At 36.3% G+C, this 131,305-nt stretch overlaps 1 long non-coding RNA gene and 1 pseudogene across 2 annotated transcripts; both read right to left on the reverse strand.

Annotated features, from left to right (window-relative positions):
* Positions 1 to 32,940: 32,940 nt before the first annotated feature.
* On the reverse strand, positions 32,941 to 120,171 carry LOC141522982 (uncharacterized). Of its 2 annotated transcripts, none has more exons than XR_012478283.1 (3): positions 119,953 to 120,171; positions 119,534 to 119,602; positions 32,941 to 33,164 (listed from the first exon to the last, which is right to left on the reverse strand). It is a non-coding gene; the product is annotated as an uncharacterized LOC141522982 (long non-coding RNA). The 2 variants fall into 2 exon arrangements; XR_012478282.1 differs by lacking the exon at positions 32,941 to 33,164 and adding an exon at positions 117,904 to 118,025.
* Positions 99,265 to 100,009, reverse strand: LOC141522981 (activated RNA polymerase II transcriptional coactivator p15 pseudogene; annotated as a pseudogene).
* Positions 120,172 to 131,305: the final 11,134 nt, after the last annotated feature.

Here is a 131,305-nt window from a genome sequence, read left to right on the forward strand (position 1 = left end):
ATATTTTCTGAAACTTCATCAAGTTTTCCCTGGAGAAATAGTTCAGAACCAACAAAATGAACAAACTTCAAAAAAAAAAGAAGACCCACTAAATAGAGATAAAGGCCAGAATTTCACACTCACATTTCAACCCCCTACATCGAAACACAAATTAAACTTTAATAAGTAATTGAAGGGGATAATTTTTAATTTATTCACTGAGAATTGGTTGCAATGAAGCCTACTGCTTCATTTTGGTGCTTCCTGAGTGGGAAAACAACACTAAAGTGGGAAAAGTATCTTTTATATGCATGTATATATTGCACATATATCATTGTAAACATATGTTAACATACATAATAGATGGATTTCAGAGATTCATGAATATGGATGGGAAAAGTACCCAAGTGACACAGTGGAAAGGGTCCTGATCTGGAGTCAGGAAGACTCATGTTCCTGAATTCAAGATGATGTCCATCCTTCTCAAAGACAACCAGGTCATCATATCTATATGATGACATGATTTGAAGGATTATATTATCATATATCTCACTTGCCCTTTTAAGAAGCATTTCACCCCATGGCCCAATTGGTAGCAAACACATCTATTGGTCACCTTGGGCAGGTCACTTAACATTGTTTATCTTAGTTTCCTCATCTAAAAAATGAGTTGGAGAAAGAAATGGCAAACGAGTCTTTGCCAAGAAAACCCCAAATGCAGTCACACAGTGTTGGACATGATTGGAAAGCAATTAAACAACAAAGATAGGAGGAATTATTTGATTTTTACTATGTCCTTACTTAAATTTAATACTTCCTTCACTTTTTCTTCCTGAGAAGGCATTCATAGACCTCATTGTTCTGCTGAAGGGATCCAGGACTCACAACAAATATAAAGAATCTTGATATACACTGACTAGATAACAAACCTAAAGAAACAAATGGTTGGTATTTTCACCTGAGTCCCACAGACCCACCACCATCCATTCAATAACAGTACAGTGGATGGATCACAGGACCTAGAGTCAGGGAGACTACAATCTTTACCTTGGGACCTCATCATCTCTCATGGATACAATTGTCTTCTCTAACATATCTATAGATATGTTCATTTATATATAAGAATCTTTTCAAGTATCTTTGGCAACACTCTGCATATATGTTCAAAAAATCCTTTATTTCTCACTCAATTCAATAAGCATTCACAAAACATCTTTTATTTTATGTCAGATACTGTATTAAAAAGAGGAAATAATGCCTAACCTACCTTCTATGGAAGTTAATTATTTTTGAGCACATCAATGTTTTCCTCTGATCCTCAGTCCCAGGGGGATGTCTTCCAGGAATACTTTTGACATCTTTGCTCTCTTTCCCTCTCCCCTTTTCTTCTGGGGCAACTGGGCCTGATTATTCCAGTTTCCTTAGGCTACTGAAGAGATGCAAAGAAGGTGAGGGAAGCAAATGCTCTGGCTGCCCTTCCCAGTATAAGCAGCTGGCCGTTCCAGGAAGAGGAGGGACCCCCCAGTGCAGATGCAATAGTGGAATCTGTAAGAAACTTTATCTGTATAATGTCAAGTTGTCAGCTAAAAAGTTTTCCCTCTAGCAACACTAGCCTGAATAGATTTTTCAGTACCTCTAATTTTCACCTTCTTGCAAAAGCATTTGTGTTCTTTGTACTAAGAGAAATTGTCCCCATTAAATCATGCTAAAGCTCAATGAAAATCAGCCGTTGATACTTCAATTAATGCTGTAATCATCAGTCATCTGTAAAGAATAATATCATCAGCACAAAGCAAGACCAATAACAGCCTGACCATGCAGGGGAATTCATAAGCAAATGCAGATAGTTTCAAAGTGATTGAGGGGGAAGATAGATGATTTGGAGTCTACCATTTTGCTACCTTGCATTTGATATGCCTCCAACAAAATGCCTCTGCCCTCTTCCACACTCAAAATACAGGACAGCATGAGGGAAAAAAAAAGAATAGGAGAAAATAGTTTGGGGACTCATATTCTGCCCCTGGTACCTTATTTTTGGACATCTACCTTAATATATAATTAATGGCAGTGGGTAACTCCTTTATGGAGACATCACAGACATAAATGAACAATCCTGTAAAATTTCTTTGTCTCTAAGAGGTGGGACTTTGACTTTGGCTCCTCCTGACAGAGGAAACAGAAAATCCTTAGGCCATGATGACAAACTAGATGAAGGTTTCATTTAATTTTACTTTGAGGAATGTAATCACACACATTCCAAAAATGTTGTTACTTAAAAGGAGTTACTCTTTAAACATAATCCCTTTATTCTTCCCACACAAAAAATGACAAAGGATGTGGCTATCCATTATGGAGAAGAAAACATTTCATTAGTCTCCATTGGTGGATTTTCTAGTCACCAGGTTCATTGCCCAACTCAAAATCATCTTCAGCTACTCATGCTGTTTCTCTCCCAAATTGAATCTGGCTCTAACTCAGTCTTATCTCCATGACATCCACTGTATCTGTTTCCTTCTCTCCACCAACATCACAACCTAATCCAATTCCTTAACATCTCTCATATATACCATGGTAATATACCTCCTAATTTGTCCTCTTCCATCTAGTTTCCCACTCCCATCTTCCTCACATTGCCAATTTGGTATTCTGAGATCATTGACCTAATCATGTTATCCCATCTACTCAAGAAGTTTGTCTCACTGTGATTCCAAGATAAAATCCAGACTCCCTTCTTTTGAAATGTATAACCCTTCACAATAAGAAATCATCCTAACTTCAAGATGATCACACAGTAGTCTGTGGTTACAGAGTTTATAATTCAGCCAAAGATGTCTCCAGCTCCTCTACACAGGGAATACCATCTTCTCCCTCTGTGCCTTTCTGTACATTGCCAGCTTTTCAGCTAAGATTTAATATTTGCAAAAGTAATTTACTGATTACATTTATTTTGCACCACATCAGCTTTTTGTGTGAATATTATCTCTTCCTAGTTAGAATGGATGTTCCTTGAGATCAGGACTGCTTTTATTTTTGCCTTTGTTTGGCAATCCTCGGATCCAGTAGTTGGCATATAGTCAAAAGGAGTTAAATGTGAATTGAAATGGATTGATATATAAAACTTAATGTTAAAGCTAAAAGGGTACTTCTAGTGGCACAGTGGATGGAGCACAGGACCTAGAGTCAGGAAGCCTCTATAATCTCTACCTTGGGACCTCATCATCTCTCATGGATACAGTTATCTTCTCGGGCCTGAGTTGCTCTCCTGAGCCCAGTTCCCATATTACCCCAATTATCTGTTTGGATATTTGAACTAGATCTCAAACCCAGCATGTCTAAAATAGAAATCACCATCCTTCCCCTCAGGCCCACAACTATTCTAAACTTACCTATTTCTGCTGGGGGCATTACCATCCTTTCAGTACCCTAAACTCATAACCACAGTGGTATCCTTGACCCCTCATTCTTATTCCACTGTTCTAACCAGTTGCCAAACTCATCCATAGTATTTCTCACATCTATCAATTTGTCTTCACTCATACACATTCATCCTGGTTCAAACTTTTATCACTCTCATCTGAACTGTTGCAGTAGCTTTCTAGTTGGTTTTCCTACTTCAACCTCCTCCCCTTCTCTGATCCATTCTCTTTGTACCCACCAAAGGGATTTTCCTACTTAATTTCCTCTATGAAGACTACTCACAAATTTTCACTTGAATTAAATTCTTGTGAACCTGCCTATTCTTGTGGGGGAGTGGGGAAGGAAGAGGAGCTACAGTTTCTTGTACTGTATCTCCTGGGCCCATAGCTGTCTGTGTGTTGTATATCAATAGCTACATATACATATACATATATATGTATATGTATGTATGTACATATGTATCAATTAGCCCGCTATAAAGAAACTACTGAGAATTAAGTTCAATAGCTTTTAGGAAAAAACCAACACAGGGGCAGCTAGGTGGTGCAGTGGATAGAGCACCAGCCTTGGAGTCAGGAGTACCTGGGTTCAAATTCAGTCTCAGACACTTAATAATTACCTAGCTGTGTGGCCTTGAGCAAGCCACTTAACCCCATTGCCCTGCCAAAAAAGAAAAAAACCAACACCACCAGCCCTGCCTAGTGACTCACTCTTCCTTTTCACAGATAATGTTTTGTGTTTTGTTTTACTTATGTTTTTGGAAAAGTAAGTTTTTTGAAGTATGAAAGTATGTCAGTAGTAAGGCTTCTGTGTAAAGCACACCTGTGGTAGATGTTAACTACCAGCTACCAGCTCTGGAGTCCTTTTGTTCCTCCATGGAATCCTGATGAAGTTTGCTGTGGGATTTGATATCAGTAATGGATAAGTTGCTTCACTACCTAGATGGGATAATTTCTAGCAATGTAGAGCATCTCTGCAATATGGGGTAGTTTATTTAGAAATCTCCTTTATTATAGGATGTTGATTTTCAATTGGATGGTCAGACCATTGTCCAGTTTGGTCAAGCAAGTCACTCAGATGCTGCATTGACTCATAATTGGACTGAACTGCTATTGGGCTAAAACCCTCAACTATGACCATTCAATCTCTCTCCAGTCCTCACAAAGTTCATAAAGTCATTACCTATGCAAGTCCATCTCAAGAATGGGATTTGGCTCTTTCCTCAATCCTAGAGCTCCTGATCCTAACACCAATGAAATCTAACATCTCCTCTATGAAGTGGTGGAATCTCTGATAAGATTCCTGAATCTATTGAATTTACCAGATCATTTGAACACTCATATGAGAATCTTTATTCATTTAATATCAATAAAATAAATACAAATGGAAAGAGCCAGCATGTGCTCATGGACATGGTAAACATGTGGAGAAATTTAACCATCTATCTATCTTCTTCACTAAACAACTCCAAGCTATCTCCTCAGTGAAAGCCTGAACCAAAAGAGACTTGAATGATGGGTGAGGCCCTTCTTTTTATGCACACCTAATTCAAAATCGGAAGTCATCATCTACAGTCACTGTAGATAATGAAAAGCATTTTCATTATCAAAGAATGTCAGCCCAGAGTCACTTCCTCATAGTCAGAAACTGAGTCCCCAAAGTGGCCATCTTGTTGAATAGGAAACTAGTAGAAAATATCTAAGTAGTCTTCAGTAACTACCCTTCATGGTTCAATTCTCCCCGGATATATTCCAAATGCTCCTATGTCACCTCCATTCTCATTTCCTATTCAAATATGCTCCAATGGCTGCCTATTCCCTGCAGAATCAGATATAATTTTCTCTATCTGGCATTTGAAATTCCTCCTGACAAGACTCTTTGCTCCATGTTCAGTATCTTGATGCCTTATTCTCTCCTTGCCACTCAATTAGCCCCTCCTCATAGTCCAGGTATATTGACCTACTTCCTGATCTCATATTCGACATGCCATTTCCCATTTCCTTGCCTTCACAATGGTTGTCAATCCCGGATGGGTTGCCCCTCCACTTGACTTGGATAACTTGGGAATTTTTGTTTCCCCTAAGATTTAGCTCGTGTAACATATTCTCTAAGAAATCTTTCCTCATCCCCCCAACTGCTAATCCTGTCCCTCTCAAAAATCACACTGATCAACTTTGAACATAGCAATACTAATAAACAATGTCTCTTACAATAGAATATATATTCCTTTAGATTTTTATATCTATAATGTCAAGCACAGAACTTAGTACTTAGCAGGTGCTTAATAAATGCTGATTTATTCATTAAATTAGTTGCATAGTTATGCATCAGAGATAGGATGGGAACCCATTAGAACTTAAATGAATCTACGAGATCATTTAGTCCCTTGTCTTCACTTTATAGATGAGGAAACTAAGGTCCTGAGTGATGGTAATTTGAATAAGGTAAGTGACTCTGCTGTATTGTGAATCTAGGCCCTAAAACTATCAGATCAAAGTTTTAGTCCATTGTACAACTAGGAGGGAATTGATTTTATTGTTAAAGATCTCTTCTTCCAGCTGGAAATTGAGGGGATCTCCAACCAATGGCTGAACAAGTTATAGTACATGAATGTTATGAAATACTATTGTTCTGTAAGAAACATGGGATGACTTCCAGAATCTGTAGCTGAGCAAAGGGAGCAGTACCAAGAGAATAATGTACATATTAACAACAGCCTTGTGAAATGATCAACGTTGACAGAAGCAGCTCCTTTCACCAGTTCAGAGAACTAGGATAACTCTATTAGATTGACTCTGGACAATGCTATCCCCATCCAGAGAAAGAAAAGCAAAACGAAACAAACAAAAAGAAAAAATCCTTCAGAATCTGATGAACAATACATTCACTTTTTAAAAAATTTCTCTTGTTATCTCTTTCCTTTAATCCTAATTCCTCAAACTGAAAATGACTAATCTGTAAACATGTTTAATGCAGATTGTTACACAATTTAATACAAATGTACAATACTCACCTGATGGTTCACCACTGATGGGAGGATAACATAAAAATATACATATGCATCGGAAGAATGTTGAAAAACTTCCATAAAATGTATTTGCAAAAATAAAATATCAATTTAAAAAAGGTCTCTTCTTCCTCTTTTGCAAAGAAGCTTGCCTGCTGTCAGTTTTCTAATTTGCTTAAAATATGGTTCACTAAATGGCAAGCTGTTTGAAATAATAAAAATAAGCAGAAGTTGTATGAAAATAAATCTGAATCAAACAAAAAAAGTTTAAGGATTGAAAAAAATTTCTCATTATTCCTTTGAATTTAAATCTACACATAGGTGATCATCATGAAAGTAGATGATGATTTTCTGAATATTTTATTTTCCATTTCAGATGTCAATTTGCTAACTCATTTTTATGAAGCTGTTATTGAGTGCATATTTTAAAATGCCATAGTTCCATGGATTCTACAGTATGACTAATCATGTCCACAAGGCAACAGTCTCTGATTCATGGTGAACTCAATAGACTTTCTCAAAGACTGGCCATGGTCCAAAACAACAGTACCTTTTGATTACACTGAAGATAGACTTCTCTGAATTTCATTATGTGGGTTTTAAGAGAAATGAAATAAAAGTCTGTCACCCAACCCATGCTTCCAGGTATTTCAGCTTGATGGTATTTGTCAGAAGACAGGTATCACTTCCAAGCAAAGGATGCCATTAGAAGAAGAATTTGGTTAAGATATTAGATTTCTTTCATGATCATAGGATTAGTTATAAATGAATGAGTGAGCAAATGGAAAAGTGTTGGTTATGTTCTAAGTTCCAAACATTATGCAAAGACATGAATACAAAAATACAAACACTATCCTTGTCCCCAGTGAGATTTTTTTTTCCTTTGGAAAATTATAATATAGAGATCTAGGGGCAGAGTTATTAGGTTATAAAATTAAGTTAATTTGTTTGCAATCTTTTATAAGGAATAGTTTACTTAGGAAGTTGAAAAGACAGCTAGCTTTGTTCACCTTTCAATTGTCTTATGCAAAATCTTTTTATGTCTACCTTGTTTTCCTTTGTCAACTATATGTTTTCCAAGTCTCATCTGTGCCCTCTTTTGAGAGGTGTAAAGTTACTGCTACTGGAATTCAAAGCAAATTGAAGGCATTGACCCCCAAACATAACAGACTCTCTAAGCAGAAAAAGTCACCCAGTTTAGCATTGTGAACAATGTGTTGAATGTAAAACTTGAAGTCGACTTAATATGAACAGATTATAAGAAAAATTGTCAAGGCTGGCAGTATTGTGTCCTCTGAAATAATAAGTATACAATTATACATAATTACTACATGTGGTTGTTTGGGGAGATGGGGAGAAGGTAGCAAAAATGAATTTCATTCACTCAGTATTATTTGGCAATTTTCCTAGCTTGACTTCTTTTAACTATTACTCCATGTAGAGAATTATTTTTTCTCAAAAGAAAGAACATTAACTGTGTTGAACAAGATTTATTTCCATTTAAGAGATGACGAAACTGGTATTTTTAGGATTTAAGTAATTTGTCCAAGGGAAGCTAGGTGGCATAGTGGATAAAGTATCAAGCCTAGAATCAAGAAGACTCCTCATCCTGAGTTACAATATAGCTTCAGACATTTACTAACTATGAGACCCTGGACAAGTTATTTCCAACTGGTTGCCTCAGTTTCCTTCTTTGTAAAATGAACTGGGGAAGAAAATGGTTAACCACTCTAGTATCTTTGCCAGCAAAATCCTAAAATGAAAATCAGATATAATTTTAAAATGACTAAATAATAACAGACTTGTTCAACATTGCAGTTATTAATTTCATACTCCAAAAAAAACAACTTATTCCAGTTCCTGAACTTTTTTACTACACTACAGAAATATGGAAATTAAGATAGAGAACCGCAAATGCCTTCATGGCATCTTGTAATCCTGTAAGAGGTTGTGAACCATATGTGAGGGTTAACAGTCAGTTCCTTTGTGTAAAGAATAAAAAAGACAGTGTGGTCTGTCAGAGAGATTACTTTCTTAGGAGTTAGAGGACCTTTGTCCAACCCCGGCTCCCCCATAACAATCAATGTGACCTTCAACAGATCGCTTAATCTTTCTATGCTTTGCTTTTCTCTTCTAAAAATGTTAGGTTTTGAACAAGATAACCTCTAAAAGTCCCTTGGACCTCCAAGTCTATGATCAAGAGTATTAAGGGAAACTTCTCTCTTTGGAATGCACGGTATAATTCTGAGTTATTTCTGTAATGATTCCAATCCCATCCTGTCTCCGAGCTGGGGCTAATTAAAATGGAAATCAATGTAAATGTGTGTAGATTTCAGACATTATGCTAAATTGTGTCCCAAATGATTAAGTGGTTTCAACTTTTATCCTACCAGTGTTGGCACACAATTGAAAACACATCTCCAGTTATGTTTGTTTTTACCCTTGTTTAGAAATATTTCAATGGAATTTTCCAGGGAATTAAGCAACATTTGTCTGTTGTGACCAATTGAAAATTGACATTTTTATAAAGTGGTTAGGATGAATGTAGACATCCATGAAGATAAGTAATAATTGGAGAAAAACTATAATTTTCTCTGTTTTACGACTAATTAGGGAGTTTGGTGAACATTGACAGAGAACTGCAATGTGTGGTACAACATGATTTGCCCAAGAGATTGAAGAGATTTGAAGGACTACAGGGTGGAAAAAAATATCTACATGATTATGTTGGACATTCCTAAAAGTAATATGCTGGACTTGATAAGCATTAACTGAATATTTAATGCATATGTCTTTTATTGCCTCTTTGAAATAATAAGAACTTATGAGAGAATGACTTCAGTTTCTCCCTATCTGCTGTTCTTTTTCCAAGTGCCTAGAAATATTCACAAATCTCCCACTTTTGAAAATAAAAGGCCAAATTGGACCTTAGCATCCTTACAAGCTGATGCCCTATATCTCTCTTCCTTTTCTCTTTCAACCCCCTACTAAAAAAGTTTATTATCATTGCCTCCATTTTTCATTTTCTTTGCTCTCACAGACTATTTGGTTTCCTAAAAAATAATAGTAAACATTTCTACAACGTGTTACAGTTACCAAAGAGCTTTACATGTGTTGTTTCTTTGGATCTTTCACAACAACCATGCCAAGGCAGTTATCGTCATCATCATCATTATTATTATTATCATTATTATTGCCTCTTTATAGTTGAGGATACAGAAGCTAGAAAAATGTATGTGGCTCAAACTCAAGACTTTTTGATTGTAAGAACCATGCTTCCATTTACTGGATCAATCAGATATGTAGGGAAATCTCCGGTTCAGTTCAAAAATCATTATATCAAGTCTTTCCTGATGGCCAGCTGTCATTATACTATATCTAAAAAATATTCTGAATCTATTTATATATGAATATCTGTATACATTAGTTCATTTCCTGTTCAGTCATGTCCAACTCAATGTGACCCCATTTGGGCTTTGTGGTTTGCCAGTTCTTTCTCTAGCTCATTTAATAGATTAGGAAACTGAGACAAATAGGTTCACATGACTTGCCCAGCAAGTGTCTGAGACCAGATTTTTAAAATGAACTGGTGAAGGAAATGACAAATCACTCCAAGAGCTTGGATGGCTGTAATATGAACAGAGAATGATATTTAGAGGCTATTTTGTTTTGTTTTGGTTTTTTTGCAAGGCAATATAGGCTTATATGATTTGCCCAAGGTCACACAGCTAAGTAAGTATTTGGTGTCTGAGGTTACATTTGAACTCATCTCCTCCTGACTTCAAGGCTGGTGCTCTATCCATTTACACACCTAGCTACCTATTAAAAAATAGATCTCTCTGTCTCTCTCTGTCACTCTTTTAGTTTGGATACAGATCTTGAGGGTTTCAGATGCCAGCAAAGCAGGTTAATATCAATTCTAGAGCCAATAGGCAACCACTAGAGGTTTTTAAACAGAAAAGTGACCTGGTCCAACCTGAAATTTAAGAAAATCACTTTGAAAATTGTATAAATAGGTTGGAAAAGGGAGAGAATAGAGGCAGGAGCCTAATTAATTATATAATAAGGGCATGAAATAAGATAGAAGCTGAATGAGGGAAAATAAGGGGATAAATGACAAGAGGTGTTATAAAGATATAGTCCAAAGGATTTGATAGCTGATTGGTTATGTCCTTTACAAGGAATTGAAGATTTAGAGTGAATGATAGTCATAATAATAATAATAGCTCACAGTTATGAGGCACTTTGATGATTACAAGGCACTTAACAAATATACCTTTTCATCCTCATAGCAGCCCTTGGAGGCAGGCCTATTATTACTCTCATTTTTCCAAGGAGGCCAAAAGATGTGAAGTGACTTGTCCATGGTCACATAGCTAGTAATTGTTAGAAACTGATTTTGAACTCATCTTCTTGTCTAAAGCTCCAGTGATCTATCAGCCGTACCCTCTACTTCTTTGATCCTTCTTGGTTGCAGACTATAGCTATGAGGATGGCAATGTGCTAACTGATAGAGGACATTTAAGAGAAGGTTAGGTTTGGGGTCTAATCAGTTTTGGATATGTTGTGTTAGAGAGACATATGGGTCCTTCAAGTTGAAATATTTAGTTGGTAAATGGTAACATGAGACTGGACTTCCAAAAAGAGAGGTGAAAGTTGAATATGGAATTCTTAGTCATAGAGATAATAAGTGAAATGTTTAAGCACTGATAGGAAGTATTAGAGGAAGCATAAGGAGAAGGAAAGAAAGCCTAGGATGGGGCTAGGGAAGAGAGAGAAAGAGAGAGCCAGAGATACCTAGATACTGAGGAAGACTTTGAAAGGTAAGAGGGGAACTAGGAGTTTCAAGGGTCACAAAAAGAAAGGGAGGAGATAAAATAGAAATATATGATCTTTTAAGTCAAAAGATTACAGAGAGGTCAAAAAGGATGATGATTAAAGAAAAAAAACAGCAGAGTATCACTGGAATCATGACCTGGGATCAAATCCTATATCTATGATTTATTATCAGCATGACCTTGGACAAGTCCCTTAATCTTTAACCTCTCATCTCAAAAGCATGAGGTTAGATTCATTCATCACTAAAGCCCCTTAGTTAGATTCAGCTGCTGACCTTGCCAGATCTTAGAGTTACAAATTTTTTGAGGGCCATCAAAAGAATTTAAGACAAGCTTATTGACACCAGTTTTTTAAAGAAAAATGTTGAATACTAATATTAAAAGGGTGTATCTAACTTTGTTTCCAATTGACACCCATGCTTAGAGTAGGTCCAAACTGGTTTCTGGGTTGCTGTATTTGAAGCTGGAGTCTGGTTTTCTGATCATCCTCCCCCACCTTCTATATGAACTTTTCTCTACAACTTCCATTAACAGCTTCTCAAAGGTCTCAAAGAGACCAGGTTGTACAGTAGATAGATCCTGGGGAAACTGTTGTGTGTATGGGAGTGCTATGAACCTTTATCTCTTGCCTTTTAGCATCAGAATATAGTTTGACTGAGTGCCACAGGAGTGGGAGTGGATTAGAGACTGGAGAGGATATTTAAGCACTTGTATTTTGGCAAATAATGGAGACCTTGGTATACAAAGGGAGAACTTGTCAACCCTTGCTTGGGGAAGATTGAGGGAGTCCACAAAGAGACTAACACAAATCCAGTTTCAAACACTATCTATGTGACTCCTGCCCCTGATTCTTCTTCTTTAGATCACCCCAATACTTTGGTGCCCTGTGATAGTCCAGTTGAAATTACCTTGCCTTGGTTAAAAAGTCATAATTGCTAAAAATTTAGTTATCCTCTTTATTTCATCGATACCTTGTTTGATCAATAATGATAAATTCATTAACTAGGGGTTCATAAAGTTGAAGAGAATGCTTTCATTCTAATTGTGGAGGGGGTTGTAACTGAGATCATAAGGTGCAGAAAAGTTAATGAAAAGAGAGAAAACAGAGATTTTAATTACAGACAATCCCTCCTTCACAAGGATTTTGAATACATGGAGGAAATGAAAAGAATGCATGAAGAAATCTAGGACAATTAACTTGAGGAGATAGCCAGATAAAATGAATGTCTTACAGGGAGAGAAGGGAAGGAGGTAGGAAGGTAGAAGGTAATCTAGTCACTGATTCATGGATTAGATTGGTTAGATTATGCCAGAGTCAGCATCAATCAAAATGGAATGTGAGAAAACAGGTATGGTAATAGGAATGGCTAAAAAGAAATTGTGCCTGCCTTTCTACCTATCAAAAAATACCTTCAGACTTTGTGGAATTCCCTTGACATTACCCAGTTTGTGCTGGTATGGTATGGTGACAGACCAAACCATTCTGTAAACATGGAGAAGTCTGTATCCTTACCCAGAAGATTGGGAGGACTGATTTCCCAATTGTTTTTCCTGAGGATATTGATCCTACTGGCCCCTTCTTTCAATCCTATCCTAATTAGATGTACAAAAAAGTCAAACACTTGGATAAAATCAGTCTAACTTAGCACTCACCTTTGAACTATGCTCACTTTTTGAGTGCTGTGCTCGGCCAATCTGTAGTAGAATGACCAAAGTCTTTAGTATTACTCTCTTCAGTAGCTACCTGGCATTACTTGAAGACTTCTTCCATCTCTTTAGTTACTCTCTTCTCCCAGTGATATTATAATGGAGAGGAGACTGTAGATAACTGGCATCACCTGGGGGTTTCTTCCATCTCTTGGGTACTCATCTCATCTTCTGTTGTGATCCCCTGACCAGAAAGGGATCCATTCAGCTCAGGAGAGAAAAGGAAATACATATACACCTGGTTGGAGAATACTAGCAGGACCGGTTTATTGAAAACATCCAACAGTTCATAAAGAAGAAAAACCATAGAATTAGCATAGAGAATGAAAACAATGATGTAACTTTGTTATGGGCAGGAATTAACCCAGCAAGATGTGACCCAGGTCAAGAAGTTTGGAAACAGGGCTTTTGAATAGTGAGGCCACAAATGACACAGTTGTGTTATCAAATCAGAGTTCCCCGGAAGCTTTCAGTTCAAGGATCACAAGAGGTTACGTTTTCTGGCCATAATGTACCTCTTGACCCCAAATTCCCTTGAGCAGCCTCTATAATCTTCCAGTGATGTTTTATGAAAGAGGAGACAGTAGATACCTGGCATCATCTGAGGGCTTCTTCTGTCCCTTTAGTGCTAATGTCATCTTTCAGTGATGTAATGGACAAGAGACTGTAGATACCTTGCCTTCCCCCCAGAGGCTTCCTCCATCTATTTAGTATTAATCTCTTCAGTGTTAATCTCTTTTCCAAGTGATTTCATCCTGGAGAGGGGAACTGTAGATAACTGGGATCACCTGGGGGCTTCTTCCATCTCTTTAGTGCTAATCTCATCTTCCAGTGAAGTTGTAATGGAGAGGAGCTGAGGTGACATTAAACCAATTTCCTCACTGAGAAAATCACCAATATGGCTTATTTTATACTTTTATATAAATTGTTTCACAACTGTTTGTAAAAATAGCTCAAAATTAGAATTGGGTGGCAAGCCTCATTTCAACTGCCTTGATGTGTCAGCAAACATCTTTTGTCTTCTTTCCTGAGTTTGCTTTTAATTAACCAGCCTGAGATCTTAGCCAGGATTTTCTCTTAACATATTCTAGATTCTGCTTAATTATGGAAGTGGGATGGGTTTATGAGTCAGTTTGAATTCTCTAGAAATGAGCTAAATATGAATATTTCAAGGCTTTTGAGGATTGAGGTAAAACATAAGGCACATTGTTGTGTTTTTATTATTACCTTCAACATTGAATTTGATCTGTCACATGGGTTGGGTTACATGGAAGTAAATCATTAAGAATTGAGATCTAGCCTCAGACATTAATTGCCTAGCTGTGAGACCTTGGATAAGTCACTTAACCCCATTGCCTTGCAAAAACCTACAGAAAATTGAGAAAATTTTTCTCAAAAAAAATTTACAAAGATGAAATGATTCCAATTTCTTATAGTTCCATCATTTAGGACTTTTCATGATCCCATTTGCAATTTTCTTGGCAAAGATACTGGAATAGTTTACTATTTCTTTCTACAACTCATTTTACAGTTGAATAACTGAGGCAAACAGGGTTAAATGATTGGCCTGGGGTCACACAGCAAGCAAGTATCTGAAGCCAGATTTGAACTCAGGAAGTCAAAGTGTCCCTGGTTCTAAGGCCAGGGCTCAATCTACTGTACCACCTATTTGCCTAAATTAGAATCCCCTATCATCTACCAAAATACTATTTAATACCTAATATAATTGAATTACATGCAGGGAAGGTAGCACGTTGTTTTCTTTGCTGTTCCTGCTGTGCTTTACTAGCCTCTTTTTTCACTTCTTTTCATGAGGTCCAGGACAGCCTTACTTGTAGCCCAAAGTAAAAGGATTTATCTCAGCTCTCCTGTGACTCAAACTCAAGATGCAGTACAAAAAAAAAAAAAAAACTTCATGATTAAATCTGGTTTATTAATGATTTTTCTTCTGTTTTAGCTGCCACTTTTGTTCAGCAGATTCTTTGAAACACAGTAGGAAAAAAAGTCTTCAGTCATTCCATGATTCAGGTCACTTTATACAAATCACCTCTGAGAACTGCACTGTAAGAGACAAGATCAGATGGGATGGACCAATTTGTGGCATTTACAAACTTTATCCTCTCCCCACAGAATGAGGATTCTGAAAAAAAGACAGAGATGATAGAGATGCTTCTGGGATACACTTTGTTACTAATGGTTTGCCTCTACATATAAATATATGGACAAGTAGAAGGTAACTTTCTGATCTAATCTGATCACATTTATCTGGGATCAAGGAAAGGTAATTAGCAGCTGTATTTGTGTGTGTGTGTGTGTGTGTGGTGTGTGTGTGCATGGTCAAGTAAAAGATACCTTTCTGACCTAACATCTCATTTAAAAATACCAAGGAAAGGTCAAGTGATTTATTTGACCAAGGCCTGCTAAGCCCAAAGGAAGGAAAGCTTCCAAATTCCTCCAATTTCAAAACTAGTTCCCTTTTGACTATTTCAGATCCTTCTTTCTTGATTAGTAGAATCTAGTAAGCATGAAAACAGCTGAGATTCAGGACAGTGTGGAAGAGAGGGAGAGAATATTAAAACAACTGGGGGGGGGGGGCGAAGGTCCACGTGGCAAACTGTCTCCTTTCTAGTTTTGCCTCTGGCCAGCTCAAATCTTACTCCCAACTCCCTTTGACTGTGACCAGGGGCCCAATTAAAAACATTGAACATAATTATAAACAAGGCAATACTGACAGTAAGACATTTTCTACTGAAATAAAATGCCTGTTTGTTAATAGCAAGAAGTGAACTCCTCCTTGATGGAATCCATTTTCCCAGGGGCAACCAATTGAATCTTTATTTTAATTAGGGATTTGCAAACTGATTTTAATTGTAACACATCTGTCTTGCAAAATACTTTAATCTTCAATACATTCAGCACTGACCCATGACGGAGCCTGTAGTGCTCAAGGAGATGACAGTCAAACCCAACCTTTTCTTTAATTAAGATGATGATAGGAAATTAACTGGGGGCATTCTAGAGTAAGAGGAAGAAAGAAGGAGAGAATTATTTGGAGTCAGGCTTCCCAGGATGGTAGCATGAGGAGTATCTTTGATATGAATAAGGCTGTTTGAAGATTATAAAACTTATTTTCTTTCTCAATTCCAATAAACAAACTAGCCCATCACTGTTGCTCTATCACATGTCTCCACAATGAGTTAGCTTTAGCAATATTGGGATTAGAGGTATTTTGGACCATAAAGAGAAAGTGATAATTTTTAATGTATTTATTAAGATTCTATTATGTATTAGACATTGTGCTATGTTGGAATTCGAAAGAAATTACTTCTACCTTCAAGATTCACACATTCTATCAGAAATGAATTCACATTGGTAATCAGAAACTAGTTCAGCCTTAGAGTGCCCTAATTTGTTGCTGAATTAATTAATCTGTTCATTCTGAAGGCCATTTATTAACAGGGAATAGCAATGGTTAGGTCCATGGTAGATAGAATTGGGCAATCAATTAATATAAAAAGAAAAATAAAATCAATAAATCAATTAACCAACAAACTGTTAAATGCTTCCTATGCACCAGATGCTGTGTTTTCAACTGTAGCAAAAAGAAAAATAAATTGGTTATTTTGCAGCAATAATTCAACATTAATGATTTTGTGAATTCGTGTAGCCTTCTAGGTGGCATAGTAGATAGAGCACTTAGCTGGAGTCAGGAAGACCTGAGTTCAAATCCAACCTCAGAAATTTTCTGGCTGTGTGACTCAAGGCAAATCCATTTGCCTCAGTTCCCTCATCTTCAAAAGGAAATGGAAAACCACTCTAACATCTCTGTCAAATGGGCTTACAAAGAGTTCGATTCAACTGAAATGACCCAACAGTAATGACAGTAGACTGCCACTTCTCAACAATAATATAAATTTCAGTTGTTCCCCCTCCCCATGCCTTGGTAGAGGATGTTCAAAAGTTGCAGTGACTAAAAAACTCAGTACGATGGAAAGAATCTAGATTGGAGGTCGTGGGCCTGGACTCCATATCCCAACTCTGAAACTACATGTATGATTTCAGCAAGTCACTTCCACTGTCTCATCTATAAAACAAAAGTATTGAATAGAGGTCTCTCAGCTCCCTCTCATCTCTATCATCTGTGATCCAATATAGTAAGGAACCTTTCTAAATTTAGCTAGTCTGGACTTAAAGTCAACTAATAAGTATTTTGAACCACCAACTTCTTTAACAGAAGTTAGCTATATTCTGGGAATAGGAAGACAAAGAACAGTCCCTGCTCTCAAGGAGCTCATAGACTAATACAAACAACTATATACAACAAGTTATGAATGGGACAATTGGAGGTTAACACAAGAGATATGACTAAGAAGATACACAAAATCTCGAGTTGGTCCATACTCAAAACCTTTACAAATTGTTGGGATCAGTAAGGGCTTCTCATCTGGATCGTTGGTATAGCCAGAGTGAAAGAGCAGAGCATGATTGCATTCTGTAGGATTGAGTTTGGGGTCATTGGGAGTAACGAACACAAACTGGCCAATGAAGCTATTTATTGAGCTGTTCTTTCTAATAAATCCAGTTGGGGAGACATGTGCCCTGTATGCACTTCATCTACAAAAAGCTTCTAATGCAGGAAAGAGAAACAAGAAATAAAGCCTGCAATTCAAGGATAATGCCCCCTCTGTCAATGCTTTGAGGGTATGAATAATTTATTGATTCACTTTGGATTTTTTACATTTCAAAGTCAGTTCTCTCAAGTCTGCTACTCTTCCTCCTACCCCAGTGTATCTACTCTATTAGAATCATTAACTACAGTGATTTCAGCAATATGACAAACTCCTGGTGTAGAAATATCTTTCTCTGAGTGAATCAGATTAATGTTTCATCACCAATTTATATTTTCAAAGGGATCCGTGGGCCACTGAAAAGTTAAATTATTTGGTGTTATAGCTGTGGGTTGTCAGATATAAGACTCAAGGCCTTCTTCAATCCGAGTCTTTCCGTCTAGACACTAGTGAATAACTGAATTCCGAACTTAAGTTACTTCTGAAATCAGCCAGTCCAACATATTCCTGAAAAGGAAAGATCCTCTGCTTCTTTGTCTGTACCTGCCAAGAGAAGGAACCCACTACAATGCACAACAAGCCATTAAGCTTTTATAGAAGTCTGTTAGGAATTTTTGCGTTCATTTCCCCCAACATTATCAAGTTCCATCCATTTTTTTTTTCCTCTGCACTCTGGAATTTATCCAAGAGGGATAAATTTTACCCTTCTTCATCCTATGGGGCATCTGAACAACTATTTGAACACAGCCAACATATATTCAAATTGAATCTCCTCCTCTCTGAGTTAATATCCCATTGCTTTCCAACAGAATTTCACAGGACAAGGCTCAAGACTCATCATGCTCTCGTTTCCATTGTCTGCATACTCTCCAGTTTATCAACATATATCCTAAATGTGGAGCCCAAGAACTTGAGCCTCCAAATACGATGTGACTAGGCTTTAGTACAGTATTATTATCACATCCTTATCTCTAAAATCTACCACTCTCTTCATAGAGGCCAAAATCCCATTAATTATTTTGTTGGTTTCCACATTATACTTATAACATATATTGAGCTTGAAATCTACTGAAATTCAGATCTTATTTCAAACTGTTATCCAATCATACCTCCCCTACATTGAACTTTTGAAGTTTATTTTTAAACTTAATCATAAAACTTTTTGTTTTTATTTTATTTTTATTTAACTTTTTATTTATCCCTGTTGCATTGTGGTTTATAGAGTAGATCAATGCTTTTAATTTTTTCGAAGCCTGATAATATGAGATTAAGAATCATGTTAATATTGCTTGCGGAAGAACTATGAATGATTTGGGTACTTTTAGTAATACAATGACTCAAGACAGTCCCAAAGGATTGATGATGAAGAATACCATCTGCCTCCAGAGAAAGAACTGATATTGATTGAATACAGACTGAAGAATGCTGTTTTTCATTTTCTTATACAAAATGACTAATATAGAATTGTTATACATAATTACCCATGTAAACTTATATCTGTTTGCTTTTTGTCTCAGGGATGAGGAGCGAGGGAGGGAGGGAGGGAGGGAAGGAAGGAGAGATAGAATTTGGAAACCAAACCTTTAAATGAAAATATTCATAAGAAAAAGAATAATGGTAGCTAATATTTACAGAACACTCTAAGGTTTGTCAAGTGTTCTCCATGAACTAGTATGATAGCTACCCCATCCTAAATTCATCATTCACATCTCTTTCATGAATTAACTCAACACCTTTTGAGTGAGCTCCAGCAAGGCCTGCATGTTGCAGTGTGAGGGACTGTCCCCCATCTAGAGCAGAGGGGGCTCATTGTGTGACTTGAAGGGAGAAAGAGCAGATATCTTGAGCTTCTTCTCCTCTCTTCTTTTCCCAAAAGAACTTTCGTTCCTGCCAAGACAGAAGAGAAGGTTTGGACCAAAGACGCTTCTGTTTTCCTCAGAGAAAGGAAGTAATAACATTTATATAGTGCTACTAAGTATCAGACAATGTGCTAAGTGCTTAACAATGATTATCTCATTTGATCCTTACCATAACACTGAGAAAGAGGTGCTATTATCATTCCCATTTTATTAATGAGGAAACAGAGGCAAATAGTTAAGTCACTTGGCCATGGTCATAAAACAAGTTTATCTGAGGGTGGATCTGAACTCAGATCTCCCTACTGTGCCACCTAGCTGCCTTGTGCCAGGCAAGAATTGTCTCTATCGGCCCTCAGATTGTGTTAGCCTCGAGTCAACAGTTATCTAGGCTAGTCTATGATTAGGGTCAATCTAATATCTGATCAAACTTTCTATCTCCTTGTGATCCCTTTTCATGTCATGTACCAATTCCACAATTAACACACAGAGGGCAGAGCAAAGAGACTCCTTGAACCAAATCAGTAGCAAAATAGAAATCAGAGAATGTCTATTTGCCAGAAAATATCTCCTACTACAAAGTAAAGGAGTCCTCCCCAGGAGGCAGCTCAACAAAGAGAGAGAATCCTAGATGCCATTGAAAGGTAAACTCATGAAAGTCTGTAGTGTGGCAGCCTAGGGAGAGGTTTATGATGGAAGCTGCAGTTTCCTCTCATGTCTTCTCAGAATCTTTTCCTTTAGCAAATTGACATGGTTCTGACAAGGTCACTCTTGAAGCAGGCAAGCCCAGAAGAGTCAGAGCAGATAGAAACATTGCAGAAGTTCTGAAGCCCGAAGAGAATGGGTCTTTCAGAACTGCTTTCCTTTCTACCATTGAGGAAAGAGACCAGTGGGATCTGGCCTTGGGAATAGACAACAAAATATCTTTAAAGCATTAAGAAAACCTGTAATACAGTCCTAATTCACAAACTATATGAAACGTTATCCCTGCAATATACTATCTTACTTCTGAGATGAAGGAGATTTGCCTGAACATTATCCATCTGGAACCAATATTAATCACAGCCTTTATGACTAATTATGCTCACAAAGCACTTTATATTCCTAGCCTATTTGCTTCTTATGATAGCCTATAGAGGGTCCTGTAAGGGTTATGAGGGAACTAATAGCCTCTACTTCACAAGGTTGTTGTGGAGCTCACACGAGATTAAACAATATCTACATTTGGCTATCAGCATTATTCTCATCCCTATGTTACACATGGAGAAGCAAGGTGATGCTGTGGACAGAGTGCCGGGCACAGAATCAGAAAGACCCGAGTTCCAATCTAGACTCAAACACTAGGCAAGTCATATAATCTGAAGTGCCTCATTTAGAAAATGATCTGGAAAAAGAAAGGGTTAACAATTCCAACTAGGCAAGTTATTTGACACAGCCTCAGTTTCCTCAACAGGAAAATGACTGGAAAAAGGAAAAAGGAAACCACTTCAGTATTTTTGCCAAGAAAATCCTAGATGGGGTCACAAAGAGCAAGACATGACTGAAATTATTGAAGACCAACAACATGTTACATATGAAAAGACTGATGATCACAAAAACGAAAGAATTTATCTGTATTTTCAAAGCTAGCAAGTGCTCAGATTAGGACTTAGATCGAAGACTTTGATTTGCTGTTATTTGGTGTTCTTTCATCACATCTGACCCTTTGTAACCCATTTTGGAGTTTTCTTGGCAAAGAGACTGGAGTGATTTGCCATTTCCCTTTTCCTTTTCCAGGCCATATTAGAAATGAGGAAACTGAGACAAACAAGGTTAAATAACTTGCCTTGTGTCAAACAACTAGTAAGTGTCTGAAGCCAGATTTGAACTCACATCTTCCTGACTACAGACTCGGTACTTTATCCATGGTGTCACCCAGATGTCAGACTTGGGGCACCAAGTTCAATACCCTTTTCCTTAGACTATTTTCAAACACTTTGTAAATTTTGATATGTTCTTTAAATATGACCTATTTTATTCATTATCATCAGAAAACAATTGATCAAGCAAATAAAACTCACAGAAAAATAAGCATAAAATACACTGAAGGACTCAGATCTTCGATTTGCACCAAACGTCTCTGATTTCATTCAGAGGAATATAAATGTAGAGCTAGAGGCAGCCTGAGAAGTCATCCAATAGAAAAACCTACATTTGAACTGAAATCATCCCATCCAACCCTATCATTTATGAAATGAGTCACAGGGAGGTTAAGGATCCAAGGTCTAATCTAAGGGTCCAGTTCAACAACACACAACTAATAAATGGCTCAGATGAAATTCGATTCTAATGTAAGGTTTCTTGTCCCCAAGCCTTATTCTCTCTATATATATACTGCAACAGGCTTCCTCTTGTTCACATATTCCATATATTCTCATCTCCTGGTCAAACATAATCAACATCAAATCTGACTGCTCAAAGCTAAAAATTGAAAACATGGGGATGAATCTTTAGACACTCTGTCCGGAGCTCATTTTGTTTGAGTCTTAGAGAATATCATTGAAGTCTATCTGACCCTGTTTCCTGATCTATGGAGGGACAGTTACTGCAGTTAACATCCAGAACAGGGGTTTGAAATCAGGTTTTAAGTGATCTGAAACTATGTTGAGAAAATAAAAGGTAATAAAGTGATAAATAATCTACCCCAATTTCTCCCAAAGCAGCCCCTTTCCAATGGACCACTCTTTACATCTATGGTATCTGCCAATAAAATAAAAATATTAGAGGAACTCAAGCGTGAGAGCTTCCACATAATAGGCATCTTTCAAGCACTTTTATCTTTACAATAGAGACAATATTCTGGAATGAGAACTCATCACACACTTTGGCTGGTGATTTGGTGAGGGGAGCTCTCCTAAATTATAAAACAAGTTCAGTAGTGCAGCACATTCTCTAGTATAAATGATTAAAACTCCCACTGGGAAATGAGGATGCTAGCTTGATGATAAACTGATTTAAATTAGCTGAAAATTAACAAGATTCTTCTAAGTTCCTCATAAAGAAAAAAAAAGGAACAGAAGACTTTTTGACATTCTGGAATCAAAGCTGTCTGGTGAATTTTCCCTGAGATGAAGAAAAAGTTCATCTGAACTTGAAAACTTTGAAGGAGAAATAGTTTAAGGAGAGAAATAAAGAGAGACCAGGGGGAAAAGACAGTTAGAAAGCTACAGAAAGAGACATAAGATAGAAATAAAGGGAAAGAGAGAGAGATACAGAGAGAAAAGTAAAAATAAGGCAAGAGATGGAGTTAAGAGGCAAAGCCAGAAACAAGGACAAAATAAAGACAGAGAAAAGAGGAGGGGAGAGAGAGGAAGGATGGAACAGAGAGAGAAGGAGGGAGGGAGGGTGGAAGGAAGGAAGGAAGGAAGGAAGGAAGGAAGGGAGGAAGGAAGGAAGGAAGGAAGGAAGGAAGGAAGGAAGGAAGGAAGGGAGGAAGGGAGGGAGGAAGGGAGGGAGGGGAGGGAGGAGGAAGAAAGAGAAGGAGGGAGGAAGGAAGGAAGGAAAAGAGGGAAGGAGAGAGGGAGGGAAGGAGGAAGAGAGGGAGGGGGAAGAGAAGAGAACAAGGGAGAAAAGAGAGAAGAATAGAATATGAGAGTAGGGGGCTAAAATAGGCAGATTGACAGAGAGTGAAAAAAGAAAGTGAGACAGACAGACAGAGAGGGACAAAGGGAGGTGGGGAGAGAGAGAGAGAGAGAGAGAGAGAGAGAGAGAGAGAGAGAGAGAGAGAGAGAGAGAGAGGATTTAAAAGCAATTTGTTTATTTTCTGGCTGTGGCTTATCACAATTATTCAAATATACTCTCCTTGCAGCCCAAGGGTGCATAGCAATATAAACCAAATTCACTAACCATAGAATCTTTTCCCTTTCCCTTTTTGCAATAGTTGTCTTTGCCCAGACTGGGTGAGGGTGGGAATTAAACTGAAAAATCATCAAAATTCTGCCATCTTTCCATGTAACAGTAGACCAATAAGCTCTTGGCTAATGCATTAATGTCATTGCATGGGGGACACCACAACTTTGCAATAATTCCAGAGTTCTCTCTATTTTTACCCCTTTCTGTTATTGAAGAGAAAAGGATACATATTGAGCCTGGGATTTCACTGAAAGGATAGTTCAGGTAGAAAACTCCTTGGATCAGTAAAGAAAATACCTGCTCCATTGTCCATTGTCTTGGACAATCATCTAGGGCAATGAAAAGGTAAAATTTACCCAGGTTCATTTAGTATGAGGCAAAAATGATCCTCTTGCTTCTCCCTCTGATGATGATAAGCTCATTATATTTCAGGCAAAGATATATATATATATACATATATAATATAGATACAGATATAGATTTATGATTATATATATATATTCTTATTTGAAACTCTCTACAACCCCGGACTTTTTAATCTCCATTTTACAGCTGAGGGACCTGAAGCAAAACAAAGCAAAACAAGAAAATATAAATGAATCCTCCAGGACCATAGAATTTGTAAATATTGGGAGTAAGAATTGAACTCAGAGCTTCCAAACTCCAAGAGCTGTTTACACTCCACCGTACAAATGCTTTCAAATGATCCTCAGAAGCCATGGGCTCAAAGAATAATGAAGGCATCATCTTAGCTTTTCTACCCTCAATACTGATGATTTAGATAAAAAATTAAAGTCCCTGCTACAAAAGAATCAGGATTTTTCAAAGATTAACCCTTCTAAACACTGTCATGTCCAGAAGGGGGGGGGGGGAGAAAAATTTCTTTCCTTTTGTTGAAGAAAATCTAGCCTAGTTATCCAGGTCCTAAGAAGTAAAGTCAAGTCCCCTAATGTATAGTGTGCCTATTGTTTTCTCTTCACTTTTTTGAAAAAAGGAAAAGCACTTATGGTGCCATTCTAAGACTGAGAGTTACTTAGAAAGTAAAGTTTGCAGTAAATATATTAGATAGACACACACACACACACACACACACACATGCAAGCACACTGAAACAGACAATACTCATCTTCTACTGCCTTCTCATCAGACCTGCACACAGTCCATGTAACTCAAAGTATTAAGATAGGACAAGGTCCAGATTGCTCTCCTATGTCAAGGCTTATCCCCTTGCTATTCCTTCAGCATTTAACTATATGCTTATTTCTCTTATGTCTAAAAAAGTTAGAATTAGGAATTGTCTGTTATTCAGAGCAAATCTCCTCTTTCTTTTGTCAGTCCAGTACCGCCACATCTACCATCATTTAACTTTGCGGTTCTCTCTTCTATGGCCATGCTGTTCTCCCTCTGGGAATTTCTTAATCACTTTGATTCTGGTTTTGTTTTTGTTTTGAGAGGGTGTCTTTTCTGGAATAAGGGGATTTCCTAATAAGCCCAAAAGAATAAATGGATGTTCCTGTCTCACAGACCCATGTGCAGTCTCTGATTTCTGATTTCTGTTGTGGTGAACTTTTTCTGATTATCTGATTTCTAGCCCCTAAGCAGGAAGACCACAACATGCAGAGACTTAGTCCATATGATTTCTATAGATAATAAAACAGTCAATCATTTTAACTTAAATTTAGTTGATTTGTGTGCTTCCAAGACTATCTAAATTCCCCAGTTATTTTACTTGATGAATTGAACTACTCTTTTTAGAGTAGAAGTAATATGGCAAGACCTTTGCTTAAAAATAAAATCATTTGTGTGGGTAAATGGAAAATAGATTGCCTTGCATCAAGGGCCATTTCCATTTGTCCTGACCTATATCTGGCCACTGGACCCAGATGGCTCCAGAGGAGAAAGTGAAACTGGTGACATAGCACAGTATCCCCTCACCCAAATCCAATTCACATAACTGTTCTGACATCACCTCCTTGATATCATGATTTTCTTCAAAAACGATGAACAAACATCATATTGGGATGAGGAGAGACATGAAGCAGGGAAACCAATGAGAAAGCTACAGGAGCAGTCTAAGTGGGAGCTGATGAAGGCTTGAAGCAGGTTGGTGGTTCTTCTGTGGGAGATAGTGTGAGGTTAAAAATAGCAAGATTAGACAACAGAACAGAAAGGCCTAAATGTGATAGGGGATCTGAGAATAACTAACAGTGATGTGAGTTTATGAGTGTGGTGTACCTGAGATTGTGAGAGTGATTCATCGAATGGTATACCTGATGTTGTGAGCATACGTGACCAGGAGGATGGTGGTACCTAAGATGTGATTCAAATCCAGACCTTATCTCTATCCCTCTGCCAACTATACCAGGCTGTTTCTGGGAAATGCAAATAGAAATTCAATTGACATTTTTTTCTTACAAATTCTTTCCAGCTCCAAACCAGAATAGCTTATTAATTGGACCATAAACCAATTGTAAGAAGAAAGCCTGGGGTACAATTTCACAAAAGAAGGGAATCAACTGTATGAGGCGACATCAGGTCAGTAAAATATCATCTGCACAAATTGCAATTACGTGGTTCTTTTGTTGGCTCATCCCATAGATCTGTCATTTGTAGTGTTCTGCACTGCCAACTAGTCCCTTGCCTAAAGGGATAAAAAGGAAAACAAGCCGACTTTGGTTAATACCACTGTAGCAATCAATTGGTAAGTCATTTTAAAACCATCTTATCTGATTTATGGTGAGGAAAAAGACATAAAACACCTTTACACTGGTTTTTTCCATGTGTGTTATTTTTAAGAAAATGATTTTCTAACCCATGAGTTGCAGACTAGGATCCCAGAATCCACTTTAAGGGAGGGGGGTCTAAGGTTGCCACTAATGTGAAACTGAAGAGTAATAGGTAATTGGAGAGCTAACCTTTTAATTCTCTCTGTGTCTAAAACTATTATCTTCAGGCATGGTCACCTGGCTCCACAAATCTCAACAGAATGGCCCTTCATGGTGATTATACTCTTCCTTTATTGTTTTAGTTCAAATGCTCTCTTCTTCTGGATGTCCTAATTTCAACAATGGGGTCCCTAAAATGGAAGTCTCATGATCATGCTCCATATGTGATCTGATCAGACACAAGTGTATTAGAACTATCCTTCCATTCTAAACATTGTGCCTCTACAAATATAGACCAAGGTTTCATTAGCTTTGGGGGTTGCCATTTTACACTAGTGACTCAAAATGAGTTTGCTTCCAGTAAATGGTCCCAGATTGGGCGTCAGCTAACTACAAAGGAAAGAGTCAGAGAACCTAGGCTCAATTCTGCCATATAGGACCTTGGATACATAATTAAATCTCTGTTGACCTTAGTCTCTTCATTTTTTTACAAAGGGGAGGGGTGGATAGATGAATCTGAAGGATACTTTCCGCTGTTAATATGTGATCTTTTTTTCTTCCTGCTGAGCTTCTATTTATGTCCAGTCTTTGTGATATGAATATGAGATATGAATAAAAATGGAAAATATTGCTGAGAGGTATCCTATAACATTAATATATTTTACCTGACTTTTTCTTTGGCCCTTTTGTCTATTGGGAAATGATATTAAAGACAATGATTTCTTTATCTGTGGAGGAAACCTATTTATGATTGGGCTTAGATATCTATCTTCGGAACACAGAAGAGAGACTCCCATCCCTTGGGTCAGTGTGTACAAGGACAAAGATTGAACAGCTGCTCAACCCTGTAGGTTTACAGGATAGAATTTCCTCAGAATACTGTACCCTACATGAGTTTTCTCATATTTTATACTTGCAGTAACTATGCTGCAATGTCTCCTGTGGAAACCTGGAAAGCAACCAATCAGATCACACAGCAATGGAAAACCTTTTGGTAGCTGGTATCATCTACCCTACTGCTTTTAGACAAGGGCAGTTACTGATTAATGGGAATACCCCCAACAGGGTCTTATAGAACATTATTTGCGGACAGTATTATCTTTGGCTCTGTTCCTCTGGAGTTTACATAAGGATTCAAAAATGTGCCAATGGTTCATATGCTGTTATGAGTCCTTCCAAGACTTTTATGATAGTGGACTCTCAGGTTTGCACTCTTCACTACCATTCTCAAAGTCACTTAGAAAAATGTCATACCATTTCTTTGTATCTTAATAGACTCAATCAATAAGGAAGTAATTATTTATCAAATGCTAGGTATTCTGCTAAACTCTGGATATATAAAGAAAAACAATTTAAAATGCCTGTCCCCAATGAGCTTACATTCTGATGGGGGAGAAAGATTGTAAATAACAAGATACATGCAATCTGGAAACAGGAAAAAAATGGAAAATAATTTTAGAGGTCAAAGCAATAGCAGCTGGAGATATGGGGAAAGACTTCCTGCAGAAGGGACTGTGTAAAGCCCATAGCTGCCATGATTAGTGATATGGCTTAGATTTCCTTCTCTACTGAATGTGCAGTAAACAAAGCCTATTTTCCATAGACTGGTACCTATACTATTAAACAGGAAATATGCATCCAAAGAGGCAAACTTGTCAGTAACCTCACACTATTAGATTTAAGGAGATATGTCTAAGAGCTAGGAGTGAGGGAACCAGGGCAAATATTGGATATTGTGAATAGAAACAATTAGAGAGAAATGACTTAGGTGATCCACAGAAGCCGGCAATCCAGATGGAATTCCGAATCAACTAAAAAAGAGATTTCCAGAACAATCAATGCAACAGAAGTACTAATAAGGTCCCAGATATAAGAAGGTCTTGAAACTGAGACCCAGCTGCAACAGGGATCAAGAAATGACTTCTTAAGGCAGAAGAAAGCAAGGTTATACAGTAAAGAGAGTATTAAATATGGAGTTAGGAAGACCTGAATTCAAATTCCACCTCAAATATTTTTTACCATGCAAAAATAGGGCAAATTATTTAGCCTTTCTTTGTTTCAGTTTCCTCATTTGAAAAATAAGGGAAATAATAATATCTACGTCACTGTCATGAGGGTGAAATTAGATAAGATGTAAAGTGCTTTATAAGCTTTAAATATCATAAAATGTTAGCTGTTATTATCATTATTAACCCCCCCCCACCAAGAGCAGATAGGTGGTGCCAGGGATAGAGGACTGGTCTTGGGTTCAGGAGGATGGGAGTTCAAATCCACTATCAGATACTTGCCACTTACTAACTGCATGACCTTGGGCAGATCAATTACTCTTGATTGCCTCCCATCCAGGGTCATCTCGGGTCATCCCGATCCACATCTAGCCACTGGACCCAGATAGCTCTGGAGAGGCAAATGAGGCTGGTGACTTAGCACAGCATCCCCATCACTCAGATCTATTTCATGGGCTTGTCATAGCATCATCTTCCTCTGTCATGGTCTTCTTCGAGAATGAAGGACAAAACCATTATCATTAGCAGACCCAAACTTGGAAAATTAAAGGATATTGGAGTATAAGCAATCAACAAACTTGAAAAACCTTCAACAAAAATATTTGGGGCCAGCAACTCTTCTGATTATTGCTATAGTAAAAAATTTCTCACTTAGACCACTCATTTTGATAATCAGAAGTTTACAAATATTTTCTTATTTGATCCTCATTACAATCCTCTTAGGCATATGCTATTGTAATAAAGACCATTTTATAGTAAAGGAAACTGTGGCATACAGAGGTTAAATGACTTACCCAGTGTCATACAATGAAGATAATGCCTTAAATATCTCATCTTTTTGATTATTTTATTGTTTGTTATTTGAAGGGTGGTTTTTTCTAATGGCCAAAGGGAATTTGGGGAAGTTTTCTACTTTAATGTTCTTTCTATTTATCTTGTCATAGTCATTGTGTGTATCATTTTCATGGTTCTTCTTCCTTCATTTTGCATCAGTTTATATGTCTTCCCAGGTTTCTTGGGAAGACATATTCAACTTCTCTTTTGCCTTCATCACAGCAATAGTACAACACACTCTTGGGCCATAATATCTTTCTCTTTTCCAGCTGGTGAGCATCTGCTTTGGTCTCTTTGCTTTCTATTGAGACCATGTAAATTCTAGCAGAGCCTAGAAGCTTCTCTCATTTATCCTTCACTCTTGTCAGTAGGTAAGTCAGCAAGCATTTATTCTATGCCATACATTCTGCTAGGCAGTACACTACAAAAACTAGCAAAAGGTTAGTCCCTGTTCTTAAAGGGACTAAGGGAAACAAGAGTAGGGGTGATGGTGGAGATACGCATAGTTAGATAGAAGTGAGGGCCAGAGAATGAAGGAAGGCCCATCTAGACCCTTCCCTAAAATGAGGTTTCAGAAAGAACTCATTAGTGGAAAGGAAAAAAAAATAACAGAGTGATGGTCTTGAACTCTTTGCTTCTTAATAAGGTCATCATATTATTCTTTTTTCACTTAACATTTCTTTGATAAGACTAGAAAAGGAGATAGGACAAACAAGCAGTGAGACTGAGGGATAACATCTTTGCTCTAAGTGATGTCTAGAAAATCTATTAAATATTAAGAAATTCAGAGGATGACTTCCAGTATAGTAGATAGATTTATGGAAGAACATGGGTAAGAATCATACAGGATGGGAAATCACAAATGACCTATAGGTCTACCCTGTGGAAATAGTGTCCATATCAAAGAAATAACCTGTCCAATGAAATATAGAATAGTTTAACTCTCAATGCCTGAATTGGATACTGGATGGAAGGGGAAGAGAGAGAGAGAGAGAGAGAGAGAGAGAGAGAGAGAGAGAGAGAGAGAGAGAGAGAGAGAGATTATAAAAAATAGATATCTATTGAGAAAACATCTTTCCAACTTTTATCTTATAGCTCCTCTTCCAAGAAGAGCTGTGACAAAGATCCCAGAGTTTAGTTCACTCCAAATATCTCTGCTAAGAGCTTTGCTTCTGAAATGGCAAGCAAATTCTCAAGCCCCCTTTCTCAAAACTATCCCCTACCCCTGGTTTGCTGAAAATATTTTCTCCAGTGACAAACCATCTGTTTGCAATAAATCAGCTTAAAATGGTATTTCCCTTTGTTGCTCCACAAAGCAAATATATTCAGGAATAAATACATGGATAAGCAAATAAAGAGCTTCCTGCCTAGGAGAAGCTATAGCCAACCCCTGGCTTTTTCACTCTGGTTTATAAAATCAGATCATCTGAAGGTCAGAAGGAGCAAATGGAAGACAGGAATAACCAGAATAAAGGTTGGGGATCTGAAAATTAGACCTATGTACTGGCAGCAGCCTAACCCAGCACTACATTGTTTGTGTTAAATGGAACATCATTCTTCTCGCATTGGATGGCCATTGTCAATCCTGATAACTGTTTGATCTGCAATTTATATTGAGATGAAGCAAGTGAAAAGTTCTGCCTCAGCTTCTTTCCCTTTTAATTTAGCATTTCACAGATTTTTGACCTTTCAGGTTTAATGTGTTAATGCATTTCCCCCCTCCAATCCTGAACAAAGAAGGGAAAGTCAATTGTCAGAACAGAAATGATTCTTTCAAACTCAAATCTTCCAAAGTGTATATAAAAAGGAACTATATATTAAACCCCCCACCCACCCATTTCAGATATGCTTGTTCTCAGTGGCCTTTACAGGTTAATTGGCAAACCTCAGACAAATTTTTTAAAGCAGACATCTTCCCCTCTCCTTTTAATTTATTTATGTTTTTAGCTAAGTTGCTTAGGAATAAGAACTGACTTCCCTGCTCAACGAGGTGAATTGATTCATCCTCCCCAATTTTATTCTAGGCTATTATGGTTCTCATTATCTCTTCATCACATATGTTCACAGTTCTTTTGGCCATTTGTCCTTGTTCAGCTACTTTTCTATCCTTCCCCCCCACATTAGAAAGCCATTTGTTATCATTTGACACTCATGTTCACATTGTTTCAGCCTTCTGTTGAACATTAAGGGCTGCATCCTGTTTGCTATTATCCCTCATCTCTCTTTTCCAGAGTTTCATCATGATGGCAGGAGAGGTCCCATGGTTCCATTCATGATGATGAAAAGGGAGTGGAGGAGGGGAAAAGAGAAGGAGAAAAAAAAGAGGGAGGAAGGAAAAGAGAGAAGAGGAACGGAAAGACAGAGCAAATGAGGGAGAGAGGGAGAGGGAAGATAGAGGAAAAGAGAAAGAAAGGAGAGAGGGAGAGGAAAGGGGAAAAGGAAAAGGGAGAGAGAAAGCATAGAGAAGATGGAGGGGAAATACGAATGAAGGCAGGGAAAGGGAGACTAAGAAGGAGACTCAGAGACATAGAACCAGAGACACACAGAGACAGATATGGAGAGAAAGTGAGAACCAGAGAATGTTGCATCAGAAAAATCTTACTTATCCTATGCAATGAGCAAATATCCAGACCTGGTTTGTGTACAGAGCAGGCATTTAAGCTATTTTGTCACTGCCTTCAGTACTGGTGTACCTTTATCAGACCAATCCATCTTCTGCAAGGTGTCACGTTGGGGGAGTAGTATTAGTCTGAGTTTGGGTCCCTTCTTCTCTTCTGGTATTTTGCATGGCCCTAACTACTGTACTTTTAAAAGACAGCTACCAGAAGCTCATGGTGTAAGTTTTGCTTCCTCAGGATATCTGCCTCTAGATTAGTCAGACCTAGTCTCCCTATTCAATCTTGTCCTTGTTCACTCATTTCCAAGGTTTCTAACTCTTTGTGACCCCATTTCAGAATTTTCTTGACAATGATTGAGGGGTGACTTGCCATTTCCTCCTCCAGATCATTTTATACATGAAGAAGCTAAGACAAACAAGGGATAAGCAACGTGCCCAGGATCACACAGCTAGCAAGTTTCTGGGGTTGGATTTCAACTCATGAGATATATCTTCTTGACTGCAGATCCAAAACGCTATCTACTAAGCCACCTTGTTGCTCCTAGCTCAACCTTGGGAACATCCAGTTTCTTCTAATTTTCCTACTAATGAAGGTGGTTCTGTGATAGAATTGACCTTATTGTTACTTGACATATCCTTTATTGATGTAATATAATTTACTACTAGAATAGAAAATGTCCAGATGTCAACACAACATATTAAAGAGGTATTATTTATAACCTTATTTGATCTGAAATAATATTACTGAAACTCTAAGGTCATACCTTTGCATTAGCCATATTTTGCCAGAGAAAAGTAACCTCTGGAAGCTCTTCCAATACTGAGATTCTGTGATTCTATGTCAAGTCACATCAATGACACACAAATATACATGCTTTAAAATCAAACAGTTGTTTTCATCCATAATTTGCATAAAGAATACTGTCTCCTTCCCCATGGGGTATAGAAAGAATAGGGGCTTAAATATAATATTCATTTATGATTTCAAGGTTTTTAAAAAGCCTTTTATGACCATCATATCATTTGATGCCCACAGATGTTGATTTTCCCTGAGTGAGAGGTGTTCTGGATGGTATTTCCCCATTTTACTGATAATTAGAAAATGAAAACATTTTCCCAGAGTCAGAAAGTATATATAAACATGTTTCAGTTAATTTAAAATATAGAATTTTTTTAACTACCCCATGATGCCATCCCAAAAGACTAGACAAGGAGGCAAAATTTTAGAGAAATTAAAAGTTTACTGAAAAAAATGAGCTTCAGGAGATATATCCACATTTCTTTTAGATGAAGAGTCAATATTAACATTAGTTCTATAATGCCTTCAGTGCTGGGGTACCACTATAAAGACAGGTCATCTTTTGCAAGAGTCATTTGATTCTTTGTGGAAGAAGAGAAAAGAAAATAGAAGAGTCTCCAATAAGCTTCCAACTTTGAAATAATGGGTTTTCCTTCTAGATTGTTTTTATGGGCTGTCCCTTTCTTGAAGACCATCAGGAGTTCTTGGGACAACTGTGTACTTTTGGTTGTCTAGACACATTCCGTTATTAAGCTCTGTCCTACTGGGGCCAAGATATAAGGTAGAAGAAAGAGAAAATCAGATTAGTGATGACATGTTTTGATATTAAAAATCTGATCTAAGAACCATGTATCAAACCATCCACTGTAAGCAGAATTTTATTCTCATCATCAGGAAAGATTACAAAGAGGAAGACAATTTTGAGGCATATTTATCATAATTACTCAAATTCACTTGAAGGATTTCCTGAGTAAGTACTCTGGGAGGATATTTCAATATCTAGAATGTTTTTGTTTATTATTATTATTATTATTATTATTTATTTTATATTATATTATTCAGAATGATACATTTAAAGGCATTAGTGTATTTCTTTTGAAGTAGAGATCTACTCTTTTGTTTGAAAAATTCTTTTGAGAGATTTCAGAAGTATCTTCTACACACTTGCAATTCAATTCAGCTCAGTTAAATTCAGTTCCATTCAACAATCATTTATCATTCTCACAGTAAGTAGAAGAAACTGCTCCAGACATCAACACTCAAGTCTGTTATTTCCATTTGCCTTTCCTAAGAACCTTTAACTGGTTCCATTCAGAGACTGATTGGACTTGATACTGTATGAACAAGTATTTCTACTCTCCATTAGGTCTCGGTTGACAGGACTGTGTAAGATAAGATCTCATGAGGAGGGAATGCAGAGTTTATTATATCCCTAGAAAATAGCATAAAAAGGTGTTCACTCAATGCTAATTGATTAATTGTACATAAATGATATAAAATTGTCTCTAAGACAGTCCATTAGCTTCTTCACCCATCAAAGCCATTTTTTTTAATTCAGTGATTTTCCCCCTTTTTTAAGTCCTCCCGGAAACTTACAGATGTCTTTTTTTAGGTTTTGCTATTCATGATTTCTAAATTTGCCACCAGAATGAACCTTTAATATGGTTACCTTCTCCTGATCAATGCCCCCTACTCAGATTCATGGCTTTTCTTCTAGCCTCACTGATTTTTAATAACTCAACCTGGACTGACCTGTTGAGGACTTCAACCTGTAATTCTCAATCTTTTTAGTCTGGCTTTCCTTCTTAATTCACCACTTTTCTCCTCCCAGCTGTTCATATCACATTTATGCTATAATGACATTTTTCTCTAGCAGGAGGAAAAATTATTTTTCTTTCTCTTTTTTTAATTTCCTCGCCTTCATGATCTCTTTACCTTTTGACTGGATGTCTGCTTTTCAAAACCAATATGATTTAGGCTGTTCTATGAGAACTAGTGTTTCAACCATTTTGAATAATTAAAATGAGTCAAAAATTAATTGAAAATTACAAAATCAGTCAAGAAATATGTTCACTCCACCAGCATTGATTTTTCCTATACTTCATTACTCAAATGAACACTTGGTCAGTGAGATTATTCTCTTCATTCACAAAAATCACATCCCAAGTATTTAATGAAATAAAAAAGGAAGACTAGTATCAATCTTGAATGGCAACACAAGTTTCATCCTATTACTGCTCAGGGTGGGTTTGATCAAGTAAATACAACTGGACAGAATTAAGACATCAGTTCTGAAGGTCTAGATGAGGGTCAAAGTGTGAGAAGGCAATGAGTCCAAAAACTGATAGGAACTGAAGGATCTTGGTTTGACTGGTCACAAAGAATCATGTAAACAAAGGACTCTATAACTACATCTAGAAGGTACTTTATAAGGCTTCTAGTCACACCCCTTTATTTCACAAATAAGGAAATTGAGGCCTTGAGATGTTCAGTGATTTGGTCAAAGTCACACAGGTACTAAGTCTCAGAGGGCAGAACTGAACTCAGATCTTTTGACTTTAGAACCAATAATCAAGAAGGACACATAATTTAGAGTTTCAGTTCTCCCTTAGTTAGAAGGTATGACAGAAGCAGTCCTAGCTGGAACAGAAGAAAATGCATTAGTGAATAGGAAGCCATAGGGACTGGATAGGGAACAAAGGAGTAAACAGTTCACCAGGTAGAATTCAAATTGTTTTATAATGGAGTCATTTTATAAGTAAAAAATCTGGGTAGAAAGAGAGGTGAAAAGTTTCATGAATCCATGCAGTTATTCGTTAGATGGAGGCAGGGTTTGAACCGAAATCTCCCAAATTCCAGTCAAGTATTTATGAATGCTAAATAAAAACCAACCAAAGTTGGTCCCAAAGTAAATTTTAAAAGAATTTGTATCTTTTTTCTTTTTTTTTGTTTAGGTTATTATATCCCACTGTTATATCTTCAAAGTTCTAGTTTTCATATTTCTTTTTCTTTTTATTTTATAATACTAATTTTCTGCATGAAATTCTTATTTCCTCTCTTACTGATGGATGAAATGCAAGAATTTCTCATTATCATTCATCCTCTAATGGTTTATCTCAGTCATTCAAGTGGTTTCACATAACTCCTAGACCATCCTATGAGCTTATGTTCTAATTATTTCATTCCCTATTTCTAAATCTCATCATTTTACCTTACTTTTACTACTCTTCCCAATATTATTTCATTTCTCATGCCCAAATGATTCAAATATCACATATTTCTTCCCTTTTTCTACTACTTCTCACACTTTCATTCTTCCAAATGCATTTATAGATGGTTTTATATATATATATATATATATATATATATATATATATATATATATATATATATATATATAGCATTTTGATCAGCAGAGTTCTCATATCAGCAGTTATTTTGCTTTCTTCTTCATCATGCTTTTTTGGAGTTTATCCTCATTCATTTTTTTTTAGATTTTCCAAGGCAATGGGGCTAAGTGACTTGCCTAAGGCCACATGGCTAGGTAATTTTTAAGTGTCTGAGGTCACATTTGAACCCAGGTACTCCTGACTCCAAGGTCAGTGCTCTATCCACTGTGCCACTTAGCTGCCCCTATCCTCATTCATTTTTAAGAAAAGTATTCATCACTTCTGCTCCATTGGTAGGGATACCTCTGGCATCCATCCTAATTTGAATCATGAGTTTTAGAACCAGATATAGTGGCCAGCCATTCCATTTTCCAGCTGAATAAGCTGAGGATGAGTAGGTCACAAGGTAATAAGCAACTTTGTCAGATTTAAACTTAGGTTTCCTGAGTCTAAATCTAACCCTCTTCCCATTATGCTCAGCTACCTTTCATAGTTAGAATTTTTGCTTTTATTCTATCTATGTGTATAGTCATTTTATTGGAAGAAATTGTCAATTTCAAAAGAAGATTGATAGGTTTGGAATTCCTATAATAGGCTTTGAATTTACTTAATAGGCATCTCTCCATGAACAGAAATTTGACAAATATCAGGCAAAACTGGGTTTTTTGCATAATTCTCCCAGTGTTTTTAAGAGATATTTTCCTATTTAAATGAGGCAAGGGCCAAAATTCTGATAGCAAGATGTTCTTTTGGTTTCCACCTAGGACTATAGGTGAATCTTTCACCACCACCACCCTTTCTCCAACCTGCTCTTCCAGAGACCACCTGAAAATTCTAATAGAATTGGAGAATAACATTTCAAATTTCAAGTGTGATCCCATTTGAAATTTAATAATAATTTCTTAGAAAAAGAAATTTTAATTTTTCCAGTAAGATGGGATTGGAAAGAAGTCAAAGGGATTATATTTTGTAATGAACTGTCTCTCTGTTCCCAAAGCAAATGCCACCCGATCATCTTCTTATGAGCTGTGAGAATGGACCAACCTTCAGAATCATTTATCTGAGAAATACTTGAGATGAAGAGGAAAACAATAAGATTCATGGAAAAAGCACCATCTATTTTCAAATTTTTCCAGACAATGGTAATACTATTATTCTTGGTTGTTTCCTAAAATTTCCCTTCCCATGTGTTTCTTCATAGGAATCAAGGAAAACAGGTTTAAGATCTGAAATATATATGATTAAAAAATCAGAGGGAGACTACCATGATTACTACTCACATATTGAAACAGTTATTATGGTATAAATTGGTAAAAGAAGAAAAAGACCAAGAATAAGGAATAGATAAGCCTCTGAGGCACAGGTGGCTTTCCAATTGGGGTATCATTCATCAAAGATTATCCTGAGCTTCCTTTGGGACTAAAAACAATGAAAAGTAGGAAAAAAGTGATGAAAGAGGGAAAAGAGCAGGGATTATAATACAGTATTATCAAACTATTTACCCTACCTTTTTTAACACAGAAAGACCATAACTTTGAAAAAGCAATCGCAGCATAGGCAGGGTCTTCCTACCCCATTTATAATATCTTTAATTCTAAAAGAAATTATTCTGGAGGCAGAGCCAAAATGGCAGAGAGAATTCATAAACTTCTCTAAACTCTCCAAGGCTTCTCTCAGAAACCACATTAAACAAATTTTTACAGAACCCACAAATAAACATAGTGTTGCATTTTCCAACTTAAGACATCTGGGAAGGCTTTTAGGAAAGGTCTGTCTCACTTGGATGGAGGGGGAACATGGTCTGGTCAGGGAGCCCAGACCCATGCAGGCTGTGTACAGAGTGGGCCAGGTTGATTCTCTTGGACACAGCATAGATCTGCCTCTAAGACCCCTGGGTCCTGACAGGCCTAAGCTGCAGTAGCTCAACTGGAAGGGTTCTCAAACAAGAGCAGGTGGTAGACTGGGGTCCCCAGACCCTCTGTGCAGCCAGCATGACTGAGCTGGATGACCCCTGCCCAGTGAGCTAACCTTTAACATTCCCAACTCAGAAGGTCTGTGAGCAGGCATCTGCCCCACCACAATGAGCTTGAGAAGATGCCCCTGTAACTCAGGCTCTCAGAGGCAGAGCTCAAAATATCAGAGACAAGTCAGAAAATGAAGATAGGAAAGCTACTATGGAGATAAGGAACATCACATCTGAGAAGAGGATGACAGAAAAAGTAGTAAAACCCAAAGGGGACTAGGAATTGGTCTCCAGTCCCAAAAGACCTCTTGGAAAAAGTTCAGAGCAGATTTTTAAAAATCAAGTAGAAAAATTGGGGAAAGAAATACAAGTTAAATTCAACATCTTACAAAAGGAAACACAAAGAATTGCCTGAAGAAAACAATTCCTTTAAGAATACATTTGGGAAATGGACCAAAAAACCCAACTCTTTAAAAGATAAAATTGGGCAAATGGAAAAAGAAAACAACTCCTCCAAAAATATAATTGGCTGAATAGAAAAAAGATAGAAAAGCAAAATGAAGAAATTGGTTTTTGAAAACTAGAATTGGGCAAATGAAAGATAATGACTCTATGAGATATCAAGAATCAGTCAAGGGCAGCTAGGTGGCACAGTGGATAGGACACCAGCCCTGGAGTCAGAAGGACCTGAGTTCAAATTTGACCTCAGACACTTAGTAATTGCCTTTATGTGTGACTTTGGGTAAGTCACTCAAACCCCATTGCCTTAAATAAGTAAAACAAGCTAAACAAAACATGAAAAACAGAAGAGAATGTAAAATACCTCTGTGGAAAAACAACTGACATGGAAAATAGATCCAGAGAATTAATTCAAAAATTATTGAACTCCCTGAAATTCAGGATCAAAAATAGAGCCTGGATAATATCATGCAAGGAAATCATCAAGGAAAATGGTCCAGATATCCTCAAACCAGAAGATAAAAATTCATTGAAAAAATCTACTAATCACCTCCTAAAAGGCATGCTAAAATGAAAATGACAAGTAATAATGTAACCAAATTCAAGAGTTATTAGGTTAAGGAGAGACTACTGCAGACAGATAGACAATGACAATTTAAAACCAAGAAGTCAAATTCAGGATTCCCTAGGTCTTGAAAGCATCAAATCAATGGTCATGGAATATGACAGATTGTTCTTCTCATTTTTCCTTACCCTGGGTGATGGCAAAGAAAGAAATTAAAAAAACCCAAATCATAGAATCTGAATGTTCACTTTAAAAAAATACTTCTCATGGTTTTTCCTTCCTATCCCATATTTTTTTCCTTTTCTCTTAGTTCTAGTTCCTCATACATAAAGTGAATACTATGTAAACATGCTAAGCACACATGTATAAGCCACTGAGGGGAAGAGGGTGGGAAGAGAGGGTAGTAGAAAAATGTATAGTTTATAAATATGCATGTGGATGAATGTTGAAAAACTTTAACAAAATGTAAATGGAAAAATAAAATAAAAACTTTTAAAAATAAAAAAAGAAATTTTAGCTATGACTTGAAGAAAACCAGGGAAACCCAGCGGCAGAGGTGAAGACAAAGAATTTGAGACATGGCAATTAGACAGTGAAAATGTCCAAGGTTAGGAGGAGAAATAATTTGTGTGAATAAGAGCAAGGAGGCCCAGGTCATTGGACTGTTGAAAACATGAAGGGCAATAAAATATAGTAATTCTGAAGAGACAGGAAGAGATTGTTTTTATGAAGGCCAAGGTAGGAAAGGCATCAAAAAAACCTGAACAGAAGAGCTTATAAGTAAAGGCAGAACCACAAAGAATGGAGAGAAATCTCAAAGGGATCAATTTAAACTTAATTTTAGAGAAAGAAAATAACAATTGGAACCATCCAAGATTGGGATAGGGCAAGAGACCTTCAGAGAACCTCTCTGAAACTAATTGTCAACAATGTTCTATAGGGGTTCCTTTTGTGGATAGATTGGACTGGTTGGTCACCAAAGTCCCCTTTGTATCTGCTACCGCAAAACACTCTCCTTTTATCAATATTATAAAATGAGAAGATAATAGATATAGAATTGGAAGGCTCCTTAGAAGCCACCTAAGCCAATCATCTCATTTTATAGCTGAGAAAACTGAAGCCCTTAAAATAAAAGGAAGATCACACATGTAAATGTCAGAGGTGAGTGAACCCAAGCCCTCTTATTGCAAAGCATTGTATTTTCCATTTGTACCATGCTGCCTTGTAGACAGCTCTTTGGGAATTTATTCTTGTTTTTGTTTTCATTGAGTACTCACTCATGCTAGCCTTTAGCATTCCTTCTGGGTTGCAAGAAGGTCTGTGAGCAGGCATCTGTCCCAACACAATAAGCTTGAGATGATGCCCCTGTGACTCAGGCCCAGAGGTAGAGCAATTATTTAAACCTGATTGGAGTTCTTTACAAAGTCAATTATTATATTGGAAATAATTTTCTTTACACTATTAATGAAACATCAAATACCAGAATCTCTGAAATGCATTTAATATATCTTTCAAATGAATGACAATATTTTTTCTAAGATGATTATATTTGAAAATTACCAAAAGATTGTTGCTATTGCACAGGACTATAAGAAAAAAACTTTTGAATTTGATGTCTTCAAAAATGTTTTCAGTGCACTCATCCTTATTTGCATAAAAGTTGAAAACAATTGCTTTGCTTTTTTCACACAGAAGAGGAAAAAGAAGCTCAAGGATCACCTTTCACACCTTTTATCCTATCATCTAATTATTTGTGGCTCTCTACTTTCTCTTCTTGATAATAGAGTTTGGGTTCATGCCTCTGACTTCTATGGATTGTACAAGAAAGAAAATGAGATGGCATTACAAATGATGACTGTTGACAGGCACACACTATGGGGACTTTCCTGTGCTTGCAACTCGAAGATACAATTACTCAGTTGATAATCTTTTGCTTTGTTAGACATGCGAATTAAAAAAGTGAAGAATAGGGATATGCGGTCTTTGATTTAATGAGATACTTTCAGCTGTAACTAAAGACAATTGCAATTCAGCATATACACTAAGGACAGATGCTGTTGTTTGTTAAGAGATTATCTTCAAGAACTGTCATGCCCACAAAATTTGTTCATTAAACTCTAATCAACCAGTTGATAAACTTCTTTGGATTTATTCAGGTTGATCCATGGACAATAGACAAACATCTAACCAATCCATCATCAGAGTTACAATGAAAGTCTTTACGATTCCAAAGAACCATCACACCTTTTCCTCCTTGTTTGACCAAGGATGACCCAAAGTAACAGCCACACCATCACAATGGAACAGAGAAAATATTAATAGAGGAATTTCCCAGAAATACTGCTAGTGAAATAGATTCAATTCAGTGATCCAGAAGAACATATAATCTGGAGGGTTGATCTGAGGTCGTTTGCTTTGGAAAGTTAAAGATGCAAAGCTTAGGGATATAAGTGTCATTCAAGACTCTATGGCAACATAGGACTACCATACTTTTCCATATTGATTATACTACTCAGTGTAGTTCAGTAGACAGGGAAACAGTTTTAAAGTCAGGAAGACCTATGTTCAAGGCCACTAAATATAGATTTACTGGTTATGGGGCACCAACTTCATCATCAACATCAATTATAGTATTCATGTAGCATAACCTGTTTAGCCATTCCCCAATTGATGGGTGTCCCCTCAATGTCCAGTACTTTTCCACTACAGAAAAAGCTGCTATGAATATTTTGGAACATTTAGGACTTTACCCTTTTTCTATAAGGTCTTCTGGATTTAGACCTAGATTTGGAATTGCTGAGTCAAAGGGTATGAACAGTTTTATTGTTCTTTGACATAGTTCCATATTGTTCCCCATAAAGGTTGATTCCTTTCACAACTCTACCAGAAGTGAATCAATGTCTCAATCCTTCTACAACCTCTCCAATATTGATCTTTTTTCCCCTCTTGGCCAATCTGATAGGTGTGAGATGGTACTTCTTTTAATTTGCATTTCACTGATCAATAATGATTTGGAGCATTTTTTCATATGATTATAGCTTTAATTTATTCATTTGAAAACTGGTCATATCTTTTGACCATTTATCAATTAGGGAATGACTTGAAGCCTTATAAATTTGATATAATTCTCTATATATTTTAGAAATGAGACTTTTATCAGAACTACCAGCTGTGAAGATTATTTCCCAGCTTTCTGTTTTCCTTCTAATTTTAGCATAATTGATTTTATTAGTGCAAAACTTTTTAATTTTAACTTTTAAATCATTCATTTTGCAGTTTATAATATGCTCTAATCCTTGTTTGGCCATAAATTTACCGCCTTTACATAGATAAGAAAGACAGAGTATTTCTTGGTCTATTAATTTATCTATGGTGTCATTCTTTATGTCTAAATTCTAAACCCATTTTGACTTTATTTTGGTATAGGGTGTGACATGTGGATCTATGTCTATGTTGTTCCATGCTATTTTCTAGTTTTCCCAACAATTTTTGTCAAATATATTTATATATTTCTTCCTGCTGTTTTGCTTCAATTATTTTTCTGTGAACAGATCTCCCTTTCTTGTGTAGAAGTGTCAAGGCCCTAAATATGACTGATCTCAATAATGATTAAGTTAAAAACCCTTAATCGATTCCATTTTGGACATAGACAACTTTGCAGCATTCCTAATATTACTCTTAGAATAAGTGAAGACAGCAACTTCAGTTCATAGTGCAGCTCAGAGCTCCCAAGCACAAAAGATCCAATAGCCTTAGCCCTCTGATAGCAAGGATTACCAGCATGTGGCACCATTTCTGGTTTGTCATGGTTAAAAGCAATTTTTAAAAGTCATAAGTTCTTTAAAATTCAGACAAGATAATCCTAGAACTCTGATCCATCCCTCTCCCAAAAAAATTTTTAATGCAAAACTTGTTATAAATTATAAAAAAATTGTAAAATAAAACTTTCAAGAATTTTACATTTATAATCATATATATATATATGTTTATTTGTATATGTGTATAGAGATATGTAGATTTAAACATATGTGTGAGCCTATATGTATATGAGTGTATATATCACATTATGGAAAATTGATATGGAATCACCTTTTTAACATGCAAGCAGGCAGAATGAGCGGCTCAAGATAAATTTGAAAATATGCATTTCTCTGAGATTTCAAAGGAATGGATGGCTACTTCAAAGGCAGTCACAGTTTCTTGCTCATGAGTCTACAGATTATTGTATATTAGCCTTGACACCCCTGTCTAATCTTCCACCCATAGTGTCACATAGGAAACCAACCACTTACCATTGGGAGCAGTATACCAGGAGAAAGACTATATTTTGAGCTTGCTTCTGAAATATGCAGGTGGTTGTTCGATGTATTATTTGTCCATTGTGAAAATGCAACATACCACTTCATGGCAAAAGACATACTGCTTCTTCTAGCATCACCTGTTAATGTTTGATGCCATTAAAAATGCTAGTATTCAGAAATACACAATTGGATACACTTGAAAGAACAATGAGACTTGTAAGAGCTGTAGTCTTCTGTAAAGGTGGCAGTGTGGTACAGTAGAACCCACAATGGAAATAAAATAAGAGTGAGATCCACCTTTGGAACTTTGAACCTAGAGATACAGATTGCATCAAGATAAAGATTTCAAACTGTGAGAGATATTAAAGGTGAGATGGTCCTATATCATTCTTTTTCAGGTTGTAACGCTGAAGTCCTAAATGGTTTGGGCTTGTATAAGATCCCCAGGTAACATGACATAACATAATATATGAATCTAGAGCCATTTCCTATAAATCCAGTATCCTTTGCCCTGCATTTGACTCCCTATGTACTCAATGACCATGGGAAATTAAAACTTCCTCTGAAATTTGACTTCCTCACTTGCAAAATGATAATATTATGAATTTATTGCAAAGTGATTAGTTAACCTTATTTTTTCAATTAAATCAATAAGTATTCTATAATACCTATATCATCTTGATTCATATACCAGAGAAAGAAAAAACAGAGGAAGAAAACTATTTACAATAACCCTAGTGAACATCAATGTAAAAATTTTAAATACAATAATATTGAAAAATTTTAGGACCATGTCATGAAGATTATACACTCTGATGAGATTCAGTTCATACCAGCAAGGCAGTTTTTTTTAAATAGGAGAAAAACTATGAATTTATGATCATACTAAAAGAAAAACAAAAATAGTATAATTAAATTCATGAAGTAAGAGCTTTTTATAAAAAAAATGACACCTATAGAAAATCAGGACTAAATGGGTCTTTTTTAAACATGTTCAATAAAATATATCTAAAATTGAGTTAACATACACAATGTGGATGAATGAGAATTCTTTCCAATAAGATTAAGGGTGAAGCAATACTGTCGGTTGTCATAGCTTCTCTTTGATAAGGTATTAGAAATGTTGGCTATAAGAAAATGAATCAAAAAATAAAAATGGCCCAAAAAACAAAATTATTGCCTTTGGAATATGAGAACATGTTTAGAGAATCCTAGAAAAGCAACTACAATCAACTGAAACAATAACTGCAATGAAATTGCAATAAATAAAAATCAATCATCAGCTTTTTTTTATTACCATTAAAATCCAATAGGAAGAGAGAGAGAGAGAGAAAGGGCATATTTAAAATCACTGCCAAAAGTATAAAATACTTGAGATTCTATTCATATACAATATGCAAGGGAATGATACAAATACAACTTCAAAATACTGTTTCAAAATGTTTTTCCAATTACATATTATTAAAGTTTTTTAGCATTCTTCCGCTTGCATATTTCTAAGTTACATATTTTTATACTACATTCTTTCCCCCCTTTCCCTTAGTGGCGAAAAATCTAATAAAAGTTCTACACACATAATATTCATTTTGTATATGAGGAATTAGGACTAAGGGAAAAGAAAGAAAACTAGAGATTTACAAAAAAAGTGAACACAGTACCCATTCCAATTGTGTGGTTTCTTGTTTCTTTGGTTTTTTCCTTCTGATAGAGATGGTATTGTCCATAACAGATCTCCCAGGGTGGTCTTAGATTTCTGAACTGCTGAGGGGAATTATGTTCATCATAGCTCAACAGCTGACAATGTTGTTGTTCATGTGTATAATGTTCTTGGTTCTGTTCCTTTGGCTCAGCATCAGTTCTGTCCTTCTCTAAAGTCTGACCAATCATGTTTTTTATAGAACACTAGTATTTCATAAGATTCACTCATCACAATATGTTCAGTCATTCCCCAATGGATAGGCATCCCCTCAGTTTCCAATTCTTTGCCACTATAAAAAGAGCTGCCATAAATATTTTTGACCATGTGAAACTTTTCCCATTTTTATGATTTCTTTTGGATATAGGTCTAGTACTGGTATTACCAGGTCAAAGGATATTGCTCTTTGGGAATAGTTCCACATTGTTCTCTAGAATGGTTGAATTGGTTCACAATTCCATCAACAATGCATAATTGTCCCAATCCTTTCACAACTTCTCCAACATTGATTATTTTCCCTTACAGTCATCGTGGTCAATCTGATAGATGTGAGGCGATACCTCATAGAGGCAATTTCTCTCATCAATAAGGATCTGGAGCATTTTTCAATATGATTATATAGAGCATAACTTTCTTCATTTGAAAACTGCCGATTCATATTCTTAGACCATTTTTCAATTGAGGAATGACCTAACTTTATAAATTTGATTCAATGCTATAGATAGATAGATAGATAGATAGATAGATAGATAGATAGATAGATAGATATAGATATATAGACCGATATAGAAAGATATGGATATGGATATAGATGATATAGATATAGATATAGATATAGATATAGATATAGATATAGATATAAATGATATAGATATAGATAGATAATAAATACATAATATATGTAATATATATATATATATATATATATATTTTAGAAATGAAACTTTTATCAGAACCCCTAGCTGTGTAAATTGTTTCCCAGCTTTCTGTTTTCTTTTTGACCTTGGCTCCATTAGTTTTCTTAGTATAAGGACTTTTGAATTTACTATAGTCAAACTCATTCATTTGGCATTTTATAATATAATCTATTTCAAAAGGAAGAATATTTCTTGTTCTGTTAATTGATCTATGGTATTTACTTGATGTCTAAATCCTGTACCCATTTTCACCTTATTTTGGTATAAGGTGTGAGATGTGAGTCTGCCTAGTTTTTGCCAAACTGTTTTCTAGTTTATAAAACACTATTAATGGAACTAAAAATAATACTAAATAGCTGGATAAATATTAATTTCATATAGGTACGCTGAACCAACAATATAGAAGTGGGAATTCCACCTAAAATCATATACTTATTTAGTGCCAAACCAATTAGAACACCAAAGGATAACTTTATTCTAGAAAATATATGGAAATTTATGTGGAATATAATACTTCTGATGATAAGTAATGATAATAATAGCATTGATAGAGTGCTTTGAGATTTGAAAAAAACTATTTACAAATATCTCATTTTATGCTCACAAAAGCCCTGTAAGATTAATATTGTCCCTATTTGCCAATGGGAGAACTGAAGCCTAGAAGTCAGTCAAACCTGGGTTCAGAACCTGCCTCCAACACACAGGCCATGTGACTCTTGTCCAGTGACATAATAGCTCAATGTTCTAGGATGCTCTCTAAGAGACACTAAGCTGTAAAAAAAGTCCTAATCTGCATTGGTAGAAGGTGTTTTTTGTATTTGGTATTTCCTCATCAATGAAATCAAGGATCTAGATCTTAGTCTTATCCCCTACAATGGGCTTCATTGCTATTATTCTGTCCTTTTTCATTTGTTTTTGACTCTTCATGATGCTTTTGGGGAATTCTTCAGCAAAGATATGAATAAATTGATCAAAAACATTCATAGCTCTTTTTGTAGTATCAAAGAATTGGAAATTGAGGGGATGCCCATCAGTTGGGAAATGACTGAACAAGTTATGGTATATGAAACTTATGGAATATTAGTACTCTATTTAAAAAAAATCATGAATGGTCAGACTTTAGAGAAGCATGGAACTGATGCTGAGCAAAAGGAACAGAACCAATCTCACTGGCAATTGGCCATGTTCTTCTCTACCTCATTTTTTAGATAAGGAACTGAGGCAAACAGGGTTGAGTGAGTTTCCTAGAGTTGTACAACTAGTATCTGAGATCAGTTTCAGATTCAGAAAGATGTATCTTCCTAAATTTAAACCTGTGATCTCTCTATTGTACCACCTAGCAGACAATCTTCATGAGTTGAGGACATTCTTCCAGTGAAAATACTCAGGTCAATGACTTCATGGCTGTGGTCATCAAAAAGGGTTATAAACTTGTGCATTGTCAATATACTCATTGTTGTGTTCTTCTTATATCTGAAAAAATTTCATTAGTTATTAAATATAGCTTAAAAGTATTTAACTCTCCTGATTTCCATCCTGGAATATAAACAGATTATATATTAGCATAAATTAAAGTAGAGATCTCAGCTAATAACCAGATTTACAAATTAGTGGAAAAGCTGATCCTGACAGTCTTTCCCAATTTGAGGAAATATATTTGCTTCCTTCAAATCCTTTCATCCTCTCTCTCCTAGAATGCTGAACATCTATTAGTCAGAGGGAATGATGTGACATATTTCACCCTAACTTCTGCAAGCTATAAAAACTTGTGGAAAACAAAGAAAAATCAATTACAGGATAGAGTCTACTTAGGTCCATCTGGGAGGCAATGTGATAGGTGTCTGGGTCACATGAAGAAAAAGAATATCTGGAAATGGGAGTGCATCAGAATATTGAATATTTCTTCAAAGGAAACCAATTGCTTTTTTGGAAAGATCAACAAATGGAACTTTTTTTTATCATTTCAACAGTTGCTAAAAATGAAAATAGCAACTTTAGTTATCTGGAAAATGTCATCCTATTTAGTTTCTGTCTTCAAGATTGAATTGGGGATAGTGGAATTTATTGGGAAAAAAATCATATATTTACTCGGTCCTTTCCTAATTTGTAACATGAGGGAGTAGAACTCAAAAATTTCCATATGTAAATTTCATAAATATGATGATTTTTAAAATTGTATATCTTCATGAAAAATATCTCTCCTAGTTAGTTTCTGTGTCTTAAGAAGACTCATACTTTGGGAAGATACTACACATTAGCATTCATTTCCTGCAAATCCAATTTATTCTATTTGCTAAATGGATTTGACCAGGTCATTTCCTGTTCAAGAATCTTTTGTGATTGTAATGGATCCAGATTCCTTCTGAATACTTTTCTAGCCTTTCTTCATGTTATTTTTCTTTATCTAACTTCACTAAGTTGCAGTCAAACAGTCGTGAGATTCCTCAAATATGGCACTTCATCTCTCTCTTCAAGGTTCAACTCATATTCTGCTACTTAAAGGATACTTTCCCTTAACACCTCTGTTACGATTGGGCTTAGCCAATCATAATATATTACACTTTCTTTTAGGTTTTTGCAAGGCAAGTGGGGTTAAGTGACTTGCCCAAGGCCACACAGCTAGGTCATTATTAAGTGTGTGAGACCGGATTTGAACTCAGGTACTCCTGACTCCAGGACCAGTGCTCTATCCACTGTGCCACCTAGCTGCCCCAATATATTACACTTTAAATATTGCACTACATTTGGTTATCACCATGTCCTATCCTCCCCAGGAATAAAAAACAATAGTTCTAATATTTCAGTAGCATTTACTAAATAACAGAAACCATGCTAACTATTTTTACAATTATTAGCTCTTTTAATCTTCACTATTATAAGAGACTGGCACTATTATTATCACTATTTTATAGAGAAGAAAACTAATGCAAGACATGGTCTAAATGATTTGTTCATGTCACAGAGCTACTAAGGGTTTGAAGCCAAATTTGAATTTAAGTCTTCTAGACTGCTAGCCCTAGTTTCTACCCACTGTCAACCTAGTTGCCCCAAAGAACATAAATTACTCAAGCAAGGGGATTGGCTCGCTCTCTCTCTCTCTCTCTCTCTCTCTCTCCTTGAATAATTTTTTGTTGTTGCATCATTTCATATCTTGCTTTTCATTTGGAATTGTTTCATTTTAAAGATGAGGAAACCAAGGCAAACAGGGTAGAGTGAATTGTTCAGAATCACATAGCTATTAAGTGCTAATTTTGAACTCAGAACAATGATCTTCCTGATTCCAAACTTCCTATCTTGAATATTGCCAGAGTTTTATAAATTAGTGTACTTTACTGTAATAAGTTCCTTGAAGGAAGGCAGGAATCTTTGTTTTTGCGTGGATGGTTGCTTTGTCATTCTGTTTCCATTATCTAATGCAATGACATGTATGTAGAAGACATTTAATAATTTCTTCATGGATTGGATTGAATTCAATTACTTAAGAACCAAACACAATATCTATGAAAACATTCTAATTCATATTATTTGTGAAAAATATATTATTTTAGCCAGGAAGATTAATGTGCTTAGTCTCAATGCTCTTAATTTGTTTAAGGGCAATGATTCATCTCTTAGAAATCTGAAGGCTCACCATTGATTTGCAAATATATATTTAATGCTGTTTGTTATCTTTAATCCTACCACAGGAGGTGACCATCTTCCTGATACACCCTATTGTTTCAGTTCCTGAGGTTGCCAGATCCCCACAGGAGACAAGGGAGGATAACTCCCCCTTCTCAGTACTTTTTAATATTCACTTACATTTTATTAGAATTATTGCCATGTTTAAAAATTAAATACTTTGTTTAAATATTAAAGTTCTCCATGCAATGATTTAAATGATAACAGGTTGGATTCTCTATTATGTGGGCATCCCACATTGCCCTTCTCAAAAATAGTCTTGCTTTTATATTGGATGGTTCCTAGAGGTAATAAGTTTATAAATTACATATAAAATAGGTAATGTAAATTCAGAATATTTACTCTTGAGTCCTGAATCTCTGGGTGAACTCTCCAATGTATTAGATCATCAGTGAAAGGTAAAAGTTAAACTAACAAGGATCCTTTTTAGAATTTGAGAAAGGTTAAGAAGTAATTGAAAAAATATTAGCTACAGACTAAATAATCTTAATTAGCTTCTAAATATCAAGGACCATATCTGTCAAATGTGGATGTCTGGTCCAATGAAAAGATGAGAGTTTGGGAATTAAGGAGCCAGGATTGTAGTATAAAACGTATATATTTCTACACACATGAAATTTTGGGGAATAGATTAAAATTATTCATATAGATAGATCTATATCAAATATATAGAGATATATTTGACGTCCATATGCTTTTATATGTATATATTATGTACATATTCAGATAGATGATAGATACCATGAGTTCATATGTGTGTTTGTGTGTGTGTGTGTGTGTGTGTGTGTGAGAGAGAGAGAGAGAGAGAGAGAGAGAGAGAGAGAGAGAGATGCATTGGTCTCTTGGCCAATTCTTCTGTCTTCAAGAAACTAATACCAAAATAACTTCCACATAAGTGACTCCATCTTAGATGAACTAAGCCGATACTCTCCTCCCATTATCTCTTTTTTTTCCCTTTGCTTATTTAATTGGAGCAGCATGTTTCCAATAGTTTCCACTACTAAAATTACATAAGAACAATTGTTAATAATAACAAAATATTCAATCTTAAATCAGGAGAATGCAGTTCTTATTTTATTGTATTTTTAACTAATTATTCTAAGGTCTTGCTCAAATAGCTCATTTTGGAGTAGGGATTATTTGGGATTCTTAAAGGTCATGCTCAAAGAATATAAATTCTGCTAGGTCCAAGTAACCTGAAAATGATTTGAGCATAGATCCAAGGAATGAACCACTTGCATTTGATGAAAAGACGAACTGTAGTGAGTGTGTAGAGCCACATTTTCTTCATTGGCCATATTTTTAGATAGACCCTTTCTTCACTCTATTCCAGAGGTCCAAACTCCCTTTAAAGAAGCGAGATAAAATCATCAAAAATATCCAACACATCAATCAAAGCTGATTTGTTATAAGCTTATATTGTTCTAGTACCTCATCTCTTCAAAGAAAGGAAAGAGAAATCTTGAAATCAGTTTAGGATGACTTGTGATCATGTGTTGTTAGACTGATATGGATGAAACTTCAGATCCTTAATTAACATGTTTAAAATTGTTTACTGTTACCTGTTTTCAATATTTACTTTTTCACTGAACCTCTTATTTCTTTGGTATAAGGATTACCTAAAGAGAAAATTTCCTTTGCCAGCACAGATGAGCACTTGCCCTGCATTTTATAGCCTTAGAAAATTTCCTGAGACAGAGAAGAATTATGGGGATTGGCCAGTCATAGAATGTGTCTAAATTTGGATTTGAATCAACCTTTTCCTGACTCCAAGGTTCAGCTCTTTTTAAATTTTACCATGTTATGCATACACACATATAGATTTATATTTATTCTTCATCTATAGTCCTACTTCAACTCTCCATGATGACATGGAGACAATCCTGTATTATTTCAACATAGGTCAAGCTTTGTTAGGAATTCCTGAACACAATGATGGGATCATTTGTCTGTAACAAACATTTAGCTTTGCTAAGTTTGGAGAGTCTCCTCACCAGATTAGCTATAAGAATGTTCAGGAAGATGCATGGTCCAATGGAACAAGGATAGATTTGGCATAAATGAGCCAAGACTGTGATAGACTACCTAGAAAGACCTAGTCAAGGCATAAAAACTCTCTGGGTTTCCATTATTCCACACTTTAAAATGAGGAACTTAGATTGTATTATCTCTGAATTTCCTTATAACTCTAATTCTATAAATTAGTGATGGATTTGTTTTTACTTCAAGAACTTGGGAAAAGGCAACTGTATTTGGGTTGACATTATTTATCAAAGGGCTTAAAATGTTTCTTCATTCATTTGTTCACTCATTCATTCATCAGCAGGGTATTTGTTTCTTTATCAATGACTAGAAACTATATATGGACAAAGTCACAGAGATTCCTAAAGCCTTAAAGGATAATCATTTTTGCAATTAGATACTGTTTTATTCTTCATTCCTTACACCAAAGCCTCATACAAAGCTTATGGAGGTGTGTATGTGTATATGTTGTTTCACTCAGCTCTTTCAACTCAAAAATCTATAGAGAATGAATTCTTTCAGTAGCAATGCAGCAAGTTAGTTGGCAGGAGAATGGTATAAGATGCCATGGAGGGATATACAGACAATTATAATAGACATCTAGTAAAAAGGGATTTTGAACTTATTTTCTGCTTCCTTGTTACCTTGGAGCAAAATAATTCCTATCAACATTTGAGTTCTGTATAATAAAAAAGAAAAGAAAGGTAGAAAAAGAACATAGAGAAAAGAGATACCTGTGGAATTATATAAATGTTTCAACTAAAGGAAGAAAGTATGCAATCAAAAATTTCCCTCCAAGTGTTTTTCAGCTTTAAGACTTAAGAGTTGTGGTCAGGATAATGACCATCATGTTAAATTTCTTCTTCAATCTGGGGGAGTGAGACTTTTGCCACCAAAAAAAAAAAAAAAAAAAAAACTATCCATCAGTTGACCTACAAGAAAAAGGAAGAAACATCTGGTAAGCTGAATTTAGGATGTTTTCACAGTTTCCATGGAGCCCTCCAGAGCTAAGCTGACACTTGGTACCAATTTGATCAGAGTCATTATAGAAATGAAGCCAATTTCACTGCACACTGCTTCCACATAGGTAAAATGTACAAAAATTCAATAACTTAGCTTAGGCAAATTGAGATGCATAAATCACAGAAAGTGCACACCAATCAGACAGTGGCATCCATCAATAAATGTATTTAAGGCAGCTCTTTTTATCTACCTGGAGAAAGTTAGAAGACTCCAAATGGAATGGAGAATACAACTCAGAGAATGGAGGAATGAAACAAAAAAGACCGGTTTTGTAGCTCTCCTGTTAAATAACGCTTCCTTAAGAGTATACATGTAGTCTAACCTAGTATTAGGCATTCAGAATTATCCTCTCACCCATCCTTAGCTTCCTACTTTTCCTTCTTTCAGGTAGGAATAGCCTAATTAAAATAGTTCCAGAAAGAATCCAGAGCACTTGAGTGCCTCTAGACAGCCCTCTCATGGCACATGAATGGAGACAATGATAGGTAACACCATAGAAAGGCAGTGTAGTACAGAGGTGAGTGAGCTGCACCTTAGTAACAAGTTGGTATACCCCCATTTGGAGTATCTGAGTTAGCAGTAGGGTTTGGAAAAATAAAAACAATGGTAACAATATTAATAGTGGATATTTATGTAATACTTGAAAGTTCACAAACCATTTATTCATGTGAGCTTAGTTGGACCTCCTTCATTCATTGATTCAGTAAGCATTTATTTATAACCTATAAGTTAAAAAGCTCAACAAAAATGATATAATCCACCAAACAGCTGCAAATAATCCTTAGTCACACTAAACAGATAGAACTATGTTATGATGGAAAAATCCAGTGAGTTTGGAGTCAAGGCATAAGGGTTTGAATCCAAGTTGTGTAATTTGCTCCCTAAATGACCATGGACAGGTCCTTTCATACCTCTGGGTTTCTACTTCCCCATCTACTAAATGAAAGGATTTGGGTGGTGACCTTAGGGTGTCATCAAATCAATGATGCTATCACTCTCCCAGAACAGATTGTCAGTCCTATGAAGGCAGGGACTGTGTCATTTTCTTCCTTCATTTCTGTATGCCAGAAACTAAAACACTACCTTACACAGAATACCCGATGAGTTAATGTTTATGGAATCAAAGCAGCTTAAATATTTGATTCTTTGCATCTTAAGGAAGCAGAGTCACCTGTGAATTTAGTTCCAGATTCATCTGATTGTAGTTTCTTAGAGTCTGATAGAGATACTACCCCTCTTCAGGCAACATGGTAGTGTAGAGGACAGAGAGCTTGGTTTGGAATCAAGAGTCCCCAAATTAAAATCCAGTCTCAGACACTTACTAGCTGGATGATTGGACAAATTCCTTAACCTCTATCTGACTCCATTTCTAAAATAACATCTAACAGAATCATGAGGATTGGGTGAGATAGTAATTGTAAAGTATTTAGCACATTGGTTTGCAAATGGGAAGTTCACAGTAAATTAGAATGTGCATGAGTGGTATTTGAGCCCAGGCCTTTCTGATTTCAAGTCGAACATTATTCATTAAATCCCAGGTATGTGTACATTTGTATGTGCAAATAAATTCTTGTAGAGACATGGAAGAATTTGACTAAATTCTTATTTCCCTCACCAAATGGGAAGGATTTTTTCCTCTCCGCAAAGGTTAAATATTTTATGATGAGAGTTAGGAGCAATGGAGGTAGGGAAGGTAATAAGTATTTATGTAGTAAGAGCATTGCTCACTAATATTTAATGTGTAATCCACGTGTTGGTAGGACAACAAATCCCCTGCAGCCTGAGTTTAGAGAAGCACAAGATCCTTCAATTCTAACTATGGAATTTTCAAGATCAACTATCACATTTTTACTGAGGTTAAAGTGCAAATGAGCCACTCTGCCATATTGGATTCAAAGCCACTAAGACCTGGGTTCAAGTCTTGCTCCTTTTACTTACTACCAAGGTGACTGGGGTCAAGATACTGAATCAAAAAACTAATGAGCAAATATTTATTAAATATCTATTATATGTCATATACCATTCTAGTTTCTAAAGATAAAAAGAAAAAATGAAACTGTCTTTTTCCTTAGGTTCCTTTGTATCAGGTGAAACAAAGCTTATATGTCTGTAAATACATAAATACATTGCATATATATATATATGAACTGAAGGCAGGAGTTCCCAGAAGCTCTCCCCCAGAAAACTCAAAATGCCATAAAATTATGACTCTAACCAAATTCTAGAGTAGCAGATGCCACAGAAAGACTGAGTGAAGCAATTTTTTGACCCAAAACAAATGGGAAGATCCACAGCAAAGGTCTATTCCACCAGGAACTGAGTTGGAAAGAGCCACAGCACATCTCAGGCTGTAGCCTTCATGCTGCAACAAACCAGATCCAGCCTTCCAGGAACAGCCCAGGGGGCACCCTCTGGGGGCATCTAGGTCCTTGGCAACAGGAGTCTTTTCCAGACCTTTCAAGCAAGGGATCTCCAAGGACAACTTGTAAGGTCAGTAGGAAAACTTTGCCGCACCAGAGGGAACACAGAGCACAGACCAGTGCAGGACTCAGTGCAGACCTGGCCCCAGGAACCCACAGAGCTTCTCAGAAGTTGCTTTCAGAATACTCAGCCCACAGACAGTAAGGACATTGGGAGAGACAGCAGTGACCTCTCCCTGAGGCAGGACTCTGTTGTATGTCCACACTCAGATCCAGGGTCCAGTCTGGGCCCCCAAACTACCATAGCAGAGCAAGGATCCTCCTCACAGCTCTAGGGCAGGAGATGGCCTTGTGGTCATCCACAGACCAGAGCAAAGGCCAGGAGAGCAGTTAGAGTCTCTCATGAGACCTTGAAGGAAATAAGGTCCCAGGGGATCCCCAAAAAACTGCAAAGTTTTGGAAGTGCATTAAAATCAGGTCATAGTTGGGGAAATGAGTAAACAACAGGAAAAATAGATCTGACCATAGAAAATTAATTTTGTCCCATGGAGGATAAAAACATATACTAAGATGATGACAAAGTTTAAGCTTCCATATCCAAAACCTCCAAGAAAAATAGGAATTGGTCTCAGGCTATGTAAGAACTCAAAAAATACTTTGAAAAGCAAGTAAGAGAGGAAAAATTTGGAAGGTAACTGAAAGCAATGCAGGAAAATCTTGAAAACAAAATGGGGGGGGTGGAGCAAAGATGGTAGCATGCACGCAGGTATTGCTGGAAACTTGTTCTCCAAAAATCTCCCAAAAAATCAAATTATGACTAGCCAAAATTTAGGGAGGTAGAACCCACAGAAAGACTTAGGCATACAATTTCCTAGTTCAAGACAACTTAGAAATGCAACAGGAAAGATATGTTTCCCTGGGACTGGGTGTTAGAAAGAGCTACAGCCACAGAGCAACATAGCCAGGCCAGGCAGCTGGGACAGTGGTAGAGGGGTCAGTTTCCAGACCTCTTGACGCAGAGACAGCTGGAAGAAGAGGTGAGAGAATTCTACCACATCAGAGTGGAGTGCGAACCTCAGAGTCCCCCCTGCTGTGAGAACCTGCAGTGGGAATTGGGGAAGCCAACAAGCACTTCCAGAATACCAGCCCACAAATGGTAAGGGGATCGGGGGGAGACAGCAGAGTTCTCTCTGCTCTCCCTGGGGCAGGATTCAGCTGTTTGCCCACACTCAGATACAAGTTATAGTGTGGGCCCCCATGCTACTATAGAAGAGCAAGGACCCTCCTCACAGCTTCAGGGCAGAGGCGGGGCCTGTGGTCATTCACATCCTAGAGCATAGGCAGGAGAGCAGTCAGAGCATCTCATAAGACCCTGGAGGAATTAAGGTCCATGTGGGGTGCTCCAAAAAACTCCCAAAAGCATTGGAAGTGCAGTAAATCAGTCATAGACTGAGAAAATGAGCAAACAATAGAAAAAGAATTACCTGACCATAGAAAATTACTTTGGTGTCATGGAAGATAAAAAAAAATACTTAGTTGAAATGTCTGTATCTAAAGCCTCCACAAGAAATAGGAAATAGGCTCAGGCTATGGATGAGCTCAGAAAAGACTCAGTAATGGAAATAAGGGAGGTAGAGGAAAAAATGGGAGGAGAAATAAGAGCAATGCAGATAAAACATGAAAACTAAGTCAAAAGCTTGTTGAAAGCAATACAAAATAAGACTGAAGAAAATAACATATTAAAAATCAGTGTAGGCCAAAAGAAAAAAAAACAACAAAAAAGGCAAATGAGAAGAATGCCTTAAAAAGCAGAATTGGTCAGCTGGTAAAAGAGATAAAAAAGCTCTCAAAAGAAAATAATTCCTTCAAATGAAGAATGGAACTAAAGGAAGTCAATGACTTTGTGAGAAATCAGGAAAAAATAAAACCATATCAAAAAATCAGAAGAAAATGTGAAATATCTCATTGGAAAACCAACTGACCTCAAAAACATCCAGAAGAAATAATTTAAAAATTACTGTGATACCTGAAAGTTTTAACCAAGAAAATACCCTAGACTTTTTCCAGAATTAATACAGCAAAATTTCCCTGATATCCTAGAAGCTGAGGGCAAAATAGAAATTAAGGGGATTTACTGAACATCTCCTGGAAGAGATACCAAAGCAAAAACTCCCAAGAATATTATAACCAAATTTCAAAACTCCCTTGTCAAAAAGAAAATATTATAAATTGTCAGAAACAAACAATTTGACTACTATGGCTCTATAGTCGGTATTATGCAGGATCTGACAGCATCTACATTAAGGGCTCATAGGGCTTGGAATATGACATTGCAGAAGGCAAAAGATCTTGTTTACAACTGAGAATCAACTACCCAGCAAAACTGAACATCCTCTTTCAGGGGAAAAGATGGACTTTCAGTGAAACAGGGGAATTTCAAACTTTCCTATTGGAACAACCAGAGTTGAACATAAAGTTTGATCAAGTGAAGCATAGAGAGGGCAGTCAAGAAGTATCAATTATGAGGGACTTATGTTGAACTGTTTGTATTTCTGCATGGGAAGAAGATACTGATAACTCATATGAACTTCCTCATTCATAAGAGTAGTTAGAAGGAATATACATACATATATATATATATATATATATATATATATATATAAAATGAATATAATTGTATAAAACAGTATAAAGATGGAGTCAATGGGTGATAAAAGAAAGTCCTGGAAGAGAAGGGAAAGGAAGAAGGGGCTAAGAAATTTCATATAAGAATCAAGAAAAAGCTTTTTCAATGGAGTTTAATTGGGGAATACAAGAGGGAAATGACTGAGCTTTCATTCTCATGAGAAATGTCTCAGAGAGGAAATAACATGCACACTTAATAGGGTATAGAAATCTATCTTACCCTAGAGAAAAATGAGAGGAAACGGACGAGACAAGGGGGAATGAGGGGGAGAAGGGAAGAGAGGGAAGATCATGGGAGAGGGTACTCAGATACAACACACTTCTGAGCAGGGACAGGTTGAAAGGAGAGAGAGAATAGACTAAATGAGATGGTGGAGGAATAGAGTGGAGGGGGAAAATATCTAGTAATAGCAACTATGGGAAAAATAGTCAAGTAACTTCTTTGGTGGACTAATGATAAAAAAGCAACTCATCTCAGAGACAGAGCCATTAGAATCTGAACACAAATTGAAGTACACTTTTTTTTCTTTTCTCTCACAAGATTTTTTCTTATTCTCACAAGATTATTGTAATAATATAAAATAAATAAACAAAAAAGAAAAAAAATTAGCAGCTTGATGAAGGAGATACAAAAAAATCCAAAGATAAGAGCATGTTAGAAACCAGCTAAGGTCAAATGGAAAAAGCATGACAATAGGTCAATGAGGAGAAGAATGCCTTAAAGGGCAGAATTGGCTGAATGGAAAAGGAGATAAAAAGCACTCTGAAGACAATAACTCCTTCAAATAAAGAATGGAGTTAAGGGAAGCTGATGACTTTGTGAGAAATCAAGAAAACAATAAAATAAAACCAAAAGAATGAAAAAAACTAGAAGGAAATGTGAAATATCTCAATGAAAAAACAACTTACTGAAAAATGGACCCAGAAGAGATAATTTAAAAAATTATTGAGCTATCTGAATGTCATGACCAGAAAAAGATCCTAGACTTCATTTTTTCAAGAAATAATCTAGCAAAATTCCCTGAGATCCTAGAAGCAGAGGATAAAATAGAAATTGAGTGAATCTCTCAATCACTTCCTGAAGGAGATCACCTGGATCACCAGATACTCCCTGGAATATTATAGCCAAATTCCAGATCTTCCAAGTCAAAGAGAAATATACAACAAGCTTCCAGAAAGAAACAATTCAATTACCATGGCTCAGTAGTCAGAATTACACAGTATCTGGCAGCATCTACATTAAGGACTCATAGGGCTTAGAATATGATATTCCAGAAGGTAAAAGAGCTTGGTTTACAACTGAGCATCAACTACCCAGAAAAACTGAACATCCTCTTTCAGGGAAAAAAAAAAGATGTGCATGCAATAAAATAGGGGACTTTCAAAATTTCCTGAAGAAGAAAAACAGAGTTGAACAGAAAATTTGATCTTCAAGTATAGGACTCAGATGAAGCATAAAAGTAGTAGACAGGAAGGGCAAATTAAGAGGGAATTAATGATTTTGAACTGTGAGCATTTCTGCATGGGAAAATCATAGTAATAATTCATATGAACCTTCTCATTTATTAGACCATTAAAAGAAACATATGTAGACAAGGAACAAGAGGGAGTTAAATATAGAGGTATAATGTAAAGATGAAGTCAGTGGGAGAGAAAGGGAAGGAGAGGCAGAATGGGTTAGGATATTCCACATAAAAGAGTCAAGCAAAAGCTTTTGCAATGAGGTTGAAGTGGTAAGGTGAGTGGGAACGAATTGAGCCTTCATTCTCTTTGGAAGTGGTTCAAAGAGGAAATACCATACACATTAAATAGGGCATGGAAATCTATCTTACCCTAGAGGAAAAAAGAGAGGAAAGGGGTGGGAGAAAGGAAATGCAGAGTTAGGTGATAGAAGAGAGGAAAGATCAATTTGGAGAAGATAATCAGATACAGCAACCTTTTGAGGAGGGACAGGATGAAAGTAGAGAGAGAATAGAACAAATGGGAGTGGAGTGGAATAGAATGATACAGTAAACATTAGCAACTGTGGGAACAAATATTGAAACAACTTCTCTGATGGATTTATGATAAAGAATGCAACCCATCCCAGAGACAGTGGATGGTATCTGAAAACACAGACTGAAATACACTTTTTTTTCTCTCACTTAATTTTTCTTGAGGTCTCTCTATCTTTTGGGGGGGAATTATGTTTACTTTCACAACAATATTATTGTAGTAATGAGAAAATAAATAAATAAATAAATCATGCAAGGTTAAAAAAAATAAAAGAAAATTAAGTGCAAACATTATTATCTGCCAGGTATTGTAACTGAAAGTATAAGGAGAGGCAAAAAAATAGTCTCTGCTCTCAAGAAACTCTCAGTTTCATGGAGGAGACATCTTGTGAATAACTATATCCAACTAAAGTCTAGAGAAAATTTGGGGGGGGGGGGAGAATACTCAGAGGCGAGACATTATTGCTGAGAGGGTGCCAATTGAAATGGCACCAACTGGGCGTTGGAGTATGCTGTTTGAACACACAGAACTCATAAAGAATGTGGGTGGGAGGATGAATAAAAAATAATGACTGAAAAGGTCAGAAGCAACCAGATTATGCAAGGTTTTCAAAGGTTTTCAAAGCCAAACAGAAGATTGTATATTTGATACTGGAATGAGTAGGGAGCCACTGAAGTCTTTGATTAAGGGAGTGAAATGATCTGATTTGCAGTGTGGGAAAATCAATTTGACAAATGAGTGAAGGATGAACTGGACTGAGGAGACACAAGGTAGAGAGGTCAACCAGAAGGTTACTGCAATAGTTCAGGAATGAGAGGGTAAGACCTTCATCAGGAAATTGGCAATCAGAGTAGAAAAAGTGAGAGAGGTTGCCAAGGCATTTGATAACAGATTTTATATGTTAGGAGGAGAGGAGTAAGACTCAACTTCTCTGTTTTCTCATATCAAATGATGATTCAATCTTGAGGAACTGATGTTTATTCCCCTCAGGGACTTTCTTGATTTTATGTATGTTGTTAGATGAGATTCAGTCTTAAGGGAACCTGGATCTGATGACAGGGGTTAAGCTCCCTTTTCTCCTATTTATTAACTGGATTAAGCCCCTCCATCTTGGGGTCCTCAGAAAGTGGATATAGAAAAGAGAATTGAGTCTACAGCATGAATTACATATGAAATGGGTCATTTATTCCTACACACACAAGCAATATAAAAGACCGAGAAATAAATATTAAGAGCACATGATTCAATTAGAACTTTTAAGTACTGATACTTAAACCTGAGAGAAGATAAGGCAGTGTCCAGTGTCATTGATTAAGCAGTCAACATTTCGCCTTGGTTCTGCACTACATAAACAATCCTCAGTCCATGACTATTGAAAACATGGCCAGGTTTGATCAACCTTTATGTCAGTGACTGCCCTTTCTGTTAGAGAAGAGTCCCTTGGCACCATCAGTTTATATCACCATCAATATTCTAATAGTTTCTGTCACTATTGGGTATTTATCAAGGTTGCAACTCAGGAAATGAAGCCATAAAAGAAGCCATTCAAACCCAAACCCAGGGACATCCATGTAAGACATATGCTAAATGTCATATGGAGGTCAGAATTGAGGAATGGTTTCAGTTGTTCCTACCATGCAAATGTGGGAAATACATAGTAGCAAATATATGGTAGCTCAAAACTGTCCTGGCCTCTGGGCAGTTAGAATGAAAAAGAGTGAACAGGTAAGTCATTGACTTTTATCCACCATCTAAGTGTCCTCAAATTTTATGACCCTGAAAAAGTAATCATAAATGTCCAGAATGAGACCTCTTCCCAAAGAAAAGCTTCCATGGAATTACCAATAACCAGGAATGGTGACCTTGAGTTTTCTCCTTGCTTTTTTTGGATGATTCCCACTACACATATAATGATTTTTGGTGGGGTGGACACCAATAATGAAGGGACCCAATGAAAATATTCATGCAAAACATATCACTTAAACAGAGTATTAAAGAAAATGTCCATTTGTAAGAGGAAGAGATAAGGTGGAAGCACATTCTAGGAACAAGAGAGAGCTAGTGAATGGAAAAGCATAGAGATGCAAGACTGAGTATTACATGCATAGAGATCCATATAGGAGAGGAGCACCATCAAATTATCCAGAGAATATGAGAGATTTTGAAAACTAAACAAGTAAACAATTGAGATTACATTTTATCCTAGAGATAATGAGTGACCACTTAAATCTATTTAACAGAACAGTGGCACAATCAGATCTGTATTTTTAAAAAAGCATTTGGACAGTTATATGGATGAAGGATTGGAAAAGAGAGAAAATGCCTACATATCTATTAAGAAAACTTCAATATTAAGAGTTTCCCAGGCTGACAAAAATTACAATTCTATCACATATCTTAATATCTTGGATTGAATGAAGTTGATAGAATTCAGGGAAAAAAAGAATTTGTATCATTCATCTTTGATTAAAAAGCATGGTAAGCACAACAGCTTGAGGCCAAGCCTGGGATTCACAAAGGTCTGGGTTCTAGTTCCTCCACTAAGAGATATTAGGTGGAATCCTTATGTCAGTTATTTTATCTCTTAATTTCCTAGGTAACTCATCAAGACTTTCACTTATAAATCACTTGCAACTGCACCATTGAAAGATGTTCCCAAACCAAGATTGCTTTTAGGGTTATAATAAAAGGTCTGGAACAAAAAAAAATCTAATTAATGTAAAGAATTTTGCTATGTTCATTCCTATAGCAAGAGAGTATTCAGGTTTACTTTAGTACGTTTTGTGTATTGAATAATTAAAATCAATTAATACTAAAATCAATGAATGTGGTGACACAGAATATGCAAGACAAGAGAAAAGAGGCCAACTCTTATCCATTCCAATCTGACCACATGGCTGAGTTGAATTCATTGAAATGACCCACAATTAATGGGGGACAGACAGGGAGGAGTGAGGTGAAACTAAGTATCAGAGGTCTTTGGTTCATGATTTCTGAGCAGATTTAATAAATGGAATTGAGCATTTTTCTCAGTTTTGTAATTCTGTTTCATTGGTCTTTTAATGATATAATTTAATCAATGAAAAAAATTTCTGGAAGGTTACATTACCCTTTGTTTTTATAGTGTAACACACTCTGCTTAAACCAGAGAAATTGTCATTCGCTTATGCCCAATTGAGTCTGCCAATGGATTAGGACTCTTTTGCATTATCAATGTTCAGATGAAGCACTCTATACAAAAACTCACAGTGCCAGTCATTAAGCATTTTACATTGAAATTTTCTGCTTGGAATATTTGGACAATAAGAGTCTCACTATGTGGAGAAAATGCAAATTTTAATTTAATTTTGTTTTTAATTGATATTCTTTTAGTGATTATTTCAAAAAGTCAAATATTAACTTAATCATCTCTCTTTCCCCTCTTAACAACAACCAGCCAAAGAATGACTGAGAGGAGGGACCATTGATCTAAGAGGCAGAAGAAATTATCTAGACTGACCTCTCATAAAGGAGGGACCCTAAGGATGAGAAGATAAAGAGCCTTTTCAAGGACATATCTAAAAAGTGAGAGAACTGATATGTTAACATGGGCATTTCCTCAGTGGAAAATTGCCTCCAGTTCTTTCCAGAATGCTCTCTGTGATTGTGGTGTTATTAGAGGCAGGTAATGAGAGAGGTGAAGATACTAAGAGGAAACCATTAATAATATGCTAACTAAAGAAAAGTTGAAGAATGGAAGAAAGAAAGAAAGAAAGAAAGAAAGAAAGAAAGAAAGAAAGAAAGAAAGAAAGAAAGAAAGAAAGAAAGGAAGGAAGGAAGGAAGGAAGGAAGGAAGGAAGGAAGGAAGGAAGGAAGGAAGGAAGGAAGGAAGGAAGGAAGGAAGGAAGGAAGGAAGGAAGGAAGAAAGAAAGAAAGAAAGAAAGAAAGAAAGAAAGAAAGAAAGAAAGAAAGAAAGAAAGAAAGAAAGAAAGAAAGAAATTTATTCCAGTTTTCGAATTTTTCAACTTGGAGACACCATTGAGTTCATTTTATGGACAAATGGAAACTCCAAATTCAACAAAATATTTATAGCAGTATTTTTGTAATAGGCAAAAAATGGAAATAAAGTAGATGCCCATTGATGGAAAAATGACTAAACAAGTTGTGCTATATAGACTGTATCTCTGCCATAAGAAAGTATGAAGCTTTCTTAAGATGGTAGAGACTCAGCCAAGCTCTCCTCAAACCACTCTCCATACCTTTAAATAATGACTTTAATCAAATTCTAGAGTGGCAGAAGCCCCCAAAAAGATTAAGGGAAATGATTTTTCCAGTCAGTTATAAATTATATATTATATTGTATAATATATCAATTTTTGGAGGTGATTGAAAGTGGTTTACCCCTTTTCCTACCCTTTTCCAATCCGTCATATGGGAAGAGTTTATTGCACCAGGGTTAGTAAAGAAACTTAGTGTAGCCTAGACCAAACCCTAGTGAATCAGCTCCAGTCTCCAGGAACAGACATGGCGTGACTGGGTCAGCAGCAGCGGGGGTGATTTCCAGGACTCTCAGCCCTGGGATTGCCAAGAACAACTTATAAGGTCAGCGTTCCAACTCTGCCATACAGAGGTGAGAGATGCAGACCAGAGATGTAGTGCAAACCTGACCACTTTGGACCAGGAGAACATCTTGGTAGCCACTTCAGGAGCACCAGGAACAGTAAAGGGGTCAGGGAGATTGCAGTGGTCTCTTTACTATCACTGAGGTGGAACTCTGTTACTTTTCCCATAGTCAGATCTGGGTCACAGTCTGGGATCCCCAGTCTCATGAAAAGGAGTAAAACAATGGAGCTTATAGCCTTGGCAGAGTCAAAGACTATCCTCACAATTCCAGGGCAGAGGGAAAGTGCTTGTGATCACCCATAAACAAGAGCATGGGTCAGGTGAACAGTCATAACCTCTCATAAGACCTCGAAGGAACTGAAAATTTGCAGTTCTCTGAAGGTATCTCAGAAAACAGTTGCAAACAATCCAAAAACTTGGGACAGTGGGTCCTCCACCCTGAAGCAGTCTCACCTTAACAAGGAGTTAAAATCAAATCATAGCCTGGGGAAATGACCAAACAACAGAAGGAAAAAATGCAACCCTAGACATTTACTTTGGTCATATGGAAGAACAAGATACACACTCAGAAGATAACAAAGTCAAAGCTTGTGCATCCTAAGTCACCTATAAAAATATGATTTGGTCTTAGGCTATGAAAAACTCAAAAAAGAGTTAGAAAATCAAGTAATGAAGGTAGAGGAAAACTTGGGAAGAGAAATGAGAGAAATTCTGGAAAATCATGAAAACTGAATCTGCAGCTTGGTGATGGAAAGCCAAAAAAAAAAAAATATGAAGAAAATGATATCTTAAAAACCAGATGGGCCAAATGAATAAAGTGGATCAAACGGCCAATGAGAAGAAGAATGTGTTAAAAAGAAGAATTGGACAAATGGAAAAGGAGATAAAAAAAGTCCTCTAAAGGAAATAATTCCTTTCAGTATAGAATGGAACAATGAGAAATTGATGACCGTGAGAAATCAAGCAACAAGAAATGATGAATTGATATAGAGTGAAATAAGTCAACCAGGAAAACAATATATAAAACAGGTACAATAAAATAGATAAAAATAACAACAAAACAATAAAAAATAAATGCTGCAAAATAATCAACAAACTTTTTCCCAGGGAAAAAAACAAGATGAGAGGGAATACGGCTTCTGTGAAAGTAAGGTACTTGGAGAGTAGGGAACTCCATAAACTGCCAGGATCTCTGTATATATTGTTTACTTTGACTAAACTGGATTTTTTTCTTCTTCCTTTTTTTAGTTTTTACAAGGCAATGGGGTTAAGTGACTTGCTCAAGTCACTTAGTGACAGCTAGGTAATTATTAAGTGTCTGAGGCTGGATTTGAACTCGGGTCCTCCTGACTCCAGGACCAACGTTCTATCCACTGTGCTACCTAGCTGTACTTTTTTCTCTTCTTTTAAAAAAAATGTATGATACAGTGAATTTTCTTTGAGAGGAACAAGAAAGTTGAGAAATAGAGGTCCTGTAAAACTAAATCTATCATTGCATATGATATACATAAACATATATAGCTATCATATACATATGATATACATACATGAACATATATGCATACATGTCATCAATATAGCATCTCCTCTTGAGCCACTTGGCATCAACTCACATTCTCCTTTATGCTCAGGTCTACAGAGATTTCCTCCTACTGATACTCTCTAGGATCCAAAGGAGCTGGGTCTCCATTACTGTGTACAATGAGCACTCATCATTTATTCCCAATTATAAATTACTCTGCCAGACAAAATGAGGTTTTAGCAAAGGGTATTAACTGAGATTATAAGTAAAAGGAATTGTTGTAAAACTATTCCTGTTCTCAAATCAGGGGCACTTCAGTCATGTCTGCCTTCTTGTGAACCCACTTGGGATTTTCTTGGCAAAGAAACTGGAGTGGGTTGCTATTTTCTTCCCCCAAAGCATAAGCATGCTCTCCTCCAGATATCCAAGGCGCTCATTTCTATTTAAAGATTTTTAAGTTAATTTTCAAAAAACTCTAAGCAAATACATATTCTCCAGTCCTGGTCTGATGCGCTCTATGCCTGACCAAGAGCTCATCCTTTCCATTTTTAATCAAAGAATTCAAATCTTACTCTCAGGAACCACATCCACCTACCTCTGGGATCTAACTTTCTAAAAGCCTTTGTTTTTGTTCTGCTTGGTTAAACGTTAATCTGTTATTGGAAGAATTTGATAATTGCAGAAAGAAGGGTAGAAAAGGGGGTAAACCACTTTCAATCACCTCCAAAAAATTGAGCAGAAAAGGAAGGTCAATGCCAAGGAGAAGACAACATTGCTATTTTGTGATTTTTATCCTTCTGAAGTTCAAGTCTTGGGGGTTGGGGGTGGATCTTTAACTTACATCAGCTTGATCTGCTGTCAGGGGAAAATTCCTGTCAAGTGCAGGTGTGCACCCCTGGAAATTGTCAAACATATAAATAAGAGTATGATTATTCCCGTGCAGGGAAGGTTTCTGCACTCTGGAAAAGGCTTTGCTTCACAACAGGCTTCTTTAATGGGATGTGAGACTGATGACATCTTTTCAGGTACAAGTAAAATGAGGAGACCTCAGTGGTCTTTTCCAACTCTGTAACTTCATGCTCATGTAAAATGGCAGCCTTCACTAAGTATATTTAACAATGGTCTCCACATTGCTCCCAACACTAATGTCTTCCTTAATTTTGCTGGACTGTATGTGTTTGTCATATATCATCAAATTTAAATTTCAGGGAGTTACTCGAATTCCCTATGAGCTTCTGAAGAGTAAGAAAACTTTGGGAAGAAGGAAAACAACTACCTCTCTTTCTCATATGGCACACTCATGAACCTTTCCCTCTCTCTCATGCAGATATGTGGTACAGTGGTGGAGCAAGGACTCAAGAAGACTGGAGTTCAAATCCTGCCTCAGACATTTACCAGTTGTCTGACCCTAGGAAAGTTCCTACATCTAATTCAGTCACTATTTTCTCAAATTAGAAAATGGTAGAGTTGGACTCAATGACCTCTAAGATTCCTTCCAGTCTAAAATGTTGATCCATTGTGTTCCCAGTATCTCTATTTACTAAGCTCTTTATCTTTAAGGTTCTTGAGAGCAAGCACTGGTTTTTGTCTTTCTTTGTATTACCAGCATTTAGCACAGAATCTGATCTAGAGTACTTGTATATTAAATGTTTTTGAACTTGAATTCCTCACCTTTTCCTCCATTGTGTCTCTATGTCATTTTATTTCTAAGGGTTGGAATGATCCATTCAATATACTGTGCAACATTTTTTTCTTCAGTTTTCCAAAGTCAGATTAAGCACTCTCGTTGTAACTTTTCTCCACAAAATTCCACTTCTACTCTTAGGGACTCTTCTCTGGATTTCAGACATTTGGTACAAGAGTGGTATCTGTTCTGTTAATGGATCAAAGAAGATCTGAGTGCTGGATTACTGATCAGTTGGACTGATTCGGGGATTTGTTTCTAAAAAAGTACTTTTTTTTAGGTTTTTGCAAGGCAAATGGGGTTAAGTGGCTTTCCCAAGGCCACAAGGCTAGGTAATTATTAAGTGCCTGAAGCCGGATTTGAACCCAGGTACTCCTGACTCAAGGGCTGGTGCTTTATCCACTGTACCACTTAGTCGCCCCGAGAAGTACTTTATTAAAAAAATGATTATTATTGGGGAAATTAGGTGGCTGGATAGAGCACTGGCCCTGGAGTCATGAGGGAGGACATGAGTTCAAATTTGACCTCAGACATTCAATGCTTATTTAGCTGTGTGACTGTGGGCAAGTCAATTAACCCCATTGTCTTGTAAAAAAGAAAAAAAATGACCATTGCCATTTCTGGAGCAGATGATCAAAAAGATGAAGAAATGGAAAGGTATGTCCTGGTGTCAGGATGTACCCTTGCTCGTTGACTTGTGTGACAAAAAGCATACCCAGTGATAAATGTAGGGTTTGAATCCCAACTTGGATAATTGGGATCTTGGCAAATCTTTGAACCTCTTTTGCAGTGGTTTCTTCAGGTTTTTCATGGAAATGGTGATACTTCTAGCACATATATCACAATTTGAGGTTGGGAATCAAATGACACAATGGATTTAAAATATCTTTGCTTATTCCAACATGCAGAATCATTCTGGTGGTCACATTTATCACTTGGTATTTATTTCCCTTGAGGCTCACAAGAAGCCTGTAACACAGATGTTCTTCCCATCTCCCTGGAAGAGGCTAGGATCTGCATTTAGAAGAAATATTGCAATTCAAATATTTCACATAATTAAAGGCCTGATTCATACAACTAAGAATATTCAATTTGATTCTCTTTTTTGATTTCACAGACTGAAACCCTGTGTCAGGGAAGCAGGAGAGAAAAGCATCCTTGCTTGGGTACAAACTTTCTTTCTTCCCAGATGGTCTCTAAGCATACTGACCTACCAGCTGGACATTTTCACATACACATTTGTGCATATGACCCTATACTCAAATTTTTGAGTGTGTATATGTGTATGTATGTTAACATACACACATGTGGATAGATAGATAGATAGATAGATATCCTAAATGTGTATGTAAAAATGTATAATGTGCATTTATGGGTATGTCTGGTATATATGTGGGTATAACATATGCATAAATGTATACAGGTACATGTATAAAATTGCAAGTATATTGTGTCAATTAATGAGATTATGTGACCTTTTATATTTGGGTCACATACATATTTTAATTAGATGGTGCAGTGCCTACAGGACCAGACCTGAAGTCAAGAATACTCATCTCTCTTAGTTCAAATCTAACCTCATACTTATATAACCCTAGAAAAGGCACTTAACCATTTTGCCTCAGCTTTCGCATGTTTAAAATGAACTGGAGAAGAAAATGGCAAACCACTCTATTTCTTTGACCAAAAAATCCCTAATGGAATCATGAAGAAGAACACAACTGGACAATACATTTTGAGCTTTTTCTGTTATGTGATATAAAGTATTAACTAAATGAATTTTTGCCAAACTTCTTTCCAATTTTTCCATCCATTCTTAGCAAAAAAAAAAAAAACTGTTCTGCTTATAGTTTAAATACTTGCCCATATAAAACAGAATTCTCTATCTGGTGACATTGGGGTCTTGCTTATCTACTCTGGTCCACTGTATTATTTATCTATTTTTAATCTCTATTTAAAAGTAGGAATACTTACTGCTTTATTCTATGCCTGAAAGCAATTGAGTTTTTAAAAGATCATTTTGTTCTTATGCCCTTCATATGCTTTGAATTTCATTAATTTGATATTATGTATAGAACGTTGACCCTATACTCAAGAAGAAATGAGTCTACCTCCAAACTCAGAAACATGGTAGCTATGTAACACTTGGCAAGTCCCCTGTCTCAGTATCTTCATGTGTAAAACGGGAATGATAATGGCATCACCTCCAAGATTGTGCTGAGATTAAAATGAGAAAATATTTGCTACGTACCTTGAAAACCTTAAAGTACCATACAAATGCTTGCTATTATAAGTGATTACATAAACCAATTTATCTTCATTAATTTATTTTTGTTGTTCCCATCATGCAGCATCTTTCCCATCAAGTGATTCCAATTTGGAAAAATGCTCCTTGTCTTCTTGAAGACTTTAAATTTCAAGATAATTACAGAGAAGAAAAGAAAATACTGAACCTAATTTAGCTTCACTAGCCAGTTGAATAGTCAAATGTAGAGTTACCTTTAAAGTTATTTTGTCATTATGTGTTTATAGTATTCACCATTTGGAAAGGGATGCCTTCTTTTTTTTGATCAAATGACTAGCATATAACTCAATGAACATTGGTAAATTTTCTCTATTGGACTTAGTCTGTTTGCTTAACTATTACATTTATATGTGGTGTAGAGTGTGTTCAAGTAAGACTAGTACTTAGGTGTGAGGGCTGCTCAGCCCTCTTCAGGGCTGCTTTCCACCTTTGATGTCTACTTGAGCCACCTAACTCTCACCTGTGGCTCCAAGAATCTATAGCATGCACAGTGGCCACAACCCACTACGCTACTTTGGCAGGCAGGCTAAACCAGTTTGAGGGTAACCAAAGGAGTCTCAAACTCATAGGTAAGTAGTGGTGGGGTGATTACCCCAAGCATGTGTAGTCTTGCATTGGTGGAATGGGTGGATGAGAACAATTTGTTCTAACAACCATGAAGCCAGCTGAAGCAGGTGCTATGGAGACTTAGCACTTGTTTAGACATCAAAGATGCTAAGGTGACCCACTACATATAGAGATGTCACCAATTGTCTTGACTCTGTGTTGCTATGTTGGATCATGATGACTTTGGAAGAGAGAGTGAGTCAGATGACTTCATGCAGCTCTACAGCACTTAAATCCAAAATATGCAGGCAACAGAAGGCATCTCATAACCATTCCTCAAAGTTCTGTGGTGGCAGGCAAGGAATGAAGCAGCAGGTGTAGACACTGGGAGCTGTAGTTACACCCTGACCTCAAATTGAGATCAATTGCTCACCAAGCAAGTGTTGCCATAGGCCACAGGGCTATAGGTTCATTTTTCCACTGAAAGCAGCAGTGGGATTTGGCAGCCCCCTGGGTGACTGACCAGCCCATTTAAGTATCTCACTGTTCACTTCCTGATACAAGGAAGAGCCTAAAAAAGGTGACCTAAATATTGTCTGCTTCCCCAACCTTGGCCTGATTAGCAAGGCAGGCAGGGAATCCTACAGTGGTCAAGTCACACAAAAACTTCTTAAAAAGTTCTTCAAAGAAGCTTCTACTCACCATCAGTGCATGGAACATGCACACACTCATAGACAAGATTTAATAGACCTGAAAAACAAACAACTCTTATTGTGAAAGAGCTCAGCAGGCATGGTATCCAAATAGTAGCTCTGAGTGAGACAAGGCTGGCAAATAAAGGCAAATAAATTTGGCAATCGATACACTTGAAGCTTGGGTAGATTTTGCAATTAAAGCTAATCTAGTCAACATTCTTGAATGCCTAGCAAAAGGGGTATAAGACTGATTCATCACAATGAGATTGCCACTTCCAGGAAAACACCATCCCACCATCATCAGTGCTTATAAGAAAACACTGGTGAATTTAATACCTGGAGACCTTTATCATCAATAAACCAAAAGAGGACAAGCTTTTTCTGGGCAACTTTAATGCTAGAGCAGACTCAGTTTACCAGATATAGCAGGGAGTCCTTGGGAGGAATGGAGTTAAAAACATCAACTGCAACAGTCACCATCTACTGATGACTTGTACATTTCATGACCTTTTCATCTCAAACACTGTCTTCCCTTTACCAAAATGCAATAAAATTTACTGGATGTACCTCTTAACAAACATTGGCATCTATTAGACAATGTGATTATAAGGAGAAAAGACAGACAGAATTTGTGTGACAAAGGCAATGTGTGGTGCAGAGTGCTGGAGTGATCACAAACTCATCCTCTCCAACCTAAATATTCACATTTAACCAAAGCAGAGGCCCCAGAGCAAAATGACTACTATAAGAATTAATGTCAAGAGATTAGAGTGTCTCTCTGAGAAGGAACAGTTTGTTACTATCTTAGAGGGAAAATGAAGGCAGCACACAGATAGGAAAAGTGGAGCAGAAAAGGATTGGGCAACTTTCAGAATTCTGTTGTACAGCACTGCATATGCTCATCTGGGCCAGAACCCTCACAAATAAGACTGGTTTGATGGGGAAATACAGAAGTTCCTAATGAAAAACGAGAACTCCACAGGGTTTACCAATAGATAGTTCATCCATTTCTAAGAAGACTGCATTTAATTCCATCAAATTTAGAGTCCAAGAGAAGCTTAGAGAGATGTAGGACTCTTGTCCCATTAATAAGGCAGACGAAATTCAATTTTATGCATAAAGTAACAAACCAAAATGCTTTTATGATGCTCTGAAAGCTATTTATGGGTCAAAGATATATGGTGCATCTCAATTATTCAGGGCTGATGGATCCACATTGATTAATGATAGGGACATGATTCTAGAGAAATGGGCTGAACATTTCCATAGTCTTCTTAACAGACCATCATCAATCAATGCAGAATCTATTGACCACTTACCTCAAATTGAGGTTAATTGCTCACCAAGCCAGTGTTACCACAGGCCAACAATGAAAGTTTTAGTCCTAAATTGGAATACAAAATGTTCAAGCCCCATGAATGCTGGTGCAACAGATATAACTAGGTTCAACTACTCTAAGACAGGGAACAAGCCTCTGCATAGGCAACACCTCAACAGGCAGAAAGTCAGGGTTATAATAAAGAAGGGAACAAAATGCTATATGGGCAATGCCATTGGTAAGCAATAAGTCAGAGACACTTCCCAACACAAGCACAAGAAGTTTAGGACTATATTCCCTGTACCCCAGGAGTAGAGTTCAACTATCATAATAAGCAAAAAAAGGCTTTAACCATAGAAAGCTACTGTTTTGATAGGGACGATAAAACATATTGTCTCAGAAGGGGAAGCAATGACAAAATGCCTACATATGAAGTATCAAAAAAGTTTATGAATTAGTTTCAAATTCAAAAAGACCTATGGAAGAACTTAAAAAAGGTTTTACAAAGAAGAGAAGAAGAAAAATGGATAGAGAAATGAGTCATGCAAGAGAATTATGAAAAATTGACTAAAGAAATCAACTCCTTTAAAAATAAAAATGATCAAATGGAAAAAGAACGCAATTCATCAAAAGTACAATTAACAAATGGAAAAGGGAATACAAAAGCAAATTGAAAAAAATAAAAATCTAAAACTTAGAATTGAACAAATGAAAACTAAAGACTCCATAAGACAAAATCCATCAAATGAAAGCAAAAGACTAAAAAAATAGAAGAAAATGTGAATTATCACTTGGGAAAAATGAAAGACCTGGAAAATACATCCAAAAGAGATAATTTACAATTTATGGGTATATCTGAAAGCCTCAGGTAAAAAAGAGCTTGAAAATATCTTTCAGCACGTTATTGTGGAAAATTATTCTAATATCTTGGGGGAGTAGGAGGACAAAATGTCCTTGAAAGAATCCACCAATCACCTCCAAAAATATTATCTCAGAGTAAAAACTACAAGGAATTATTATAGACAAATTTCAGAATTAAGCTAAAGGAGAAAATAAAGCAAGAAGCCAAAAGAAGAAATTTAAATACTCGGGATTATGCAGGACTTATCAGTTCCAAAATTAAAGGATCAGAGCAGCTGGGATATGATATTCTATAGGGCAATGGACCTTGGATTACAACAAAGAATCAGCTACCATGCAAAATTCACTAAATACTTTCAGGAGAAAAGATGAACTTTCCACAAAATAGAGGAATTTCAAACTTATCTATTAAAAGATCAGAATTGAACAGAAAATTCACTCAAGTACAACACTCAAGAGATAATAAAAAGCTAAATGGAAAGGGGGAAAACATTATTCAAGAATATTAAACTGTATTTATCCCTACATGCTAAGTTACAATACTTGTTACTTTCGAGACTTGTATTCCTCTTAGGATAGCTAAAAGATGCATACTTAGAAAGGGGTATATACGGCTATAGATTGATCATGAAAGTGAGGATGCTTTAGCTGATACTTTAAATGATGATTTTTTAAATATAGCTGGAAGAAGTATATACTTAGAGGGTGAGGGTATAACTAGATCCTGATTCTGCTTTACTTGATACATTAGCCACAATAGGAGGGAGTATACTTGGAGAGGGTGGATATAAGTGAATCATGCCTGAAGTGATTTGGTTTTACATGATACTTTAGTTCACAAGGATTTATTACCATAGGGGGTACTTAAAAAGAGAGGGTAGTATAAATTAATTATAATTTGATGATGTTTATAGCTCTTGAAAATTGTATTTCTAATGTGACAGTCGATGAGAGTGTACTGGGACAGAGGAAGTGGGTATGAAGTGACTATGAGATAATGTTACTTATAAATCAATCAACCAGCCCTTTAGAATTGTTTTTCTATAAGTATAGATAAAAGGAGTATAACTTTCCAGAGATTTTAGGAACAAGATAGGTTTAAAGCACTCCCTTCTTCTAGGAGGAGGTGAGACATTAAGGGATAAAGAGGCAAAAATAGAGGGAAAAGTGAGTGGGAATGAGATTGAGTAATCTTATTCTTGACAGATTAGGCCCAAAGAGGTAATAACATTCACTCCCAAAAGGATTTTATAAATTTATCTTATCCTACAGGGAAGTAGGAGGCAGATGGAGAAAGGGGGAAGAAGAGACTGATTTAAAAAAAGACAAAAGAGTAAAGTTAAAAAGAATAGTAAAATGGGAAATGGGAAAATGACTGATAGCAAGAAGGACAGAATGAGAGGTGGCAAACTAGTGAGCAGGAATATGGGGAAAAGAAAGAGAAAAGTGTGAATGGATGAAGATACCATGAAGGAAACACAAAATTGTAAATGTGAATGGGATGAATTCTGCCATAAAATGAATTAAAAGCCAGAAGCCTACAATATGTTGCTTACAGGAAAAACACATTTGAAGTAGAGTTACACAAAGTATAAAGGTACAAGACTCGAGCAGAATATATTATACTTCTGCTGAAGTAAAAATAAAGCAGGGGTAGCAATCCTGATTTCAGACATAACAACAAAAAGTAGATTGAATTAAAAGGGATAGAGAAGGAAACTACATCTTAAAAGTTACCATAGTCAATGAAATAATATCATTATTAAACATATGTATACCAAGTGGTATAGCATCCTAATTCTTAAATAAGAAACTAAACAAGTTTCAGGGAGGCATAGACAACAAAATTGTAATAGGGGAGGACCTCAACATCCCTCTCTTAGAATTACATTCATCTACCCAAAAAATAAACAAGAAAGAAGTTAGAAGGTGAACAGAATGCTAGAAAAGTTATCCTCTGAAGAAAACTGAATGAAGATAGAAAGAAATATACCTTTTTGGCATAACAACCTCACAATCAAATGCCAAAAGAGAGAAATATGAAATGCATTCTTTTCAGGTTGTAATACAATAAAATTACATGAAATTAAGGTCCATGGAAAGAATAAAATAAAAATGAATTGTAAATTAAATAACCTAATTTTAAAGAATGAATGGATCAAATGACAAATAATAGAAATGATCAAGTTTCATCGAGGACAATGACAATGAGACACCATGTAAAAACATGCAGGATGGAGTCAAAGTCAAATATTGTCTAGTGTATATTACTTTAGTTTGATGTCATTCAAGTTTTTCTTTATTTACATAGGATTAGCTAGCCAGGGAATCTATTTACGGTTCTATTTTCTTTATTCTACCATATAGTACCAAATAATCATAAATTGCAGTTATTTTTCAATTTTTTTGCTTAATATAGGAGAAACAAAGACCCAGAAAAGAGAATTGACTCAACTAAGGGTAGGAAGTTAGTTGGTTGTTGTCCATAGTGTTTGAAAAACACAAAATATGTTGTATGATCAAGGTACAATGCATTTGACTGGTCAATTAGATCATTATGAGCTTGCAAGACTCTAACCAGAGGTCAGGCACATACATGCAAACATAAAAAGTAGCAGAGCCAGAATTTGGACCTATATCTTATGATTCAAATTCTTGCTTTTTAAAAAATCAGTCGTTTACCAGTTCTTTGACTACTGGTTACAAAATCATCATTCTTTCTTTTCTCAATTTAAGCTCTCCCTAATCTGTTTCTAATCTATCCTTCTAGACTTATTTTTCATAATTCTCTCTAAGAAAACTATATGCGAGCCAAACTACAGATTGTCACCCAGACCTAAAACAGTTGCCAAATCATAGTCCTAAAAAATAGAAATCATAATGATGGTGTTGAATTTGAAAGGACATTTAGAATTTATTTTTCCCATCTCCATTTTTACAATTGAGGAAACAGACTGAGAAAGTTTAGATGACATGTTCAGGGTCACATTTGCCAGTAAATATATAAAGGATAATTTTGAATTGAAAGAATTTTTAAATTTTTTTTCCAATACATGAGTTTGACAACCCAACAAAACTACAGGTGACATATGAATACTCATAAAAAGGAGGATCATGAATGTGTTCACATGTAGGGAACATTACTTACAATGATTCCACTTCTTTAAAGATTGAAGAAACTCACCATATGTGTGGTTTGGATGAGTTATCACCTCAAAATTTATCAAAAACAAAAAACAATGTAAACAAGCACAAATGATATAAAGAAAACTAGAATGAACAGAGACTATAAAACTCTAATGTATTGGAATGGATAACAAATGTTCATGAGAATATATGATTCAAATGATGTCATCTAGAATCTTTGGCAGCATATTATAAATGACATATAATGAGAGTGTCATCTGGAAACAAAAATCAATTTCTATCCCATGTTTACTGAAGACATTTAGGGTAAACATGCCCAATCCAGATAAGCATGCTAGGACAGAGGGTGAAAAATTAATGAAATAAGGTTTCACCTTAGACAAATTAAAGTCAGAAAACTGTGGGACAAGATGGCTCACATCCCAGAAACGGGGAGAAAGGTGGCCAAAGAATGAAAGTCTTCTTATTAGACAGCTTTAACAAATGACAGAAAAGAACTATCTATAATTTGGAAATGGAAAAGTAGCATAGTGTAAGTTAAAATTATAAATATGATTTAAATTGCCTATTAATTACAAGGAAGAAATTATTTCAATGAATTTATTTATTGGCAACCATTGTGTTTAACTTCTGTCATTAAATACAATTCTATTGATGACCAGTAAATGGAGAATTGGAGAAAGAGTTGAAGAATCTTAGAACTAGTCTTTGAATAATAAGGAATCTGCAGGTTTATCTTATACCAAGATTATGGTAATACAGATGAAAAATAACAGAGCCCAGTTTTGAATCAAGTCTTTTTTCTCCTGATCTAACTCTGGTCATTATATCAATGCTACCTTTTAAGTTATATGGATAAGTAATGGATAAATGGAAACTAGAATCTAGATCTCTAGACACCCATCTGAGGGTGTTTATGCTAAGATATTATGACATTTTTCAGGACCTCAAAAGAAATATTAGTTCACATAATCTCTCTTGAAACTACCTACCCCATCTTCCTGGTTAACATTTTTCTTCCTTCAATAATTTAGAAGAGCAATGATGTATTTGGTTGGGCATTTCCTCTACCAACTCAGATAACTAGCTTTCATAACTTAGTAGCTAATTTCTGGAGTGATTAATGACTTGGAGATTTTACGTGTCTGTGTGTGTGTGTGTGTGTGTGTGTGTGTGTGTGTGTGTGTGAAAGAGAGAGAGGGATAGAGACGGAATTTCAGAAAAGTGTACATTCTTTTAGGTCAAAAAGAATTTGAGTCTTTCCTTTCCCCTCTTCCATCCCTCCTTTTTTTTCCTTTCTTTCTTTCTCCTTACTCTGAATTCTCAAGGTTTAGAACGTTGACTAGGATTAAGAGATTGAGACCAAATTTGTGATTTCATTAGTATTAGCAATTTCCACCTGAGGGAACTAAAACTATTAATTCAAATCAGAAGCTTCTCTGTAATTTATGCTCTTTAAGGACTTTTTCAAGGTCAGATTCAATATCAGAGGCAGGACTTTCACTCATTTTCCAGGTTAGGAAAATTTGTTTCCTGCCTACTCTTATACTCCCTCTCACAATATATTAAGAACCAAATTAATGGTTTTTGAGCTAAGTTGAATTAAACTGAATTGAGTGGTAGATGAAGTAATACACAAAGTTAATATCAATTGATCTTGCGAAAGAAAAAAAAGTAATTCTACCTATTTGGCAATAAATTCTGTTGATTTTCAAATCATCTCAATAGAATTCTCCACAATGTCTCCCATGCATCATGTTAAGAACTTTTTGTTTCACTTATTTATTAATGTATCTTTCTGCTTTGTATATTTCCAAACTTTTCTTCCTAATTAGGCAGAAATCTTTTGGCCATTTACAGATAAAAATGCTTATATGTAAATAGAAATGTTTCCACAAGTGAAATTCAATTAAGAGAAGCTCTATTGGATTCATCTAAAACTTTTGTTCTGTCTCATTTGGCATTACTTATAATTACTTGCCAGTACATGGGATCTCTGAAAATCTTTAAATAATGAACTTTGATTATTTTGGTTTTGCCACACTAAATCCAAGAAACATAATGTTGTATTCACTCAAAAAATCTAGTAATCTTCTGAACTCTCATCACCATTTTTAAAAGTAGTGTTTGGCAAAAATACAACATTCTATTTGATTGTATATCTAAATGGTACTCTATCATACTCTCTTAGAAAAATCGGCTAAATAACATTCCCCTGAATCTTAATATTTGATAACAAATGAGATATAGAATAATTCTCTTCTTAGCCTCAATTTCCTCATCTGGAAAATGGGAAAAATAAGACTATATTGACATTTATCCTTCATTCTCTAGGAGAGCCAGGACATCAGGGACGTGATACCATAACAAGCACATGAACTGGATTTGAGTGAGGGGAGGCTGTGCTAAGTCACCAGCCTCACTCTCCTCCAGAGCCATTTGGGTCCAGTAGCCAGATAGGAATCAAGATAATTGGAGATGTCTCTAGATGCGAGGCAAATTAAGGGACTTGTCCAAGGTCACAAAGGTAGTAAGGGTTAAGTGTTTGAGACTGAATTCAAACTCCTGTCCTCCTGACTTCAAGGCCAGTGCTGCCCTGGTGGTTGAGATATATGTTGTACAAAAATACCATAAAAATATTAGACCACTTTTTGGGATATTGTTATCTTGTTTGCTTTTTTGATGTGTTTATATTTTTTTAATGTTACTTGTTTCTCTGGAAATTTTTTGATGCCATGACATGTTATAAGTTGCTTGAGTTCTTAGGGAAAGAGGACAACAAAGGACAAGACAAGGGCAACTGTTTTTTCACACTCATTGTCCACTCTTAACAGCTTTTTCATAGCACTCTCCTTTGTTCTACAAGGGCCTCAACAAACAATTTGTGACAACCTGAGTCCTTAGAATCAAAGAAGTTAGAGGATGTCTTTCAGTCCTTGAACCTAAAATTGATCTGAAACTTTCAGACTACATGTGAACAGATTAAATCTATAAGAGTCTATTTATGCCATATTATGCTAGATATTAAAGACATAAAGACAGCAATGAAACTTCCCTCAGGGAACATACATTCTATAGGAAGAGACTATATGATTGGATGAATATGTAGGTATTTGTTTGTGTGTGTGTGTGTGTGTGTGTGTGTGTGTGTGTGTGTGTGTACAAAACACAAAGCAAAGGAAAACATGAAAGCTATGGAACTAAAAATAAATTCTTGCTGAGATATTGAATTGGTGTATGCATATATCTTCATATGTATTATTCTTTTTTTGTTTTTGCTAGGCAATGGGTCTAAGTGACTTGTTGAAGGACACACAGCTAGGTAATTATTAATTGTCTGAGGTCGGATTTGAACTCAGGTACTCCTGACTCCAGGGCCAGTGCTCTATCCACCTAGCCACCTCCAATATGTATTATTCTTTACTTTAAAAATCAGATGAAAATTTCTGTTTAATTGTAAAAAATGTTTACTGCAATTGTTGCTATTTTTTTTAATTTTGACAAATGTTGTTCCTAATCCTTCAATTTTGAAAAGGACTAAGGACATCATGGGGTGATTTCTTGACTTGCCCAGGAATTTGATGTGAGAGAATTGCACAAAGCTGTGAAAGTCACTCTCTCTTTCTGAGTCATCAAATACTAGTGGCAAAAAAAGTAAGAATGAAGGGCAGTGGCCTGGGATGCAGTAGATGACCTTGTATTCTTTGATGTCTAACTCTAAGATCTCTACAATGCCTACTTCAGTCATCTTCATGATTGTTGGAACAAACTGGTCTCAACCATCCATTCTGTTGGGGATACATCTTCAAAAATATCCATAACTTACTGATTGGTTTCATGCCTTTGGTTACCTTCATTCTGGCTCAGCCCTTCTGCTGAAATGTTTTTGTGAGGTTTTTTTTCCTTTTTATCAATGTATGGTCCATGCACATGCTACAGTTTCTTGGAGTCACAGTGAGAGTGGAGTGGCAGGTGAAACCAAAGTTAGATGAGCAGTCCTGTAAAGGATTTGGTGAGCCCTCATACCAGAGGTGACTCATTGAGAAATGAGAATTTATCACTTTTGAATGATTGACCAGAAAAAATACTTATACTCCAAAGATTAGTTTAAACTTAAAAAAAACTTAATACAATAGTGATGAGTCACATTTTGTCAAATTACATAAATACTAGGTCCTAAATTAATCTAGTATGAAAAGGATGCGTGAGATCTGGCAATATCATCAGTGAATGTGATAAAAAGTCATCTCAATTTTATATTGTTATTGAGTCAGATTTTCTCAGTGAATATAATTTCTTATTCTTGGGAGGTGATTTATCAATTACATGTTATGCTTTTCCAGTCAATTCAAAAAGAGCCATTTTTGCTAGGGAGAAATTCTTTTCTTTGGATGACATCTAAACTTATCTTGTTATATAGTTATGCTTTTAGATATGGATGCTGCATCAATATAGTACCTGAATACTGAGTGCCTTCGTGATTGAAACTATTCTCATGTATACCAGCCTTCATTTGGATATAATTGGGATAGTGATGAATAGGTAGCAGAAATTTGTAGGATTTTGTAATAAGCAGCTGTTGTCCCCCCGTGGTGGGACCCACGAGAAGAGGCCATTTGGAACTGTAGTTAAGGGAATTGTTAATGAAAAGATCTTGGTTTTTCATGACAAATTCAATGTAAACATCCCAATTTACTTTAGGATCTTAAAATTTTAATGAATTCTTGATCAAATAGTACTTTGGATTTGTCTGTCATTGGTTCATGCACTATTCATAGATACCATGCACATTATTTTGTGATCATGGGATAGGCATACACTTTTAATGAGCTGTAACAAATATGACTGATATAAACCCTTGCCATGATAAATATTGCATATGTGCTCCATGAGGGAGACCCTTCTTGGAAATGTCTTGAGCTTCCTAGCTTCCTCTGACAATGTTAGAAATGCTCTCCACCACACTAATTCTGTTGTCAAACTTGGATATTCAAAGTTTTCAGATGTCCTTTAAGATGTGTCAATAGGTCCTAAGCTATCCTGACACTGGTAGGTTATATACCCATCATTTTTAATCAACACTTCATTGGAGCAATTACTGAAAGTTTTAAGAGTTCTTTAATATCTAGATGGATGATGAGGCTCAGGAATAAATCAGGTTATTATAAGTGTCTTTTAAAGAGTATTTGAAATTTTTTTCTAATAGAAACTCCACATATCTTGAACAATGAAATGAGAATATACTCCCAAACCAAATAAGCTACAAAAATTTATTTTATAAATCTAGAGAAAAATAATAACAAAATTCATATAGAAGAAAATATAAAGAATATAAAGGGAATAAATGGAAAAAAGAAATGATGGGGACCTAGTAGTACAAGATCCCAAAACTGAGAATTCTTTTTCAAGTGAAAAGATGGAAATTTAATGAAATAAGGGACTTTGAACTTTCCTGATGAAAATATCAGAATTGAACAGAACATTTGAATTTCAGGTGCAAGGCTGAAGGGAAGAATATAAAGGCAAACAGAAACAGAAAAAAACATGATATTTAATAAGGTTAGGTAGAGGGTATGGGTATAAGTTGACTTTGATATAATGAAAAATAATCAATTATAAGATGAAAAATATTATTGTACTAAGAGAAGAAGGGAAGGAGAGGCAGAATGGGGTAGATTATATCACATAAAGAGGCATAAAAGAACTGTAACAATAGAGATAAATAAAGGAATGGTGAGTACTGTTTAAATGTTACTCTCATTGCATTTCACTCAGAGAGGAAATAACATACTCATGCAGTTAGGTTGCGAAATCAATCTTACCATATATGGAAATAGAAGGGCAAAGTAGAAAGAAAAGGGTAGTGGAGTTGATAGAAGGGAGGGCAGAAGGGGGGAGGTGGTGGCCAAAAGCAAAACATTGATTAGGAGGGACAAGGTGAAAAGAAATAGAAAAGTATAAAAAAGGGACGAATAGGATAGATTACAGTTTTTAATCATAAATGAATGTCAATGGAATGAATTCTCCTATAAAGTGAAATAGTAGTAAAGTTAGATCAAAAAACAGAATCCTCTACTAAGTTGTTTACAAAAAATACATTTGAAGCAGAGAGATATACAGGGTAAAGGTAAAAGACTGGGCAGAATATATTATGTTTCGGCTGAAGTTTATAAAAATAACCAAAGATAGTAATCCTGATGTCAAACAAAGAAAAAGCAAATTTGATTTCATTAAAAGAAATAAAGAAGGAAACAAAGGTACAATAGACATTGTAGATGATATCAATACTAAACATATGTAGCAATTGTTATGGTATCCAAATTACAGTTACAGTTCAGAAAGAGTCAGCAACACTATACCAATAGAGGACCTCCCCCACCCCACTAAGAAAACTAGATAAATCTAATCACAAAATAAGAAGGAAATTAAGAATGTGAATAAATGTTAGCAAAGTAAGACATGATAGACCTCTGAAGAACATTGAATGGGGATAGAAAAGAAGATATATTTTTGAGAAGTACATGGCACCTACACAAAAGCTGACTGTATATTAGGGCATAAAAAACCCCTTACAGTCAAATACAACATGGCAAAAATATTAAATGCATCCTATTAAAATTGTGGAAAATTAAACTAATAATTTATTAGAAACTAAAGAATCTAATCCTAAAGAAGACATTCAAAGTAGTGCATAGGAAAAAATTATACTATTAGATGCTGTGGAATGAAATAGAGAAAGGGTCAATCAGTGAACTGGCTGTACAACTAAAAGCTAGGAAAAAGGATAAATTAAATTCTCTTATTAAGTATCAAATTTGAAATTCTGAAAATAAAAGCAGAGATTAATAAAATTGAAAGTAAGAAAACTGTTGCTGATGGTGTAGACAATTAAACTGGAAAGTGCCAAAACAGAAAAAGAAATTTTAGACCTATTTCCCTAGTGAATATTGATGCAAAATATTAAATATTAGCTAAGAGATTGCAGCACTTTATCAGCAGGAAAAAAAATTATGACCAGGTAGGATTCATGCCAGGAATGTAGGACTGGATTTATATTAGGAAAATTACTAGAATAATTGACTATATTAATGACAAAAGTAATAGGAATATATAATTATGTCAATAGATGCATAAAAATCTTTTTGACACAGTATAGCACTAATTCCTATTAAAAAACACTAGAGACCATAGGAGTAATAGAACATTTTTAAAAAGTGATAAGTAGGGGGAAACTAGGTGACACAGTAGATAGAGCCTCAGCCCTGGAATTAGGAGGACCTGAGGTCAAATAGTTGCCTCAGGAACTTAATAACTACTTAGCTGTGTGATCATTGTCTTGGAAAAACAAAAAACATAAAAAAATGATAAGTAGTATCTATCTAAAACTAACAACCATCATTTTCTGTAACGGGGTAAGAAGCATTCCAAGTAAGAATAGAAATGAAACAATAATGCCCATGGTCACCACCCAATATTATTCTATAAAATTTAGTTTTAGCAGTATGGGGGGAAAAAAGAAATTGAAGGAATTATCCTAGGCAACGAGAAAACTAAACTCTCACTCTTTGTAGATGGCATGATGATATATTTAGAGAAACCTAGAAAATCATCTAAAAAACTATTTGAAACAACAACTTTAGAAGGATATAAAATAAATCCACATGAATCAACAACATTTCTACATATTATAAACAAAGCTCATAAAAAAGAGAAAGAAAGAGAAATTTCACCTAAAATAACTGAAAAAAATACTCTTGAGTTTACCTGCCAAGGAAAATCCAGGAACTAAATGATCACAATCATAACACTTTTCAAACTAATGAAGCTAAATCTAAATAAGTGGGAAAATATCAATTGTTCATGGATAGGTCAAGCTAATATAAGAAAAATGCTATTCTACTTAAATTAATTTACTTATTCATTACATAACAAACTACTAAAATTGTTTAATAGAGGTTGGAGTAACAAAATTCATCTGTAAGAAAAAAAATCAAGAATATCAAGGGAATTAATGAAAAATGCAAATGAAGCTGAGTTAACCAAACCAGATCTAAAACTATATGATAAAAAAATCATCAAAACTATTTGATTCTGGCTGAGAAATAAGAGTTGAGGATCATTGGAAGAGATTAGGTACAAAAGGCACAGTAGTGAAGTATTGTAGCAATCTGTTCTTTGTTAAACACTAACACTACAGCTTCTGGGATAAGAATTCACTTTTTTGACAAAAACTGTTATGAAAGCTAGAAATTAGTATTATAGAAAATATGTATAGACCAATATCTCACACCCTATATGAGATAAGTTAAAAATTCGACATGATTTAGCCATAAGCAATTTGATGAGCAAGGAATGATTTTCCTGTCAGATAAATGGAGAGGAGAATTTATGAGCAAAGAAAAAATAGAGAACAATATGAAGTGTAAAATGGTTCATTTTAGTGACATTAAATTTAAAAGTTTTCACACAAACAAAATTAATACAGACAAGATTAGAAGGAAAGAAAATAAGAAGGAATTTTTGTAGTATGTTTCTGATACTTTATCTCTCAGATATAAAGAAAACAGCTAAATTTATATGAATTCAATTCATTAGGATGCCCCATAAATTGAGGAATGACTAAACAAGTTATGACACATGAATAGTATGGAATGTTATTGTTCTATAAAAAAAGCATAAATGGTCAGGCTCCAGAGAAGTGTGGAATAACTTATGGGATCTAATGCTGAGTGAAGGGAGTGGAACCAAGAGAACAATGTACACATTAACAACAATATTGTGAGATGAGCAACATTGATAGAAGCAGTTCCTCTCAGCAGTTCAGAACTAGGACAAATCTATTAGACCAGCTAAGTCCCCATCCAGAGGAAGAAAAACCAAAATAAAACCAAAATTATCTCCTGTGTATATCTTTCCCTTACTCCCTATTCCTCATAACAAAAATGACTAATCTGTAAACATGTTTGTCAAAACTACATATATACAATTCTAAACTGACTGTTAGAGAGTGGAAGGAAATTTTGTAACGTAAAAAATGTGAATATGGATGCAAAAATAACAAACCACCAAATAAATTGACAATAAATAAATGATAAAATGAATGCAAACCATTTCCCTCTTGGTAAATGGTCGCAGATTATGAACTGGCAGTTTCAGAAGAAGAAATTAGGCATATGAAAAAAATGCTCCAAAGTCTTAATGATTAGAAAGATGCAAATTAAAACATTCCACACATATCAGATTAATTAATATGACAGAAAAGGAAAATGACAAATATTGGAGATGTGGGGAAAAAATAGAACACTAATCCATTCTTGGAGGAGTTGTGAACTGATCCAAACATTCTGGAGATCAATTTGGAACCATGAATAAAACACCATAAAACTGAGTCTACTCTTGGAGTAAGCAATACCACCTCATGCCCTAAGAACATTTAAAAGGGAGAAGTGGCCCTGTTTTTACAAAATATTTGTAGCAGATCTTTACTTTTGGGAGCAAAAAATTCAAAATGGCTGAACAAAATATGCTGCATAATTGTTATGGACTATCATTGCTCTAAAATAAATTACAAGCAAAATTTTCGAAAAAAAAACAGAGAAGACGTATAAGAACTTTTGCAAAGAGACATCAGCAAAACTATGAGAACATCATATACAGTTACAGCTGTGACCAACTTAAATATTCTTAGCAATACAATGATCCTGGACAATTCTAAAGAATTATGATTAAAAATACCTTCCACCTCCAGGAAAAAAAAAACTGATGCAGCTAGAGTGCAGATCAGAGCATACTTTTTATAAACTTTCTTTTTCTTTTTTTTTGTTTTATTTTGTTTTTTAGGTTTTTGCAAGGCAAATGGGGTTAAGTGGCTTGCCCAAGGCCACACAGCTAGGTAATTATTAAGGCTCTGAGACTGGATTTGAACCCAGGTACTCCTGACTCCAGGGATGGTGCTAAACTTTATTTTTCTTGTGGTTTTTTTTTTTTGGTTAATCTCTTCTTTTAAAATTTTGCTAATATGGAAATATGTTTTATATGACTGAAAAATTTTATCCAATATCATATTACTCTTTCTCAAGGAGAGCAGAGGAGATGAAGAGAGAGAAATTGGAACTCAAAATTTCAAAATTATCTTGAAATTATTTTATATATAATTATGTAAAAGTAAAATAGAAAGATTTAAACAAAAAAGGAAGATTAGAAAACTTGCCCTATATTCCTCAGCATTTTGTTTGGAGATTCTATGTAGTCTATACATTTGCATTTATCATTAATTTGCCATCATGCATCTCTGGCATCCCCAAGCAAATACTCAAGATGCATGAATATAGTAGTTTTGGTGAAGACAGAAAGGCTGACAAAATGCTATACAATGAAAATATACTTGTCCCACACAATACAAAGTTTACAGAATATTTTATACTCATTAGACCCCTGCTAATTTCTAAAATTTTTTAATGCATTGAATCTAATGCTCCCTTACAAATCCGGCTCATAAAAATTTATCTAAATAGAGTTATTGAGGTTTTCTCTGTAATACATTTTGGTATAACTTGGTAAAGTAGATAGAGTAGCTGGAGGTCAAGAAAATCTCTGTCCAAGTCATGTCTCTGATTATATATATATTGACTATGTGACTCTGGGAAAATCCTTAACTTCTTAGTCATTTAACCCTCAGTGAAATAATCATCTATAGCTGTAGCTCCCAACTTTGATGAAATCATAAGATACATCTCTACCTTTCCTCAAGAAATAAGCATTTGTATGTATAAATATGTAAAAACAGTTCATCAATAAATATTGGCTCACTGATCTGCTGCAATTTGGGAACAATATTTATTATTTTTAAGTGCACAAGATTCCAAACTAAAACCAAACCACATTTGTTTGAGTTTTTAATCATTGATTTTCTTCTTTTGCCTGATTTCTCTAGCGCCTTCTATGTTCCAGCTATCTGTCCTCTCTGGGACATGGGTCAAATAAGTAATGGGTGCTACTTATTTATTCATTTAATTCCAACCTCAAACCCTAACTCCCCCTTGGGGGCGGTTCCTGACAAAATCCTTCGAACCCTGATAGTTCTGCCCCCCCATCTTTGAAACCCTCCAATTTTATCAATTCCTGACTCCTTGATCTTTAACTTAAATAAATATTACTCACCATTTGAGATTCATTTAACATGGAATGAATTACAAAATTATAAAATAGGTTAGATAGGAGTGAAACAAAATATGAACCTACCAATAAAAAACAAAACTGATGGGAGATGATTCAACTTGTAAATGTACTGAGGGTAGGCTTTACCAAAAAAAAAAGCAAAACAAACATTTAATAAGTGCACCATATTCCCTAGTATCTTATTTCTGCTGAGCAGAATAGTAGATGTACATTCTGTTAAACTGTTATTTTTTGCAATTCCTTTAGATTTGAGGGGGAAACATAGCAAAGAATTAGACAATTATATTGTGAGCGCCTCCATAGACTGTGATATCCTGGAGAACAAGGACTTCTTTTTGTTTTGTTCTGTGTTTTGTATTTTATTTATTTAAGGTAATGGGGTTAATAGTGACCTGCCCAATATCACACAGCTAGGGAATTATTAAGTTTCTGACATCTGATTTGAACTCAGGTTCTCCTGATTCTATTTACTGTGCCACCTAGCTTCCCTAAAAAAGGACTGTTTGGGGGCATCACATAGTAGGCATTTCATAAATGTATATGAACTCACTGACAAAGAACTAACTCAGAGTCAAAGAAAAGAAGAAAAGAAAAAGAAAGATACCAGAAAACCTTGACTTGTATTAGTGAAAAGAGCCATGATTATGGAGCTGGACCAGGTGAATTCCACCTGTTTCTGCCACCAATAACCTGTGCAATATTGGGCAAATAGCTGAAATTCTCTGGTCAAAATTCAATGTCAGAAGCTAGATTTGAATCCATTAATAAGAGCATACTATGCACTCACTATTAGATATAAAAAAGGGCTATGAGATCATCCCTTTATCTCACTTTGATTATCTATCTAGGGATTCAACCTATTCTCACAAATGTTCTCTATGATCTCTTCAAATTCATAAGTAAAAGAGGGTGAGGTTATCTACAACCAGAATGTTCATAGGAAAACGATAAAAACTTTCAACTTAGCATGTGTTGGCAGCCAAGAGTATGAATGTGACATTGGAGTGAATGAAAAGGAGCCCAACATCTGGGAGTAAGGAGGTAGCATCCCACTGATTGAGCCTCAGATCAAAGTATATCTGAAATATTGTCATTATTTCTTGTCAAGAGAACAAGGTCCATTCTTCAAAGTCAGGTCTTCTCTGGTTTCCTTAGGTTTTGATGGCTGCATCACTGATCACTCCAAATATGGAAGCTTCTTTTTTGCACAACTTGCACTGGCTGATGAACACCTCTAATATTCACTTTATTCAATTAATCTCCCAATCATGATCCTTAGCTGAATACAACTGGAGCATTGAGGTCATTGTAGGCACCAGAGCTGAGGAAGGGCATTGATAAGCCAGAGAGCAGACAGGGATGATGTCTGGTTTCAAAGTCATGCAATGTGAAGATTCACTTGAAAGAATTGGAGATATTTAGTATGGTGGCAGGAGAGGTGGAGAACACATAAGGATTATCTTAGCTATCTTAAAATATTTTAAAAACTTCCTTAGGAAGGAGGGAAATAAACTTGTTCATTTTGACCTGAGGGAAGAACTAGGAATGATGATTGGCAATTATTTTAGTAATTATTGGTAGAGAACAAAGCATAAAATCCAAATCATTTTTGAAAGAATCTTAGAAGCTCATTTTTCAAAGAGTTGGAAAAAGGTGCCACTCCATCCTCAAGTCTTTGTATGGTTGCATCATCTAGATCTCAGACAGAGTTGTAAGGACATTTCCTTATTGGTCATGGTTAAGCAATTAGAGATGCAAATCAATAAGTGAAAATATTCAAACTTGGGGAACCCAAAATACAAACTTTGGGTGGGCCTAAAATAAGACTGGATGGGCACTAAGCATTCCCTACAGTCATTGGGCTTCCCCAGTGTAAGGTCAGTCAGCCCTCTATCCTAAGGGTTGGTTATACAAGGAGCTAGTCACCTAGAGCTAGGCTCAAATATTATTAGTAAATAAAAATATTTTTTCCACATTTGCAAAGAAGTAAACTTGGGCTTATCTCATGAAAAACTTCTTTAACATTAGAAGTGTCTCATAAATGTGTTGGATTCTCGGAGCAACTATTTCACCTGAGGTAGCTGAGCCAAGATTAGAATGCCCTTTGCCAGGGCCACTTTTAGAGATTCTTTGAGGAAAACTAAGCCTCTGGTCATTCAAGTGGTGGAATGAATAGAGTTTTGGTTCTGGAGTCAGGAAGACCTGACTTCAAATAAAACCTAAGACACTTTATTAGCTGCATGACCCTGGGAAAGTCACTTAAATCATCCTCAGTTTTATCATGTGAGAAATGAAATTGAGAGGACAATGGCGAACCATTCCAGTATCTTCACCAAGAGAACCACAGATGGGAGCATGGAGAGTCAAACATGATTTAAAACTGGAGGGCAACAAAATCCAGTCCCTGATATCCCTCCCTCCCCTAGGATGTTGGGATTCCACAGTGTCTGTCCTGCTGCCTTGCCCATACCAGCATGGAACTTTTGAACACTTTAGAATAGAACTTCACTCTAGATTGGGTTTCCTGCTCATACTGCCAAATCTACCTGGAAATAGAGAGTCCACATTCAAAAATATTTATACTAAAGCAAAGTCTATAAATAATTTAACAGTTATGTTTTTGGTATTTACTTGTTAATTTTTATGGCCTGGGTAATGGAAACCCAGCTAATCATCTGCTTTCCATTTTTGGCTTTTTGTCCCCATGCTTCATGATGGCATTTTATAGTTACATTAATGAATCAAAATAAAATTTAAGCAACGTTATAAATGCTGTGAACAACCATCTGCTTTGCCTTAATTACCAAGAAGTTTAATGTGTGGCTTTCTACACTGAATACCAATATTCACTCCTCAGACTTAATGAAAGCCAGGACCTTTCACCTTCAAAGAAAAAAAAAAAAACTTGTGCTATCCAACCCTGAAAGGTGGAGAGCAGGGTGGGAGAAGGCAGCTGAGAATATAGACAACTTTCTTTATAGTATTTCTTCATCCTAGTCAGGTGTCTGAATTTATAAGTCTGAATCGGGATCCCTATGAACTGGGATGAAACTTACAGATCATTTTCTCTAATACCTTCATTTTTTCCAATACAGATTTAAAACTAGAATGAAACTTACAGTTTATTTTCTACAATACCTTCATTTTTATACATAAAGAAACTGAGGTCCATGGAGATGAAGTAACTTATTCAAAATCACACAGAATGTGAGTGGCATAGGTGGGAATTAAAATGTTACCTTCTAATCCTCAAGTTAACATTCTTTGAGATCTGGCTTAGGGAGTAGTAGGAGTAGTATCAAAGGTCAGAAATAGCTAAATATTTGAATTATATTAGAGGTGTCTTCCTCATTGGAGGGCAAGGAATTATTTCAAGTTATGATGATAGCAATCATAAACACTCTCATCCATACATATTCCAACATAGTGACAGATATATAGAGAGACAGACAGAGAGAGAGAGAGAGAGAGAGATAGAGACAGACAGACAGACAGACAGACAGACAAACAGACAGAGAGAAAGAGAGAGGTGAGAGAATAGCATGAAAGAGCCCTCTCCCTGGAATATTATGAAATAATTGCTCTGATCTCAAAGGAAAATGTCCCAAAGTCTCTAAGGAGGCAAACTACAAATAAGGGACTTAAAGAGGAGTAATTTTCCCTTCTATGTCTGCCTGCTAAAATATTAAATTTCTCTTTGAATGTAGAATCTAAAAAGAACCTGGACCCACCCATCGCCTCCTGAAAACAAGAAGGCAGAAGAATTTCCTCTTCTCCAAAACTCTTACTCCAGCTTTCTCTTTTCAGATAGACATATAGCATCTCGTCAATACAACAGTGGAGAAAGTCTTTTGAAAATACTCTTCATTTGAACCTGATATGCTGAGTGTTCCAAATGAATTTGGAAATAGATAGATAGATAGATAGATAGATAGATAGATAGATAGATAGATAGATATAGAGAAGATAGAGATAGAGATAGAGAAAGAGATAGAGATAGAGATTGAGAGAGATAGAGATAGAGATTGAGATAGATATAGAAATATATAATGGTCAAAGAATATGAACAGTTTTCAAATGAAGAAATTAAAGCTATATACATATATATATATATATATAATCATATGGAAAAATGCTCTAAATCATTATTGATTAGAGGAATGCAAATTAAAACAACAATGAGTTATCATCTCACAGCTATCAGATTGGCCAAGATGAGAAACAGGGAAGATAAGCAATGTTGGATAGCTTGTGAAAGGATTGGGACACTGATGCATTGTTGATGGAGTTGTAAATGGATCCAACCTTTCTGGAGAGTGATATGTAATTATGCCCACAGAGCAATAAAAACTGTTTATACCCTTTGACCCAAAATTCCAATTCTAGGTCTAGGTCACGCATCAGTGAATAGAGGCTTGGGTGTAGAATCAAGAAGACACGTCTCCATGAGCTGAAAAAAGGAAAAGTCCTACATGTTCCAAAATATTCATTGCAACTCTTTTTGTAGTGGCAAATATTTGGAAACTGAGGGATTGCCCATCAATTGGGGAATGACTAAACAAGTTATGTTACATGAATGCTATGGAATACTGTTGCTTTATGAGAAACCATAATCGGTTGGACTTTAGAGAAGCATGGAAGGACTTACAAGATCTGATGCTGAGCGAAGGGAGCAGAACCAAGAGAATAATGTACACATCAACAACATTATGAGATGAACAGCCTTGATGGAAGCAACCCTTCTTGACAGTTCAGAGAACTAGGACAATTGTATTAGACTGGTAATGCTCTATATTAACCCCAACTAGAGGAAGAAAAACTAAACAAAACAAGGAAACAAACTTCCCTTCAGAATCTGATGAACACTTTATAAACATTATCTCTTATGTATGTCTTTCCCTTAATCCTAATTCCTCCTATCAAAAATTACTAATTTATAAAAAAAATTGTCAAAATATGTATGTACAATGCTAACTTGACTGCATAGTGTAATGATAAAATCCAAACTGTGTCTCTTTTCATAATGTTTTAAGGGTTGTACTTGTCATCATGTCTACATGCATACATATATGGCTATTAAAACCAATCTCAACATTTTTATGTTTAATTTTCAGTAACATGAGGGGAAGAGGGTGGGAAGGGAGGGTTGAAGGAAATTTTGTAACTTAAAAATTTAAATGTGCATATGGATGAAAATAAATGAAAAATAATATATATACATATGTTTATATATAGACAGAGAGAGACAGAGAGAGAGAGAGAGAGAGAGAGAGAGAGAGAGAGAGAGAGAGAGAGAGAGAGAGAGAGAGAGGTGAGTTAATAGCATGAAAGAGCCCTCTCACTGGAATATTATGAAGAAATTGCTCTGATCTCAAAGGAAAATGTCCCAAAGTCTCCAAGGAGGCAAACTACAAATAAGGGACTTAAAGAGGAGTCATTTTCCCTTCTATGTCTGCATGCTAAAATATTAAATTTCTCTTTGGATGTTGAATCCAAAGAGAACCTGGACCCACCCATGGCCTCCTGAAACAGGAAGGCAGAAGAATCTCTCTTCTCCAGAGCTCATACACCAGCTTTCTCTTTTCAGATAGACATATAGCATCTCATCAATAAAACAGTGGAAAAAGTCTTTTGAAAATACTCTTCACTTGAACCTGATATGTTCAGTGTTCCAAGTGAATTTGGAAGTTTTAATAACTTGAAAAATTTTATAGGCTTTTGATATGGCAAGCATACATGTATGTAGACATGCATGTATAATGCATGTGAGGGAATAATGAAATATATATGCATTATGTATAAATAAAATTACATGCTTAAATGTAGAGTTATTTGTTTGTTCCTAGACAGGTTTTATATCCTTGTGGAAGCTCCTAATAAGGATCTTCTACCATCAGCAGAAAGGTCAGCACCTTCTCTAAAAGATAATAGTCTTATACAATTGCCTGGAGCAAGGACATTTTAAGAAACTTGCCCATGGTCACACAGCCAGGATGCATCAAAGATGGTCCTTGGGTCAGCTTCCTGCCCACTCAGTTGCATTAGTAATGATAAAATCCAAACTTTGTCTCTTTTTATAATGCTTTAAGGGTTGTACTTGTCATACATATCTACATGCATACATACATGGCCATAACAGCCAATCTTAACATTTTTACATTTAATTTTCAGTAATTTTATTGGTAATCTCATTTTCTCGGGGAGCTAGCTGACACAGTGAATAGAGGCTTGGGTGTAGAATCAAGAAGACATGTCTCCATGAGCTGAATTCTGACCTCAGACACTTACCAGGTATGTGATTCTGAGCACGTCACTTAACTTTGCCTCAGTTTCCTCATCTATTAAATGAGCTAGATAAGAAATTGCCACACTACTCTACGATCTCTACCAAGGAAACCACAAATAACATCACACAGTCAGACATGACTGAAAACAGCAGAACAATAGTGTTTTAATTTTCACATTGGTAACCATGGATATTCATAACTGTGCAAGAAAGAAAATAAAATGAAAGGTATAATTCATGCAAATTTGGGGAGTGACTGATATCCTTCTAGACTCCGCTCCCATACTCTGAGATCCTAATGGATCTCAAATAGCATATAAAGCAAACTTTGCTGAAAGATTATCTTAAGCTGATTGATCCTTAATGATCTTCATTAGCAACCTCCAGAAAACAGAATCTTGGAGGTGATGTCCAGACTTTGCCAGTCTCAGCTTCTTTCAACAGCAGCTACAAAAGTTCCTCTCTTGGTTTTCAAAGATCAAGATAGAGAGTTTTATAGCAGTAGAGAATATGATACAATGCCCTGACAGAACGGAAGTTAAAATTCAGGATAAAAACTGGTTTTGTTTTAAGAATTTTATTTGCTATATAGTTTTTTATGGTACTATAGATTTCATGTATTATAAAAACTGAATAATGTCTAAAATCAGTTTTTTTTTTTACTGAAATGTTAGCACAAAAGGTCGCAAAATTCTAGGAAATTTACTAGTGAGAGAAATGTTTTGTATGTTACCAATTTTATTTTGAGTATTCATTTTTGTTTTATGGGTTGTTTCATGGTTATGTATTAGGAAAACCATATTATCAGAATTGTGCCAAGATTGTTTTACTGGGTATGGTTGCTAAGAATGCTTTGACTTCTCATAGCCATAAGTAAGAGGTGAGAAGTGGACATCAAAGGTGAATGAGCCTCCCTGGAAAGGCTCAACAAGTTGAGGATAAATGACTAGCCTGAAACCCACTTGATGAAGTCTACCACAAGCAAAAGAGGACATCCTTCCCGAATGGAAAGATAAGAACAATTTATTTCAATGGCCATGAAGGTGGCTGAAGCAGATGCTCTGGAGTGCTTAGAGTTAGTCAGACAACAAAGACCCCAAGGTCACCACTGCATCCCCACAAGATCACCAATCATCTTCTCTTTGGTCTTGCCACTAGACTATGATGACTCTGGAAGAGAGTGCGGCTAACAACTTCCTCACCTAAGTATAATTCACATGCAAGTCAAGATGTCATGCCGGGATATCATTGGTCCTCTTCTAAACAAAGGATAAACAATAACCATATTATCAGAATAAATGTATCATTATAAGGAAAGATAGGTTTAAAAAAAGTATTTTCAGTAAGCCCTAATGAAAGATTACAGTTTTTAGTAGTCATGGAAATCAGTTCCCTATTTCCCATAGGTACAATGTATCAGCACTTGCCTTTGTTTTACTTTTGCTCCCTTTTTGAAGATTGATTTTATATATGCACTAAGGATGTCTCCCAGATAGATCAGAAGCTCATTGCAGTTATGAAGAATTTCAATTTCGTCTCAGGAATGACACAAATTGGGCTAATAAGAAAAAACTTATTGATGGATTGTAAAATACAAAACACCACAATCGCATGTGATCCTCACATCATAGTAGGAAGTAAATACTACAGGTATTATACCCATTTTATAAATTATACTCATGTTATTACTCATATATTATTCATATAAATTATACTCATTTTATAAATGAGAAAGCCGAGCCTCAGAGGGATCAAGAGTATTGTCATAGTCACAAAATGTAGTAGTTGACTGTTTTACTGCTTAAAATTCAATCCCACAACAATGCATTTAGAAGACATTTGGGAAATGCCAACTGTAATCTACAGCCATTCTCCTTTAAACTTTCTAAATTTGGTCCTAGGCATTTTGAAAGAGAAATGATATGTATTCAGATATAATGGACAGAGCAAACTCATGTTTTTCAGGCTGAACAGTTGATTAATATCATTCCAATACCATTTATAACAGCACTGCAAACAAATTAATATGCATTGAGCTGCAGGGACACAAAGGAGAAGCATATGAAGATAAACTATGTGTAAACAATGTCATACCCTGTGGAACTGGTGTGAAATGGAAATGACTAGTGAATTAGAACTTTAGAATCTTGCTAAATAACACATTGAATTCTGTTCCCTTGGGGGGAAGACTTAGATTCTCTTATTGATCCAGAAGAATTCTAATTTTTTTCAATTGGATTTGGGGTGGGATGATGTAGTGATAGAAACCATATAGTCAAGTTCCCTCATTCTGTTGCTTTATCTTATTTTATTTTACATTTTGGAAATGGTTCTTGGTTGTTTAGACTACCATTAATCACTTCCCTATTATGTCCCCCATGGAGCCTTCTCAAAATAAAAAAAAAAAAATTAAACAAAAATTTCCAAAACAAATCACTGTCCATACATTTCTGAGAAAAGCCCCATCATTTTATTGAAACAGGAATGTGAATCAAATAAGCCCCCTGGAATGAATATTGACTATTGCATTTTCTTCTAGTTCTATTATATTTTAGATCTGTCTATTGTTGGTTTTTGTCCTTCCTTCTTAAAAAGGACCAATGGACTCAGGAGAGTGAAATCTTTTTTTTTTAGGTTTTTGCTAGTCAAATGGGGTTAAGTGGCTTGCCCAAGGCCACACAGCTAGGTAATTATTAAGTGTTTGATACCAGATTTGAACCCAGGTACTCCTGACTCCAGGGCTGGTGCTTTATCCACTGCATTCCCTAGCCGCCCCTGGAGGGTGAAGTCTTTACTTGGAAGGGATTTGGATTTAAGTGAGGCAGGGTTGTGCAAAGTCTTCAGTCTCACTCTCTCCTCCAGAGTTATCTGGGTCCAATGACATAATAAAATAAGTATAGCTCAGGATGACTGAAGGTGGGCTATGATTTCATAATTGTAGCAATTACAAAAATATTTTACACCTTCCCCAATTCATTTTGCTACATTTTCTTTAGCTCCTACATGCATTCTCACATTTCTAAGAATTCCTTATAGATTTCATTCCTTAAGAATGGGATAGAAATTAAACCTGAAATTTCTTTCATGCATGGATCTCCCTCTATCACTGCAGAACAGCATCTTCTCTGTATCTATAGATTTACCTAAAATACTAAAGTTCCACTACTAAAGTACGTAAAGTATTGAATCCAGGGTCACAAAGACAGAATACGTAAACAGTAAGATGACCTCAGATTTTCCTCACCTCTAACCATTATACTATGGTACATCTGATTACTTACTCATCCCTCAATCTCATTATTCCTTATGACACAATAATCTTACATTTTTAAAATAATGCTTATTTAATCATCTGCCCAACTATTGGTGTCCCAATTTGTTTCCAGTGTTTTGTTATCCAGAAAAATGCTGGTGATTAATTTGTCCATAGATATTAAACTTTTGATTTTCTCTGTATCTTTCATTTGAATGGCAAGTTAAAAAAAAATTGAGTCAAGGGATATGAACAAATTGGTCATATTTTTCCATAAGTATAAATTGACTTTATGGATAGAAAATGAATGCCCAAAGAATAATTTTCATCATTTTACTTGTATTCCAGTATTTAATGAATTTGAACTAACTATATTTTACAGATAAGAAAAATGAAGTAAAGGAAGATGAAGGTCTTTGTGAAAGTTCTCCAGTAAGTAACAATGCCTCTCAGGTCAATTGTTTTCTTCACTTTGCCATGCTGCTCTTACTTTCAACTTTTTTTTTTTGCATGACATCTTCTAAATATTCCTATATGGGATGGTATTGAACTAATTCTATCATTTCCAGGATATGTTAGAACCCTTTAAATGAACTCAGTAGCTCAAAAGAGTTTGAATGGAAAAAATGGATAGCAAATAGATGAAAAATGCCTGTTATCTAGATTATGATATGTATCTAGACTGAGCATCCTTTGAGTTGTCTATTAGGACAGATTGGAAATGGACAAAAAACTGGGCCTATAACTAACCAGGAAGAGGGAAGCAGACTTGAGTTCTTGGCAAATAACAGAATTATTTTAATTATTTCAAGTTTCTACCTGAAACAAAGACCCAGTGTGATATTCTTCTGCTAATTTATATAGCTATGATTTATGGAATACAGTAGTCTCTGAAAATCTGTATTTAAGGATCGTTCAGAGGGCAATAAAAGAGCTACTGGAGGATGTGATCTTACTACAACTCATCACAAACAAAGGATTATGAAACAGATGTCATACAAAGTATGTAATCAGATAAAAATTCTCAAAATAAAACAAATATCAATTGATTATATAGCAAAAATGATCAACATTTTACAAACTGTCTGGGTTCAACAATGGGAGCCAGACAATGGGCAAAGAATAGAAGTACTCCCTCCAGGAGATGGATAAAATGATATGATCTAGCTTATAAAATACAAAAAAACCAGGGCTGAATTGTAATCAGCATCATCCAGAGCTTTGCACAGTGCCTGATATTCAGTGAGTGAAAGAAATGCCAGTTGTTTGATCACTAGATAGAAGACCCATCCATAAGCCCTTAGATTTATTTCAAGAATTTACATGCCAGATTGTGAATTTCTTAAAACAAAATGAAACAAAAGAAAGTGATAGGCATCTAGGGTGGAGGATAAAGGATAGAGACCTGGCCCTGGAGCCAGGAGGACCTGAGTATAAATTCACAGCCTCAGACACTTAATACTTACTGTGACCTTGGGTAAGTCACCTAAACCCAGTGCCCCACCAAAAAAAAAAGACAGATCATAAACTCCTTGAGAGTAGCAAACCATTTCATCTAAATACCATAGGTAAAATGATCTTCAAAGAATAAATATTTACTAAATTTTGCAATGGATTTGTACTCTTCACAGAACTGTCCACTTAACGCATATTAAAATCCATAAAGGATAGAATGGTTTAAGGTGATTCATTAAAATGTTTGGCTAATTTTTGTCTCATCTAAGTATATAGCATCATAAAATTTAGATCTAGAAAGAATCTTAGAGATTTTTTTTTCCTTCTCTGAACCGCCAGTCCTTAGGAGTCACTGGCACAATGTGGGCATTCAATAAGAGATTGCTGAAGGGCAGCTAGATGACACAGTGGATAGAGCACCAGCCCTGGAATCAGAAGTACCTGAATTCAAATCCAGCCTCAGACACTTAATAATGACCTAGCTGTGTGGCGTTGGACAAGCCACTTAACCCCATTGCCTTGCAAAAAAATAATAATAATAATAATAATAAGAGATTGCTGAAATCAACTGGCATTAAAGGGGAAAAGGATTAAGGATTTTCACAGAGTTAAAATATGGGGCAGCCATAACAGAACCTGGACTTGAACTCAGGTCATCTGATTCTAGATCCAGCTCTCTTTCCACAAATCCTTTTTTTTTTTAGATTTTTTCAAGGCAGTGGGGTTAAGTGGCTTGCCCAAGGCCACACAGCTAGGTAATTACTAATTGTCTGAGGTCAGATCTGAACTCATGTACTCCTGATTCCAGGGCCGGTGCTCTATCCTCTGCCACCTAGCCGCCCCAACAAAGCCCTTTCTTTTTTTTTTTTTTTTTAAGATTTTATTACTTGATTTTATTTCACACCAGGTGGTAGATGCAAGGCATTCCTTTTTAATAAAGAATAGACAATTAGCTTCACTCAGAATACACTTTTAATGCACATTTAAAAAAAAAGGATTCATCTTACAAATTGTTTTGCAATCCAAATATACAATAGCTTGGAAAACAAATAGTTTAGAAAACAAAAGCCAATGTAAAAAAGACTGATTAAAACAACTAAAACAGTACAGGTTTTCATATGGCTCTGATTTTACAGTTTTCTTACTGCATCATCAATATCAGAAATCTGTTCCTTCAGCTGGCTCCACTGCTCTGGATTTAAAGAAATACCTTTTCTACCAGGTTTCATTTCACCTTCCTGATCCATCCAGTATTCTCTAATATCAATTAGGACTTTTCCTTTAAAGTGCCGAACACTGACATATCTCATTTTTCCAATCTGGAACATATGATCATGTCGGCTGCTGCTGCTTTGCTTGGATGAAGCTGGTGCTTTAGAACTTTCTCCTGTCTTTTGCTTCTTTATGGGTTTTTCTGGAAGAGCTTGCTTTTTTCTCTTTGCCTTTTTGTCAGTTTCGCTGTCAGAATCACTCCCAGATGAGCTTGAAGAAATAAGTTCCTTTGATTTGGGCATTCTAGAGTTACAAAGCTAATGACTCAGGCTGGAGCTGAACTCAGGTATTCCTGCCGGCCAGGCCTGGCACTCTGAAATGTGCAAGATATCCGGGGTGGTTGCTCCGCTCCTGCAGCCTCGCACTCCGCCAACAAAGCCCTTTCTTAATAGAAAACAAAGTGTGTTCATGCTATCCTTTAAATCCTTAAAGTTCCCCTATATTACGACTGATATATTTTAATATACTCTTTGGGAGGTATGACTAACTTTTCATTAAAATATGAATTTTATTTAATTATGCCCTCACACAGACACATAAACCCACTAATCTTGAAAAGCAAGAAAGCCAATTAAAATGTTCTAGAGTGCATTACCATGAAATATAATGAGGCCTTCCAGCAAGTGGGCAAGTCCATTGACATTAATGATAACATCTGCTATCAAAACTACTTCCCAGCAGGAAGATTAGGGGAAAACTTGTAAAACTCAAAATAAATAAAATCTTAAAAAATGATAATTTTTTTCCATGAATGTAGATTTTAAATATATGTAAACTGCTTTTCTTGTTATGTGTCTCTTTTGCCACTGAAAAATGCCGGGGAAAATATCTGGGCAACTGAGAATGCTGACAGGTTTTATACTGGCTGACAGGTTTGATGTGTTAAAATGTCCTCATTTATGTAAAGGCTAGTATCCCTGTTAACCTGTTAGCACTTCAAATGTGATTCCCACCTAAGAACGCTACAAATTTCTCCAAAGTGTTTTCTTTTGCTTCTGAGGTAAATTCAGATTAGTTCTGATTAAAAACCAAAACAGGTTTTTTGATGTGAAAATATAGCCTTTAAGAATAACAGTTAAATAAAGTTAACTTGGCAACCAAAAAAAAGTGCTTCCCAGTCAAGATTCAAATTTTATTATCCCACTTTTTAGAGTTCCTTAATGTCTTTTTTTTCTTTAGGTTTTTGCAAAGCAAATTGAGTTAAGTGGCTTGCCCAAGGCCACACAGCTAGATAATTATTAAGTGTCTGAGACCAGATTTGAACCCAGGTACTCCTGACTCCAGGGCCGGTGCTTTATCCACTGCACCATCTAGCCACCCCATTAATATCTTTGTATTTCCCACATTGGATTCATGCCCTAAAAATGTCAAAGTTACAACTTCTCAAGAGTTTGTTTTCTCTATAGATTTTCTCTGACCTGATTCCCCCCCCCCCAGTCTCATTTTCCTCATTTGTAAAATGAGATTGAACTAAGTGACCAGGAAAGACACTTCTACTTTATATATTTTTTAGGCTTTATTCAAGGCAAATGGGGTTAAGTAGCTTGCCCAAGGCCACACAGCTAGGTCATTATTAAGTGTCTGAGACTGGATTTGAACCCAGGTACTCCTGACTCCAGGGCTGGTGCTTTATCCACTGCCCTACCTAGCTGCCCCATGAAAGACACTTCTAGTGCAAAATCTATTCTCTTTTGTTCTTTGTCTCAGTAACAGGAAAGAAACAAACTTTGTCCTTTCTCTTTTTTCTTTTTTTCAAGATTTTATTTGAGTTTTACAATTCCCCCCCCCATCTTACTTCCCTCCCCCCACCCCACCCCCCACAGAAGGCAGTTTGCTAGTCTCTACATTATTTCCATGGTAGATATTGATCCAAGTTGAATGTGAGGAGAGAGAAATCTCATCCTTAAGGAAGAAACAAAAAGTATAAGAGATAACAAGATGAGAGAATAGTTATACTCTTTGCAAGTTGGAAAACTTCATTCATGGCATTCATATCCCATCATGAAATAATGGTTGGCATTATTAGGTGTTAAATAAATGTTTTTAAATGGATTGTTCTTGCCCAGTTAGATTGTCACAGGGTCATCCCTCTCATTGCCAAGTTTTACATATTGTAAAGCTCCCCTCCCCTTCATTGGCCAAGTCCAATATATGTTTTAAATTAGTTGTTCCTAACAAATCAGTTAAACCTCATGTCAGTGGCAAAGAACAAAAACCATTTATTAGAAATATCTAGGACTGTGAGATAAAAATGCAGTAAAGTAAATGCTCCCAAAACATATGAGCCAAGCAAAGAACTTTCTAGTCTACCAAACCTCAGGGATGGAAGGTAATTAATCTAGTCAGCCCAGGTCTAACTCCTGCCTCATCCTTCCCTGTCCCTAAGATTGATCAAAACACCCAGAAAGTATTGGGATAGTCATTTGCTCAGTGCCGCAAGTATACCAAATCACCAGGCACAAGAAGCCAGAACTGCTTCATCAGGCGCTTAGCTCAACCCAAGTGCTAGGGAGTGCAGAATCTAGAAAAGAAGACACCACCTAGTACATGTGAGCCACATATCAACAGCAGAGAAGAGATCTCTCAGCAATGTACCATATGACTGGATCAGACACTAATGTTTGACCTCAGTGCTAGAAGAAACCTCAGTTTCCAACAGTGTCAAAGGCATGATTCATGTAACCATATGGAACTTAGTACTTCATTCATTTTTGTTATTCTTAAATATTGCTTTCCAAAACCCCACTTCTACATGTGTCACTAATCAGAGACCACATCTCCCAGATATAGAGCAAAATGCTTAGCATGTTAGTAGAAAAGGACAAGAAATATATTAAGAGAAAGTTAAAGTATCAGCAAAATACTCATCTCCCCAAACTTCTTTGCACCATTAAGAATAGAAGCTTATAACAATAATTTCACATCTTTCTGCAGAGCCTAAAAGTCCTTGCCTGCTTGTATAGTCCTCTTAAAACTTGCCATTGGATCCATCAACTCTGCTAAGAAAAAGTGAAACTATTGATCTTACATACTCTTAGCTCACTTAAATTCAATTCACCTGATTCCATGGTCCTCTTTGAGACAAAAGGACAAACAACAACTTAAATGAATAATCATTTAATGAGCTGTCCCACTCTTGACCAGTTGGGAAACACAATTCCTTCCTTCCTTCCTTCCTTCCTTCCTTCCTTCCTTCCTTCCTTCCTTCCTTCCTTCCTTCCTTCCTTCCTTCCTTCCTTCCTTCCTTCCTTTCTTCCTTCCTTCCTTCCTTCCTTCCTTCCTTCCTTCCTTCCTTCCTTCCATCCATCCTTCTTTCCCTCCTTCCTATGGGGATTGGTCATTGTTTGAGCCATGGCTCAAAGTGAATTTCTGGGGGGCAGATAGGTGGCACAGTGGATAGAGCACTGGCCCTTGGAGTCAGGAGTACCTGAGTTCAAATCTTGACTCAAGACACTTAATAATTACCTAGCTGTGTGGCCTTGGGCAAGTCCCTTAACCCCATTGCCTTAAAAAAACAAAACAAAGTGAATGTTTGGACCAGAAACATTAAGGGTCTTCCCCTCTGAGATTGATTCTTTTTTTTCTTTTCTTTTTCTAACTGTAAGTAAAAGAGGTCATTCTTTGCTTCATTTTTTTCTTACCTGCCTGATTTATGGAATGGGCACTGCCTCAGTCAAATTAAGATCTGTTAAAATCTTTAGTTTAAAAAGACCAAGATCTTTCACTGCATCCAGGGGCACTTCTCTGGCCACTGGAGGAAATGAGACTGGTGGGTTTGCAATCCTTTACTTAAATCCAATTCTCTTACGTGTCATAGCATCACCTTCCTGATGCCATGGCCCTCTTCAAGAACAAAGGACAAACAACAACAGCGGTATTTTCATCTCAAAGAGACTAGTCTTTGGCAGATGATGCAGTCATTAGTATCAATGGCAATGATTCCCACTGCACAACTGAGGACTTAACTGACTCATAACCTTTGAGTCCATTCAAAAGTCTTTACCAATCCTTCAAGTGCAGATGGGGCAATCTCAGAAACTAAGGCTTCCACCAAAAACATGGGATTACAATAGTTTTTTTCATTTACATAAATTCTATGAATGTATTAAATGCCCACTCTATGACAAGCACTTTGTTTCCTTGGCGGTCAATAACGTTATTGCGTACATAAGTTTAGAATCATGAAAGCTTCCTCAGTTTTGTAGTTGTCATTTAAGCCATGATAATATTCCCAGTCCTTGAATGTAGAGGGGGAGAAAGGAATCTGAGAAGTAAACATCACCTACGACATGCTGAAGTAGAACCAGCCTCCCCTTCACACATAAACATTCATCTAGAGGCCACACATAAAAACCATCCACCCCCACCTCTGAATGGGTGGGTTCTTGAGCTCCAATAGACATCTAAAAGTTCACAAGCAATGAAGCAATATCTCTACACCGACCATTTAATCTGTGAGATGCAGAAGGGCTTGGGTCCAAGAGGACTCTACAGTAATTAGACAAGCCAACAAGGATTAACTAAGAATTTAGTAGGAGCTAGGAATCCCATGTGCAAATACAAGGAGAAAGATAATTCTTTTCTTCATGAAATTTGCCTTCTAATGGAGGAAGCTAAAAGTGGAGAGGGACTAGGGAGGAATGAAACTAGATTGACTCCTTGAAATGGAGATTTGGGGAGGAAACAACCAATTTGAAGAAGAGGCTGAAGGAGTACAAAGTATTGATAATGTGGGAAGTCCAAGGATGAAACAAGCTTACCAGGTAAAGCGGTCTACCACAAGTAGAAAAGTCAGAAGCAGTGGTTCATCTAAAGACTGCTAATCTCTGCTAACTGCTATCTATCTCCACATAATCTTTTGTTTTTTAGGCTTTGCAAGGCAATGGGGTTAAGTGGCTTGCCCAAGGCCACACAGCTAGGTAATTATTAAGTGTCTGAGGTCGGATTTCAACTCAGGTACTCCTGATTCCAGGGCTGGTGCTCCATCCAGTGCGCTACCTACCTCCATGTAATCTTAAAGAAAACCTATGCCCCCACACTGATGCTCTGCATGTCATATCACAGAGATGGTCTAGACCAAGACAATGGCATAGTGAAAAAACTATTGGATATGGAATTGAAACACAAAGAGATGAATGAATGGATAAATTGATGGATGGATGAAGAGAAAGATGAAAAAAATAATTTGCTAAATGCTTTTTTCTGAGACAAACAGACTATTAAGTGTTAGGGACACAAATAAAAAAAATTAAATAGTCTGCTCTCAAGGACCTGTTGCTCTAGCTGGAGAAGACCACACATAAAAGAATATTCAGCTGTTGGGTACATACAAAGAATTATAATCCATAAGGGTTCAATTTTTAAAATAAATGAAATATTTCTTAGGTAATGTCACTAGATCAGATAGCAGGAAATGGGGCCTGCGAAGTCCAGAGGCTAGGCACCAGGTTGGAAGGCCCGGGGGTCTTTCATATCATCCAAAGCAAGAACCCGGACCAATTGTTCCCCTTCTCAGAGCTTCACTGTAAAACATGAATAATAATAAATTCACTGGCAATGTCACAGGATTGTTCAGAAGAGAATACTTTGTAAACTTTGAAGTTTTATATAAACTCTAAGAATGCAAAGTTAAAAGTAATGTAATTCTTGTTCTCAGAAAGCACAGTAGTTTTTTCTTTTTTTTTTTTAATCAGTCCTATAATTTCTTCAGGGTAAATGGTAAAAAGCCTCTCACATGGCAGGTTGGCCACTGCTCCACAAACTACTCCACAATTTGACATCTTAGTTGTCTCACATACTGAGAGGTGAAGTAACTAAGGAGCCAGGGTCCCACAACTTGTCTTGTCTAGGTCCAGACAGATCTTCCAGTCAACAAAGCTTTATCTCTATCACTCTACAACAAAGAGATAAAAACATACATGAATACATACATACAAACAGGCATCATGAAAATTGGATGATCAACTTGTTTGAGCCACAGCATAAATTGGAGCCAGATTTGGGATTTGGGGCAGGACTGAAAAGTCTGCTATTTATTCAGTAAACAATGGGAAGTCACTGAGGGTCTGATGTGAATGCTGTTCATTCAACAAGTCACATAGACAATGATGTCAAAGATTGATTATATCTGGAAGAGTCTTGCAGCCAGATCCCAAGAAAGTTAATGAGGACCTTTCTTAGGAAAGAGACAGGGCTGAAGGGGAAATGAATTTGAGGAATATTTCAAAAGGAGAATTGTTTGACCAAGATTTATGCTCCTTCCCACCCCCTCTGATCCAGGAAAACGGTTATCGGTGAAGTATTGCTACCATGGAGTAGAGTAAAAAAAAAAAAGTTCTGGAGTTAATAGACATAGTCAGTCCATTTTAATTAATTCAAGTTATCAATGGTTCATTTATTAAGTGCTCACAAGCATCAAGCATTATACTAAGTACCAAGAATTAAAAAAGAGATAAATACAAAGTTGCTGTTCCCAAGAGCCTTACATTCTACTGAGGAAGATAATACAAATATGAATATATCTATCTATCTATTCATATTTATATATACATATATGTATATATTTGAATAAATTATATACAGGATAAATTCAACTATGGAAGGAAGACAAAAAACATTAAGGAAGACTAGAGAAATCTCCTTTAAAAAAGTAAGATTTTAACTGAGACTTGAAGGCATTCTGGAAGCAGAGGAGAGGAACTGTCCCAGCCATAGGAAAGAGCTAATGAAAATACAAAGGCTAGAGATGCAGCATCTCTTGGGAGGAACAATAATGAGGACAGTGTCACTGGACTATAGAGTATAAACTGGGGAGGGAAGTATAAGAGGATTTTCAATTGGAAGAGGCTAGGATATGAAGGGCTCTGAATACCAAACAGAAGACTTTATATTTGATCCTGGAGGCAATAGAGATCATTGATTATACACCTGCCATGATCAGATCTACACTTTAGAAAGATCAATTTGAGAGCTAAATGTAGGATGAACTGAGGTAGGAGGGACTTGAGACTGGGAGATCATTCAGCAGGCTATCACAATAGTCTAAGAACAAGAGTGATGGCAGCAGAATCAGAGGAGAGAAGGGGGCATAAGAGATGGAAGAACTTGGCCATGGATTGGATATGGAGTGAGGTCTTAAAGAGAGATTGAGGAATTAAAGATGACACCTAAATTGCAAGTCTAAGTGACCCCAAAAATAATAATGCTCTCAGCAGTAAGAGAGAAGTTAGGGAGAGGGGAGTATCTGGGGGAAAGATATTCAGTTCAGTTTAGGATATACTGTGTGGCAGATTTCTAAGGGACAATCAATTTGAGATCAGCAGTTAGAGATGTGACCCTGGAGGTCAAGGTTGAAGCAATATATCTGGGAAACAAATTCATGGGAATAACACCCATTGAATCTTTGGTAGTTATCATCAGGATGAAAAGGGAACTGTTGCCTCTGTCTTCTTGCAGATTGCAAGTTTGTTCTCTTGTGGCTTCTTTTCCTTATCAAGGATGCCCTTCTCATTCCTATTAATGTATCTCATCCAATTAACGTAGTGTCTCCTAGTGACAATCTTGTGCATGAAAGTTATCTTCAAGCATTAGGTCAATGACTCATTCTAAATCCACAAGTAGTTGACTCTCTCACCTTTCTGCATCGAATCATAAATGTCCAACTAAATGGTGCCATAGAGATCAACTAGATCCACCCTTACCACACATCCCCACCCCAACCACATTCATTTTAAACCTGGAGAAGGATAAAGGAACTTGTGACTTGGCCCAGGTCATAGAGACAATCAGTGTCAGAGGCAGAATTAGAACCCAGGTCCTACTATGCTCAAATCATAATCCATTTGTAAAATACCTCATTGGGTGTGAGATAAAGGAAACAATGAAGATGGGAAAGTGTCCTGGTTTAGACCAACTCCCTCTCTAAACTCTTTCAAGTGATTAGAAATCCCAAAGAGGGCATGAAAATGATCCACTTGCTTGAGAACCTCACAGACCGTAAGACTCACCTCAAGTCTAATTCAAAGATGTGTGAGTTCCTGAAGCTTTAGATTCAAAACTGTGTAGAGTGTAGACTTAGAGGCAAAGTAGAATCAAAATATAAAAGTGACCTCAATGGCCTAAGGTGGTCTTGGAAAATCGAACTGGACCGAAGTCCTCCCTCTGAAATACAGTGACTCTGTGGCCTAAGAGACAGTTAAACTACTTTAGCCTCAGTTTCTTCCCATGTCAATACTTGATAATTACAGTGTTGCCTAGATCAAATCAACATCACCCTCAGTATTGCCATCATTTACATAGCACTTTGCACATATATTTATAAATTTGCATGCATATATAATATTTTGCAGATATCTTATTTGAACTTTTTTTTTACAGATAAACAAATTGATCCATATCAAGATTAAATGATTTTTCCCAGGACTGCACAGCTAGTAAGGGTCTAAGCCTTCTTTAACTCTAGGTCTAGGAGCTCTTATCCACTGTGCCAGCTAACCACCTCCAGATGATGCCAAGTTCCCATCCAGGAACAAGTCAATGACTTTATGATATACTATGATAAAGTCTATCCCCAATATCTGGGGCCCAGATGAGTTGGTATCTGACTCCAGATCTCCAAAGTGTGGTGGAGAAGAGAGAGTGAATACGCTGGCTCTGAAAGTTTGACTCTCTTAGGAAATATTAAAATGCACTCAGTTCAGCGTAAAGCAATAGTGAAGAGCCCTTTCGATAACTTTAACCTTGTTATAACAGATGTTCCGTGAGCTCAAGTGGAACACTGGCTGACTTCAGAGAGCTGAGAGAAACTCATTCTCCTTCTCATTGCTGCTGTATCAGGGCAATTGAGAAGAGAAGCAGAAGGAGAGGAAGCAGGGGGTAGTAGAAGCTGGAGTTCTTTGGTGCTGGGAGAATGAAGACACTGAACAGGGGAGACAGCAAAGCAAGGCCTCAGATATCTTTAGAAACAGAGCAAAGAGAAAGGCAGATGGAGGCATTTTGGGAATTGCATGGGTCCCTGGGAGATGACCTGGAGGAAATCCAATTGGGAGCAAGATTCTCCCAGCATGATTCTTGGCCTGGCATCCCACTTCATACCCATACTTACACATCTTTCAGTTTTCCTAAGAAAACATTCTGTTACTTGCGCTCCTGATTTACTTTCCTTGTTTAATTAACTTAGAAGTTAAGAAGGCATTATTTTCCCTTAAACTCTCTATTTAATTAAATGTAATTTAAATCATAAGACATTATTCTGCACTGGGAAGAACACCAAATCTGAAGTCAAAGAATCTGAGAGATTAAGCTCTGTCCTAATAGCTCTTTGACCTCAAGTAAGTCACCAGACCTTTCTGAGACACAGTTTTCTTGCTTGTTCCTCCTTCTCCTACCTAAATCTTTCCAGTTTTAATCTGTGTCATTGCCATCTCAAAGTACCTATTTAAAATGCATCTCCTGTCTAAAGAGAAACCCTGAAAAGTCAAGTATTACGAGTTAGAGTTTAATTATTTAAATAAAGTTTTCTGCTTTCATTCAGCCCCTTAATAAAGAGAATTGTGTTCACTAAATGTGACTCCATGGACAAAGGGAAGAACTAGAAATATGAAAATGTTTTCATTTAATAACATTTATTTTTACAACATACAACCAGGCTCAGCAAACATATCCCATTTTGCTAAGAATATTAAACAAGATAAAGCAAACTGTATCCAGATCATTTATTTCCATTCCCTTAGGCAACATGCAGAGACATCAGGCTTCAAGAAATATAATTAGTCCCCCAAAGGTCTTCCAGGTAAGAATGAGATGAGTCAAATTCTAGCAAAAGGCAGAATGGGATAATGGAAATATCACAGATTTTGGAGTAAGGACTCTGGTTTTAAATCCAATATTTGGATTTTGTTACCTAAGGAACCTTGGACAAATAACTTCCCCTCCATATACCTTTGTTTCCTCTGAAAATCCCCAAACAAAATGAAAAGATTCTCCTCCAAAGAGATGTGGGAAATTGAAGGTTAAAAAAAAAGCATGTAGCATCATCATCAGGCTTCATCAAATCATTCATTTGCTTCACTTAACAGTATTTTTATATAAAACCATACTCTATGGTGATTATTGAGAAATGACAGTAATGTATAAAAACATAACAACATCAAAAATAACAGTAACTAGTGTGCATACAGCACTTTGAGATTTTACAAGCACTTTAAAATATCTCCGTTTACTCTCACAATAATCCTAGGAAACCAGTACTATTATTCCCATTCCACAAATGAAGAAACAGAGGGTAAGAGAAGTTAAGTGATCTCCCCAGGGTCATTTAGCTAACAAGTATTTATGGCAGAATTTAAAGCTAGGACTTCCTGATTGCAGTTCTAACCCTCGATCCACTATGCTACCTCAATGTCCTCTAGATATTTAAAGGAGAAAAAGAAGGAAGGAGGAATAAGAGGAAAAGGAAGAGGAAGAAGAAGAAGAAGAAGGAGGAGGAGGAGAAGCAGAAGGAGAAGGAGAGGAAGAAAGAAGAACGAAGAAGAAGGAGGAGGGAAGGGGAGGAGGGGGAAGGAGGAGTCGTACAAGAAGCAGAAGAAGAAGAAGAAGAAGAAGAAGAAGAAGAAGAAGAAGAAGAAGAAGAAATATTTTTCAGAGGCATTGTAGTATAGTGGATAAAGGGCTGTTCTCAGAGCCAGAAAGGTATCAATTTAAGTAGTAGCCCCATCTCATACTGGCTATGTAACTTTGGGTAAGTTGACATCCTTTCAATGTTCTATGTAACTCTCTATGTATTTTATTTCATGCATTTAAAAACATTTTCCTTAGAAAGGTTCCATGCATTTCTCCAGTCTAACAGATGGGTCCATGAAATGAAAATGATTAAGGACCTCTGGTTTAAAAAATATGAAGAATATCAGGTCAAGATAAAGTTTCAACCTTCATTTATAGTGAGAGTCTTCTCACCCATGAGTTCCCTATATCAAAAAATCACAAGTTGAGCCCATGTGCCTAATATATTGTTTGGAAAACCTTTCCAAAATTATAAAACATTTCCTATCTTTTTTATACCAATTGATTCATACCTGACATGACCATGAGCCATGAATTATTTCAGACCAGGAAATGTGATGGGAGAACAAATATACTATGAAACGATGTTTTTTAAAAAAAAGTAGGGCTAGAGGGATAAGAATGAGGGATATTCAATGTAAATCCCACATGCTCCACAATTTTGTCCATGATGTCTAGAGAATGGGGAGAAAGCCATCTGCAGATTGGGAACATGGACAGAAATAATATAGGATTAAACATGGATGGTGCATGATTATGTCATTTCACTCTTCAATATTGCAAAAGTTTTCCACATTTTTCTAACATCATTGAGCTCATCGCTTCTTAAAATACAGCAGTCTTCCATCACATTTATATGCAACAACTTTTGCAGCCATTTCTCAATTCACATTCAAAGTTATAGTTGCTAACTAAATTTCCCTCCATTTTGCTCCCTATCTTACTCTTAGTCTCTTTTGCACCCTATACCTATTACCTTCTCTTCCTCACTTTACCTCCCGATTTCCTATTTTATCCACACCTCTAAAAATATCTCTCATATAGTTACCTCTACCCTCCTAATTTTAATCAATCTACCCTTCAAAAAGTCCCTCACCAACCCTGTCCCCCAGTTATCTTTCCTCCCTATAAGATCTGATGTCTTCTCAACTCATTAGATTTATGTTGTTTTCTCTTCAACAAAGATGAGATTAAGGTTCCAATATCACCAGTCTCCCATTCCCCACCTACGTTTTCTGTATTATTAGTTCTTCCTTTCATGTCCTATATTTATAATTTTTCTTATTAACCTTTTTCTTGCTCAGGTTTAATATGACATAAAATGAAAGAGTTTCTGGTAGAATAACTCAAAATTCTCCAGCCACTTTGGCTGATTCTCCAGCCATTACATCATAATCAGACCACAGGATCATTTGGTGCTTTGAAAGTCCACATAATACTGAAGGCTTTATTTAAATAATATATGGTCACTGGACTCTTAGTGATGCCTTCAATATGCACACTATTCAAGTAGGAAGAAAGAACCAAAGATCTGGTTCTAAACTTCAAAAAATTACCTTCAAAAATGGGTTTATTATCTAGTTACATTTAACCAAGATTTGAAGAAAAGGTATATATTCTCTATAAAAATAAGCATTTGTGTGTGATTCCAAACTATAGAATAGCATTTTACTAATATCTCTCTTGAAGATGAAACTGAAGGATATTGAAATAATATACCACAAAGAATATTGGGTTTGAAGTCAGAAACCCCAAAGTTTCAACTTACTCAGTTGTTTTAGGAAAATAAGATGAGGAAGATGAGACAACTGCTCTAACTCTCTCATATAACCAATATCCTCAGACTCTAGAATGAGCAGCAAATGCTTTTCCTTGATTCCCATAGAGTCTTTATTTCAATAATGTCTTTCATTTTGAAACATAAAATTCATCCTCTTGAGACCCTTGGAAATACAATTTTCCTCATGACACCCTAGACAACCTGATCTTGCTGGACAAAACCATCAAGAATTATACTCCATGTGGTTCCAAAATTGGACAATTTAGCAGATTGGATCCTCAGATTCCACTATGGGATAAATAGGTCTGGAAGGGAAATAAACTATAGATGCTAGGGGACATGAGCAGCTAAATCTCCCAGGGAACATTTATAGCAGATGGCAGTCTTTTCTTCACAAATGGATGGCAGAGACACTGGCAGCAGCTTCTACAAATTCTTACAACCCTACCCACAGCCAGATGACTTCAGAAATAAACACAGAACACTAACTGCATGTTCCCCACTTTCTACCTCCTTAAATTGAGTGTAGAACTTCTTACATAAGAAATCTCTTCTCCAGAAAGTAGAGTACAGACTAAGTACATTTACCTCAAGGCTATTAGGAAAGGATATCCATGAAAACTTCATCTTCCCTTCTCTTTGACTAAATCACCTTGTTTAATGCCTCTCAATAACTCTACAAAATCATGTTCCATTCTTTCATTCACTACTCAAGTGAGGTGAGATGAGTCAATGGAAGGATAAAACCCCAGGTGGCCCAGGAAGTCCCACTAATGAGCAGCTAGGTAGTAAGTGACAGATTTGGACTGAAGCAGCTTCCCACTGGGATGCTGAGGGGTTTGCCTTCACTACTCTATAATTTATTGGAAACATGATATCCAGGCCCATTAACGAGCTGAATCTGTAGGAGGCAAAAATTCACTTGATCAGGGTGGGGATAGTCTGAGTGTACCACTGCAGAGGACATGCACACCAAGCCCTGGAGCAGGCAGCTGGGAGGCACTAGCCCCATTTCCCAGAATATCCTAGAACTCACATTTGTGAGTGCCAAGGGCAAAGGGAGCATTTTAGGCTGGCATCCATGAGCAGCTCTGCTTTATATGATCACAAAGGAAAATGTGGGAACAATGGTTCTCATGGGGAAGGAAGTTAGAAACTCATCCTTCAAGAAAGAGACTCCTCTAGAAGTTAGTGAAAAAAAATTAGAACCTAGTTGATTATTTGATGCTTTGAAAATCCAAATAATAACTAAAGCTTTATTTAAATGATTTATGTTCACTGGACTCTGAGTGATGCCTTCAAACAATCAAAAACAAAAAACCTTTAGCATTCCTTATATGTCTCTGTCTCTGTCTCCCTCCAAGTATCTCAGTTTCTCTGCTTAATTCTCTTTTTCTCTGTGTCTGTGTTTGTGTGTGTGTGTGTGTGTGTGTGTGTGTGTGTTTGGTCCTCTAACTAACTCTGTCTCTATCTGTGTGTGTGTGTCTCTGACTCTGTCTATATTTTTCTGTGTCTGTCTTTATCTCTGTCTCTCTGTCTTTCACCTCTGTTTCTCATCACTGTCTCTGTCTCTGTGTGTATGTCTGTCTATGTCTCTGTGTGAATGTCTGTCTATGTCTCTGTGGGTGTGTCTGTCTCTGCCTCCTGTTTCTGTCTGTGTCTGTATCTGTGTTTTTCTGTCTGACTCTCTCTCTCTCTCTCTCTCTCTCTCTCTCTCTCTCTCTCTCTCTCTCCTCCCTCCCTCTCTATCTCTCTGTTTCTCTGTCTCTGTCTCTCTCTTTCCCCCTCATAACCCATTATCAGAGTCCAAATATAGCAGTTTTATCTTGATCTCATTGTTCCCTGATAATCATAATTTAAATTACTCACTCTCCCTTCAAAAAGTCCAGCAAATTCCCTTCCTAAATACCTTTCCTTGCCTATTCTATCCAATCTATCTTCACCTTAACAAATCCTTCAAGAATCAACTCCAAAACTACCTCCTCCATAAAGACTTTTCTGATCTCTGCAGTAAGAAATTAGATTTATTTCCTCAAATCTTTCCTATAACTCAATAGCAGACTCTTCCACAATTAGTTGCTGTCTTTTATTGCCTATTTGAGTCATGTCTCCTGTATTGGATTGTAAACTGGCTGAGTAAAGGAGATAGGTCTTGGTTATCTTGGTACCCCCTCCCCCTTCAGCACCTGAGACAGGCCATTGTCTATATTAGGAACAGACAGTTCAGACTTTTTATAAGTGGACCATTTAGCAGAGCTCAGTAAAGTGATTTTTATGTAATGAAATTTTGCCTGCAGACTTGAGGAAGGGAGGGTTGAAGGCAGAAACACTCCCCGCTGCTTCCACGTATATCCAGAGAGGAAAGCCACTGGTACAAAGTTCAAGGACACATGGGGGACAGAGAAACACTCAGAGCTGGGGCCAGTCACCTGGGGACCTGACCAGAACCAGACCTCTTGGGCAGGGAAACATGGATACAGAATGAAAGCAGACAAACAGGTGGGAGTCTCAAGCTAAGCCCCAATCTTCCTGTGACTACTCCCAGAATTCATTCTTTCATTTCCATTTAGAGGGTTTTTTCCTTTAGTTATGATTTTTGGAGGGGAGAGGCCTTAGCATGCCAAGTTGAGAGGGAAGAGAGATTAAAAGCATAGTACTGTATGGTAGAGTTAACAAAGGTGTTTTTTTTTTAAATGCAGAATTCTTTACATAGAAAAATTTGCATGATGCAATTTTTTGTAAAGTGAGAACTGTATGTAGAAAGCTTTTGAAAGATCAGATAAATAGGGCTTTGAAATTAAAAGTATTTTTTGTACAAGTTCTTGAACCTCTTCACTTCTTTCATTCATCTATTAAATAGCAATAATAATACCTTCCATAGCTACTACTTGTGAGATATTTTATGACTCATTTGACCCTCACAACTTTCTGTGAGAGTTATGAATCTATAGACAGGATTTCTCAAAAGGTCCTAGCACAGTTTCAAGCTATTGAAGTTATACACTAAGATTTGAGATTGGGGCAGCTAGGTTGCCCAGTAGATAGAGCCTTGGTCCGGGAAGAGAACCTGAGTTCAAATCTGACTTCAGACTGTTAGCTGTGTGACCTTGGGCAAGTCACTTAGTTCCATTGCCTTGCAAAACAAAAACAAAAGAAGATATTATATATATGTATATATATATATATATATATATATATATATGTATTTGTAGACATGGATACTACTAAACTGAAACACAGTGTATCTTGATCAAAGTCAAGGATTGGAAATCATAGGCTTAGATTCAAAGTCCAGGAATTTATTCCATTCTGTAGGCTATTCTAGTCCTCTGGACTGGAATAGATGTTCTGGCCTCGGGGAATACACGCACCATCATAGTTCCCAAAGATATAGAAGGACATTTGGTGGTTTGTCTTCAGTTTCAAATTTCATTTCCCATTTGGAAATGAATCCCTCAAAGGAAATCAGCATCATGAACCTATATAATGCTTGCCCACATTTCAATTCTCTTTATCTTTATTCACAAGAGAAGTAAATTGATATGATTCTAATCTCACATCAAATCCATTGAATAAGTCATTAGTTTGTCTTCATTGTTTTTTTAAAAAAACAAATTCTTATCCATAACTTTGTGATAGTCTCTTTTTGTTCAAATCTCAAATGTCTTTTTTTAGTTTCACAGAATCACAGATCACTGATGGAAAAGATCTTAGTAGCCTTTCAGTCTAATCAATACTTATAAAAGAATGCCCAAATTCCATATACCTGAGAAGGGGTTGTGAAGTCTCCATCTGAAAATTTTCATCCAGAAAATGGAAATATGCTCTACACCAGTGCAATCCATTCTATTTTAGTAAAGTTGTAAGTTGTGAGGAGTTTTGCTCATTTCTTCAGGACTAAATCTACCTCTTTTGAACTTCATTTCTCATTACTTTGTCTTCCGCAATTTAACACACACACACACACACACACACACACACACACACATACACAGTCATACACACACACAAACCCACACAGACACACACACATATGCACATGCACACACAAATATATATGATATTGATTTCAATTATTGAAGAATAACAAATAAGAAAAAGCAAAATCATTTTCTGATGTTGCATCATTACATAAGAGATGGTTTGAGTCCTTGATGGCCATGCTGTAGAAATACAAGTTCTGAAAGGGGACAGCTAATTTGAGAGATTACAATTATTACCTAGGCAATGAATTGTCTAAGAAAAAATAAACTAATTTCAACAAAGTTCAAGCCCAGGTTTATTGGAGTCTAATGATTTTCACAAGGGGAATGGAGATGAGGAGGACCCACTGAAATTATATCAGAATATCTACCAAATTCATAGATTTATTCTATCCAATGAATTTATCTTTTATTTGAAAGACCACTAAGATGGAAAGGGACATATAGATAATGTCATATGAGGATTATTGGAAAGAACCACACTTACGTACCCTGGAGAAGAAAAGAATAAATGACACCTTGGTTGGTTTCCAGAATGTGTAGGACTTCCCTGTGGAACTATGATTAGACTTATTGTGTTTAATTCTAGAAAGCAGGAATTGATGGGTGGAGGTTGGAAAAAGTCAAATTGATGCTTGATAAAAAAAAAAAAACAGCCACCTAGTAATAAGAGTTACCAACAAGTGATGTGGGAAGCCTTGAGAAGAAAAAGGATCTTCCTTCACTGGTTGTCTTCAAACAAAGTTTGGGCCAATTTTTGTCAATTATGATACAGTAGGGATGATTTTTAAGAAATAAATTAGGTGAGATGAACTTTGTGTTCCCTTCCAACACTAAGATTCTATGATTCACAGAATAATTGGTAGGAAAACATCAGACATATTAAATTATAGACCCTTGAAATACCCTAGAAAAGTTTCCTCCATTTCTTAAGTTCCACCTAAAATCCCATTTTAAAAAAGAAGTCTTTCCCCATACAGATGACATCCTTACCAGACTATACCTTCTACCATAGACCACCTAGGTGATAGTGTGACTAGAAAACTGGTTTTGGAATCAGGACAACTCATCTTTGTGAGTTTAAATCTGGTCTCATACACTAACTAATCCTGTTTGCAATAGCTCCATATCTAAATAATGAGCTGGAGAAGAAAATGGCAAACTATTCCAGTACCTTTGCCAAAAAAACTACAAAATGGGATCACAAAAAGACATACATGAATGAAACTACCAAAAAAACCCTCCTCTATACAATTCTTTCTTAAAATAATGGGAGATATAATGGGTCTCAAGCTCAAAGAGTCAATATTGTAATATGACAGCCAAGGAAATTCACAGAAACAGCTCAAGATGAATGAGATGAAAGTATTGTTCACTTTTTCCATGGTCAGATGACATCTGGAGAATTGGGCAAATTCTAGGTGCCACTTTTAAGGAAGAATAACCTTATAATGGACAATACCCAAAAGAGAACTATCAGAATGGTGAAGGACCTTGAGTTCATTTCATAAATCAAAGTAATTAACATGATTAGGATAGAAAGTTGGCACAGAATTAGGCCATGGAATGATAGTTTTCTTCAACTATTTGAAGGTTCAGTATCTTGTTATACTTGAATGCAAAGCCTAGAACAAGGAATCCATGAAGAGAGTGGCAAAAGAGTCAAGCTTCAAGTAAGAAGACAAGATAGAACAGAACTATTCACAAGTGCAAAGGTTTCCTCAAACCAACAATGAGTTGCCAGTCCTTGAAACTCTAAAATTAAAATTTGACAGATATAAAATATTTTATAATAGTATTTCTTTATCTGGGAAAGATGTTTCTTGGTATTTGTTGAGATCCCTTTCAACAAAATTTATCTGATTCTAATCCCTTTTCTTCCTTTTTTCCTTCCTTTTTTCTAATTTCCTTCCTCTTTTTTTTATTTGCTCTCATTCTTTTTATGCTTCCTTGTATTCTTCCTTTCTGTTTTCTTCTTCTGATTCCTTCCATAGCTCTTCTGATTTTTTCTTTATTTAACCTTCATTTATTCCTTCCTACTTCCTTCCTTTAGATTCTCTTAAATTAAGACCACAGAGAAAAAAAATTAATTAATGCTAATTTTTAGATTCCCTTAGGAAAACTATCTTGTAAAAATGCTCCTTTGCTACCTGAAAGATGAGCAGTGATCACAAATGCTCCTAAAGAAAAGATCCTTCTTAGTCACATTGACTAACTTTCTTGAACTATGTGGTTCTTTAGCTACAAAAATCATCATATACATTTCCTCTATTATCAGAGTTCACCTTGTCACCATTGATATTACCATTGACGTCTTCACTCAGTGACTTTGACGAATACTTTCAGCTTTTATCCCCAGGGTGTTTGCCAATATGACAATGATGAAGTCTTCTGTATTCCTGACAGTCCCAGAGACTTTCATACGCATATCTAATTTCTGGGAAATTGCTCGAGTAAGAACACTTTTTTAAAGGATAGATCAGTATGCCGAAGAGAAAAATGAGACTTTGTAAGCTGACTTCATTTCTGTTAATGGTTCAAATATAAGATAACGACAGTTTTTAGGACACAAACTGCCCATTTTGAGTCTCTATTTCATATTTCTAAAAATGCATTTGGGAAAAAATGTCATTTTTGCATTTCATCCAAGAATGTGGCATAGTGTCATCTCTGTACTTGGAAAATGAATCATAATATAATTTAACCACACATTATTAGTTGGATTGAAGACTGGGTTTAGAATCAGGAAAACTTGGGTTCAAACCATGCCTCAAAACTTTACTAACTGTGTAACCCTTAGCAATTCATTTAAATTTTCAATGTCTCTATTTCATTATCTATTATAGTTACTATTATATTTCTTAATTCATTGAATTATTGTGAGGAATTAATGGGATAACCATGCACTTTACAATCCCTAGTTTTGCAGAGTACTTACAATACCTTCTTTTTCTCCTCTTCCTCTTCTCCCTCTTTCTACTATTACTACTACTACTATTGCTAAAACTATGTCTGTGACTTTTTGAAAGGCACTATTATGGATTTGGGGGTTTATGAATGTATCTGGGCTTCATTATCCCCATATCATAGAAGACAGTTTATCAGTATTGTACGTCAATCTCATGAAGGCGTGCTTGCCCAGGTCCTGGATACTGGACGATGCTCGTGAGATTTCCCAGTTACCAATGAAGTAAAACAAGGATATGTCCTTGCTTCCATCCTTTTTTAACCACCTTAGCAAAAGCCTTCAATGAGGAATGTGGCCTCAGAGACAGCTGTGGCTCTGATGGCAAACTCTTCAACTCGAAAAAGCTACAAACCAAGAACAAAGTGGAGGGAGTGTTGTGTAGGATATTCTGTTAGCAGATGATGGTGCACTCAAAGCAGCCTCTGAAGCTGAGATGAAACAAAGTATGGATCGAATCTTTGCTGCTTGTGCTCATTTTGGTCAACAATGAACCAAGAAAATCCAAGTGCTCTATCAGCCAGCATCACATCATCCATATGTGAAACTATCAATTACAGCAAATGGAGAAATTTTGAGTTCTGTGGAAAAGTTCACTTACCTTGGCAATGTCCTTTCCTGGGAGGTACGCATTGACAATGAAGTTGCCAGAACCAGTATTTGAGAGACTCTGAAAGAAAGTGTGGGATAGAAGAGGTATTAGACTGACTACCCAACTGAAGGTTTACAGAGACATTGTGCTGACCTCATTGCTATTTGCTTGTGAAACCTGGACAGTCCACCAGTGCCATCTCAGGAAACTGAACTGCTTTCATTTGAATTTTCTTAGGAAGATTCTGCAGATCATTCGGCAGAAGAAGATACCAGATGTTGAGTTCCTTTTTCGACCTAAATTGTGGAGCATTCCAACATTTCTACAGAGGGTACAATTACGATGGGCTAGATATGTTGTTGGGATGTTAGCCATATGCTTGCCAAAAAGATTATTTTATGGAAAACTCAGAAAGAGGAAGCACTCACAAGGGGATCAGAAGAAGCAATACCAAGACACCTGGAAGGTCTCACTAAAGAACCTTGGAATTGAATGTACATCATAGGAAACACTTTAACAGGACCAGCATGGCCTGTCCTCATCAGTGCTGGTGCTGTGCCTTATGAGGAAGGTAGAATTGAAGTAGCTCAAAGGAAACATGACATCCATAAGTTTAGAGTAGCCACCCCTGTGGTTCACATGGACTATTTGTGCCCACCCACTGGTAGAGCATTCCAAACTCGTATTGGTCTGATCAGCCACAGTCAGACCCACTGTCATTTGTCTCGTAGTGATGTCAACAAAGGACAAGAACCAGAACCAGAACCACATATGACAGAGGCACCCACATGGGAGATGGCAGAGATTTACTTCTGGGAAAAGATATTTCATGTTTCCCAACAATTTGGGTGGAACAGACTCTATCCTTTGGCTGTGTAGCAAGAAAATGTGGCATTTTTCAAAATACCAGAGTCTTTCTCTTTCCAAAAGCATTCAAGTTTCTTGGAGTCAGATGAAGGTCATCATACCTAAGTGAGGTGAGGGAGGAAGTTATATCTTCTCCCCTACTTTTAGACACTATGCCCCCAATAATTGAGTTTGGGATTTTAATCATCTGCTCACTTTAGCTCTAGGCACAGGCCCAGCAATTCAAACCATTATAAATCCTAAGATAAAATTTCAGGCCAGTTATAGCTTTTTGCCCAGCAGAGAAGCCCTGAAAAGTCAGGGTGTTAGGACTACAGACAGGGAGACTTGCTGAATTGAATGGGTCACTACAAGAAGATAATTGAGTTTAGTTATGAACCTAATGGTCCTCCCTTTCCTGGAGACTGAAATTGTCTGTGTGGATTTTGCCTCCCAGGTGTTAGGAAGGTGGTGTTTGTATATTTATTCTTGCTATACCATTAAAGTAAACATTGTTATGTAAAAGTTAAATTAAATAGTAAGTGCTCAGATGGAACTGGCTTACAATTGACCTCTAAAGTCAGGGAATGCAATCTCTCACCATTTGAGTCAATGACAGGGAGACAACATGCCTCTAATATCTTAAAGGTACTAGAGACACCTGAGAGAGAGAGAGGTAAAATCTAACAGTCATGGTAGAGTGTACAGAGTGTTCAGATTGGACTAGTATCTCTGATGTGGGGGGCCTTTTCAGAACTGCTTATCCAAATTTGGTGCCCACCTGCCACCCAACTCTCACCTGCATTTCTAAGAAGTTTGAGTATTCACAAAGACTCCCTGATAAAACTATGTGACCAGGTAGATTAGACTAAATTGAGGATAACTGACAGGCCCCATGCCTATCAGTGAATTAGAGGGATGTCTACCTCAGGCATGGTAAAATGGGTAGATGAGAAAAATTTGTTCTAGCAGCAATGAAGGCATCAAAGGCAGGTACTATGGGATGCTCATAGCTTAGTTGGACATCAAAGATATAAAAATCAGGGGCGGCTAGGTGGCACAGTGGATAGAGCACCAGCCCTGGAGTCAGGAGGACCTGAGTTCAAATTCATCCTCAGACACTTAATAATTATCTAGCTGTGTGACCCTGGGCAGGTCACTTAACCCCATTGCCAGCAGAAAAAAAAAAACAGAAACAGAAACAAAAATCAAACCCTGAATCCTGAGTCATCATCAGTCATCTTGAATTTTGCCTTGTCACTAAACTGCAATGACTCTGAAAGAGAGAATGGCTAAAAACGTTTTTCAATTCTTCTTTATTTAAATCCAAGACAAGACATCACCTTCATTATGTCCCTGACCCTCTTCAGAAATAAAATACAAACAATAACAATCTTGATTTTCAAGCAGGAGCCTAGGTTAGTCACTTTTAAAGAATTATAAAATGAGAGATAACTCCTGTCCTCAAGGAGTTTATGGTGGGATGAAGGGAATCAATATGGGATATAGTGATCATGGGATCATAGATTTAGAGTTGGAAGGGATATAACAGGCTATGTAGATCAACATTCTCATTGTCCAGATGAGAAAACTCAGGGATAGAGTCATTTTGACTTGTTGAACATGAAACACAATAAGTACATAGAATAATTTGAAGAACCAAAACAGTGATTATCCAAAATTTCATTGGTAGTAATACTGAAGATAAATCTTTATCTTTATCTTTTATCTTTAAGGAAGGTAAATTTTCTAAGAGATAGAGGAAGGAAACTAGTACATTGTGTGAATGGAACCTAACCTATATAAAAGTACTGAGGTGGGAAACAAAGTATTAAATTCTAGGAATTGCAAGTAAACTAAGTGGCAAAAATAGAGAACATGGGAAGAGCCTTCCATTCTGTAACGTGAGGAGATAACCTGAAACCAGAGAAGGGAGCTCAGAAGGAAGGATCACATTAAAATCCTGGTCACTTATAATTTCATGTTCGTTAAATTGTTTCAGTCTCTGAAAATCTTCTGTTTGCTTTGTTAAACCTATGGAAGAAATCAAAATTCTTCTGTTCTTACAAAGGAGGGATTCCTAGAGATTTGTGGTTGGGAAATGAAAATAAATATACATTTCCATTTCCCCGTCATAAAACTGAACTTAACTAGCAATAACCATTGGCTCCTGGCGGGGGGGAGGCTATGTCAGTGCATATATTCACACATTCCCTCTTATTTAATTGCAAAAATCCACTAATTATATGATATGTGACCACTAATTAATTATGAATTTAGTTATAAATGAAAGCTGTCTATTACTGCATGTCTTCTTTATTATAAAAATTTAGTATTCACTAAAAAAGCATCCCATTACATTTTCTATGTAACCAGAAGAGTAGATGAGGAATATTTAACATGAATCAAAGTAAAGTTGATTGACAGAACCTAGAAATTCCATGCACATTTAAATTTCTGTAAGGGAACTTGAAAAATGACTACCTGACTTCACTTGTTAAGTTATAAGCTTTTAATCCCCTAAGGGGAAAAAAATGACTTTCCTGGTTAAATCACTTAATAATTCTCCCTGGAAATAAAATAATCAGTATTTCAGTGGTTCCTTAAAAACAAATCAAAGAATTAACAGCCCTGACCTCAAGAAGTTTATAATCTAGGAGATTATAAAATCATATACAGAAAAATTCATAAAAATTACATTCAAAATAAATGTGAGACTATTTGGGGATAATAGGAGTGAGAACAACTGGGAGATCAGAAGAAACTGCTAAGCAGGGAAGAGGATAAATGTGTCATGGCCCTGTCCAAATGGAGTTTAAATTTTGCAGTGGGAATAAATAAATATGATACAATTGAACATAAAATTGCATGAGTGTTAGAGCATTCTGTAAAATTTTCAATAAAGAACACATCAAAGATTAAAGATTTATACTTGAATGAGATTTTGAAATAATCTAATCAAATTCTCATTTTACAAATGAGGCAGTTCAGCTATAAGAGCTTGAACTCAGGACAATGTTAATGCCAGAGAAATTTATAACTTTAACAAGGTTTTCTTTTGTCCCCCCCAATTCCTTGTTAAAATCAGCAACACTAAAGATAAAAAAAATTCAATTAATTTTTCATAGTCAAATTGGGCAACATTTTTCAAAGGAGTTCTGTGACTGTCTAGTTTGTTCTTAGAGCATGTTACATTAATCCATTACTATTATTGAAAGGGAAGAAAGGAAAGAAGGAAGGAAGGAAGGAAGGAAGGAAGGAAGGAAGGAAGGAAGGAAGGAAGGAAGGAAGGAAGGAAGGAAGGAAGGAAGGAAGGAAGAGGGAGAGGGAGAGAAAGAGAGACAAAGAGAGACAGTCAGAGAGAGACAGAAAGACACAGAGAGAAAGAGAGAGAGAGAGAAAGGAAAGAAGGAATGAAGAAAAGAAAGGAAGGGAGGGAGGGAAGAAAGTGAGAGAGAGAGAGAGAAACAAAGGAAGGAAGGAAGGAAGGAAGGAAGGAAGGAAGGAAGGAAGGAAGGAAGGAAGGAAGGAAGGAAGGAAGGAAGGAAGGAAGGAAGGAAAAGAGGAAGTCAGGAAGGAAGGGAAGAAAAGAAAAAGCAGGGAAGGAAAGAAGGGGCAAAAAAAAAGGGAGGGAGAGAGGGAAGGAGGAAGGAAGGAAGAATGAAATAGCATTTATTCAGTGCTTACTATGTCTGTAGTATGTTCCAGGGCTCCAAAGCCAACTGCTCTTCCCAAAGGCACTAACTTCTAATAGGCCAGGTCAGGCAGCTTAGGTGTATTCAGCTTCAAGACTCGGGGCCCCAGGGGCCTTACAGCAGCAGAAAACTTTTGGTCACTGATTTTCTATAATGCCATTTTCACTGATAAAACACTATTCAAGGGAACTGCTTGAGAGTGCTGAGGACTTTGATGGTAACAATCTTGTTCCAAGGCTCTCCAGTGGCTGTAACAAGGATGGCAGAGGAGGATGGAGCAGCTCGAGGAAGAGTTGTGGGTTTGCATCATCACAAGGGCTATCTCCCAGAGGCAGGGAGCAGGATGTATTATGAGTCTGCGGTCTCAGGGATCTTGGGCTTCCTTGCCTGTAGGAGCAAGCTGACCACTGATGTTGGTGGGAGCTAAATGCTTTGAGAACCAGCTCCCCTGCTCTGGAAGGCCCAGGCCTCAAGCCTGGCTGTTTGTGTGGGAGAGTTTGAATTTCTCCAGGACAAACACAGAACTCCAGGTGTTCACACCTTACCCAAGGTGGGATGGGGGATGGAGGAGGGGGAGGGGGCGGCCCAGCACTGATTATCCAGAGAGGGCCTCTGACCTTTCTTTCTCTGACCTTTCTAGGCCTCCCATTAATTATGTGAGGACAGCCCAGATCCAGCCCCAGCCCTAGGGAGTCCCCAACACAAATCCTGCCTGAGCATTTTTGGATTTCATGTAGAAAGGATTCTAGTTCATTTATTTGACCCTCTTAGGTCTGTTCCCACTCTAAAACTGTGATTCTGTCATTTAAAACTGGTCAGCAAATGGAAACCCAAGAATAGAATGAAAAAGTATTATTTTCCTCAAAATGATTTTACTTTTGTGGACTGTGAAATCATTTCTTTTGAAGGCACCACCGAAATACTGATATTCTCATTATGGGGAGAATTATTTTATGATTTAACAGAGAACATCTTTTCTTCTTTTTCTTTTTTTTTAATATGACAATTCAGGTCAGAAAATCATTTTCAAGGTCCCTTGCAGGGATTTAAATGTGCGTAGAATTTCCAGGTTGTGTCAATCAACTTTACTTTGATTCTTGTTAAATACTCATCAGCTCCCTTTTTGGTGCATAGAAAATGTAAAAAAGGCTGATTTTTAATGAATACTAATTTTTCTTAATCATTGAATGGGAAAATGCACTTATAACTATGTCTCATTTCAAAGCAAAACTAGAAAGAATAGTTACATTCCCTGAAAAGCTAAGATTTTTTTTTTGTTTTATATAAAAGAAAATATATGAATATATGCATAGGTGAGAGCCCCCAGGAGGCACATAGTACATCTAGTTGAGAATAATGTTATGGCAGGAGAAATGACAATACAAATTTAGGACTTCCTGATCCATAGGTTGATTGAGAGAAGACCTCCACGGTTTGTAGAGAGAGGGAAGATTCTATTTCTGTCCCATGGGTGCAAGTAAAGAAAGATTTCTGAGGTAGATCCAAAGCAACAAACATTTAGATCATAAGGAAAGGGGAACAGTGGGAAATAAGTCATTTGTGCTAGATTGGAGGTTGATAAAAGGCCAAATTGTGATGTCAGTTTTGAAAGACAAGTTGGAATTAAGCTATGAATGGGGAATTAAAACCAGAGACAACAGGGAGCTTCAGTAGGTCTTAGTGGTTGCCTAGGACACAAATCACGGGTTGATCTTTTAGATGTTCTTTCTGTCCCTTCACCCTCTTAGAGAAGATAGCCTGTACATCAATACACACAAACTTACATATCATGTGTGTACAAGCATATAGACACATACAGAGTAAGCAGAGGCCAGGAGCTTGGAGTCAGGAGGCTCAGTCCCTGTCATATCTCTAACTTTGCAAAGGGTGTTGGGCAAATTTTCCAATACTTGGAAGGAAAAGCTCTCAGTCTCACTGGGGAGCACTAATTGATGTATTACAACACATGCTAAGATAATTGATAAAGATATTGGAGGTCATTTTGTATTTTGATCTCTCTAACACAACGGATGATCTGTCCACTGGTCTTCACTCATACTATTCAGGTTTAGTCTAGACCCCCAATCTTGTTGCCTTCAATCTTAGAATAGCTTATCAGTCAGCATGGATTTATTAGGCACTTATATGTAGGCACTTTGGGCTCATTGATTCTAGTCTATCCCCTTTGTAAATCATGATCCATACAGCTAACAGAATGATCTTTCTAAAGCACAAATCTGATACTCCTCATGCTCAAGAAGCTTGGCTGGTTCCCTATTTCCACCTAGGTAAAATGCCAACTCCTCAACTTGCTATTTAAAGTACCTCACAAGCTGATCTCAGGCTATATTTTCATAATAAGGGATCATTTTTTTAGATTTTTGCAAGGCAATGGGGTTAAGTGGCTTGCCCAAGGCCACTAATTATTATAATTAATTATTACTATAATTTTTAAGTATCTGAGGCCAGATTTGAACTAAGGTACTCCTGAATCCAGGGCCAGTGCTCTATCCACTGCACCACCTTGCTGTCCTCATAATATACTTGCTGCTCCCCTCAATCCTTGCCTCCATCTCTTGAAGCAGATTGCCCTGCACAGTTGGAACACAACTTTCTACCCTTACAATCTTTATTCCTCTCCAAGGCTCAACTCAAATCCTCCACAACCTTACTAGATTCTTCTTTTTTAATTTTTTTTTCCAATTACATGTAAAATAGCTTTCAACATTCATTTTCTATAAGATTTTTAATTCTGTCTTTGTCTATCTCCCTCCCTTCTGCCCCCCTCACTATGACAGCAAGTCGTCTGATATAGATTATACATGTATATGTTAAGCATATTTCGATATTAGCCACAGTATTAAAGAATCAGAACAAAAGGGAAAAAACATGACTAAGATAAAAAAAGCATAAAACCAGTTTTAAAAAGTAAAAATAGGATGCTTGGATTCTATAATTCTTTCTGTTAATGTGGGTGACATTTTCCATCACAAGTCTTTTAGAATTTTCTTCAATCATTGTATTGCTGAGAACAGCTAATTCCATCATAGTTGCTCATCAAAGTTGGTGTTAATGTATACAATGTTTTCCTAGTTCTACACACTTCATGTAGCATCAGTTGACCTGTCTTTCCAGGTTTTTCCTAAATCCAGCTACTCATGATTTCTTATAGAAAATTAGTATTCCATCACATTTGTATACTACAATTTGTCCAGTCATTCACCAACTGATAGAGATCCAGCCCCTCCATCCAATTCTTTGCCACTCCAAAAGGAACTGCTATAAATATTTTTGTACATGTATAGGTCTTTTCCCTCTTTTATGATATTTTTGTGTCCCAGACCCAATAGTAGCATTTCTGGATCAAAAAGTCTTCAGTTTTATAGACCTTTGAGAATAGTTAGGAAGATTCTTCTAATCTACTTAGTTATTTATTGGTGTTCTCTTCCTTAAATGTATATTGTTAAATTTCAATGGTGTCACTATTTCCTTATATGTTGCATTCTTCCAATAATACTTCAATAAAAAGCTGCCATCAAGGTCTACTTTCATTTTATCTTTGCAGTCCTAGGATCCTTATCCAATTTTATGATAAAAATTTAAGTGACCATACTTTTATCTCAATCAAATTTCAGGGTTCAGGGAATATATAGTGCTAGAACCTGCTGGTCCTGGAACATGAGAATTAAAAGTTAAATTTTGAGTTGAAGCATCTCCAACTCAGAAATCAGAAAAAATATTCCAAATAAGAACGTCATTTATTATTTTGTTAATTTTCTAGATTTAAGAAAGTAATGGAGAAAATGTCAAGAGGATTAAATATTAAAATGCATCTTGCATATAAAATTCTCTGCATAGTCTATTGTTAAAGTCCCCAGAACAACCCAGTTCCTAAAGATCAGTTATGGTTTAAGACTGGAAAACATCCATCAAACCCCTGTAAAAGGATAATGTTTGAGGACAAACTGTGTGACATCATGGGATATGGTTGTTTTTCAGTTGGAGTATGTTTATTTTCACTAACTAAAGCCTCTTTATCCTTATAAAAGAATATCAAAACCATATTTATATGGTCAAACAAAAGAAATTCCCAAACTGTTCATCTTCAAGATGTATATTTTATTCCTTATATTGAATATGGAATCTTTAGGGTAGGAAGTAGCATGTCATTGGTCTCCTAGAATGCTGGTTGATCAAAGCAATGCAATTATTCTATCCATGTTTTCCTGTTTCTGCTCACTTAACTGTCCACTTTGCCAATTTGATGGGTATAATATAGAAGCTCAGAATTTGTTTAATTTTTATTATTTTATTGGTGATTTGGAGTTTTTTCATATCGTTGATGAAAGTTTAGATTTTTGTCCCTTCGAAAATTGCCTGCTCATATCCTTTGATCATTTATTGATTGGGGAAAGGTTCTTTTTCTTATAAATATATCTTCATATATCTATATGTATATCTCATAATATCTGTAAGGATTTTCCCCCATTAACTGGTAAAATAGTCAAATTAAAATTGCTTTCTAAATAGTTTTCTATATTAGGATAAATCTTCAATGGCCCAATATAGACCACTCAGTTAATCATCCTTACATATTTATTCAGTGGGAGCTAACCTGCATAATGCTTTAAGATTTTCAAAATAGTTTTATGTGTATTAGTTTATTTGATCCTTAAAATATCCCTATGCCTGAGGCCAGATTTGAACTCAAGAAGAGAATTCTAAACCTGGTACTCATACCAATGTGCCACTTAGATATATGTATGCGTGCATGCATATGAATATATGTACTACCTGGTCATTGCACATGTATGCACAATGCATGGTAATGTATGCTATATGTGTGCTTGTGTATGTATGCACATGAGAATACACACATGAACATATATGCATGAACATATATAATTATATGAGAGAGGGAGATAGAAAGAGAGAGAGAGAGAGAGAATAGAAGACAAAGAGAGGCAACAAATTGACAAAGTGAGAATTTGTCATGAATTATTCCAGAAAATAATATATTACATTAGAGCTAAAGGTTTCCAGGAACAAATGCCATTTCTACCACTTAGTATCTATGTGATCTTGAAGAAGTGGCTTCCTCTCTCTTGACCTTGGTTACTTCATTTTTTAAATAGAGTGGAAATGAGGGTAGGGACAAAAAAGGCAAAATAGATGCTCTCCAAGATTCCTTCCAATTCTAACTTTCCATGATATAACCAAGAGAAAATAGAGAAAGATTATTCAGTAATCTTAAAGCATTTTGAGTATGAAGGCTGTCAATACACATCTTTTGAATGTCCAAAAATACGGCAGAGAATTTCATATAAGTGCTCTTCCTAAAACGTTCAGTCTTTGTCTCTTCTTTTTCCTTTTTCTTTCACTTTCTTGTCTTCATCTTTCTTGTTCTTTCTGTATGTGTCTCTGTGACTCCCTCTCCTGCTTCTCTCTCCCTTCTCTTTCTATTTTTAATTTAATATTTATTTTCATTTTGTACAAATAATGTTTTTATACATTAATAAAATATTCTTGTTTAAGAGTAAATTAAATACCTCCTCCTCCCATAAATATAGACTCACTTGAGTGATAAAGGGGAGGGAAAAAATTAAAATTAAAAAAAATAGTAATAATTGTAGGTCTGGCCAGGTGGTGCATTGGACAGAGCACCAGCCCTGGTGCCATGAGCACCTGTGCCCACATGCTACCCCGTACACCCAACAATCACCCAGCCATGTGACATGCAAGCCACCTGAACCCCACTTCCCTGCAAAAACCAAAAAGAAAAAAGAAAAAAAGACCCAAAATAAAATAAAATAGTAATAATAGTAGGGGTGGCTGGGTGGCGGACAGAGCATTGGCCCTTGAGCCAGGAGCACCCGGGTCCAAATCCGGCCCCAGACACCCAATGATCACCTTGCTATGTGGCCCCAGGCAGGCCACACAGCCCCATTTGCCCTGCACCCCCCCAAAATAATAATAATAAAAATTGTGCTTGAGTCTTTGTTCCAACACCAACAACTCTATCACGGATGGATCACATTCTTTATGATAAGTCCATCACAAAAGTGACTTCCATATTTTTCCACCGTTGCCATTGCTTCTCTTTCATCATAATTATAACAGTAGCAATAATATTTGTAGAAACATTTATGTAATACTTATATATATATATATATATATATATACACACAAATAAATGCACATATATTTGAACGTTTCAGATCCCTTATGGTTTTATCTTTCTCTGATTCCAGAATATTCAACATTTTTCTGCCTCTTTCCCCACTGGTTCAAGTTTTGTAGATCACATGGATTAGTTAAGGGACATCTAATGACTCATCCTCCTTTCATAGAATTTTATATCTTATATAATTTTATATCTGAGACCATCTAACCCAACTCTCATTTTACAGAGGAGAAAACTGAGGACCAAGGAGCACAACTGGCTTGCCAAAGGACACAAGAATATTAAATGGCAAAGGGGATATTCAATCTAGCTCCCGTGCCTTGCAATCATACCACTGCTCTCTGGCCACTCATAGTCATAACATACCAACAGCAAACCGATCTGCCAGCACTTCTGACCTAGTTATTCTCTGCTCCTCTCTCTAGCATCTGCCTCTCCACCTCACAACAGTATTCCTTGGTTTTTCTGGACAATCTTTCTGCTGTCATCAATGTTTGTGAATCATCTATAGAATCTTGAGAATCATAACTCTTCTCTGTTGATGTGGAAATCCATTGTCATGCTGGAAGATTTTTCTTAGAGAATCCCTCAGGGGCAAGGCTTGTTTTAACATCATCCCTTTAATGTTAATCTATTTCCCTTTAGGCGTCTTCCCTAGGATACCCCATTAGGAAATCCTCAGGCCAGAAAAACTGAATCTTGGTCCCAGAGAACTCTCCCCATTCTCCATCTGACTATTGTCCACAGCTCTTTCCGAAGAGGCTCTATTGTGAGTTTCTGGGCAAGGCCACTGGTGTAAAGTCTGCTTAGGGCATTAGTATGGATGAAGCAGCATTGTATTGGAGAAAGAACTCAATCATCCTTCAGAAGACTTGACTGCTATTTACTAGCTTTGCTATTTGGGATAAATTATCTTTCCTTCAATGATCTTAAATAGAATCTCAAAACAGCAGTGTTAGATCTCAAAAGAAAGATGGACTGCATTCAGAGCAACCCCAACCCAATTCTCAAATCCTATCCACAAATGATCCAGATGAGATCATCCCACCTCCATAT

The sequence above is a fragment of the Macrotis lagotis genome, chromosome 4, assembly GCF_037893015.1.
Source record: "Macrotis lagotis isolate mMagLag1 chromosome 4, bilby.v1.9.chrom.fasta, whole genome shotgun sequence".
Taxonomy (NCBI): Eukaryota; Metazoa; Chordata; class Mammalia; order Peramelemorphia; family Peramelidae; genus Macrotis; species Macrotis lagotis.